Source organism: Trichomycterus rosablanca, chromosome 3 (genome assembly GCF_030014385.1).
Source record: "Trichomycterus rosablanca isolate fTriRos1 chromosome 3, fTriRos1.hap1, whole genome shotgun sequence".
Classification (NCBI taxonomy): domain Eukaryota; kingdom Metazoa; phylum Chordata; class Actinopteri; order Siluriformes; family Trichomycteridae; genus Trichomycterus; species Trichomycterus rosablanca.
The window spans coordinates 35073091-35190323 of NC_085990.1; the positions used below are offsets into that span (position 1 = coordinate 35073091).

The following is a 117233-nucleotide window of genomic DNA, read 5'->3' on the forward strand; positions in this document are numbered from 1 at the left end:
ACTGGCCGCAGATTGAGAACTCCAGAATTTTTGCATATATTTATGTTTAATGTACCAGAAACGTTTAGGGCAGCAGTCTGGCATAGTCTGGACAGCACCTGGGTTGAGAACCAGGGCTTACACCTTGCCTTTGATCGCTGTTTAAAACAATTTATGTTGTCCATGTGGGTTTCCTCCCACCTCTAAATAACATGCAGAAAGTAGACTGACTGTCAGAAGCTTTTATGTGTGAATGAATGATTAAATGGGTACATTTCTGTTGCCTGCTATGTATTGGTGTTTTGTTTAGGTGTATTTCTGCCCTGCACCTGGTGTTTGAGTGGCACTGGACACACTAACTGTAATCAAAATAAATAAAAACTAAAACTGCATTATTTTGACTTTCTGGACTGCTTTATCATTTTACCAACATATGTTTAAAACAGTTTAAATATTTGAACTATTTTCTGATTTAGATACTCAAATAAATTTACCAAACCAGTTATCCAAATAGCAAAAAAAAAAAAAAAAAAAAAAAAAGTCAATGCCCATCCCTATGTCTAACAGGAAATCTTTGGTGCTACAGGGCCACCATTTGTCTTGGGTCTGTCTCACAGTGTCCAGATGTTGGCATAGATATTAAACTGAACTGTAAAAAAAAAAAAAAAAAAAAAAGCTTGGCTATTGCCAGTGGAAAGCCTGAGGATTTTTGTGACTATACAAATTTGCATAAGTTAGCGTAAGACCCGTGTGTTTGTGTAGTACCCTCGCTGGCATATGCATGACCTTTTTTGAAAATGCTGTGCGTTGTGCTCTAATTGGTGGCACACTGAGAAAATGTCAAGTTTAACATTTAAATAAGCATCTGCACTGACAAATCCACACAAATGTTGACACATAAATGAACTAAACGAGCTGTTTGTGTGAACGCTTTGTGCATGGTTACATAAAAAAAAACTGTTCATTAGCAGACGAGTAGGCTGGAGTCTGGGTCACTTAAGAGGACCTGAACTAACTCTTGCACAGTCTACTGAAACACTGTTGAATAAAATCAGCCAGGATGAGTGAATCCTTGCTTAGGTTCAAGGTTGCAGATGAGTCAGGAGGCACAGAAGTCTGAGACATCAATAGAAAGATCTATAGAGAGGGTAAGGACCATCTCTGACCTGCCTACGATGCTTTACTGGATGAAACTCTCCTAGCTACCGAGCAATGAGAGTGTGCGCATCTGGAGAATCCCCCCTCACTCGCTCTCTTTCATGAAACCAGAGGTGCAGCGGTCTAGTTTGAGATCTTGGCTGGTATGGTTTGGAATACCTGCATGTCACTGTGAGGAATACCCGGATATGCATGTTCTGCATCTAACTAGGTCGCTGCTAGTTTTGGAACGAAAAAAAGGCTGCTGGTGATTTAAGACAGAAATGTGTCGGATGACGTGTCGGCACGTTGGCCCAGTAACGGCTGCTGTGGTGTGATGAGAGAATGAGTTTGCCCCAGAAAGTATGACTGAACTCACATTCTCTCAAAGGACCCTAACATTTGTTACATCTTAAACTTTCTTCTATTTTAGCTCGTTATACTTTCTGGAGGTCGTGTGCACTTGCCTTTACCTCGATGGGTTTCACTTCTTGTTTGCAGACCAGTTAGTTGTAGCACTGAGCCACCAGGCTAAAACATTACACATACATACAGATCTATACACAAATGTACATATTTATACACGCTCATGTTACATAAATAACTACCGGTACTCCTTTTATTACATTACACTTCTCAGCATGTAACAGGATTTTTTTGTTTTAAAAAAAAAAAAAGAGGGAAAAGGTTTAAGATTTCTGTATTGAAGCGAAGGAACGCTAAAGTCCTCTGGCTAAAAAAAGGTTAAATCTTTATGGCACGTGCGTCAGCGAATGAGCAAACATTAGCAATAAGTGACAATTTTATGGGGTTCATGTCCCCATCAAATATGAATAATTTAAAAGTCGACATTAGGCCTAAAATCCCTCCACATGGGAAAATTGCTTATTGTTTAAGTCATAAAGTTAATCAGTATTCATTTTGTATGTAAAATAGATCATTAAATGCATCTGGGAAATCATTCTGTTTTTTGTTTTTTTTAAAGACTTAGAAGATTATACTTTCAGTCAATGCTTTAAAACTAGGCAGCTGATTTAACAAAGTAAACCAAGCAAAGGTATGCAAAGCTACTTAGGCATTATTTTACATAATATAAACATTTGCTGTATGCATTTGGTTTGTGCAAATAAAAGAAGGTCAGATGTGTCAGGCTTTTCATAAGCAAACCCCATTGATAGAAGAAATGATCATTTTATTCTAAACTTTGATGCCTCTGATTCATTTTTGTTCATTATTATATAGATTATCTTGAACTACTTATGTTTTTCCTAAACATTCTTTGCCTATAAATGTCCACTAGTGTTATTTGCCTATAAATGTTCACTACAAAGAGTATGACAATGGTTTTGCAGAGCAGAGTTAGTAGTAAACATATATAGTAGACTGGGACATTGGAGATTTGGTCAAACCTGAAACTCCACTAAAGAGGAACCCTATGAAGTTGAGCTTGACATACCTTGGCCCTTACAGTACCCCTAATTGAGTTGGTTACAAACATGAGAACTTGTTTAGTGGACTACCATATTGGATTTAAATTCGAGGCTAGCAAAAGTTTTAAGATGCTTCTGAATCTGAATTCACCAATCATAGAAAATAAATGGTGCATAAAAGAATGGGGCTTGGTCTGAAAAGAAGCTGAAAAACATCAGTTCACAATGCAGAGTGCCGAGTACTCGTGCAAATCCTCTTCGCTTATGTACAGAGGCAGCAAATTTGCTTTAAGACATACAGAACATTAAACAACTGTGCACAAAAAAGAAGCAAGACAAATTAGCACCTTCTTGCCACACCAATAAACTTGCACAAGGTGGTATTGCTTGTTTTTTTTCCATTACCCTAGTGTTGAAACTTTTGATAGAGAACCACACTTTACCTTGCAGGACAGATGATAAACACACATACTTTAACTTGTTCAATGCTGTTGATTTGATTTCATTAGAAAGAGCAGCCAAATTAAAACAGATTTGAATTTGAGTAACAGGAGGAACCTAGTGTCATGCTTTAGAAAGCACTTAGGCCTTTAAGACGGAGGCTTCGAAGATTAAAAAAACTTTAAATTTTAAAATGGTCATGGAGGAATGGCCACATTTAATAACAAGCAATGCTTATATAATGCTGGAGCTTTTAAACAACTCTTAAAACTCATCCAGTGACATAATTCATCATCATGCAGAGGAAAACTCAGCTCCTAAAATTCCAGTGTGAAGCTGGTTGATGTATTTTTCTTGATTATCCATAAGACTATATAGACTTTATATAGATTGAAAGGTCCTGCTGCATCTGTTTTGTTGTTTGTATAAAAACAACATAAACCAGCAGTTAAATGTGTTTCTTCCTCACTGTGACATCCACTGTGGAAGTGGATGATGGAATTGGCTATCTGGTCAATAAGAGGCTAAGATTTATGCATCAGGGTAAGCTAACTTGTGCATTATTATAGGCCTTGTGTGTGTGTGTTGGGTTGGATTTCTATGAGTGCATCATGTGCAGCAGTGTTGCTGCGGTTTTTAAATGCTGTTTAAACCTACTGGCCTTTTTATTAAGAACATATACACTGTTGGCACTTACTGTAGATGTACAATTAGAAAATAGAGATATTGTCTTTCCGCCGACATGTGGGCAGCAGCCGTATGCATTTTGTCACCTACAGTTTGACGAGTGCAGTGCGGATCAGCTCTGTGTACGGAGAGACACACCCAGACAGCACTCTTTTCTCGTCTCTGTGCAGGTGCCATCAAACAGCCAGCAGAGGTTGTAATTGCATTAGTTATGAGAGAGTCCCTATCCAGCTTTTTTTTTTTTATTTCCCACCCCTAGCTGAACAACAAGCCAATCGTTGTTCATGTGGCTGCTTAGCCCAGTCGGCAGGCAGAGCCGAGACTCGATACGATGTATGCAAGATCCCTGCTCTGGTGTCAGCGTGTGTTTTTACCGCTGCACCACCTGAGCGGCTTATTTTATTGTTTATTATTTATTGGCTTCTTACGTTAATGCCAGGTTGGTGGTGTCGCATAGCTGAGAGTGGTCCATGACCCAAATAACATCTGATACGTAGGGTTCCAACATAGGCTCCCGTTCGATTGATAAATAATGGGTGACAAAATGTACAAAGCAACAGATGGTCTACAGTCAGTAATTGTATACCCACGAAGCTGATATGTAAAACATGTTAAATACCGAATGCAAGTTTATTTGTGGCAATCAGGTGGCACAACACCTATATAAATCAAACAAACAAAAAAAAAATACATTTGGTGCTACATTTAAACCTCCCCATCCATAGCATCAATCCAAATTTTTTCTTAAACATCACGTTACATTTCACAATACCCAAATGCTATTGGTCCCTTAAGGCTTGCTTCATGTAGATCTCAAGCAATCCAGAGTTTTCTTTCTTAAAACTGATATTCTATCTAACTGAAACTTGACATATATGTTGAAACATCAATAGCTTAAGAAATCTAAAAGCTTTGTAGCTACAGTGGGGAAAATAAGTATTTGATCCCCTGCTGATTTTGTAAGTTTACCCCCTTACAAAGACTTGAACAGTCTATAATTTTTATGGAAGGTTTATTTTAACAGAGAGAGACAGAATATCAACAAAAAATCCAGAAAAAAAACATTAAATAAAAGTTATAAATTAATTTGTATTTAATTAAGGGAAATAAGTATTTGATCCCCTACCAACCAGCAAGAATTCTGACCCCCACAGACCGGTTATGTGCCCATGAGGCACACAAATTAGTCCTGTCCCTGTATAAAAGACTCCTGTCACAGAATCAGTTTCTTCCATTCAAATCTCTCGACCACCATGGGCAAGACCAAAGAGCTATCAAAGGACGTCAGGGACAAGATTGTAGACTTGCACAAGGCTGGAATGGGCTACAAGACCATCAGTAAGAAGCTTGGTGAAAAAGAGACCACTGTTGGTGCGATAATTCGAAAATGGAAGAAATACAAGATCACAGTCAATCACCCTCACTCTGGAGCTCCATGCAAGATCTCACCTGGTGGGGTAAGAATGATTCTGAGAAAGGTGAGGTCAGTCCAGAATTACACGGGAGGAGCTTGTCAATGAACTCAACGCACCAGCAGTGGTCTCTTTCTCACCAAGCTTCTTGCTGACCAAGCTTCTTGCTGATGGTCTTGTAGTCCATTCCAGCCTTGTGCAGATCTACAATCTTGTCCCTGACGTCCTTTGATAGCTCTTTGGTCTTGCCCATGGTGGTCGAGAGATTTGAACAAAAGAAACTGATTCTGTGACAGGAGTCTTTTATACAGGGACAGGACTAATTTGTGTGCCTCATGGGCACATAACCGGTCTGTGGGGGTCAGAATTCTTGCTGGTTGGTAGGGGATCAAATACTTATTTCCCTTAATTAAATACAAATTAATTTATAACTTTTATTTAATGTTTTTTTTCTGGATTTTCTCTCTGTTAAAATAAACCTTCCATAAAAATTATAGACTGTTCAAGTCTTTGTAAGGGGGTACAATCAGCAGGGGATCAAATACTTATTTCCCCCACTGTAAATAAATATACGCATCATCTTGGCAACACGAAAAACAAAGAGTTGTGCTATATGAAAAAGGCTAATTCACTCTGTAATGCTGATGTGTTTGATCAGTTTGTGACACTGTTTGTAGTTTAGCTTTTTTCATCCAGCCTTCTGCATGACATGGTCGTCTCCGAGGCTGTAAGAGTAGCTTGGTTTATTTAAATAGTAGCAAGAGTCCATAACAGCCTGACCAACTGTGTGGTACAGATCACTGTGCATTTTAGGCAAAGATGCCAACCTGGCTACGTTAGGTCCAAAGCTTCCTTTCTTATAGCAAATTTGATAGGTCAGTCATCCACAGTTCCCAGTGGGCATTTAGATGAGCCCACTATGCTTCGCTTCAAATGTAATGATTATGAAGATGATGAAAAATGGAGTATGGCACCAGCAAGTTGTATGTGGCGGCCCCTCGCCAACATTCGTTCCGTGTGCATAATAGAGACAGACTTGATGTCGGACTGGTCCACGAGCTCACGACACTTACTGTTAGACGGACAGGGAAGCTAAGGGGCCGAGCCACATCATGAGGGAACGTTGGTTTAAAGCAGTGGCACTTTCCGGTAACACCTGGCTTGGAGGGCACGGATGCCATTGTAGCTGTTGAAGCTGTAGCTATCGTAGAACAGAAGATATAAACGTAGAAAAGATAGGATTTCTCTATATTGCATATCTTGCAGCATGTTTGCCAAGACTGAGTGAGGTCATGTCCAGTTTGTTGCAAAAATCATGACAAATAAATTGCAAAAAAAAGGTTGAGAGAAAACTCAAGGTGCAAATTCTCCAGAGATAGGTCTCCAGCAAATCACATCTCTCCAAGGCTAACTGGAAAAAACCAAAACAAATTGTACCTGACCATTAAAATGACCAGTCACTGATAATCACTCTGTCGGAACCAAAGCCAAAGAAATCCAAACAAGGCTTCATTCATAGTGCTCATGTCCTCTCTTTTCCCTCTCACTTGGAGGAGGTGAAATCATAATGCAATCGTGAACAATAGAATGAGGATGATTTTATAAAAGGTATTGAAGGATAAAAATGATCATATGCTCAGGTGAGTGACTCTCCTGAAGAGCAGGCCTACATTTTAATGCCCTCCTGCTGGCTGAGCTGGGAAAGCGTCTTCTTGATGCGCAGGGCAGTGAGGCGGGCAGCACCGTTAGCGTACCAGCATTCTCTCATGATCTTTGCCATCACCCGCAGAGCCTGAACACACAGCAACAAGCAAAGATGAGAAATTAACATCAGCGTGACACAAGTAAAATTTAACATTTATAATCGTCTTACAGGCCGCTCCTGTGCTTTTTTAAGGTGTCGACATAGCGAGTCATTCTGGCCCACATAACTAATCGATTTTTTTACACTGGATGCCACTGAGCACACTGACAAGTGGCATATGTGACCTAGCCAATCGTGTCTGTGTAGATACCCGACCGGCCGATAACACCAATGAGATTCTAACCCTGGATTTCATAGGTAGTGGGCTAGCATATTTTACCTGAATTTTGATTTGACATTTGATCTGATGTGACTGTGACACTAATTGGGCTGATTGGGCAGATTTTGTACACTGGGTGCCCTTCATGACACAACTATTCTCTTTTTTTTTCTTTCCCAATTTTCTCCCCTAATCTAGTCGTGTCCAATTACCCTGAATGCGTCCTCTATACTGATTCGACTCTTCACCGCTGACTGCCTCTCAACTGACACACACCCCCTCCGGCACGTACAGTCAGTACAGACTGCATTTTTCACCTGCACGAGTCGAGTTCATACACCGACGGGAGGGCCACACCCCCATCAGCATTATTCCTCAGCCCTGTGCAGGCGGCATCAGTCAGCCAGCAGGGGCCGCAGCTGCAGCAGTTATGAGGACCTATGATCCGACTTTTTACCCCTAACCCTGAACAACAGCCAATCGTTGTTCTTGCAGCCGCCCAACCCAGTCGGAAAGGCAGAGCTGAGATTCGATACGATGTATTCGAAACCCCAACTCTGGTGCGCTAGCGTACTTTACCGCTGCGCCACCTGAGCGGCGACACAACTATTCTTATTTTTACACAGGCTTTGGACCAACAATGAACACATTGACAAGTGGCATACAGTGTATCACAAAAGTGAGTACACCCCTCACATTTCTGCAAATATTTTATTATATCTTTTCATGGGACAACACTATAGAAATAAAACTTGGATATAACTTAGAGTAGTCAGTGTACAACTTGTATAGCAGTGTAGATTTACTGTCTTCTGAAAATAACTCAACACACAGCCATTAATGTCTAAATAGCTGGCAACATAACTGAGTACACCCCACAGTGAACATGTCCAAATTGTGCCCAAAGTGTCAATATTTTGTGTGACCACCATTATTATCCAGCACTGCCTTAACCCTCCTGGGCATGGAATTCACCAGAGCTGCACAGGTTGCTACTGGAATCCTCTTCCACTCCTCCATGATGACATCACGGAGCTGGTGGATGTTAGACACCTTGAACTCCTCCACCTTCTACTTGAGGATGCGCCACAGATGCTCAATTGGGTTTAGTCCATCACCTTTACCTTCAGCTTCCTCAGCAAGGCAGTTGTCATCTTGGAGGTTGTGTTTGGGGTCGTTATCCTGTTGGAAAACTGCCATGAGGCCCAGTTTTTGAAGGGAGGGGATCATGCTCTGTTTCAGAATGTCACAGTACATGTTGGAATTCATGTTTCCCTCAATGAACTGCAGCTCCCCAGTGCCAGCAACACTCATGCAGCCCAAGACCATGATGTTACCACCACCATGCTTGACTGTAGGCAAGATACAGTTGTCTTGGTACTTCTCACCAGGGCACCGCCACACATGCTGGACACCATCTGAGCCAAACAAGTTTATCTTGGTCTCATCAGACCACAGGGCATTCCAGTAATCCATGTTCTTGGACTGCTTGTCTTCAGCAAACTGTTTGCGGGCTTTCTTGTGTGTCAGCTTCCTTCTGGGATGACGACCATGCAGACCGAGTTGATGCAGTGTGCGGCGTATGGTCTGAGCACTGACAGGCTGACCTCCCACGTCTTTAACCTCTGCAGCAATGCTGGCAGCACTCATGTGTCTATTTTTTAAAGCCAACCTCTGGACATGACGCCGAACACGTGGACTCAACTTCTTTGGTCGACCCTGGCGAAGCCTGTTCCGAGTGGAACCTGTCCTGGAAAACCGCTGTATGACCTTGGCCACCATGCTGTAGCTCAGTTTCAGGGTGTTAGCAATCTTCTTATAGCCCAGGCCATCTTTGTGGAGAGCAACAATTCTATTTCTCACATCCTCAGAGAGTTTTTTGCCATGAGGTGCCATGTTGAATATCCAGTGGCCGGTATGAGAGAATTGTACCCAAAACACCAAATTTAACAGCCCTGCTCCCCATTTACACCTGGGACCTTGACACATGACACCAGGGAGGGACAACGACACATTTGGGCACAATTTGGACATGTTCACTGTGGGGTGTACTCACTTATGTTGCCAGCTATTTAGACATTAATGGCTGTGTGTTGAGTTATTTTCAGAAGACAGTAAATCTACACTGCTATACAAGCTGTACACTGACTACTCTAAGTTATATCCAAGTTTCATGTCTATAGTGTTGTCCCATGAAAAGATATAATGAAATATTTGCAGAAATGTGAGGGGTGTACTCACTTTTGTGATACACTGTAGGTGACCCAGCCAAATCATGTCTGTGTGGATACCCTATCGGCCCATAGCACCACTGCGATTCGAACCCTGGATTTCAGAGGTAGTGGGCTTGCATATTGTGCCACCTAAGCACCTCACATTGACAGCAGAATTTTGATTTGACATTTGATCTGATGTGACTGTGACACTGACATAACAGATAATAAACACAGCATACTAATTGATGAAGGTTAGCTACTCGGCTATTCATGTGGCAGCAATGCAGAGCATAAAATCATCCAGACAGGGGTCTACAGACTTTGACCAAGACCTGGTTGTTGATGCCAGAGAGGCTGTCAGAATGTCAGAAGAGGCCAGAACTTCTTATGAAGTAAATTTTCTCCCAATTTAGTGTAGTCAATCTGCTGCTGGGGACCCCTAGTGGTGCCCAAGGAGGAGGTGACATGACTGCGCAGTCTACTGATCCCTTCTTATACACCCACACATCGGTGGATTTGTGAGTGAGGCCGGCTTCGCACACGGAGAGCCACGCCCCGACCTCTGCGCTCCTCCACGGCTGTGCCAGAACCCTGGGTAACCAGGTTCCTTTCACAGCCCCACCCCTCTGTTAAATCCGGTCATTTCCCACCCTAGCAAACTGGAGGCCAATTTGTCTGCTGCAAGCATTAGTCAATTATGCCTGCTAGAGGGCACCCAGCTGATTGGTAGCAGAGCCAGGACTCGAACCTGGGAGTTCAGAATCTCAGCACTGGTGTGCTAGCCCCTTGGGCGCCGCAGTCTTAAAATTTTTTAACAGAAAAAACATCCACTTAACTGCAGCTCTGCAGGAAGAAAACAATTGCTGAGTGACAGTGACCAATGGCCAGACTGGTTTAAGCTGACAGTACAGCACAGTAACTAAATTAACCACCTTCTTAGACTGAAATGTACTGTTTAGTCAGATCAACGACAATGCACAACATTTGGCTATGTCACAAACCTTAAATAACAAGCTTAAATAAAAGATCAATAGATTCCAGACTTTACTGCTTAAAAAAGTTCAATGAAAAATGCAGAAGGTGCTGCCAGATCTGCAGCTATAATCTGTCACCGAGGTCCTCAGCCCTGCATGTGTATAAGGGTGGCTGAGTTTACCGTTTAGGCCATAAATACTTTCCGAATATGAGGCACCATCTGCTTACATTACTTCAGCAAACCCGACAGCCTTCCTTCCCCTGAATCACCCCAGTCTATCAATCAGACTCCTGATGAACTCTACGCTCTCACTTTATTTGTGAGCAAGTGGAGAGGAGCAAATATGGCACGTTAGTCAATTTGACACTAAAAGCACACTTCTGGAGAAACAAATAGCAATGTGGGTCGAGCAAGCATAGATTAGATTACAGAATCACATTAGGGTGCATTAGGGATATTATTGGGTTGCTTTGTGTAAAATAAAAAGCACATTAATAAAGGTGGAGAGTAAAACGTGTCCGCTGCGTGCTAGACGGGTGAGAATCAATTGAAGCAGGAAACCTGAGAAAGTTAAAAACACAACACTTGCTCTCAAGCAGCTCTCCCGGGGACGGTGGCTTAGCGTAATCACAACAGCAGCATCTCCAATAACAGCAGAACACACAAGTGTAGCAATAACATTCGGTTTGAAAACGGATATAGAAGATTAAACAAGGCAGAGATCAGGTGGATGTCACCAGAGGCCGTGATGCTGACGTTACCGAGCCTCCCTATTTACACTGACCGCATTGTTCCATTGTTTTTCTCTATCCAGAGGCAAATCAAGAACAGCTGTACAAATGTGATGACCACAATTGCTGTACAAAAAAATTAAATATTACTATGTTGTAGCATTGATTTGCAAAGGTAGCTACAGTGCAACGCTGACACCAAGCTCAGAGGAGCGGATCAAACCCTGGTCCTGTGCAGAGCCCAGACTACCCGCTTCGCCACCATACACTAATCAGCCATAACATTAAAACCACCTTCTGGTTTCTACACTCATTGTCCATTTTATCAGCTCCACTTACCATATAGAAGCACTTTGTAGTTCTACAATTACTGACTGTAGTCCATCTATTTCTCTACATACTTTTTTAGCCTGCTTTCACCCTGTTCTTCAATGGTCAGGACCCCACAGGACCACAACAGAGCAGGTATTATTTAGGTGGTGGATCATTCTTAGCACCGCAGTGACACTGACATGGTGGTGGTGTGTTAGTGTGTGTTGTGCTGGTATGAGTGGATCAGACACAGCAATGCTGCTGGAGTTTTAAAATATCGTGTCCACTCACTGTCCACTCTATTAGACACTCCTACCTGGTTGGTCCACCTTGTAGATGTAAAGTCAGAGATGATCACTCATCTATTGCTGCTGTTTAAGTTGGTCATTTTTGAGATCTTCATCAGTGGTCACAGGACGCTGCCCACGGGGCACTGTTGGCTGGATATTTTTGGTTGGTGGGCTATTTTCAGTCCAGCAGTGACAGTGAGATGTTTAAAATCTCCATCAGCGCTGCTGTGTCTGATCCACTCATGCCAGCACAACACACACTAACACACCACCACCATGTCAGTGTCCCTGCAGTGCTGAGAATGATCCACCACCTAAAAAATACCTGCTCTGTAGTGGTCCTGGAAGAGTCCTGACCATTGAAGAACAGCATGAAAAAGGGCTAACAAAGCATGCAGAGAAACAGATGGACTACAGTCAGTAATTGTAGAACTACAAAGTGCTTCTATATGGTAAGTGGAGCTGATAAAATGCACAGTGAGTGTAGAAACAAGGAGGTGGTTTTAATGTTATGGTTGATTGGTGTATATTAGGATTTTAATGTCATGTTTTACACACTTTGGTTACATTTATGACAGAACAGGTAGTTACTCATTACACAAGGTTCATCAGCTGAAGTTATTAATGACAGTCATGGACAATTTTGTATCTCCAATTCACCTCACATGTATGTCTTTGGACTGTAGGAGGAAACCAAAGCTCCCGGAGAAAACCCATGCAGATGCATGTTTGCATGTTCTGATGAAAACATGCAAACTCCACACAGAAAGGACCCACTTGTTATGTTATGAGTTTGTTGGTGGTCTGTGTGTTCCATTCAGTTTGCCATTTTTCCTTTAATGTAGAAAATTATTAGTGGTTTTATATCTGTTGAAGGGATTTTGATGTTTGTCGTATTTTGTCTTGTTTTTCTCTATTTAGTTAAGCTGCTTTTTTTATTCCTAGCCATTCCGCTGTGTGAATGTTGAAATAAGTCAACATTTCATGATTACACTTTTATAAATGTTATCAATAGTAAAAATGAGGATTTTAATTATCATATCTGTGCACTGAAGGACAGACTTGGTTTTTTCATTAGTACATTAGTGTTCTCATGTCTAGGAATGTGAAAAAAGGAAATGCTAAACATAAATGACTGAGTGGGTTCCAAGGTAGACATCAAAAAGAAAAAAACATTTAACAAGAAGCTTAAAGAAAATAAAAACATTTGAAAATATGGTTAGTTGTGTTTTTAACATTTCATAATCAACAATTTCATTATTTATTATTTTAATAAAAGAAACCTATTAGGGACCACGTAGCATTCAAACGAGTCTTTTAACTGGAGGAATATTCTCAAACAATTCTTTTATGTTCTCAACTATATATATATATATATATACACACAGTGTATCACAAAAGTGAGTACACCCCTCACATTTCTGCAAATATTTCATTATATCTTTTCATGGGACAACACTATAGACATGAAACTTGGATATAACTTAGAGTAGTCAGTGTACAGCTTGTATAGCAGTGTAGATTTACTGTCTTCTGAAAATAACTCAACACACAGCCATTAATGTCTAAATAGCTGGCAACATAAGTGAGTACACCCCACAGTGAACATGTCCAAATTGTGCCCAAATGTGTCGTTGTCCCTCCCTGGTGTCATGTGTCAAGGTCCCAGGTGTAAATGGGGAGCAGGGCTGTTAAATTTGGTGTTTTGGGTACAATTCTTTCATACTGGCCACTGGATATTCAACATGGCACCTCATGGCAAAGAACTCTCTGAGGATGTGAGAAATAGAATTGTTGCTCTCCACAAAGATGGCCTGGGCTATAAGAAGATTGCTAACACCCTGAAACTGAGCTACAGCATGGTGGCCAAGGTCATACAGCGGTTTTCCAGGACAGGTTCCACTCGGAACAGGCTTCGCCAGGGTCGACCAAAGAAGTTGAGTCCACGTGTTCGCCGTCATATCCAGAGGTTGGCTTTAAAAAATAGACACATGAGTGCTGCCAGCATTGCTGCAGAGGTTGAAGACGTGGGAGGTCAGCCTGTCAGTGCTCAGACCATACGCCGCACACTGCATCAACTCGGTCTGCATGGTCGTCATTCCAGAAGGAAGCTGACGCACAAGAAAGCCCGCAAACAGTTTGCTGAAGACAAGCAGTCCAAGAACATGGATTACTGGAATGCCCTGTGGTCTGACGAGACCAAGATAAACTTGTTTGGCTCAGATGGTGTCCAGCATGTGTGGCGGCGCCCTGGTGAGAAGTACCAAGACAACTGTATCTTGCCTACAGTCAAGCATGGTGGTGGTAGCATCATGGTCTTGGGCTGCATGAGTGTTGCTGGCACTGGGGAGCTGCGGTTCATTGAGGGAAACATGAATTCCAACATGTGCTGTGACATTCTGAAACAGAGCATGATCCCCTCCCTTCGAAAACTGGGCCTCATGGCAGTTTTCCAACAGGATAACGACCCCAAACACAACCTCCAAGATGACAACTGCCTTGCTGAGGAAGCTGAAGGTAAAGGTGATGGACTAAACCCAATTGAGCACCTGTGGCGCATCCTCAAGTGGAAGGTGGAGGAGTTCAAGGTGTCTAACATCCACCAGCTCCGTGATGTCATCATGGAGGAGTGGAAGAGGATTCCAGTAGCAACCTGTGCAGCTCTGGTGAATTCCATGCCCAGGAGGGTTAAGGCAGTGCTGGATAATAATGGTGGTCACACAAAATATTGACACTTTGGGCACAATTTGGACATGTTCACTGTGGGGTGTACTCACTTATGTTGCCAGCCATTTAGACATTAATGGCTGTGTGTTGAGTTATTTTCAGAAGACAGTAAATCTACACTGCTATACAAGTTGTACACTGACTACTCTAAGTTATATCCAAGTTTTATTTCTATAGTGTTGTCCCATGAAAAGATATAATAAAATATTTGCAGAAATGTGAGGGGTGTACTCACTTTTGTGATACACTGTACAGTATATATATATATAAATAAATGGTCTCTGATGGCTAAAATTGTAAGACATTCTAATAAAATATGTTTGATTGTTAGGGGTGTAGCACAGAATTGACAGGTTGGTGCCTGCTCGCCAACCAGGAGGTGTTGGTGGGTAAGGGAAGATGACCACTTTGGCACCTGGTTATAATTGTCTAGTCTTGCCTATTTAAGAAGTCTTGGTTGTGTTTAATATTGATGTTTGCACTTATTTCATGCACTTTGTTTTGGGTATTGGTGGACCAGTCTTCTTGCCATTTTATTCTACAGTAAACTTTGATTTCTGGGTAGGCATCAGTTTTTGGGATGTATCTCCAAGCACTTGCTTCCTTTGCCAAGCTGTCTGCTTTTTTTATTTCCTTATATGCCACTATGACTGGGGATCCAGCAGTAGACAATGGAAACTCCTCAGCTGTAAAGTTCTTTGTCCAATTTAAGCAGTTCTTGGGTGATCTGTTCTCATGGACTCAAGAGCTTGCATGAAGGATTTAGAGTCAGAGCAAATCACATAGTGTTAATAGGGACTAATAGATATATGTCTGATGGATATTGAAAATTGATGAGGGAGATGGATACTATTCTGTGACACCTTAATGGACATTTACAGTCATGTGAAAAGGTTAGGACACCCCATGAACAACTTTGTCTTTTTGAACATATTTAAACATATGAACATTTGAGCTTCATTTGAACAATACTGAGAGATGGAGCTTATATAACTAAACAAATAAAACTGAAAAAAAAAATTACTTTTGAACAGTTGAAAAGTTGTAAAAATGGAAATTTATAGTGAGGAAAAAGTTCACATTTATTACTACTTAATAAACACCCTCACATTTATTACTACTTAATAAACACCCTCACATTTATTACTACTTAAAATGTCTAAAATTAGAATCAGGTGCACCACATCAGCTGCAATGATTAGATCATCGTTAGAGGACATTGGAGTTTTATTTAAACCTCAGACATTAGCTTGATTTGCTCTTGATTGTTAAAGTGAGTGTTATCACCATGGTCTTCAGAAAGAAGGTTGTAGATGCATATGAGTCTGGGAAGGAATTTAAAAAGATCTCAAAACAATTAGAAATCAGCTGTTCCACTGTCCAGAAAATAATTTACAAGTGGTGAACATTTAAAACAACTGGCAACATGGCCAGGTCAGGCCATCCTAGCAAGTTCAGACCAAGAACAGACCGCAAGATGCGTAAAGAAGTCTCCAATAATCCTACAATGTCATCACGGACCTACAAGTAGCTCTTGCCACAGGTGATAGCAAGGTACATCAAGGTACATCTACCATCAGAAAGAGACTGTACAAGTTTGATTTTCATGGAAGGTGTGCAGGGAGGAAATCCTTGCTGTCAAAAAAAAAAAAACCATCAGGGCAAGACTAAAGTTTACCAGAGAACACCTAGACAAAGACCAGGCTGTGCATGCAAGAAACCCCTCAAACCTTACACAGCTGAAGAAATTCTGCATGGAGGAGTGGGAAAAACTTTCTCCCAGCCGATGTCAGAGACTGGTAGACGGTTATAGGAAACGTCTAATTAAGGTTATTTCAACCAAAGGGGGAAATACCAGCTATTAGGGCATAGGGTGTCCTAACTTTTTCCTCACAATCAACTTCCATTTTTGTTCATCATATTTTACAACTTGAGTTTAAAAGTAATTTTTTACATTTTTGTTGTTTAGTTATATAAACTCCATCTCTCAGTACTGTTCAAATGAAGCTCAAATATCCATGTTTAAATATGTTCAAAAAGACAAAGGTTCTCCTGGGGTGTCCTAACTTTTTCACATGACTGTATATAAAACATCTAGTGTAAAATAATTGTCTTTAGAATTCAGCATAACATACTGAATCCCACAGCTTTTCTATACATTTTATTCAGTTTTATTTAGATAAAGTAAACCCGGTTTAAACATTTTACAGCTGCTAGACTGTCAGTGTGATTTTGGCAAATTAAAAGACTGAGGAATGAATGAAATTGACTGTAATAGCTCGGTGTTTGAAAACGTTACCTCACAGCTCTGCCATCTGTTAGGAATGTTGGGCCGTAATTTCTGCTCACACACCACCTTCCTCATTTCCTCCACTGATGGATCTGACTGCACCAGATCGTAATAGGGCAGCTGGTAGTCTTCATGAATGCCTGATGAAAAAAGATCAATGTCATTCCGGCACTCTTTGAGCTTCGACATGAAAGTAGAAATGTATAATCTTGCTTTCCCACTGCGCTATAAAAGATGACTAGCACAAAATCCAAAAGAACGTATTGATCTTGCTCTAGAACGGGCTGTTCAATATAAATAAGGAAAAATAACATCAAGCACACACAAAGGGAATATAATCCATTTAATGCACCATCACAGTCCTGCAGTGATTTGATAAAAAAAATGATGATTTTAGCTCAAGTACCTCCAATAGAACATCTGCTAGCAATTTCCCAGAAGACCAAACCCATGGCATAAATGTCCGCTCGCTTGAATGACTCAAAATGTTTCATATTTATTGAGTCGTCAAGTACCTCTGGGGCCATATACCTGTTGGAAGACAGTTTAAAGGATAAAATTAGAACACAAAGCACATGCTGCAGTACAGACTACATTACCACCTAGTAATAACTAACAGCAGACTCTGCAAAAGGTTCCAATGAAAAAAAGAAATTGCTCCTAAAGCTTATTTCATCACACATTTTGAGAACTAATTTGGCCCTGTAGTCATTTGGAGCGCTGTAAAATAAAAATAAAATATATAAACATATATATAAACAATCGATCCTGGTAAAACATTTTGCGAGGAATAATGTGTGAGGTTGTATTTTCTTTGCACATACAGATTTTTAAGTTAATTAAAGTAGAACAGTCCCAGTTGCTTATTTTCTAAAAGAATAAAATGCTGTATAATGCCAGGGATTCCTCTAGAAACCATTTATGAAAGAAAAAGCAGGGAAACAATAATGTCATCGAGTTTGTACACAGCAGGCGTAATGGTCGGGTCATTTGGTAAAAACTGTAATCATCTTTTATTGGCACAAAGCAATGAAAAAACAAAATCCTGGTGATGTTTTTGGACAAAATGGATATTTCAGAAAATAAAAGCTTAAATGCTTGAAATCATATCAGGACAAACCAGAATACCAAAGTACAACACACTTGCAGATACTACAACTAAAAGGACAAGACCTTTACCTTCAGTGAGACTGAGCTTTCCCTGCACGTCATGTATCAAACACAACACAACAAAATAAATCATACACTTTCTCGACAAATACATATCAACTTAAGATTTCCAGTTTCAGAATGACACCAGTTTCCTAAAGCATTGCTTTCAGTGGGGGTGAAGGGGTACAAGACAGGGACTAGAATGCTTGACTGAAGTTTCCCTGCAGTCTGATAGGAAGGAAGTGTGTAGATTAGCTCACTTCTTATTATTCAGTGGCAGATAAATTCACAGCCTTGAGCCTACAAATCCAGATGGACCCCAAGGTTTGCACTATGCCTAATCCAGTCAGAAACAGACATACCCCTGCCAAAACTGTCCATGACCTCTAAGGGTCCAAACACAAAGATAGCAAATTCACACAATCAGTGTGTTTACCTCAAGGATCCTCACAGGAAGTCAGATTGTACTTCCTAGGGTGTTGTTCTAGAAAAACTGTAAGCAAGAATTATTCTGGATGTGTCTGCACATGTACACAAGATAGATCTTAGTTTGTGTTAGTTGTGTACATAAAACTATTATAAGTTAATTCAACGGCTTTATCGTTTATCGTGTAGGATCCAGCTCCACCAGTAAACATTGGGCACAAGGTGGGAATACCCAGCCAATTCATCCCAGGGCTTGGCCAATCACATCTGTGTAGATGGCCGGCCAGCCAAAAATGAGATTCAAACCCGGATCTAAATGGTAATGAGCTGACTTAAAAGGCCGCTTAACCACCCGAGCGCTCTAAACTAATTTAATGTTTGTTAAAAAACGTATAACAGAAAATAAATTGTGCTGTATCTATTTTGAACCATTTTTTTATTTTCTCAGTTGTTCAGCTTTGATCAGTCAATTTTAATAACCATCTACAAGCTTACTGCACAACTCTGGAACTTTACTGTACTCGGCAGAAATGAAAGCAAAGGTTTAATCAAGCCTCTTGTTTTGATTTTTTAGCACAAACTTCAACTTACTATTTAAATTATTTAATTTAATTACATTTAAATTAGTGTAATTGATTAATTGACCTATTGCCATTCCAGATTTAATGTCACCCAAGTGCTTTTAGATTTAAAGAATCTGAAGTTAATAGTCAATATTCTATTTATCAGTGCACAAGTTCAGCATCAGAGCATTAAACTGCTACTCCAAGCTGGACATTAGGTACACTGGTGTTGGGTTCAAATGCTCAAATCACTCAAACCACACTGACCACATATTTTTGCATAAGTCAAGCAGTGACAAAACAACAAGCATGCAACTAATTTAGGGGCCATTAAAATTTTTACTAATGATATACAGGGGTTGGACAAAATAACTGAAACACCTGGTTTTAGACCACAATAATTTATTAGTATGGTGTAGGGCCTCCTTTTGCGGCCAATACAGCGTCAATTAGTCTTGGAAATGACATATACAAGTCCTGCACAGTGGTCAGAGGGATTTTAAGCCATTCTTCTTGCAGGATAGTGGCCAGGTCACTACGTGATGCTGGTGGAGGAAAACGTTTCCTGACTCGCTTCTCCAAAACACCCCAAAGTGGCTCAATAATATTTAAATCTGGTGACTGTGCAGGCCATGGGAGATGTTTAACTTCACTTTCATGTTCATCAAACCAATCTTTCACCAGTCTTGCTGTGTGTATTGGTGCATTGTCAGCCTGATACACGGCACCGCCATTGGATGCACATGGTCCTCCAGAATGGTTCGGTAGTCATTGGCAGTGACGCGCCCATCTAGCACAAGTATTGGGCCAAGGGAATGCCATGATATGGCAGCCCAAACCATCACTGATCCACCCCCATGCTTCACTCTGGGCATGCAACAGTCTGGGTGGTATGCTTCTTTGGGGCTTCTCCACACCGTAACTCTCCCGGATGTGGGGAAAACAGTAAAGGTGGACTCATCAGAGAACAATACATGTTTCACATTGTCCACAGCCCAAGATTTGCGCTCCTTGCACCATTGAAACCGACGTTTGGCATTGGCACGAGTGACCAAAGGTTTGGCTATAGCAGCCCGGCCGTGTATATTGACCCTGTGGAGCTCCCGACGGACAGTTCTGGTGGAAACAGGAGATATATATATATATATATATATGTGTGTGTATATTGTATATATACAGGGGGTTGGACAATGAAACTGAAACACCTGTCATTTTAGTGTGGGAGGTTTCATGGCTAAATTGGACCAGTCTGGTGGCCAATCTTCATTAATTGCACATTGCACCAGTAAGAGCAGAGTGTGAAGGTTCAATTAGCAGGGTAAGAGCACAGTTTTGCTCAAAATATTGCAATGCACACAACATTATGGGTGACATACCAGAGTTCAAAAGAGGACAAATTGTTGGTGCACGTCTTGCTGGCGCATCTGTGACCAAGACAGCAAGTCTTTGTGATGTATCAAGAGCCACGGTATCCAGGGTAATGTCAGCATACCACCAAGAAGGACAAACCACATCCAACAGGATTAACTGTGGACGCAAGAGGAAGCTGTCTGAAAGGGATGTTCGGGTGCTAACCCGGATTGTATCCAAAAAACATAAAACCACGGCTGCCCAAATCACGGCAGAATTAAATGTGCACCTCAACTCTCCTGTTTCCACCAGAACTGTCCGTCGGGAGCTCCACAGGGTCAATATACACGGCCGGGCTGCTATAGCCAAACCTTTGGTCACTCGTGCCAATGCCAAACATCGGTTTCAATGGTGCAAGGAGCGCAAATCTTGGGCTGTGGACAATGTGAAACATGTATTGTTCTCTGATGAGTCCACCTTTACTGTTTTCCCCACATCCGGGAGAGTTACGGTGTGGGCGTACCACCCAGACTGTTGCATGCCCAGAGTGAAGCATGGGGGTGGATCAGTGATGGTTTGGGCTGCCATATCATGGCATTCCCTTGGCCCAATACTTGTGCTAGATGGGCGCGTCACTGCCAAGGACTACCGAACCATTCTGGAGGACCATGTGCATCCAATGGTTCAAACATTGTATCCTGAAGGCGGTGCCGTGTATCAGGATGACAATGCACCAATACACACAGCAAGACTGGTGAAAGATTGGTTTGATGAACATGAAAGTGAAGTTGAACATCTCCCATGGCCTGCACAGTCACCAGATCTAAATATTATTGAGCCACTTTGGGGTGTTTTGGAGAAGCGAGTCAGGAAACGTTTTCCTCCACCAGCATCACGTAGTGACCTGGCCACTATCCTGCAAGAAGAATGGCTTAAAATCCCTCTGACCACTGTGCAGGACTTGTATATGTCATTTCCAAGACTAATTGACGCTGTATTGGCCGCAAAAGGAGGCCCTACACCATACTAATAAATTATTGTGGTCTAAAACCAGGTGTTTCAGTTTCATTGTCCAACCCCTGTATATATACTGTATATACAGTGTATCACAAAAGTGAGTACACCCCTCACATTTCTGCAAATATTTCATTATATCTTTTCATGGGACAACACTATAGACATGAAACTTGGATATAACTTAGAGTAGTCAGTGTACAGCTTGTATAGCAGTGTAGATTTACTGCCTTCTGAAAATAACTCAACACACAGCCATTAATGTCTAAATAGCTGGCAACATAAGTGAGTTCACCCCACAGTGAACATGTCCAAATTGTGCCCAAATGTGTCGTTGTCCCTCCCTGGTGTCATGTGTCAAGGTCCCAGGTGTAAATGGGGAGCAGGGCTGTTAAATTTGGTGTTTTGGGTACAATTCTCTCATACTGGCCACTGGATATTCAACATGGCACCTCATGGCAAAGAACTCTCTGAGGATGTGAGAAATAGAATTGTTGCTCTCCACAAAGATGGCCTGGGCTATAAGAAGATTGCTAACACCCTGAAACTGAGCCACAGCATGGTGGCCAAGGTCATACAGCGGTTTTCCAGGACAGGTTCCACTCGGAACAGGCTTCGCCAGGGTCGACCAAAGAAGTTGAGTCCACGTGTTCGGCGTCATATCCAGAGGTTGGCTTTAAAAAATAGACACATGAGTGCTGCCAGCATTGCTGCAGAGGTTGAAGACGTGGGAGGCCAGCCTGTCAGTGCTCAGACCATACGCCGCACACTGCATCAACTCGGTCTGCATGGTCGTCATCCCAGAAGGAAGCTGACGCACAAGAAAGCCCGCAAACAGTTTGCTGAAGACAAGCAGTCCAAGAACATGGATTACTGGAATGCCCTGTGGTCTGACGAGACCAAGATAAACTTGTTTGGCTCAGATGGTGTCCAGCATGTGTGGCGGCGCCCTGGTGAGAAGTACCAAGACAACTGTATCTTGCCTACAGTCAAGCATGGTGGTGGTAGCATCATGGTCTTGGGCTGCATGAGTGTTGCTGGCACTGGGGAGCTGCAGTTCATTGAGGGAAACATGAATTCCAACATGTACTGTGACATTCTGAAACAGAGCATGATCCCCTCCCTTCGAAAACTGGGCCTCATGGCAGTTTTCCAACAGGATAACGACCCCAAACACAACCTCCAAGATGACAACTGCCTTGCTGAGGAAGCTGAAGCTAAAGGTGATGGACTAAACCCAATTGAGCACCTGTGGCGCATCCTCAAGTGGAAGGTGGAGGAGTTCAAGGTGTCTAACATCCACCAGCTCCATGATGTCATCATGGAGGAGTGGAAGAGGATTCCAGTAGCAACCTGTGCAGCTCTGGTGAATTCCATGCCCAGGAGGGTTAAGGCAGTGCTGGATAATAATGGTGGTCACACAAAATATTGACACTTTGGGCACAATTTGGACATGTTCACTGTGGGGTGTACTCACTTATGTTGCCAGCCATTTAGACATTAATGGCTGTGTGTTGAGTTATTTTCAGAAGACAGTAAATCTACACTGCTATACAAGTTGTACACTGACTACTCTAAGTTATATCCAAGTTTTATTTCTATAGTGTTGTCCCATGAAAAGATATAATAAAATATTTGCAGAAATGTGAGGGGTGTACTCACTTTTGTGATACACTGTATATAAGTGTGTGTGTGTGTGTGTGTGTGTGCAAGTGAAAGGGTGACATCCTTTCAACATCTGACAACTGTGAGTAATAGGTGTATATTAGACTGCGTATTTGTACGTACAGTGTGATGTGCATGTGTTCTGCAGTACAGAGTCAGTGTGTGTGTGTGTGTGTGTGTGTACAGTGTGATGTGCCTGTGTTCTGCAGTAAAGTCGATGTATTTGTGTGTGTGTTCTGCAGTACAGTCAATGTATTTGTGTGTGTGTGTGTTCTGCAGTACAGAGTCGATGTATTTGTGTGTGTGTTCTGCAGTGCATAGTCGGTGTATTTGTGTGTGTACAGTGTGATGTGCCTGTGTTCTGCAGTAGAGTCGATGTATTTGTGTGTGTGTTCTGCAGTACAGAGTTGATGTATTTGTGTGTGTGTTCTGCAGTACAGAGTTGATGTATTTGTGTGTGTGTTCTGCAGTACAGAGTTGATGTATTTGTGTGTGTGTTCTGCAGTACAGAGTCGATGTATTTGTGTGTGTTCTGCAGTACAGAGTCGATGTATTTGTGTGTGTGTGTTCTGCAGTACAGAGTCGGTGTATTTGTGTGTGTACAGTGTGATGTGTGTGTTCTGCAGTACAGAGTCAGTGTATTTGTATGTATCAGGAATCAAGATCTTGTACCTTTTGGTTCCGACTCTGTGGTTGGGGGCGATATCGATGGTGTCTGTGGCCGAGTCATGACGGACCGCCAAGCCGAGATCTGCGATACAGCATGTTCCGTTCTTCTTCACCAGGATGTTCTTAGATTTCAGATCTCTGTGCGCGATCGCCGGCTTACCTGTGAGGACGAAAGCTCGTTATAGCTGGAAAGGCAAATCAGAACCCTTTTACTGGCTAAAAAAGCTGAACAACTCGATATAACATAGTGAATAAAAAAGACGCACTTCTTCTGAACTCTTGAAAGGTAAAATAAAAAAGAAAGGCCTTGAAGAACTGAGGTTGTCCAGAAAGAGTGTGACTAACTTTCAGGGCTATTCAGAGCTTTTTTTTGCCTGACATAACTGGTTTTAAGGCTTTTTAATCAGAAAATTAATTTCATAAGAGAAAATTAACAGATTAATGTTACAGAACTTAAAAAACTGAATCTTAAAATAAAAAGAAGTCACTGATCAACTGTATCAATTGTATTTTGTAAATATAAACACATTTGGAATTTGATTGCTGTAACACACTCCAAAAAGTTGGAACAGAGGCTTGTTTAGCACTGTGTTCCATCACCTCTTTTTAACAGTCTAATTTAATGGTTTGGTAACTAAACACTAACTGTTGCAATTTTTTTGCAAGTGAAATTCTTGCTTAATATGAAACTTTAGCTGTCTGTGGTCGCTGTCATCTAATTCTCCTCTTTATGATGCACCATAAATTTTCAATAAGAGACAGATCTGGACTGCAGGCAGGCCAGTCAAACGCACACGCTCTGTGTCTATGAAGCCACACTGTTGTAGCGCATGCCGAATGACCTGGCATCGTCTTGCTGAAATAACCATAGACTTTCTTGATGGCAGACTGTGTAAAACCCCAATACATGCATCTGCATCAAGTAAATTCACACATATGCAAGTCACCCATGCTGTGGGCACTGACGCATCTCCATACAGTGATAGATGTTGGCTTTTGCACCTTTCGCTGATAACAGTCTAGATGGTCATTATTATTTTTAGCACAGAGAACTCTGTGTCTGCTTTTATCTGACCACAGAACATACTTCCACTGTCTTAATTTATTTGAAATAAGCTTGGGCCCCAACAACTTGGTTCTGTAAAGAATTGATGTTTGGCTTTGTCTTTACATAACAGAGTTTCAGTTTGCATTTCTTAATGCAGTAGTGGACTGTGTTAAGTGACAGAAGTTTTACGAAGTACTTCCAAGCCCATGTGGCTATATCTGTCACAGTATCATGACCGTTTCTCATGCCATGTCAACTAAGGGCTTAAAGGTAACACACATTCATCAGCGTAGTCATTTCTTGCTATTTTTTTTCTTGTTTTTGGTTATGATGGAACACAGCTGGTGATTATATAAATGGGACTATTTTGAACAGTAATAACAGTAAAAAAAAAAAAAAAACTCATCATTTAAAGGCTTTTATAAGCAACCTTGGGTCCAAAGATAGTCCTTTTTTATTATTGTTGTTATATAGCACAGTGAAAAAGAGTAGTTTAGTGGCCTGCGAAAATGTCACTACATACTGTTAGCTTTGTCTGACATAATTAAGTGCTTTTTAGATGTCATTAACATTGTTAAGACATTTTTTACTACAAACATGTTCTAGGAAGACTATATATTTATCTTTTACACTGTCTGAAATATGTGCCCCCTTCAAAAAAAGATGTTGATGTAGAATGGACCAATTATAGGCAATAATTACGTTGCTCTGGGTTATAGAAAAAATGTCCTGTCTGGCTCGGCAGAGAAGCGCAGCTTAATTAACATCTGTTACCGTTCATACAAACAAAGTCCACAGAGGACGAACAGTTTATAAAAGAGCAAGAACCCATTAGCCTTCACTCTCCTCTATTAAGAGTGAAAAAATCTGCTTTACATCCTTAATGGGTAATGGGGAAATGTTTGACAAAAACCAAAACAAACAAAAACCCTAGCCTTCCCATTACCACAATCATAAATCACGACTAGCCACATTGATTTTTCTCAAACTTGGTTTATAACAACAGTTTAAATGCACACTTTTAGATATGTAGTTAAGTTTTACCCTTGTTCAACCTGTGTACTTTTCGATACAGTGGTACTTCTTATTTATTTATTAGGATTTTAACATCATGTTTTAAAAACTTTGGTTACATTCATGACCGGAACGGTAGTTACTGGTTACACAAGATTCATCAGTTTCTTTAATGTCAAACACAGTCATGAACAATTTAGTATCTCCAATTCACCTCACTTGCACGTCTTTGGACTGTGAGAGGAAACTGGAGCCCCCAGAGTAAACCCACGCAGACACAGGAAAAACATGAAAACTCCACACAGAAAGGTCCCAGTCTGCTTCACCTGCGAATCGAACCCAGGACCTTCTTGCTGTGAGGCTACAGTGCTACCCAGCAAGCCACTGTGCCACCCTGTGGTACTTCTAAATGCTAATAGTCTGCACACTGATACAACAGTAGAGCATTGTATCTGCCTCCAAAGCACTTGTGACTGATCTCTTTTCATTAAAGCAAAGTTTAAGCTCCCCCACCCAGAACCATTTACACATTTTTACTAACCAATCACTGTGGAGATGGGGAAGGATTTCGGACACCTATCTGACCATTTAAAAGATTGCTTGTAACGGCAGCATAGTAGGCTGGCAAAGGCTGACAAAACAACTCTTAGCATGTCTAATGGTAATGTTGATACATCATGCAAGTCTTCCATAGTTGGTCTGAGGTGACTGTGAAGGCCATAGCACACGATAACCACATTTATGGAATATAGCAGATGTATTTCTCCAAAGAACGTACAATTGTGACCATATACAATTCAAGAAAGGGTTAAAAGTAGGGCTGTCACACGATTAAATTTTTTTAATCGAGATTAATCGTGATTAAAGAACAAAATTAATCGCGATTAAATTTTTTAATCGTGTGACAGCCCTACTATATATGTATTCATCTCAATTAATCGCAAACTAATAATTAAGCAAAATTTGAACAGTTATGCACATTGTTATTGCAAGAACGTGTTTACCAATAAAACATTCATAAAATATGATAAAATTATTAAATCTAAATTCATTGTAGAAAGCACATTATCTGACAAAAGTGAGGATCTTTTCCTGTTCATGACCCTGACACTGAAAACAGGTGCACCAACCATAATGTTTTGATCTAATATAAGGCATCAATAAAGCATCAAAACACAGATATGATTATTTCATAGATCTATTAAGAAAACCCTTTAATACTGTGTTTGTGCAGAAAGAATACTGGGAAATACTGTTCTAAATTACCATTTAAACATCTATAAATACCTGAAACAGTCAAGTTAGCAGACATTATCTATAAGTAATTGACTGTAGCTATATAAAAAAAGTGTTAATTAAAACAGTCCATGTAAACGCTTAGTCCATATAAATATCAGATACAAATGTGTTTTTAGAAAACTACAAACATCCCAAATATAAATCATGTTTATAACCATGTGATAGAATAAGCTGAATAAACTGTAGAGATGAAACATCACACAGAGTTTCACTTTTTACCGGAGGGGGAGGAGGCGGAGCTACGCGGTTTTGATGGACAGCTCTAGCAGCCAATGGAGATACTCGTTACAAAGCTTGCGCGGTTTCATTCATCTTTTCATCAACACGTAAAAAAAGTGAAAACCGCTAAAAGTAGTTTATCATCGGACAGTTCATGCGCTTTACATCCTAATTCATCTGAAATACAGTTAATTACCACAGAGACACACATGTATGTGGCACAAACAGCCAAATAAAAATAGTTAGATTAAAAATTTTAATCTTGATTAATTTTTTTAATCGCGATTAAACGCGATTAACGACAGCCCTAGTTAAAAGCCTTGCTCAAGAGACCAACAGTGACAGCTTGGCAGCTGTGGAACATGAACAGACAACATTTAGATTAGTGGACCAGTACCTTAGCCACTGAGCTACCACTGATATAATTCAGTGACCTCTATAGTTTTGTCAGGGAGGGCACTGTAACCACTTATTTCTGTAGACCAGTGCTAGTTTTTGTCTGGTTTAAACAGATGTGAAACAAGGGGTTAATGCACTACAGTTTAACTACAGCATAATAATTCTTTCTATGCTGTTAGTCTTGCTGACAGTCTACTCATGTCATGCATTAACAATTACAGTCGCCTGAATAAAAGAAGCCCACTTTTTTCCATTCTTACTTTTTATTTCTTAACAATTTGTCATCTGTCTGGTAGCAGACAGTATAGAATAAAACATTTTCACAGGGTTTTAAATTGGTCTTTTACTTCTGCTTAAGCATTAGAAAAGGCTAAGGTGAACTGCACTGCCTGGAAATGTCTATCTTGATGATCTTGGGTTGTGTTAAATGTAGACTAAAGGGCAGGTCAGTTTGGTACAGTGGTACAGTATGTGACATCCAGGCTGGGCAATCTGACAGTTTGATATTGATACTGTTATAAATTCTGTCATCATACTCTTTTTTGAGTAGTTCACAACAGGCTGACCCTCAGTTATTTGCAGTAACACTAATGATGAAAGATGAGTCCAATTTAGCCTTAATGTGTTGGACAGGGTTAATGTCAGGGCTCTCTGTGAGCTTGGTGTAGAAGAACTTGGGCTGGGCTGGCATGCAAAGTCTTCCTTCACGGAACTTATCTAAAGCATTGACCCAAATTATGCTATTTTTTAATTTAATTTAATTATACAGTAAAGCCTTTTCCAAATTGCGAGCTCATCATTACAAGCACATAAATTGACAAATTTCTTCCATTTATTTTCATTTCATTTTCATCATTTAGCAGACGCTTTTATCCAAAGCAACTTACACAATGAGCAATTGAGGGTTAAGGGCCTTGCTCAGGGACCCAACAGTGGCAACTTGGTGGTGGCGGGGCTTGAACCGGCATCCTTTTGTTTACTAGTCCAGTACCTTAACCACTGAGCTATCACTGGCCCTACATTTACATGAACTTTCTAAATAGATTTTTTTATTACAGATTTTAACACTAACATGAAATTTAGGGCTTAAGTAAAATATATAGAGCATGCACAAAAGTTGCCACACACACATACAGAAGGAACACGGACGTAAACATACTCACACATGCAGACACCCAGACACCCTAAGGAATGCTTCTCAGTTTCAGTGTGAGCTAAATAAATGGTTTCATTAGTGCTGGCAGACTTTCCTGTTCCAGCACATATCTTATGTGAATACACAACCCACAGTCCCAGCAGGAAACCTTGAACTGATACTGTCACCTTCACAAAAACACTCTTTCCAGCTTCTTAGTCATATAAAGTCATAACAAATAAGCTAAAAAGTGGCCGTCTGGACATCCTTTATCATTACTCAATGTGAAATACGGATACAATACACTACCAATAAATAAAGCACAGTGCCGCTGTTCGTGTGGGTGCCATATCACAACATGGGTCCAAGAAAACCTGTGCACGACTCTAGCCCCCAGTTGCTGTCTGTGAAGGTCTCCTCTGGGTACTCTGGATTCTCTCAACCTCTTAAAAACCTCTAAATGTAAATTGGCTGCACTAAAATGCCCACAATGTCCAGGATGTCTTTCATTTAGTGTTTAAGACAGCAACTCCACTAAGATGAAATATAATTGTTTAAAATGACCAAATAGGAAATGCTACATTTGCTCATATTTAAAATACTTTGCAGAGCGTCCGGTGTAGAGACGTAGATAAAAATATGACACAACTGGAACCCTGTTGCGGCAATAAACATGCCACGACTGGACCAGGTACAATAAATTTAAACCTCAGAATGGGTAATAAACACTAATGCACTAATTTGAAAGTACAGTGGTACCTTGTAGCTTGACGTCTCCTAAACTCAAAATCTTTGAAACTCCACACCCTTCATCGAGAAATTTATACCCTTAAACTTGACGTTTACCTGAAACTCAACGTGTTTGCGACTGCCTTGTTGTTCAGCGCTTGGCTTGAGCGGTGCGGTAAAACTTCATCAAAGTGCAAATATAAGACGAATCTGCATTTGTGTGGAATAACCGTCAAATTAATTCTAAACGCTTCACATGTATCTGTGTTTAGCTGGATTTTCCTCCTGTTTCACTTTTAAACTTGTTATAGCTCGGGGTGCTGAAAAATGGTGAGAATCAGCTTTTCTGAAAGACTAACATGCTTATCATTAAAAAAAAAAAAAAAAAGCTTAACCTGACTTAATGTATTAAAAGAATGACATAGAAACACTAAACCTCTCAATTATCACTGCTCATAATTTCTCTCCACTAATGAAATTCCTCACTCGTTGTTTTAGTACAATAAATCACAGTAAGCTTTGTTCACTGCCTCACTCCATAGTAAATAACAGCACAGCCAGCACAAAAGCTACTTCGCTGCTTTACTGAATGGAATCTGGTATTCCAAGATCAAGCATCTCCATGATCAAGAAGCATAAGGAAACAATAAAGAAGTAAAGGTAAAGAGCTGGTTTTATTGATTTTTAACTGTTTTTCAATTGTATTTCAGTGTTATTTTCAGTGTACAAGTGTCAAAAACAACCCCATTATTTTAGATTAGCCTAAAATATATGCAGTTCAACGGGACCATGGAACGCATTAACAGGTTTCCCATACATCCTTATGGGGAAAAATATCTTGAAACTCAACGCCACTTCCAGAACCAATTGACATTGAGTTTCAAGGTACCACTGTATCTGATTGGTGACATACGGTCAAAAAGTCTGTCTATATAATAATATATAATAGTGCTATGCTGGCCAGTGGCCAGGGAACACAGACAGCTCTCCACAGTGCCTTGTTCCTAAAAATGTTTGGCACACTGAAGAAGTGAAACTTTTCGCTGATTAGTGTTTGTTCTGAACCTTTTTGATATTTAAACCAAATTTTAAATACACAAAGTTTACAAATGCCTCGCAAGCAGTTTACCTGTGAAACAGTCATCAAAGAATTAACATGCATATTCATGAACGTTTCAAATGGTACATAAAAATAAAAATGTTCTGCCTGAGCTGCAGAGCTAAATCAGTGAGCAGGTGGTGAGCGTTACCTTGTGTTCCTACAATCTCCATGTGCAGATGAGCCAGGCCGCTAGCAGTGGACAGAGACAGCTTAATCATGCCCTCCACAGTCACCGTGTACCTGTTCAGGTAGTCGAACAGAGAGCCGTGCTCATGGTAATCCGATACCAGCCACAGCTGAGTCCATGTTCCATTATCTGATACAGAGAATACATTGAAAAAGATTATTACATTTAGATTGCATACATAACCTCATTAAACATATAACGGAGTGACTCATTTTTATATAATAGAGTGAGTCATGTCTGTAGTTTATATAATTTATTTTTGATCTTTCTGTGCATGACATCATATTTATTTAATTAGATTCTATTTCATTTAGATAGTGCTATTGGGGAAAAAAACAATTATTGGTACAAATCAGCTTCACAGAGATATGGGTATAGACACCAAATGAGCAATCCAAAAGTGACAGTGACGAATAAACTAGAGGCGATGCCAGGAAATGCCGAGGCTTATGTTAAAGTTCAGTACAACACCATGCAGAGAAAAAAACCCCAAACTGTATTTATTAATCATGCAAAAAATATACAAACTGTTAGGTTTACTTTATGCATTTTCTCCCATTTTCTCCCAATTTAGTGTAGTCAATTTGTCTTCCGCTGCTGTGGGTATATTGCTGCTCACGCCTCCTCTGACCTGAGTGCAGCCCTAAGCGGAACCCTTTGTCACCTATGCACTCTGCACAGGCACCTCTCTATCTGCCAATCAGGGTCCTTACACAGTGTTTGAAGACTGCACCCACATTGTCCGGTCTTTCCGCCCTAGCAGAACCGTGTCTGCTGCAGGCACTGCCAATTATGCCCGCTAGATGGAACCCAGCCGACCTGTAGCAACGCCGGGTTTCAAACCGAGGAGTTCAGAATCTCGGCACTGGTGTGTCCCAGTGTGCCACCTGGGTGCCTTTACTTTAGGTTTTTGAGAAAGTCAATTACAGTACAGTCGCAATCAAAAATGTTTAACCTCCCAAAGAGAACCATAATTTATTACTCAACTTTTTTGCACAGCTACATTTTGCTTTACATAAAGACTTTATCAGTTGAATTATATTACATAATTCAGTCACAATTATTCGTACATAATACATAAGACTGCTGATCTTAAAACATACTGCTACACTGAATGACCTAAAGTTGGGTTACAACATGATTAAACCACTGGAACTCAATAACAACCCTTCATTTGCTTCAGCTGTGATCCTTTATATAAACACCACCCAGAGATTCGAGTGTTCAAGGAGTGTTGCAACCAAGGTTCTGTCACAAAAACTGAGGGATGTGTGGATTATGTGGTAATAATTAGACTTTCCAACAAGACAATGATCTTAAGCAAAGCTTAGGTAAGGAATCAGATCTGGAATATCCTGGAGTGGTCTTCTCAATCTCTAACTTTAAATCTAATTAAGAATCTTTGGTGGGACTTAAAGAAAGTTGCAGAACAAAAGACTTCAGACTTTAATGAACTGGAAGCTTTTGAACAAGAAGATTCCACCAGAGGTGTGAGGAAGCTTGTTAGCACTGCCAAAGTTACTTGTTAGAGATATGAAGACAAATAGATGTTTCACCAAGTACTGAGACTGGGGGTTAAATAATAGTGCACATGGACATTTGTCAAGAGATCCTAATTATAAATATTTTTCATCTGTGTAATAAGAATTCTATATTGTATATTTTCATTAAATTCTTTACACATCACCTCAATGCCCTTAAGTTGAGGGGGGGCTTAAATATTTCTGATTGCAGCTGTACATTGGTGTTGTACATTATTGTTTTCTCTTCAAGAAGAACAGCTGCTGTTTTGTTTGTTTGTTTGTTTATTAGGATTTAAATGTCATGTTTTACACTTCGGTTTCATTCATGACAGAAATGGTCACACAAGATTCATCAGTTGAGAAGTTTCAACGTCAAATACGGTCATGGACCATTTTGAATCTCCAATTCAACCCCACTTGCATGTTTTTGGACTGTGGGAGGAACCCGGAGCTCCTGGAGCAAACCCATGCAGACACGGGGAGAACATGCAAACTCCACACAGAAAGGACCCGGACCGCCTCACCTGGGGATCGAACCCATTATCTTGTTGCTGTGAGGTGACAGTGCTACCCACTGCAGCTGCTGTTTACCACACAATCTATGTTTGTTATTTCTGAAGCAATGCTCACAATGTTTTACATAGCCGATTGCCGGTCATGGCACCAGATATAATAAAGACAAGATGATGGCTATCTGACATGGAAAAAACACAGTTTGGTTTGGTTAATTTAGAGGTTCTACATCGTATTTACACAATAATTATATTCATGGCAGAAAAGTTTGGGTAATTTTTATATCAGTCAATAGCCCTTGTCAAACGTTGTTTTATTATGTTGTTTTATGTGTGTTCTTTTAGACCAATTTTTCCAAGAATTAGAGGATTGTTTCTACTTTGTCTTGGTTATTGGTATTGCTATACATCGTCATTCTCTGAAGTATTTGGGCCATTCGGTCAGTACATGTTTGACTGAAATAGGTATTTGGCAAATATCGCAAAGTGGGATAGCTTCCCCCCTTACAAGATACAAGTGTGTTAAATATGTGTCCGATGCGGCATCTGGTGTACACTGGTTGTATTCTTACTTTGGTGAAAATGACAGGACATATTTCTTTTCATTAAGCTTTTTTTGGTATTGTGTTCCATTCCGTTTGCCACATATTTTTAATTTAGACAGATATAAGTGGTTTGGCATCTGATGGGGGAAGTTTACAGTCTGTTGTTTCATCTCCCGCTGTGCTCCTTGCTAATTGGTCTGCCTGTTAATTACCAGCAATATCGCAGTGTACCGGAATCCAGCCGAATCTTATGTCAGTTCATATTTGGCGAGTTCTTGTATTTTTTCCAAAACTGTTTATGATCGGGTGGTAGGGTGACAGAGTTTCCATTGCTTGTAAGCAGGACTTGGAGTCAGTACATATCAGCGGGAAAAAAAAGAAGCTGTTATTAAAATAATTAAACTATTCTAAAGTTAAACTTATAACCTTGTTTTTAATGAAAGTAAACATAAAAGGCCAGTAATAAGCTAGTGAAGGACTCACACAGAACACATAAAATACATCTTCTCTTAGAGAGTTGTGCCAATCATGTAATTAAGACTCCCAGGCATAAACGACCATGGCATTTTCAGGATTCAGAGGCACTGCTGGGCACTAATATAATGTGCTTTACTGTTTAACTCACTTCAAAATAGTAAAAATAGTGTGGTACCTCAGAGGACTCCTACCACTGCCCTGGCTCTCTATCAACATGCTTATTTACTTATTCACACACTCACTCATTCAATCACTCACACACTCACTCATTCATTCAATCACACACACCCTCATTCAATCACTCGCACACTCACTCACTTAATCATTCACACTCATTCATTCAATCATTCACACTCATTCATTAAATCACTCACACACTCACTCAATCACATACACTCATTCAATCACTCAATCACACACTCATTCAATCGCTCAATCACACACACACTTATTTAATCACACACACTCATTCATTCAATCACACACTCATTCATTCAATCACTCACACTCATTCAATCACACACTCATTCAATCACTCACACATTCATTCAATCACACACTCATTCAATCACACACTCATTCAATCGCTCAATCACACACACACTTATTTAATCACACACACTCATTCATTCAATCACACACTCATTCATTCAATCACTCACACTCATTCAATCACACACTCATTCAATCACTCACACATTCATTCAATCACACACTCATTCAATCACTCACACATTCATTCAATCACACACTCATTCATTCAATCACTCAATCACACATTCATTCAATCACTCACACACTCATTCATTCAATCACTCACATTCATTCATTCAATCACTCAATCACACACACTCATTCAATCACTCAATCACACACTCATTCAATCACTCACACTCATTCATTCACTCAATCACACACATTCAATCACTCAATCACAAACTCATTCAATCACTCACACTCATTCATTCAATCACACACACACTCATTAAATCACTCACACACTCATTCATTCAATTTACATTTACATTTTCAGCATTTAGCAGACGCTTTTATCCAAAGCGACTTACACAATGAGCTGAACACGATGAGCAATTGAGGGTTAAGGGCCTTGCTCAGGGACCCAACAGTGGCAACTTGGTGGTGGTGGGGCTTGAACCGGCAACCTTCTGTTTACTAGTCCAGTACCTTAACCACTGAGCAATCACACACTCATTCAATCACACACATTCATTCAATCACTCACACACTCATTCATTCAATCACACACTCATTCATTCAATCACTCGATCACACACACTCATTCAATCACTCACATTCATTCATTCAATCACTCAATCACACACTCATTCATTTACTCACACACTCATTCAATCACACTCATTCAATCACACAATCACACACTCATTCAATCACACACACTCATTCATTCAATCACACACTCATTCAATCACTCAATCACACACTCATTCAATCACACACACTCATTCATTCAATCACACACTCATTCATTCAATCACTCACATTCATTCATTCAATCACTCAATCACACACATTCATTCAATCACTCAATCACACACTCATTCATTTACTCACACACTCATTCAATCACACTCATTCAATCACACAATCACACACACATTCAATCACACACTCATTCAATCACTCACACACTCATTCATTCAATCACACACTCATTCAATCAATCACTCACATTCATTCATTCAATCACTCACACACACACTCATTCAATCACTCAATCACACACTCATTCAATCACTCACATTCATTCATTCAATCACTCACATTCATTCATTCACTCAATCACACACACTCATTCAATCACTCAATCACACACACATTGATTTACTCACACTCATTCATTCAATCACACACTCATTTAATCAATCACTCACATTCATTCATTCAATCACTCAATCACACACACTCATTCAATCACTCAATCACACACTCATTCAATCACTCACACACTCATTCATTCAATCACTCACACACTCATTCATTCAATCACTCACATTCATTCATTCATTCACTCACATTCATTCATTCATTCACTCAATCACACTCATTCAATCACTCAATCACACACTCACACAATCACTCACACACTCATTCATTCAATCACACACTCATTCATTCAATCACACTCATTCATTCAATCACTCACATTCATTCATTCAATCACTCAATCACACACTCATTCAATCACTCAATCACACTCATTCATTCAATCACACACTCATTCAATCACTCAATCACACAATCACACACTCATTCAATCACACACTCATTCAATCACTCACACACTCATTCATTCAATCACACATTCATTCAATCACTCACATTAATTCATTCAATCACTCAATCACACACTCATTCAATCACTCACACACTCATTCATTCAATCACACATTCATTCAATCACTCACATTAATTCATTCAATCACTCAATCACACACTCATTCATTCAATCACACACGCATTCATTCAATCACTCACATTCATTCATTCAATCACTCAATCACACACACTCATTCAATCACTCAATCACACTCATTCATTTACTCACACACTCATTCAATCACACACTCATTCAATCACTCAATCACACAATCACACACTCATTCAATCACACACTCATTCAATCACTCACACACTCATTCATTCAATCACACATTCATTCAATCACTCACATTAATTCATTCAATCACTCAATCACACACTCATTCATTCAATCACACACTCATTCATTCAATCACTCACATTCATTCATTCAATCACTCAATCACACACACTCATTCAATCACTCAATCACACTCATTCATTTACTCACACACTCATTCAATCACACACTCATTCAATCACTCAATCACACAATCACACACTCATTCAATCACACACTCATTCAATCACTCACACACTCATTCATTCAATCACTCACATTCATTCATTCATTCACTCAATCACACACACTCATTCAATCACTCAATCACACACTCATTGATTTACTCACACACTCATTCATTCAATCACACACTCAATCACTCAATCACACACACTCATTCAATCACTCAATCACACACTCACACAATCACACACACTCATTCAATCACTCACACACTCATTCATTCAATCACTCAATCACACACACTCATCCATTCAATCACCCACACACTCACTCATTCAGTCACTCACACTCACTAATTATATCACCCACAGTCACTCATTCAATCACTCACACACACACTCATTCAATCACACTCATTCATTCAATCACTCACACTCTCATTTATTCACTCACACACTCACTCATTCAATCACACACGCTCACACACATTCATTCATTCAATCACTCGCTCACACACACTCACTTATTCAATCACACACTCATTTAATCACATGCTCGCTCACTCACTCATTTAGTCACACGCACGCACACACACTCACTTATTCATTCAATCACACACACTCCTTTAATCACACACACACTCACTCATTCAGTCACTCACACTCACTTATTAATTATATCACCCACAGTCACTCATTCAATCACTCACACACACACTCATTCAATCACACTCATTCATTCAATCACTCACACTCTCATTTATTCACTCACACACTCACTCATTCAATCACACACGCTCACACACATTCATTCATTCAATCACTCGCTCACACACTCACTTATTCAATCACATATTCATTCAATCACATGCTCGCTCACTCACTCTCTCTCTCACTCACACACACACTCATTGCATGACTCACTAAAACTTTTAAACACATGACACATTCAATAAGCAGCTCATTTTTGGTAAACATGGCTTTTCAAAATTGGCATGATCCTCCCAGCAGAAATCCTTCAACCCTGTTTTAGAGAACACCAGACTAAACTGTCCTAAACTAACAGTGGAACTTCCATTAGCTGGACAATATTTTAAAGCTTTTGGATCAGATTTTTTGTATCTCTGCCAGCAGTGAAGCCACAGCTATGTCCAATGTTCTGTAGCTCAGAAAGAAATGTGCAAAATGTGAAATGCTGGTATTAGGAATTACACAACAATGAAGCCAATCGAAAACCACCCAGTATTTCAGCAGCTTTGGTGTCAAAAGAAAATTCAAATGATTTTTTCCTATATTAACATTAACAGGATGTTTTTATGTTGTATCTTTGGAGAAGGGTGGGGTTGGGTCTGGTAATTTTTAAACCAATAAATTAATCTACGATAACAACTAGTTAAGTTTACCACTGAATATTCCTGGATTTTTACTGTTTTTTTAGGCATAAAATAATGAACAAACACTTGTAAAAGGACATGTTGCAGCAGCCTTAGAATTTCTGCTTGTGTGACCTAATAACTCTTTTCTTCTAATTAAAATCTGCTCAGGAAAATATACATACAGCACACCTTATGTTAGCGGCAATGAACAGGTACATGCATCCTGTGATTGAAAGTATAAATGCCAGTCTCATTATAATTAAGTGTACAGAAATACATGTTGTTTTGAGAAGCAAAATTAAACAGAAGTAAAATTGAGCTTCTATACACCGATCAGCCATAACATTAAAACCACCTCCTTGTTTCTACACTCACTGTCCATTTTATCAGCTTTACTTACCATATAGAAGCACTTTAAAGTTCTACAATTACTGACTGTAGTCCATCTGTTTCTCTCCATACCTTTTTAGACTGCTTTCACCCTGTTTTTTAATGGTCAGGACCCCCACAGGACCACTACAGAGCAGGTATTATTTAGGTGGTGGATCATTCTCAGCACTGTAGTGACAATGACATGGTGTGCTGGTATGAGTGGATCAGACACAGCAGTGCTGCTGGAGTTTTTAAATACCATGTCCACTCACTGTCCACTCTATTAGACACTCCTACTTAGTTGGGCCACCCTATAGATGTAAAGTCAGAGACGATCACTCATCTATTGCTGTTGTTTGAGTTGGTCATCTTCTACACCATCAGTGGTCAGTGGTAATGCTAAGGTCATGGTTCAAATCTCAGCAGTGCTATTGGCTTGCCAGGTGTCTACACAGACACTACAGACTGGGAGGGATGGTCTGTTGGATTTGGTCCAACCACAACCCTGACTATAGATTGTGGTAAATTTGTATTGTAAGGTTTTAAATATAATCAAATTAGCAGATTTCCAATCAAATGAGTACTGCTCGAGCCTCTGTTCTGTTCTATAGATTCTACCAGATTCAGTTCAGAAAGTGGCTGTACATTTACATCGTTCTGCCCACACTGCAGCATTTAAACACATTTCACATAAATGCTTTACAGACGTTTATTCTGAAGGTGCACAAAGCAACATCGGCAATCCTCCATAAGTTCAGCTTTGATTTAGCCAGGGCAGAGAAGTTATTAAAACCCCTCTGGTCCAGCCTCGAGCTAAAAGCATAGAGCCTCAGCCAGGGGTAAGACTGTACATCACTGACCTTTGTTATCAGCAGCGATGAAGCCCAGGATGTTCTCATGGCGCAGCATGACCGTCTGGTAAATCTCCGCCTCACGAAACCAGGAGCGCTCCTCCCGGGAGGAGAAGATTTTTACCGCCACCTCTTCTCCTCTCCACTTCCCTCTCCACACCTCTCCAAAACGGCCCTTTCCGATGCTTTCCTGCAGGATTATGGTTCTAGCAATGGTCCTTTGCACCAGTAATGGCAGACCTGAAAAATAGACAAAGATAAAGAGTCAATTCAAATTCAGTGTCTTTACTGTCTTAATCATAAGGATGTAACAATACACTACCCACTATTGCGATGCGATTCATGATACTGGGTTCACAATACAATTTTTTCCAGATTTTTTAAACTGAAATTGAAGACAAAGTTTCCTTTTATTATTTCTTTATTTATCTAAATAATGAATGCCATTTTATTTCTGAGGTAGGTACAAACTATGCAAAACATTTTTTAATTAAGCCCAATTTGGCAAAAAAAAACCCCAGAAACTGGCAACCAGGCGTATAGTGCCAGTGACGTCAACCAGACGAGGTGTATAGCGCCAGTTCCCTCTGCTGTTTAACGTGAATATCGATTCATTTTACATGTCAAATCGATTTGAATCATGGAATTTTTGAATCGGTTATTAACTGTCTTGTGGTGCAGCGTTACATCCCTACTTAATCGTGATCATTGTTATTAGTACCAAATTTTGATAGTGTAAAAACAGTACTTCCTAGGCAGCCTTAAAGCTCAAGTATTCTCAAGTGTTGTTGTATCGGTTTATTACATTCAGTGAGTAAGTAATCAAGTACAAGGTTTAAAATGAATTTAGAACATTGCAGGACAGACAGAGAAGCATGACAGGATTTTTGGAAAGACTGAAATGCTGAACCAAAGGTAAACAATCTTAAATTAAATCCAGCACAAAGACATACAGTGGGATTTAGGTGTCCAGTCATGCTGGAACAAAAAGGTTACACTCCCCAAACAAAGTTGGAGGTATGGGTTTTACACAAACCCTGGGTCGTGACCCACCCAGTCAAAAAAAATAATAATTTTTTTAAAGAGTCACAGAGAAAAATATTAATAATATAAACACGAAATGTTTGTTTGTTTGTTTATTAGGATTTTAACGTCCTGTTTTACACTTGCTGGTGAAGATTTGGTTAATGTGGTGTGAATTAGATGCAACAAAAATTCTGTATCAGAACTATTTAGCACGTACAAGGAAGGCAGTTGGCTGACATTCCTACAGGATGATAAAAAGATGAAACGCGAGAGTTCGTGGGAATAGACGCTCACAATAAATCTAGCCAAGCAAACCAATGCAGGAGGAAATCTATTTATCCCAATCACATCAGTCTAACTGGGAGCTGAAAGAATCTGTTCAGGGCTGATCTGAAGCTCTCAGGCCACATTAAGAATAAATGAGCAGTGATTTAAGAGGAACGCTACATGGGTTCGCATTAAAAAATAACAGTCACAAATATAGTCGCAAGCAGCTATCAGATGCTCTGCAGATGCTAATTCAAACCTAATTTATCAGCTTTTCTCTGACTGAACACAGTGACAAATGTTAAAACTTGCTCACAAACAGAATATCAATTCTAGACTGTGCTTTAGCCAATACAGCCAGAATACCAGTGCTATAAATCAGGGTTTTTTAAACTTGTTTTTAAGCGACCCACATTTTGTCCATGTTTTTTAATGCGACCCAGGCAACACAAACAATGCATCTTAGTGTACAATCTGGTCCCACTGTAGTTTACAAGATAAAACATAAAGCCTCCACAAGGGGGTGTATAATTATTATTAATCTTCTTTGTATGACCCAGAAAAGCCAAAATGTGTTCCCACCCAACACACTTTTAGAAAACACAAAAAAAAACATGTTTTTTACCACTACTTTATCCTTGTCAGGATCACAGTGTCACAGTGTCACAGAATCACTCAGCGCAATGCAGCAACATACCCCAGTCAGGACGGCAATCCATCATGGGGTCTAGGCCACCCTAACCTTCACTTCAGACATAGCCAAATGTGTCTCTATAGCACAGCTGGGGAGTCGAATCCTGGATCTTAGCAGTAGTGGGCTAGAGTAATTTACGGCTGCGCCGTCCTCACACGCCAACCCCCCTTTTTTTAAACATTAATTCTTACAAAATACAATCTGCATAGTTTAGTAGTTAGTTAAACCACCTTTATCTATTATAACAACTAGACCTGTTGGATACGTTTATTTTGCACAAAGTGAGGCAATTTTGACACAATATGTCAGGTTAGATTGTTAATGTCTCACCACAGATGTTTAATTATGCTAGGATCAGGCCTCTGCAAAAGCCATTCAAGAACAGCTTGTGTAAGCTGCGAGTGAGCGTCAACATGCTTCAACAGTCTTTTTTTTTTTTAACTGTGCACCATTAATTTTCCACTTAAACCTGATCAGAATGAGAGACGCTTCTGATAAACAGCATAACCTACTGCACAAGGCTACGACCTGTTTACTATGTGGTAGCTCTTCTGAACAACTCCTCTTCTATTTCGCTGATATGGTCAGGGGTGGCATTACCTTGGCAGGGTGGATATAATTGCTAGGTTCAGTGCTTTAAAGATGGTCTTGTCTCCTTTATCAGATTTGTGCTAAGTCATTAAACAACACTCATAACTTGAATGATAGAATAAATGGAAGCTACAACACACAGCCCAGCCTACCTTAATAGATGAATGTAAACTAGAACACCCAGCGATGAGAGAAAAAAAACTTGTCTGTGTTATGACACCCCCCAAGTCCACAGAATTGGTTGGGAGCTTTCCAAATTCAGTTACCTGAGTAGTGCTTTTAGCTGCTTTAGACTTCGACATCTTGGACATTTTGACTAAGCGATTGCTAAATGAATTGCTGTAGGATTGCTTGTGTAACAGACAGACTTTTCTGTGGTGTAGTGTGCTGACAATGTTTGATGTATGTGTTTACATATTGAGTGCATTTTTCCCTTTGGGGATACCATAATTAATGGGAAAGTGTGCTTCTCTACACACGTGATCATCTCTCTGTGGTCTGTGCTGCACCTCAAAAAAACAAGCCAGTAAAGTATTATGCTCCTGCTAGTTTGTCTATGTAGAGTTTATTTCTTACTTTATAAACTCAGAAAACCCTAAAGACGCTCAGATACACTAGGACCGCCTCATAGTGCAAATTAACCAGTAAATGTGAGGCACTTGAAAGCTATGCAAATGAAAAATTGCTAAACACAAACATTAAATTTTGCATTTCACAGCAAATTGCATATTACACGGGGAACAGCAATTTTCACGGTCATGAATTAGGTAGGGCCTTACACATAAAGCACACTTATATATAATTTTATAGAGCACATGTAACTCATGGCCAAATTCTGTGTAAAATAAACTTCTCTATTAAGATAAAAAATAAACAAAAACAGACTTATGTCCGCCCGGCTTCGAAGCCAGTTCTTAAATGCATTGTAATCTGTAAAAAAGAAAGAGCATTAGGTTTGGTTTATCTTCTATGGCCAGACGTAATGAGTCCAATTAGAAGGTTTGAATGCAAAATTACAAAGGCAGACCATTAGGAACCAAATGGAGCATGTTGCCTTCATATACCAAGCACAAGAGCATAGAGAGAGCAGAGGGCCGGCACAATCCACTTAATGCTCAGCCATCACTGGCTAACAGGGACTAGTCATAGTTTTGATTTTTACTAGGAGTACCCCAGGTGAGGCAAAGTGTATGTTCTTAACCTCACCTTCCCACACTATGCTAGTTACACTATTACCTGTGATGTATTGTCTCATTACAAAAAGGAAACAAGCCTCACTGGGAAAAGCTGTGTTTTAAGAGGACACACCTGGACATCGTTTACATATAAGAACACTGCGTTCAGTACTTTGCTTCGTCTGGGCTAACTGCTTTGTATGTATCCTAGGTCGGTATGAGAGGGATTTTAGTCAGTCAGTAAGTCTCATTTTATACATTTGTGATTCAAATTCAATACAAAGTATAAAAAAAAAAACACATTTGGCAGCCAGGTGGTGCAGCGGGATATTCCTCTAGCACACCAGCGCTCAAGCTCTGCTACTGGTCAGCTGGGTGCCCCCTAGCAGACACAATATGCAATGCCTTTAGCAGACAAAATTGGCCACTAGCCTGCTGGATGGGAAAAAGACTGAACTAAAAATAGGGTGGGGTCTTTGACACTGTAAGAAGTACCCTGCTTAACAGTCTGAGGCACGTGACTCTCCGTGTGCGAGGCTGGCCTCAGACGTAAAGCCACCAAACTATGGGCAAATAAGAAGGGCGAGATCAGGGTCCCCAGCAGCAGAAGACTAACTGGCAATGCTAAATTGGGAGAAAAAGGGGGAAAATGCTTAATTAAAATAGTAAAAAACACACACAGACACACAATTCTGCTTCTCAGAACATTACACCTTTGTCTCCAGTGCACCACCTGCTAATGTCTAATACTTATCGCATACTTAGAGTCATCCTAATCCTGTTGCTAAAATGTATCTAACACTTGCTTCCAAAAACATCTGGAGCAGCTTGTTTGAATTTACAGGTGAGGTTTCAAAAAGTTAAAACAGGATATGTTTACAATGTTTACCACTCTGCAGGAAAAAATTTGGAATAATCATGTAATTGCAAGAGGCGCTCAGGTGGAGCAGTGGAAAATTAACACTAGCACATTACCATTGGGACCGAGTGTTTACCATCAGCCAGCTGGGCGTCTACATGCAGCCATGACTGGCTATGTCTGAGGGGAAGGGGGATGGTCGAGGCCCTGCAATGGATTGGCATCCTGTCCAGGGTGTGTTGCCCCATTGTGACCAGTGATTGCAGGGAAACCAAACTGCTTTCTGTCTAACAGCATTTAACATAAATTCTCAACTTATCAGTAATTATGGCTATGGTTTGTGCACTAAATGAGACTTCTACCTTGAGTTCATATTTTTCTTTCTTGTTAAATTAAAGCTGAATGTATGCTCCAGTTAAAATGTACCCAGTGGAACAGTACTATTAATTTTTTTTCTCTGCTGACAGCCTTCCTACAAGTACCTAAAGCACGAACATGTGGGTGCAAAAAATGTAATTACCTAGCAGACAAAAGTAAAAGGTGATGAAAAGGATGAAAAGAAAAGTGAAAAAAACATTACACAAGTTAGTTGATGTGAAACATACTGACGTCTCAAGGCCCTGCAGCACAGCATAGATAGCGCATCAGTACTAAGAGAAAAATTTCGCTCTCAGAAAAGGATGAAGGTTTAATAATATATATACTTGCCAGTCAGAGACAATATGTAAACTCCTCAAAGATAGAGACAGAAGGCAAGGTTTGAACCCGGTGCAGCTACCACACTATCTGTTACACCAGTTTACCAGGGGTCCGCAACCAGCGGACCAGTCATTTATTACCGGGCCACGCAGAAAGATTAAATAATTTATTTAATTTTGTCTGTTTTATTGGCAATCACATTTTAAAAGAGGTTTTATTCTGAAAAACAGGATTCTCTTTTAATAACACCCGTCTGTCCCTCTTGACGCGTTTGACACATACCTATTTGTAAACATGCCAGCTACATTGAGCATGTCCGTGCTGGAAAAGGATCAACTGCTGGAGATTGAGAAATGACTTTCAAGGCCACAGTCATTTGCAGTCACCTTCAAACCTGCCAGCGTTCTGGATTAAAATCAGGGCAGAACATCCAGAGATCGCTAAAAAAGCAATGAAAACACTGCAGAAAATCCTGTTTCACAAAGATAAGATGTTGGAAATAGAAGCAGTGATGGCAACCAAAACAAAGTTATGGAGTAGACTGGACGTAAGGAACATACGTCGGGTGTTATTGTCTCCCATCACCCCTAGGTGGGAGCGTCTCGTTTCGTTGCAGGTAAAAAAAAGCTCAGCATTCCCACTGACTTTTCATCATTAATGAGTAGTATTGTTATGCACTTTGTGTTTTTTATAATGCTCATCGTATAGTTTTATTTTAAATCCTCCCGCCCCGACAGTCCGTGAAATTATATCTTATATGAAACCGGTCCATAGTGCAAAAGAGTTTGGGGACCGCTGTGTTACACCACAATGCCACCCAACGGCAGGAAACGAGTAGAATTTAGTAAGATCCCAGTGTGGTAATGCGACACATGCTGTTATGAGAAGCCAGAATTATAGTGTGTTAAAAAGATTATTTGTAGATGAAGCTGGTTCTCACGTCTCGGACATAGCCTTGAGAGGAAAGGTTAACAGGGTGTTGTATGTACACTCACTCAGGAAATGCATCCAATGCTAATGTGCCAATAAAAGTACTGCATGAGAAAATCTCTGTACAGCCTGTCAGGTCATGTAGTATGCAGGCTTAAGCTTACTAGTTCTGTAGGACCATGCATGATGGTTGAGGTCTTAAATACTCTAATTATCTTACTATCACAATCCCTGAAATAACAACATGACTGCTGAATTAAAACTATTTAAGACAAATACCAGGAGCATGTCAGGACTGAAACGCAAATCAACTGAAGCAATCAGCAAATTTAAGCTCTTACACACGATTAAGCAGGTATTTATTTAGACCAGGGGTCAACAACCTTTTTAAAACTCAGAGCTACTTCAAGGGTACTGAGTAATACGACAGGCTACTTGTTTGATACAAACTTCCTGAATAACAAAGTTGCACAGTTCACTTTTAAAGTTAATAATAATAAAAAAAAATATTTATATATGTGGAGACTCTACAAAACCATGTTTGTACAAATGATCAGTTACGTAAGATAAAAAAAAAAAAACCTGCGATATACTACTGCTGTCCACACTTGTCGCACTGGATGCAATAGGGTTAGAGTATACTCTTTTAAACATCGTACTTATCGGAGCGAGTGGAGATGACATCGTTTGCTATTATCACCATTGCTCCTTTCAGGACCCCCCCAACCAATAAGGCTTTCTTATTCTATATATTCTATATATATATATATATATATATATATATATATATATATATATATACAGTATATAAACCGCACATTTTTAAATCTACATCAACGCAAGTATTAATTTTTAGACGGAGCTCTATGGTCACTAGTGCTATTTTTATAACATGCCCTGTGGGCAACTCACATGCTCCCTGCAGGCACTGTGTTGGTGACCCCTGATTTAGACATTATTTACAATGCACTTAGAAGATGCTCGAATGCCGCAGTGGTAAAACCTGATAGCTCAGTTCAGCAGAGATCCAGGTTTAAAAACTCTGTGGTGCTATTGACTGGTCGGGCGCCAGACATGATTGGCTATGTATGAGAGGGGGTGGCCGAACAGCCTAGCAATTGAGAGATGCGCTTGTCAGTCCACTCTTAGTGCTGGTCCCAAGCCCGAATAATAATAAGAAGGGTAGTGCCAGGTAGGGCTGGGTGATTTTCACTATTAATTCGGTTAATTCGAATGAATGTTTTCACCCGATGTTAGAAATGTGACGATCGCGATTGTTTACATACTTTATATTTTAATTGAAATACTAACATGTCACGAGGCAGAAACTGACCAGACGCTCGCGGAATATAAATAAAGGAAAGTTTAATATCAAAAAGGGTAAAATCAGTATACAAAATCCAAAACCAAAACCAGAGGATAAACAGACAAGCAGCTAAAACCAAAACAGCAAAAACAGTAAATGGAAGACAACAAGGATCATACACGGTAATGGTTAGATTCAGAAATAAGGCACGCAAACACGATCGGCAAAACTTCACAACAAGACACACAAACCAAAAGAAATTTGAGTCTTTTTTCAATTGCATTATATTATACAAGAACAAGCAAAAAAAAATCGCAATCGTAATCAAGAATACATTTGAAAATAAACGAGATTTTTTATTTTTTTTTGCAATATATTACACTGTGGCAATCTTTCATACGGGAACCGAAAGCATAAGAAAACAAAATGTAAACAGGAAAACCACAATATTACAGAGAAAGAGACTGAAGTGAACAACAAAGCACATTTTAGCCAAATACTTGTTTTTATTATGTTTCAGCCACACGGTATGTCTCATTTTGCTGATAAAACAATTTAATCACTTAATTAAATTTCACTAATGCAGTCATTGTTCAATGTCAGTTAATTAAAAGGAAAAAAATGACAAAAACTGGCTTCAACTCAGGAAACCGTCAGTGCTACACACCCTGTATACACTCTTATATTTATTTTCATTGGCAGTTTTTCAAATAATCTTTTATTACTAAATTACAAATCATGTATTTTTGAAATGAAAATTACCATCTTGTTTTACATCTAATCCCAACCTGAGGTCATATATTAGATCCATTAGTTGCCCAACAACAGCCCGATTTGTTGGTGAAGTAAATTCTTATAACGTCGTGCCAGTAAAACTGAACATGTGCCCTTTCAAATAGAAAACAACACGTACACAAAACAAAGAGTTTAAAGAAGCACACAGACAGACAGAGACAAAACAGGAAGACTAGACTTGCACACAAAGGCTTATAGACAGCCAGGTAGTTTAGGATGTCAGCAGGTAATTACAGCAGGAAATAATCACATAGACACACATATAACTGTAAAAGACGAGATGTCAGACTCTAAGGTAAAAGGACACACTGTGTACAGGAGTGACTAAGCCAGAAGTAATTAACTTGTTTTGATAAAGTGAAACATTTTCACGACCCTAACGCTAGCTAACTCCTTTTCAAGGCTATAGTCTTATTAACTTTTATTTTATTTGGATTTAATGCTATGTTTAGCACATATTTGTGCCATTCAGTCTGGTTATAGTTTATTTTCTTTACATTTTGAGTTCACTTAATATTTTCATGTTTTTTTTTTTTTTTTTTTTTTTTTTTTTTTTTTTAAAGATATGTTAGTACTGTTCTTGTATTTCCTTGGGTAAGGATTTCTTTTATGGTTCCAGGTATGAATAGCTGTTGCTTTTCCATTATGTATTTAGAGCATTCTATTAGGATGTGCTTTATCGTGACAAGTGTTTGGCAATTCTTGCAAGTTGAGAGATTTTTTCCTTTGATCAGTGTATCCATAACTTAACTGTCAGGACTATGAAATAATTTATTAACAGAACACATAGCCTTCATTATAATGAGATGATTTAATTGCCTCTTTATTCTGGTCAAGGTGATGGTGGGTCCTGTTACCCTGGACTCACTTGGCGCTTTTCCACCAAAAGAACTCTTGAACAGGTTCTGTTCGGGTTTCTTAATGTTTTTTAGAGAACCAACAAATGCTTCCACCAGTTTTTGAGAACCAAGCATGTGTCACCAACGGTGGGCGTTACACAACGAAAGTAAAGAGTAACATGATAGCGGAGAGTGTAGATTACCTGAGAGCATTTGTGCTGTTGTTACAGATGTTTTATGCAAAAAGCATCGCTCAACTATTGTCGATAAGAAGACGTAGACGTGTTTGTTGCTTTCTTTAGTGCATTCACCTGAGAAGCTTTTTGCGCTCCGCTCTCACCGCAACCATTAGCGCCAATAGCCGATTTGCTCCACGACACGAACATTTGTGTGTAATAACCATCAAACCCACTCTAAAAGCTCCACATATATCTGTGTTTAGCTGTATTTACTTCACGTGTGGTGGTTATGCAGCTCAGAGATCTGAATCCGCTTCTCGGGAGAGTAGAAAATGCTTAACGTAAAAAAAGCGTAACCTGGCTGAATGTACTAAAAGTACAACATGGGAAAACGTAACTTCTCTTTGATATTACTGGTTATAAGTTCTCTGTACTGCCAAAATGTATCGTCGTTGTTTTAGTACAACAAGCCACGTTACGCTTTTTTTCTTCACGTTAAGTGTTTTTCGCAGAAATGCACCCTGGACAAGACGGCATTCTATTGCAGGGCTTCGTCTAACTCCCCTTTCTCCTCAGACAGAGCCAATCATGTCTGTATGTTTGTTTGCTTATTAGGATTTTAACGTCACATTCTCTACAACAAACTTGTGTCCAGATGAACTGATTCAACTTTGTGGATTTGTGTACCTGGATTATTGAGCATGCATCAACAGATCTATGTCTGTATGTAGACACCTGACCAGTCAATAGCAATAGTCAATAGCCGTGGATCGTGGATCCCAGTGGTAGTGGGTAAGCTGAATTTATTTCTGTGCCTCCCAATTACTTTTTTAAACACAAATTCTTAAAAAAATACAGTTTGCATTATTTCTATATTTTTTTATTAGGATTATAACGTCATGTTTTACACTTTGGTTACATTCATGACAGAAATGGTAGTTACTCATTACACAAGATTCATCAGTTCACAAAGTTAATGCCAACACAGTCATGGACAATTTAGTGTCTCCAATTCACCTCACTCGCATGTCTTTGGACTGTGGGAGGAAACCAGAGCTCCTGAGGAAACCCACACAGAGAACGGGGAGAACATGCAGACTTCACACAGAAAGGACCCAGACCGCTCCACCTGGGGATTGAACCCAGGACCTTCTTGCTGTGAGCAGTTTGCATTAACATGACTTAAAAACGACATACAAAAAAACTAGAACGTTAATTATTAAGCATTTATTCGTCTAGTTTACTAAAGCTAGTAGACCTGCTGGATGAGTTCATTTTGCACAAAGTGAGAAAATTTTGATGTTCTGCCAGGTTAGATTGTTAATGTCTCAGCACAGATGTTTAATTAGGCTAGGAGTCATTCAAGGACATCTTGCATAAGCTTTGAATGAGTGTGCTTTTGTCTTCTGTCATTATTATTATTATTTTTTTTACTGTGCACCATTAATCACACCTGATCAGAATGAGAGTTGCTTTTGCTAAACAGCACAACCTACTCCATAAAGCTGTCACATGTTTATTGTGTTTAAGCATAGATATGTAATTGGTAACAGTAGCTCTTCTGACTAATTCCTCCTCTAGTTCATTGATGGTCGGGGCATCCTGACCTTGGAATGGTTTCTGTAATTTCTGCTATGGTCGTGCCTTCTTCTTTATTCTTCTTACAATGTGTGATTTGATCCCTGACATTTTTCAAATAGGTTATTTGAATACTTTGAATGTTCTCCTAAGTGAGTTGGAAATTTAATGCGCTCCATTAAATTGAATTATTTTAGCAAATTGTTGGAAGGTCCTGGCTTTTTGTATTTCATATAAAGCACACTGTTTTAGATAATGTTACTCTCGGCCAATTTGTATCTAGAATAAACTTTTATTAAGATAAAAAATGAACAAAAAACAGTAGGGTTTATAGCCAGTCCTTGAATCCATAATAATCTCTGAAAAAGAAAGAGCATTAGGTTTGGTTTGTCCTCTATGGCCAGATTGAATGAGTCCGTTGAGAGAGTTCGAGTGCAAAATTAGAAAGGCAGACCATTAGGAGCCAAATGGAGCATGTTGCCTTCATATACCAAGCACAAAAGCATAGAGAGAGCGGAGGGCCGGCACAATCCACTTAATGCTCAGCCATCACTGGCTAACAGGGACTATTTTTTTATTTTCATGGTTTTGATTTTTTAAAGATTAATAGGAGTACCTCAGGCAAGGTAGGGGTAACCGAGTGTGGAAGGGAGTGTGAAAACGGTGGGTTGAGAACACACCTGTGATATAGTGTGCCATTACAAAAAGGCAACAGGCCATGCATGAGCCATTTAAGCATGAGCCATGTAACACAGTCAGTATTCAACTTTCTGTCTTTTACTTTACATTCAAGACTGATCAGACTGATGACCCTTCTTCTATGCTGGGTCCAGTTTTAACAGAATTACTACGTGCAATGCAGCAACCCACCCTGAATAGTGCACTAATCCATCACGAGGCCTCGGCCACCTCCTCCCCCTCAGACACAGCCAATCATCTCTGACATCCCTGAATCCCAGCAGTAATGGGCTAACGTGATTTACCACTCATGCACAAAATAATATATTTATATTGGTTAGGGATTTTTTTTAATGCATTTTCTCCCCGTTTTCCTCCCAATTTAGCACAGTCAATTTGTCTTCCGCTGCTGAGGGATATCCGGTTGTATCCGAGGAGAGAATGTCATGGCCCACGCCTCCTCCGACATGTGCACAGCCCTCCTCCTCTTGCCCCTGCATTCTGCACAGGTGTCTCTTCCACCAATCAGGGTCCTTACCCACCCACACATAGTCCGGGCGTCCCGCCCTAGCAGATACGGTGGCCAATTAGTATCTGCTGCAGGCAATGCCAATTATGCCTACCAGATGGTGCCCAGCCGATGGTGCCAATTCACATCACTTGCATGTCTTTGGACTGTGGGAGAAAACCAGAGCTCCTGGAGGAAACCAACGCAGACACTGTGAGAACATGCAAACTCCACCCAGAAAGGACCCGAAACACTCCACCTGGATATTGAACCCGGTGCATTTCCACTATTTCCACCCTTAACATAACAGCTATATCTTTCACCATCTAATACCAGGCGTAAATCAGTAGCAGCCGTGTTCGGAACGGCTGGCAGGTCTGTAATTTTTCGACCTGATTAAATTGCTTCATAACCACAGGAGCACATTGATTTTCTTTTGGCTTTCAGATTTTGGTTTGGGCAATTTACATACGTTTGACTAGGTATTCAAACATAAACTGGCAACCGTGTGAGGTGATCCTCTTTATTCTATATTTCCTTTTAGCACACTTTCAGTGTAACCTGTATTAATCCATAAACACTCACAACTAAAGGCCAGTCAGCATACATTCCTAAGGGACATGTAGGTCATGGCAGTTTTTGGATCCTATTGATTTTTTGATAGGAGAAAGCAATTTGTGGAATGTGCTCAATTTATGGCAACCTTCCAAGCATTATTATTGTTATTATTCTAAAAAAAGGACCCACATCAGTGTCTCAATGCCCTGCATGCTGTATACTTGCCCTACATGCTCTAACCTGCCAGCGTCTTCATTTGTATTCAAAACCTCATTAATTAATTCATTTCTGTCTGTTTTGAAACCTGCATTTCCTTTGTAATTAAGAGCACGTTTCTCTCATAATGATTAGCATTTTACAGCATCATTTCACTTCAAGTGAAATAAATAGGAGTACGCAACGTGCGACGAGCAACAGCTTTGGTAAGTTTAACACTACTGTCAGACACTGAAAGTTAAGACTGAGGTGAGATCTTATCAGCTTTATACATCCAGCCCTTAAAGCACAAACACAAAGAGAATATAATTAAAAAAGAGTGTACCTGAGCCTGATCCAGACGTGGTCATGTCATAGATGAGGTCTTTGAGCGTTGTGCCTACATTTAGGAATGGGTGGTCCATGGAGGGGTCCTCCTCATTAGGCACACGGTGGTGGATGACTGAGCGACTGTGACATACATAGAACACAGTGACGAGCACGAAGCACAACACACACACAGGCCCAGCAATCACAGCCGCTAGAGCCACAGGGCCCAGTGTGGGAGGTTTCACGGTTATATCTGAGACACATAGAGAAAGAAAAAGCAACAATTAATATATGTATGATTATAACTGAAAGTGTTAGAACATTAGTTAAAGGTTAGACTCTTAAATTTGTATTAAATAAACGCATTTGTAACCAACAGTTTGTGATGAGTAAGCAATTGCAACAGAAGGATTTTAACGTCATGTTTTACACACTTTGGTTACATTCATGACAGGACAGGTAGTTACTGGCCACACAAGGTTCATCAGTTCACAAGCCCAATGCCAAACACAGTCATGGACAACTTGCACATCTTTTTACTGAGGGAGGAAACCGGAGCTCCTGGAGGACACGGGAAGAACATGCAAACTTAACACAGAAAGAACCCGGACCACCCCACCTGGGGATTGAACCCAAGACCTTCTTGCTGTAGGGTGACAGTGCTACCCACTGAGCCACCGTGCCACCAGCAATAGATAGTTCTAGAAAAGTTTAACTGTACAGACTTTTTTCCCCCTCTTTCAACTGCTTCTCTATTTAGAGGTCACCACAGTGGATCATTCTGGTCCGTGTACCCTATTTGGCACAGTTTTACACCAAATGCCCGTCCTGACACAACCCTCTTTTATTTATCTGGGCTTGGAAACTGCACTGAGAACACATGGACATGTGCACCTTCCAGTAGCTCTCATACATCAGGTCAGCCAATGGCAATTTAGTTGGCACAGCAGAAAATCATGCTAGCCCACTACCACTGAGATCCAGGGTTCAAATCTAGCGTGAGTTTCCACTAACAACCTTTAATTGTACACACACACAAAAGAAAAACAGCCTAATTCACTTCATTGTAATCAAAATGTTTAAGGTCCCTCCTGCTGACAGAAAAAAACAATGAAGTTATTTTTATATACCCGATAAAAAAGCTCGGGTGGTGCAGCGGTTTATTATGCTAGCCCAACAACTCTGAAATCTTAGTTCAAAATATCAGCAGTGAGCCCAATCATGCGCTACACAGACATGATTTGCTATGTCTGACGGGAAGGACGGCCAAAACCCTGCAATGGACTGGAGCCCGTCCAGGGTATTCCCGCATGGTGCCCAGTGTTTCCAGGTGAAACAAGGCCCACCGTGACCATAAAATAAAAAGAATACTCAATAAAACTAACAGGCATGCACCTTCCTGAAAACATTTAAACATCAGGTAGCAATGTTTTGAACATATAATAAAGTATGTCAGTGGTTTGCCCTACTTATGCCAAACTACTTTCTTTAATAGAAAAAAACAAGACTATTTTCAAACTTTAGTTCAGGTTATTTATATTAACTGGATGAAATGGGCTTTTTTAAGCTGATCTCCAAAGCAACACATTCATCACAAGCACTCTGCCTCATACCAAATATATAAATCACTACTGACATCTTTTACATATTTAGAAGGGTCAAGAACACCTCATCTGAGGTGGCAAGCCATGCTGACAACAGCTAGTGAAAAGTTAGTGAACCTTTAAATTGTGTTATTTAAAGTATGTAATAGACATATAGCTGCCTCAGCACAGAATGTTCCAGAAGGGTTAGATCAGATAATGATATCAATACAGAGTTTAAATTGAGTGAGAAGTGAGAAGACTGCGGCCGAGACCTATTTTGATTTCATTCTTTGATGTGTGTTCTTGTACCAGGTAGATCTCTGTAGTTGCTTAACTTCAAATGACATATTAAATTTGCTTTTAAAATGGTGTTAAACATTTAATTCAATATGCAGCATTATTTAATTCTGACAACATCTCAATTTTACCCCCAGGGTAGCAAAAAGTAACTATTTTATCACTTTCCCATATATCATTTTTATATCCACACAGTACTGTGCAAAAGTTTTAGACTGCCATTAAATGTGTTTAGCAATGGTAGAGAAACTAAGAAATAATTATCTATGGTCATTATATTAGAATACAACCAGAAAAAAAACTGATTCTATAGGCTAAAGTGGTATAGTGTGACCTTCCTTTTACACTTGTGCAATGGCAGGAACCTGGTACTCCTCCATTCATCAATGGAATGGAACCCTAATTAATGTCATTGCTTACACCTGTATTTGTGCAGTAATAAATCCAAGTTTGAATTTTTTGGGTCCAACTTTCGAAAATATGTGAGAAGAAGAGTTGGAGAGATAAAAGAATAAGTGCTTGCAACCCTTAGTATTTGTTTATTTTGGTTTTAACAACATATTTAACACGTGTCATTTAATGGCAAAAAATAGGTATTATGTTTGTCTTTTTTTTTTCTCTTATCTATATATTAGTCCATTTTATATATTTTTTTTCATTTTGATGGCTACGAGTTAGATTAAAACTGTTCTTGTGTTGTTTTGTGTAAGAGTTTCTTTTATGTATTCAGGCATGTGTACTTGTTCTCTTATCTTGGTGTATTTAGGGCATTCTATTAAAATGCATTTTATTGTAACAGGTGTTTAGCAGATTTTACAGATTGGTGGGTTTTCTCCTTTTATCAGGTGTTGGTGGGTTACTCTGGTGTGGCGGATTCTGCAATTTGTGTATATGACTTGGCCTATGTGCCCAGCCCTTATTAAAACATGGGGGGTAGTCCTGGTTTGTGGCTGCATTTCTGCCCGTGTTGTTGGCAATATTGTCCAAACTAATGAGATCACGAATGTAGAAAAGTCCAGACAGGTTTTAAATCATCAAGCCATTCCTTCTGGAAAGCACCTGAATGGGAATGGTTTTATTTTTCAGCATGATAACAATCCCAGGCACACTGCTAATGCAGTGAAATCATATTTGGAGAGAAAAACAGCTGAATAAAAAAAATAAAAAACAGCCTTAATCTAAAGCAGTCTGGGAAGTGCTAAAGCCTGATGTAATGTACCAGAAAATTACCTAAGAAAGGTGTGCTAAATAAATATATATAAATAATAAATGTGGAGGGTCATTGAAACTTTGCTAAAACAACAAATCTAGTGGTGGCTTTTGCACTGTATGTGGACAGAAATCTAAGGATGAAATCTAGGTGTTTCAGCCAAACTCATTGCTAACCTGCTCCAGCATGACATGGCATCTGTGCACAAAACAAAAGTCCAGAATGACATACAGTGGTACCTCGTAACTCAATGTCCTCTAAACTCAAAATCTTTAAAACTCAGTTCCCTTCGTGGAGAAATTTGTACCCTTAAACTCAATGTTCCCCTTAAACAGTTTTTTAAAAAATGTATTCATTTAATTTAAAATGAACAATGAACAGTCTCTTTGTTCAGCGCTTGACTTGGGCGGTGAGGTAATACGTCATCAAAGTGCACATATGAGACGAATCTGCATTTGTGTGGAATAACTATAAAATCCACTCTGAAAGTGTCCACATGTATGTGTCACTTTTAAACTTGTGTTACAGCTCGAGGTTCTGAGAAATTGTAAGAATCAGCTTTTAATTTCAGTGTTTTTATATTATAATTGTGTAGTTTTCAGTGTATAAGTGTCAAAAACAACCTCATTATTTTAAATAAGCCTAAAATATATGCAGTTCCACGGGAACATGGGACACATTAACAGGTTTCCCAAACATCCTTATGGGAAAAAATACCTTGAACTCAACGTCTTCTAAACTCAGTTTCAAGGTGCCACTGTAGTTTGACAGGGTTGGTGTGGTGGAACTGTGTTCAGTCACCTGTGGAGTGAGGTTGAGTCCTGCCCTCATTTCCAATACACATCTTTGAAATAAACTATCTATTCCAAACCAGGCCTTTTCAAGCAGCATTAGTCCATGACCTTACAACTTCTCTTTCAACTACATGGGCACAAATTCTCACAGCCAGGCAAAAATCTTGTGGAAAGCCTTTCAAGAAAAGTGGATGCTGTTACAGCTGTAAATGTTCATTTCAATATTTGTTTTAAACAGAGATGTTCAACAAGCTTATGGTCAGTTGTGTACGGTCTTTTTCCCCATATAGTCTATTTGGGTCCAAGTTTGTTAAAAGGCACAACCTTCAACTCCTAGAAGTCAGTAAGCTTATAATAGTGCACCACAAAATGAATGGCAGAAAAGACTGTAGATCTTAGATATTAGCATTAGAAGCACAGTTGGAATGCGGCCTGTGGTGCTAATTAATTCAAATTAAATAAAAAAATACCTGCTGCTTATCCCTTTGATATTATTTCCATTACATTCATGCTGGTAGTTAACCAAATGAACATTACACATTTACAGGCACTGGCCATGCCATTAACTCACTTTTAACAAAGGCTGCCTCCCAAATAGTGACCTATGCACTAAAATTGTGCACTTTTGTAATGAAGAATGTAGCCTTGGCTCTGTGGTTTAATATTTGGATTAGGGCACTAATCCCAGGCTTTCAACCTGAGAGATACAAAAGCACAGCAGTAATAGCAGCATTCATTTAAAGAATAACAAATCTCAACCATTACCAAATTCTGAACCGCTCCAAATCAATTTACAAAATATGTCTATAATCCACAATCCTGCCCCCACCCACTTAAATTTTACCCACTATTTTGATCTTTATTTAACAATTGGCACACATGAGTCATGTCAGTCCATCTTCTCTTGTGACCGTTTCCTTATATACTGTACAATCAGCACTGGAACATATTATGAAACACAGATATCCAGAGGACATATGTCTAGACAGCCTTTAAGAAACAATGAAACGATACTTTTGTGATACAAACTTTCAAGGTTTTGAGCAAAGCTATTCCAGCACAGCACTGCTGACTCTGATGCTTTAAACCACCTCCTCATGGTCAGATTATATAGTTGTGCCTGGGCATGTAGCAAAAACAATTTCTGGTATTAATACTGCCCTTCCTAAATTAGTGCTGGGCGGTACGTCGCAAATATCAATATTACTTTTTACACGATGTTGAAAATGACCATATTTGATATATCGAGTATGCGTAGAATAAACAGGTTACCATTTGAGAACATTTAAAACAGAGCACAGAAGCGCTGCGCAGAACGCTTTCCTTCGCGTTTCAGCACGTGCACACACACATGAAAACTGAATCACGAGTCAGAAACGACTCTTTTCAAACGAATTATTCGTTGGAATCGAATCAGAGAGCTGTGCTCTTATCTATGGTAAAGATTCATTCGTTGTGCTCACTCTGTTTCATTATGATGTCGTGCATAAATAACTCCATTCATTTGGTAAAGAGATTCAGATTTATAAACCAATCAGAGCTTTCGAATTCAGATTTTGGGTGGAATTTCAATCTCTCTCTTCATTGGTTGTTTTCTAAGTAGGTGGACATGCACAGTTGGAAATGGATTTATATATTCTGGAAATATTCTGGAAACACACGAAGAAAAAACAAGTGGATTATATGCCTAATAAAACAACACGCTGATATAGATTTGGTCTCGGTTTGAAGAAGAGAAGTTCAGGTAAACAGCAGTTATGATTTTATGCAGCTGTGTGGTTGATCTGGGTCGCGGTGCTGCTGAATTATCTTTTTAAAGTAAATATTACAATCAGCAAAATTACATCGTATGTATGATGCACAAAGTTAATGATGTTATTTTAGGTCATGAAGAGCTTTCACGATGGTTTCTGTACGATGGTTGATGAATGGTGATGTGATGGTTGGCGCTTCGTAGCTCAAAGTCTGGATCAATCCACTGAGCTGTTAACTTAACATGGTCTTTATATATCACGCGATCGGATCGGCTACTTTTAGGAAATATCGGCCGATCGCCGATAGCATATTTTGATTAAAAATCGCCCGATACCGATTCATAGCTGATCGATCGTCCCATCTCTACTAGATATAATATCAATATTGTAAATATTAATACAAATATTTTGTTTTATAGATAGCATAAACAACATAACCAACTGTCTGCGAGTCGCCATCGGACGTCACCCGAAATCCTTAGGTCACAAACCATTGAGACTGTGTCTGTTTACCGTGGCAGGTGTAAGCCAAAACAAAATCAAAAAGTATGTCATAATAACTTAATTAAAATTAATCTAAATGAGCATCATGAAAACCATAGTAAAGCTAAACTAAAGTTAGGACTTCTAAACATCAGGTCACTTGCATGCAAAACAGTAATTGTAAATGAAATAATTACAGATAATAGTCTTAGTGCACTTTGTTTAACTGAGACCTGGGCTAGACCTGATGAGTATCTAGGTTTAAATGAAGCATCTCCTCCGGGTTACAGTTATGAACATAAGCCACGTCTTAGTGGTCGTGGTGGAGGAATAGCCGCAATTTATGACAAGGACATACTGTAGGTCTCACTGTAAAATCAACTCCCATAACAAACTCGTTTGAAGTTCTTATCTCTGACATAACCAATAAATGTTCATCTGATAAAACTAGTATGTTTAAGCTGGTTACTGTTTATCGACCCCCTGGTCCTTACTCAGAATTTCTTAACGAATTTGCCGATTTTCTTTCTAAATTAGTTTTATCAACTAAGAAAGCTTTAATTGTTGGTGACTTTAATATCCATTATGAGGATAAATGTAATCCACTCAAAACTGCGTTTGACTCTATTTTAGAATCTTTAGGCATCACCCAAAATGTAACAGGACCCACTCACCGCTGTAAACATACCTTAGATTTAATACTTACTTATGGTATAAACATAGACAACCTGGAAATTGTACCACAGAATGACTTAATCTCTGATCACTGTCTACTAATTCATGAAGTGTCCCTGTCCAATAAGGTACAGCAACCAAATCGTTTTAAATATAAGCGCACTATTACATCTGCAACTGCAGCAGCGTTCATAAACTGCCTACCAGAATTACCAAATATACCAGCATCAGAACCTAAAGAACTAGATCAGGCAACTCAAAACCTAGAGACCGTACTGCGCACAACCTTAGATAACGTAGCCCCACTTAAAACTAAACTGATTAGGGAGAAAAAACTTGCTCCTTGGTACAATGACCACACATGCGCACTTAAACAAGCAGCACGGAAATTAGAACGCAAGTGGCGTCACACTACACTGGAAGTGTATAAGATTGCTTGGAAAGATGCTCTAACTGAGTATAAACATGCACTTATAAAAGCTAAATCTTTATATTATTCGTCCCTAATAGAGAAAAATAAAAACAATCCCAGATTCCTTTTTGAGACAGTGTCCAAATTAACTAAAAACGTCAATGAAACTGAATCTAATATACCGCCTGACTGTACCAGCGATGATTTTTTAAAATTCTTTAATGACAAGATAGAAAAAATACGACTTCAGAGTCAGAGTGTGTCACCTGCCAATGTTAAGTATGGACTTAAGTATGGATCTGAGCAGCATTGGTGAGAACAGTGATGATAACAGTAACGAGTTAATCCAACTAAATTCCTTTAATCCAATCTCCCAAAATGAACTAACTGTGTTGATTAAATCATCGATGTCATCATCGTGTATACTCGATCCTGTTCCAACTCGTCTACTTAAAGATTTACTCCCAGCTATTGTAGAGCCCCTGCTTACATTAATCAATGCATCCCTTAGCCTTGGATATGTACCTAAATTGTTTAAAAGTGCTGTTATTAAACCCCTGATTAAAAAACCTAATCTTGATCCACATGTACTAGCTAATTATAGGCCAATTTCAAACCTTCCTTTTGTCTCAAAGATATTAGAAAAAGTAGTTTCCAAACAGCTATGTTCTTATTTGAATGAAAATTGTATTCATGAAAAATTTCAATCAGGATTTAGACCCAACCATAGTACCGAAACCGCATTAGTTAGAGTAGTTAACGAGTTGTTAATGTCTTCTGATAATGGATGTGTCTCTTTTCTTGTTCTATTAGATCTTAGCGCAGCGTTTGATACGGTCGATCATAACATTTTACTGGAGAGGCTAGAAAATACAGTAGGTGTTAAAGGACTCGCACTCTCTTGGTTTAAATCATATCTGACTGACCGCTCTCAATTCGTTTATGTAAATAATAAATGCTCGGAAACTACAAAAGTAAAGTGTGGTGTTCCACAGGGGTCGGTACTGGGACCGCTATTATTTACACTCTATATGCTTCCACTAGGTGAAATTATTCATAAACATGGCATAAACTTTCACTGCTATGCAGATGACACACAGCTGTATATATCAGCCAAACCAAATGATACTGACACAATCAGTAAGATAGAAGATTGTGTAAACGACATAAAAAACTGGATGTCGTGTAATTTTCTTTTACTTAATTCAGATAAAACTGAGGTTTTACTTGTTGGCTCTAAAGCTGCAAGAGACAAGTTGTCTAACCTGGTGCTAAACTTAAACACGTTCTCTGTTACTCCCAGCCCAGATGTAAAAAACTTAGGTGTCACAATAGATTCAGATCTCTCATTTGATACACACGTTAATAATATTACTAGAGTTGCTTTCTATCATTTGCGTAACATTTCTAAAATAAGAAATATACTATCTGTTAATGACGCCGAAAAACTGATCCATGCGTTTATAACTTCTCGGTTAGATTATTGTAATGCTCTTCTAACAGGATGCTCTGGTAGATCCTTAAACAAACTCCAATTAGTTCAAAATGCAGCAGCTCGAGTGCTAACTAGAACTAAAAAATTTGACCATATTACTCCTGTTCTATCATCTCTACACTGGCTGCCAGTTAAATTTCGCATTGATTACAAAATACTTTTACTAACTTATAAAGCGCTACATGGTCTGGCTCCACAGTATCTGAGTGAACTTATTAATCACTACAGCCCAGTGCGTCCACTTCGTTCACAAGATGCAGGGTTACTTATAGTTCCTAGAATTAAAAAGATCACGGCTGGTGGAAGAGCGTTTTCTTACAAAGCTCCACAACTCTGGAATAATCTTCCTGCCTCTATTCGGGATTCGGACACAGTCTCAATGTTTAAGTCTAGACTGAAAACATATTTATTTTCTCAGGCTTTTGATTAGTATAGACAAAGGCGCAGAGCTTGGGGGTTCTTGGTCATAGAAACTTGTGGTGATCAGGGATGTTGGGTTGCTGTCGTTCTGCCTCTCTTGTCCGATCACTCAGGTTTGATGACGGTGGGGAGATGGGCGCTGATGTCCTATGAAAGCCTTCATGACCTTGTTACCTGCTTGCTCTCCCTTTTAGTTATGCTGTAATAATTAGGGCTGCCGGAGTCTAAAACTCTCTGTAAAACTGTTTGTCAACTAGCATTGTACATTATTAACTACATTCTCTGTTGTTTTACTCCGAGGGCATTCTGATGGAAACCTGTTTACCCGCCGAGGTTAAGGATTAAAGTCGAGACTGCCGGGACAACGATGCTGCTCCTGTCAGATGTGACGGGTCTGGAGTAATTGCAACGACAAGAAATCACTACAGACTTTATTGAAGACTAGAGTGGATAACAACTCTATTATTATTTAATTGTTTATTTATCTATTTATTACCAGTTATGACTTTTAGATCATTTAATTCTGTGTTTGTATGATTTGTGTAAATCGTGTATTTATTTAAAGTATCCTCCAGGCCACCCAAGAAGGATGGGCCCTGCTGAGTCTGGTTCCTCTCAAGGTTTCTTCCTGTAATTTTCAGGGAGTTTTTCCTTGCCACAGTCGCCCTCGGCTTGCTTAACAGGGGTTTTTGTATCTGTTGGTCCTGGATTTTGTAAAGTTGCTTTGAGACAATGTATATTGTAAAAAGCGCTATATAAATAAAGTTGACTTGACTTGACTTAAGCTAAAATATGGGCAGTGGCCTGCCATTGTACTTTAAGTTTATATTATAATCTGTTATGGTTCAATCAACATTAGATCAACTTGGATTAGTCACTCCACAAACTGTTTTTAATACTACATGCACATTTCCTGTATTTTCTGGTTGTATCTAATAACAAGACAAGAAATAATTATATATGGTCATTATAGCATTGCTGAAAAAACAAATCGAATGGTGGCCTAAGACATTTGCACACCACTGTATATATCCAAACTATAACATTCAATCCTATATGAATACTCACTTGGAAACTTTATGGAGTCAGCGTTCTTGTTGCACCAGTCGGTGCTGCAGCACATAGGGTAGATGCCCGTGTCATCCTTGGTGGAGGGTGCACAGACGAAGGGCCGGTCATGCGGTATCAGCTTGTTCTTACTGATGCACCAGCTCTGCTGTGTCGTTTTACTGCCTGACTTTGTGATGGCAATGTAACACAGACCGTCCGTGGTGCATGTGGAGTTCGGGCAGCGATGACAGTAACATTGTAAGGCTGCAGGAGAGGGAAAAAAAAAAAAAGAACACACACATTTGGATTAGAAATGGATTTTAATAACAATAAAAGAAACCAAATAAAGGAATAAAATAGATCTTAATAAAAGAAAGCACTGCAGGCAATAGCTTAAAATAAAGGCTAATTGCTCACTAATTAAAAACTCCCTCAAGTAAAAGAGACATTGTGCATATTCACTAATCCTGCAGCGTAGATTAATGGAGTGAGCAAGTGAGCTTGTGTGACGTATTGGTAAAAACCAGATACAGAATGTGCATGACATAGCTATTGGTACCTAGACCATTAGTACCGGACCCAAGCCCAGATACATAGGAAGTTGCATCAGGAAGGACATCCGTTGTAAAAACTGCCAAATTAAATATGCAGACAAATGATTTGCTACTTCAGAGCTACCTGACTGTGGCCAGTTCACCGAAAAGAACAAATAAACCACAACCAAAAATACTACTTGGTACTACTTGATGTACTGGGCAGTGCTTTTTACACTCCCCTGCCATGACTTTAGACCTCCAGAGCACCGCCTCTGGCTTTGTACGCGGACAATTTATATTTCTCAAAAACACTAGAGTTGACAGTAAGAGGACTAGACAAGTGCAGATTCCTTTAAAACAGCCACTGGGAAACTGTCTGGTTAAATTATCCAATGTTGACGTGTGCTTCAGTAAAGACTAGACTGGTTGAAGATGCAGGTGAAGAGTGTCAACGAATCAGATCTGCTTTGGTAAAATGATTGATATAAGCTAAAAGAAAGAAGAGAAAATAGAGTATAGATTCCACCTGCACCTCAAACAAGTGGTGAAGTTAGTGTGCGAATTTAGGCAGTCAAGCAAAGAAACGTATTTGTCAGTGCTTGCAATATGTGCTGAATGTGGCTTTATTATTTCCCGATGTTGGGTTGGTTCTAGGGCTGTCACGCTAACCGCAATTTTGAAATATCGCGGTATAGACCAGCCAACCGCAGGGCATGCCAAGCAACCGCATCACCGTGATATTCACGTTTTTTCTTTCTTTCTTCTCTTTTTTTTTTTTTTTTGCAGGATCCATCTTGTTTTATACGCTTACAATCGGGCGTAAAAAATTTTAAATAAATTCGTAATGAAAATGAGCTAGGAGCGACATTTTCCCGCAACCTGTTCGCATGCGTTGCTGCTGAGTGTCAGGCTTTGTGTTTTAATTACAACAGGAATTATAGGCAAGTTTATTAATGATCAAATTGAGTTCACACTCAATAAAATACTTGTAATTTAGACTATATATATGCTGGAATGATTTAAATGTATTTTTTCGTTGAATAAAAATGTATTGAAACGAATAATAACTTAAAATGTCGTATATATTGTTATGTTAATTATATCTACTAAATAGATAGTTAATAGTGGCGCAATAACCAGGCTAGATTTGCTTTGATCTGTAAAGTCGCATGCAGGATCAGTACACGTGTGTATTAGTGTAACATCAGTAACGCCGGGAACATCGCTACCCCACTCAGATCCTCTCTAAACCACATCAGGTGAACATGTTGGTTCTTCTAGCGCCAAAACACTTTTTTTTCGTTTCACAGTGTATATCTAGCCTAGGCTAGAAGCTAAATTTAAACCTTTTTTTAATAGAGAAAAGACGCGCATCCCTGCTCTGTTCTGTATTTAACATTAAACACGCATTTCATTGGTCTTAAAGCTGTCTCATCTTTGTCATTATAAAGCAATAATATATCGAATCATAGCCTAACAATAAAGCTTGTTTATATAGCTCTAAAATCCAGATTAATGAAGTAATTTATAAAAAAAAATAAAAAAATAAAAAAAATAAAAATAAAAAAATAAAAGGCGATATCACCGCATACCGCGATATTGAGACAGGTTGATTATCGCAAGGGGAAATTATTTCACCGCGACAGCCCTAGTTGGTTCTACCAGAAAACAGTGGGCACAAGCTAGGAACAGCCTGGACAGGGAACTAATCCATTGAAGGCTTGGCTACCAACCCTGGAGCTGGACAATTTTCAATAAGGTCCTTTCCTGTTCCAACATGACTGTGCCCTGTGTTCAAAGCAAGTACATTAATACAGTATAAATACATGAAGACAAGATTTGTCTGCACCATGCCCTGACCTCAGTACCACAGCTGTGGAATAAACTGGAACATCAGTTGAGGTTTTCTTGACCAACCTCAGTGCCCATACATACACATATACAAATTCCAACAGACATATTTGACAAAGTCTTGTGAGAATCCTTTTCAGAAGTGTAGCAGTTGTTATAGCTGAAAGGTTCAAACAGATGTCACTCCAGTTTAATGGCATTTGCTGTTTTTTTTTTTTTTTTTTTTTTTTAAATGGGATGTCCAACAAGCTCATAGTCAGGTGTCCACACTGTGTGAGAATGCACTCCTTTTGTGTTTTTATATGCATTTGCATTATATGCAAAATCATGTATGGTGGTTTTTTTTTCAATAAAATAAGGGTTGGTTGAAAACGATAGATTGTCAATTTTTTTTTCCAGAAAATTATGTGAAACATCCATGGGTTGATTGTGCAGTTGACGTGTGCAAGAATGAGTGCATTTTCCTTTAGCTGGAAGAGAAAAAGCAATTTGGCTTCAGCACTGGCTGAGCTTGGCCTGCCCCACATCAGCTGATTACTGAGTCCAAGAACAGGTGGGGTTCAAGACAAAAAAAAAAATTATACACTGAGTTTTGGAGCAGGAGGAAGACATAGCCTGGGTTCTGGGTTCAGATAAGAAGTCTTGACAACTAGCACCTACTGGGTATATATAGATGTGTTCGAAGTCAGTGAATAAAGCTGTAAGTCCACTACAGGAGATCAATGACACATTGTCAGCTGAAGGGTATGCATTCTGCAGTCAGACTACTGCGAGACCGAGCTCCCAAAAGCACCACAGTTCAGTAACAACAGTAAATACAGAGACCCTGCCACAGATGAACTCCTATCTATTGCCTCTCTCATAGATCCCTGGTTTTGGTTATCTTACATAGAACAGAGAACGTAGAGAGAATAAAAGAATCACACAGATCAGCCTGACACAACTATTCTGCTGCAACCAGCAAGTCAATATAATGAACATATAAGAAAAAAATCATAAGCAAGCTTTTTGAAGAAGATCATGCCACCTTCATCTACTCCTGAGTAACTATAGGACAATCAAAGCTGAGCTTACTTGACGTCCCCAGACACAGACTCTGATACGAACCACTTCATTGGTGGAAACAGCATGAATCAAACATCTATCTAAGCAACTTTGTGTAGTACCACCTCTGTATAACTACAACTAGTGCCCCTTGTGAGTGCTGTGCCACAGGGCATCACTTAAGCCTGAAACAGTATACAGGCTTGTGCTCCTTTTAAGAAACCAGTAAATAACTGCTTTATGTGGCGTGGTTTTTCTGAACTGAAAATGTATGCACAATATTCAAAGTAAGAGCTGCTTGTGAGCTTTGAAAGAGCTGCTTACTGTTCTCGAAAGGATATAGTTCAGCATGAGTTCAGCCCCTTGAAGGCATATTTAAATGTATTTATAATTGGCACAATTTGATCATTATACATTGTGTGCTGTTACTGTTTTTGTGCCTTTTATAATTCAAAAAACTTTGAAATAAATTGGCTTTTAAGTACATTGTTTAAGAACTAAAGAAATTAAAATCATAATCAAAAACTGTTAATAAATTTGGAATAACAAACTGAGAATTTATTTATCCATTTTTTGTCTTTGCAATATCACCACACTAGTTGAAACAGCCTACATGATCAGCTAGTCACAGTGCCTACAGGCTTTTAAAAGCAAAACAACCCAGTACCAAAGTCACTTAGAACTCTTGACTAACCAAATTTCAGTTCCAGTTCTAATTCTAGACAAACATGAGTGCACGATAGTTCTTTCCCACATCATTATTTAGTACATCTTTTGTACGAATGAAAGTTCCCTTAGTATAATGCCTAGTCAGGGGTAATAAACTCACGCCACTACTAAAATATTCATCCCAGACGAACAGGCAAGCAGTTCCATTGAAAAGCTCTCCATAAAAAAAAGATTATCGCTGAAGGTTTGAGGTTTTCCAATAGCGCTCTGTGCTGTAAAGTCATTTACATAACAGTGCCGTGAAAATTATTCTACACATTGAAAATGCATGCATAGAATAAGCATGAACATTCTATTTAAATATTTTATTCCATAGCAAATAGGCAAGGTTTTATTCAATAAACATGCTTTGGCACTGGCTTAAAGGAACGTACCAGTAATATACTGGCATTTTGGCGAGTTCGGGACAAAAAAAAGTCAAACTGACTAAAGAATTCTAAAATGTTAATGGCTGCTGTAAATGAAAAGTAGAGGTGGCATGGTGTAATGACACACCAGATGTCCAGGTCACAGTTGTGTCATATCTTCCACTCGTTGATAATGTTCTTCACCTTTTCATATTCATGCATGCTTCATCCTTTTTCTGACTCCTTTCAATAATAAGATCCTTCTGATTCTTTGTAAGCTGTTTGGGAACCTTGGCCTTTACACTTGAGACCACAAAATTTTCAGAATCAGTTTCTCTCCGCCATGTCTGCACTTTGGATCTGTGCACGTAATACTGTAGAGTCTCAAACTTCCAAAAATATAAAGCTTAGTATATAAGCATTAATGGCTTTTAGAAACATAACTGCTTAGTTAATTACTGTGTAATGGTTTGTTCTAAAGCACAACCCCTTCTAGATTTACCCCTGACTAACATTCTAATAAAACAAAATCTAACAAACACAAATAAATCAAAGCTTTTTTTAACACTGGACTCAAACAGACTTCCCTTAAATTTGTGGAAAACATATAGTTATGCCTAAATAATCAAACTCCAGGATTTTCTTCCTATTTCCCCTTTGTTAGCAGTCTGGTTGAAAAGTGTATGTGGAGAATTAACTGCACTGTTGGATGTGAGGCAAACACTAAGAACGTGTGTAAATATTGACTCAGAGTTTGGCTGGATGAGTGTGTAGCGTAGGCATGGCATGGTGCAGAGCGCTGTCTGACTTTTGTGCCAAGAACCCTGCCATAAAGCCTGAACTGTTTTGAGATAGCTGTCCTCTGGGCACTGTCGTGAAACAGAAGTGGGTGGACTCTTTTAACGTCTGCTGCTCCTCCAGAGACAAAACAATACACAAAAATGATTAAGTTCCACTCAGAAGGATCTCCAAATATTTAAGCATTTCAAGATTTTCGGTTAGTAATGTCCCATGTTTACATGCATAATCTTTGCTGCATTGTCAATAATCTATGGGAAATAGATTAAAAGTAGGGCTGTCACACGAAAAAAATTTTTAATCGAAATTAATCGTGATTAAAGAACCAAATTAATTGCGATTATCTACCTATCTTTCAGCCAATTATTTAAAATGACAAGTCTGTTCACGTTATCTGGCAAAAGTGAGGATCTTTTCCTGTTTGTAACCCTCCCACTGAAAACAGGCACTCAGGGTCCTACAATCAACCATTTCTAGATGCAACACGTATAACGTCATGTCGACCCACATTGTTAACTATGTTAAAGCGTCTACAGTCCATTGTGATCCATTTAACATCAGTGTTTGTAATGTTTCCACGACGTGTACAGTTCATGGGCTTTCCATATTATTATACGTATTTGTTTTGATTATTTGTCTTATGTAAAGCGTCTTTGAGTATCTTGAAAAGCGCTATATAAATAAAATGTATTATTATTATTATTATTATCCAAATTTCTCTGAAATAAAGTTAGACTGAGTCTGAGCTCATTTCGCCTGTAATGCGTATCCATGTGTGCAGACGCCTGACGAGCCAAAGGCGTGCTCTGACCAAAGATGATATTGAAGCATTAAATAATAACTGTAATTTTGTCTAGTGATGATTTAGTATACAGCTATACAGTATAAACACAATGTTGCTATGTTAAAGCAGCGCAAATTACCACACTGACATATGTTTAAAGTGGCACAAACATAGCCCAATAAAAATCGCTTGATTAAAATTTTTATTCTCGATTACTTTTTTTATCGCGATTAAAATTGTAACACGTTAATCGCATTAATTAACGCAATTAAAGACAGCCCTAATTAGAAGGAAATACCATTATTTCTCATATATACATATCTCATCTTGTTTGGATGCTGGGGTCAGAGCACAGTGTCAGCCAGGGTATGACTACCTGGAACCTTTCTATCCACTAGGTAACCACTTATAACTGGTTAGGGTTCCAGCAGTCTAGTGGCACAAAAATTTATACATTTATTTCAGGGCATCACACACTTACTTTTTTACTTACTAACATATAGAAAAATCTTGAGCACCAGGGAAAAGTAAAGAGACAAGTTTTTTAGCCCCCATGTTACTGGCGACCAGCTGTACCCCCATGCCTAAATTACCATTATACACTGATCAGCCATAACATTAAAACCACTTCCTTGTTTCTACATTCACTGTCTATTTTATCAGCTCCACTTGGTCATCTTCTAGTTTTTTTATCAGTGGTCACATGACGCAGCCCACAGGGCGCTGTTGGCTGGATATATTTGGTTGGTGGACTATTCTCAGTCCAGCAGTGACAGTGAGGTGTTTAAAAACTCCAGCAGCGCTGCTGTGTCTGATCCACTCATACCAGCACAACACACACTAACACACCACCACCATGTCAGTGTCACTGCAGTGCTAAGAATGATCCACCATCTAAATAATACCTACTCTGTGGTGGTCCTGTCCATTGAAGAACAGCATATAAGGGGGGCTAACAAAGCATGTAGAGAAACAGATGGACTACAGTCAGTAATTGTAGAACTACAAAGTGCTTCTATATGGTAAGTGGGGTTGATAAAATGGATAAAAAATGTAGAAACAAGGAGTTTTAATATATATAATAACCTCAGTCCTTACAAGCCTGATCCAACTTGAGTATTTTATTTTAACTTTTTACCCAGCTGGATTCATGCATCCTCACAAAACACACCTCAGATCATTATGTTTAAAACGTAACATTTGGTGCCTCTCCGTTCTTCTAATACATTAAACATTAGCAGGATGGTTAATGCTAGCAAAACTGATAGTGGACAAGCTAAGGCTTTGTCTAGCTTAGGGCTTGGGCTGCTGGACTTTGAGGACATTACTACAGTACAGTGAAATTCTGCCATAATGTGATTTTGACTAGATTTTTGTACCAGTGTGTATAAGTAAAAATGTAATCAGTGAGGCAGATTGTTTTGACAATGCATGCATTGGCATCTAGTTCAACAAAGCTACAGTATAATTACAGCAGACTAATAACAGCATGATGAGAAGCTCTATTTTGCAGACAAAGCCGTTTCACAATTTCCCCTACTATCAGCCAGGTGCTGATGCTAGCAGTTACAGAGTCTGAATTACTAAACGAACCATTTCACAATGCTTGGCAGGATATGTCTGAAGCTAATACCACTAATGTAAGAACACCAATAACTCATAAAGCTGTGCAAATTGCAGGATCTGACATAGATCGAGATATAAAAAATAAAGAGCTGATAAAATCAGCAAAAATGGAAACAACCGTGCTGTGGAGATACATGGGATTCTACTGCACCAGTTACTGAAGCAAAAAACACAATACATAAACACAATACACTGATCAGCCATAACATTCAAACCACCTCCTTGTTTCTACACTCACTGTCCATTTTATCAGCTCCACTTACCATATAGAAGCACTTTGTAGTTCTACAATTACTGACTGTAGTCCATCTGTTTCTCTGCATGCTTTGTTAGCCCCCTTTCAAGCTGTTCTTCAATGGTCAGGACCCCCACAGGACCACTATAGAGTAGGTATTATTTAGGTTGTGGATCATTCTCAGCACTGCAGTGACACTGACATGGTGGTGATGTGTTAGTGTGTGTTGTGCTGATATGAGTAGATTAGACACAGCAGACACCAACCAAAAATATCCAGCCAACAGCTTGAACGTTATTTTTTGGTCAGCTATTACAAATGAGTGAAAGGATCAACCGGTTACTTGAATTTGGCTGACACTGTACCGACACCAACAAAGACATGACTAAGGCATTCGTTCATTTATTTATCACTGTTTTAGCCTTGCCAAGGTCGTGTTGGGTCCGATTTACTGAGCAAAAGGCAGGAAACACCCTGGACAAGTCGCCAGTCCATCACAGTGCAAACACATTCACAAATTCAAACATACACACAGACACACACACACCTAGGGCAATTTTAGTAGCTCCAATTGGCCTGACTGCTTGTTTTGTGGGTGGAAACTGAAGTTCACAAAGAAACCCCTGCGGACACTGAGAGAACATGCAAAATCCACGGAGAAAAGACCCTGACTATTCGTCTGGGAAATCAATCCAAGGACTTCTTGCTGTAAGGTGACAGCACTACCTTCTGCGTCACCATGCTGCCCTTGAAAAAGGCATGCAAAGCATAACAACTTGCAGTGTTTTTTTGTTTTTTTTCAAAAGAAAAAACCCCCACTATTTCTACACATTTTGTAAACTTTTTTTATTCTATGCGTACATAATAGCAAGAATCTTCTATATGTTCGGTATCATGGTTTACACTTATTAAGCAAATTTGATTGGCTGTGTCCCCAACTGCTTAGTAGTACAAACTACATCACTCTGGATAAGAGCGTCTGCTAAATGCTGAAAATGTAAATGTACATCAAATCTATTCTAATCTACAGAGCAATTTGTATGTTCGTAAATAAGCCTAACAGGCTCTTGAGCTTTCTAAAACATTAAAGTTGAGGTATCTGAGATGCTTTCACAGCCCAAAACAAACAGCAAAAACATGAAATTCTCATTGTTCATCATCTGCATGCAGGTATGTAAATATACTAATGCTAATACTATTGAAAACACTGTAGCAGTCTGAGCAGAGGTTTGTTATCTTGAGATTGTAACACTGTGTGGTTGGTTGTGAAAATAAAAAGTAATATAATAAAAGGTTTGATTATTATTTAAAAACATTTAACTTGCTTAGGCTAATTATTCATATTGGATTGACCGTACAGCCTAGCCAGATAGAATATAATAGAATAAGGAGGGTTGTATGAGGACTGGCATCCAGCATAAAACTGTGCCAGCAGCTAAGAAAAAAATCTAACAATTCTATTCAATTCAAAATGAACGAATTTTGAATTGAATATAATATTATAATGTTTAGCCGCTCAGGTGGCGCAGTGCACCAGAGTTGGGGTTCTGAATGCATCGCATCGAATCTCGACTCTACCTTTCCGACTGGGTTGGGCGGCAGCATGAACAACGATTGACTGTTGTTCAGGGTTAGAGGGTAGAGAGTCGGATCATAGGTCCTCATAACTGGTACAACTGCGGCCCCTGCTGGCGCCTGCACAGGGCTGAGGAATAATGCTGATGGGGGTGTGACCCTCCGTACACAGCGTCCATTAGTGTATGAACTCGACTCGTGCAGGTGAAAAATGCAGTCTGTACCGATTGCGTACCGGAGGGGGCGCAAGTCAGTTGAGAGGCGTCCTCAGTCAGCGCTGAAGGGTCGAACCAGTATAGAGTACGCAATCAGGGTAATTGGACACGACTAGAATAGGGGAGAAAAATTGGGGGGGAAAATAGAAAATAAAAAAATATATATATTATAATGTTTCAATTTATTAAATAATTCTTAGAAAACTCTTGATTCAGTAGCTGATTTACATGTTTACATGAGTAACAAAGGGAACTATATTAGGGACAGTGGTAGCCCAGTGGGTAGAGCTTTAGACTAGCAACTGAACAGTTGAGAGTTCGAATCCCAGCTCTGCCATGCAGCCACGGTTGGGCCCATGAGCAAGGCTCTTAACACTCTCTGCTCTCGGACCCCGGCTCCCAAACAAGCTGGGATAGGTGAAGAAAGCATTTCATTGTACTGTACATGTGCATATATAATATGACAAATAAAAAAGCATTCTAAAGTATGTAAGTGTATTCAATTAAATAAATTAAAATGTGCTATTAACTGTGCCACCAGCTTTTCACACTACAGCTTCTTCTTTTGGCAGCTATCGTTAGGGCTCACCATAGCGGATCATTCATCTCCATATTGCCCTGTCCTGAACATCCACCTCTGTCACACGAACCACCTGCATGTCCTCCCTCACCAGATCCATGAACATCATCCTTGGCCTTCCTCTCCTCCAGCCTGGTGGCTCCATCCTCAGCACCCCTCTCTCCATATAACCATCTCAAAATATCCTACCTGTGCTGTCCATCCAATAAACTTCCTAACCTTGCTGTAAATCTTGTTGCAAATGGCGAGGATCAATATCATATCTGCCACACTCAGTTCCCACTCCTGTCTTTCTGTCAGAGCTTTCAGAACCATCACTGCAAATGAAGCACCTTTCAAGTAATGCCTTTACTAAGACTTTGCTTTTAATAGAGTAATTATCTAGAATAAAAAAGCAAATAGAAAAAATTTTATTTACTCTGCACAGAAATGGAGAGAAGAAAATGCAACAGCTGGCTGCTTCTAAAGCTTTCCAATACTCAGAAAAAAGTTCAGTCTACTGAAGCAACATTAGTTTTAGATGACTGAGTGTTTTTCACTGCTGCGCTGCAGACAACGTTTTAGCCAAAAGGTCACAATTACTTTCCAATAATGTGCTGTGAACACATTTTACTTAAATACGTTTTCTAAACAAAATGGGTCATAATGGTACAATGTAATAACCACCTCATTTAGGTATTCATAACTTAATAAAAATAGGATTGTAATATGAGGGCTTTTAATGCACTGAAGTTGTGTTATATAAAAAGTCGGGGTTGAATTTAGGCCAGCATGAATAATTTATGTAAATGTTTGTGAACAACACATTTGAGTTGATTTAACCATTTTATTACTTTAGAAATGTAAAGGGAATTATAAAGCCTCCAAGCATTATTAGTATTATCCTTTTTTAAATTTCCTTAGCTTTCCTTTCTTTTATTTCCTGTTTTACCACTGCTTTATCCAGGTTAGGATTGCAGTGGGTCCAGTTTTTCCCCAGAATCACCAGAAACACCCCCCAGACAAGACACAAATCTATCACAGGGTTCTATATATGTATTTTATTTTTATTTTTCCCCTTTTTCTCCCCCTTTAGCATATGCAATTGTTCAATTTGCATCGTGCTTCCTCTCTGTCTATGCCGAACCCTGCCCTGACCGAGGAGATCGAAGCTAACCCATGTCCCCTCCGAAACATGGGCAGCAGCCAGATGCATTTTTGCCACCCACAAATTGATGTGTGGCGCCACCTAGCGTTGCATACGGAGAGACACACCCTAAGGGCACTCTTCCTCATCTCTGTGCAGGCGCCTCTAATCAGCCGGCAGAGGTCGTAATCGCATTCTGACAGAGAGAGACCCACATCCGGTTCTTTGTCCCGCCCCCCAACTGAGCAACCGGCCAATCGTTGCTCATACAGCCACTCAGCCTCGAACCGGTAAGGCTGCAGCGTGTCTTCACCGCTGCGCCACCTGAGCGGCCCACAGGGTTCTATATTAACACGACTATATCCGAGAGGGAGACTGGCTAAAGCCTGCGATGGATTGGCACACTGTCCAGGATATCCTTGTCTTGAGCACAATGTTTACAGATGAAAGCCGTACCCTCCGCAACCTTGTCCAGGTGGTTGATTTTTTTTTTAAGAATTTTAATATCATGTTTTACACACTTTGCTTACATTCATGACAGAACAGGTGGTTACTAATTACTAGTTACCACTAGTTCACCTGTTTAGGTCTTTAATGTCAAACAGTCACAGACAATTTTGTATCTCCAATTCACCTCAATTGCATGTCTTTGTACTGTGGGAGGAAACCGGAGCACCCAGAGGAAAACCATGAATAGCCCATGAATAACCAATATTGATTCCTCTAATGATTTTTAGAATTCCTGCAAAGTGTTTTATTAAGCTTAAAAAGTAAGCAGTGTTTAAATACCCACTCTTACACCTTGGCATACTAAGGCACTACCACTTATTCAAATAAATGAATAGGACAGATCATTACTCATTGAACAAGATTCAGTCTTTAAATGTCAAACACAGTCATAGACAATTTTGTATCTCTAATTCAACAGTGTTAGGACTGTGAGGAAACCGGAGCTTCCAGAGGAAACTCACACAGACATGGGGAGAACATGCAAACTCCACACAGAAAGGACCCAGACCGCTCAGCCTGGGAATCTAACACAGGACCTTTATGCTGTGAGGCAACAGTGCTACCCACCAAACCACCGTGCCATCCCAAATAAATGTAAGCTTCTAACTTTGTCAACATTTTAGGGAAGGTCCTTTTCTGTTTAAGCATGACTGGGTCCCTGAGCACAAAGCAAAGTCCATAAAGGCATGGTTTGACAATCTAGGTGTAAATAGTAGCAAGACCAAAGTTTGTCTAATCCACTTGGATATAGTTTATAGAAACCTGAACTGCCTCATATAAAGGTTATTTACCTAATATTTATTGTCTGTCAGTGTCAGTCAGTTAAGGTGGGTAAAAAACAGGTAGAGGGAGTCTGAGTCAGCATTATAAATAAAGGTTTTTTTTGCTCACGCTACTGTTCACGGCAGTCAGAGTAGAAAGTCGACCTAACCACCATGCATCCACCAAGCCTGCCATTTTTCCATCACCACTTTTCCTTTTTTCCAAGTCTGAAAAACACACTATTAAAAGAACAGTCTGGAGGCATCAGACTTCAGACACATGAGCTCTATGTGAAGTGGGAGTAAAGGCATTAGAGCTACAGGGCCGAACTCCGTCCCTGTGAACAGATAACTGATCCTCTGCTATTTATGGACAGCTCGCTAATAAGTGAGGCCGCGCCTTGGAGTATTGTTGAACACAAACTTGTGCCTCGTGGGAGATGTCTTGATTCAAACAGTCACTTGGTTGCTAACTCCTTTAACATTTGACCTGTACAGTTCAATAATATCCCCAGAGGCTATTAGCTCAAGGCTGTTTAGCCCTGATAGCCACAACGTGCCAAGGGATTACCAAGTAGATTCTGAAGATATCAAAATGATGTGCATTTTTTTCACAATACAGGCATTTTGTAAAAGAATGAACACACCAGAATCTGATCCATGCATGTATCATTGAGATTCATTTGTTCATTCACAGTTTATCGTAGTTCTATTTTATTACCAGTGCCGACGCTAGGGTGGCCCAGCAGTCCATTATGCTAGGTCACCTCTCTAGATCTGGGTTCAAATTCAAACAGTGCTACTGGCTAGACATGGTTGGCCATGTCATTGATCCCAAATCATTTGCTTCTACCCAATACTCTGATACTACCAAACACATTGAACTCATTAAGCATATGCCTCAACCCTTCTGTCAATATACCATTGTTTATTTAACAAATATGTTTATGGTGTGGAGAAAAAAACACTCAAGTGTGCATTAAACAACAGCAATTCACTCACTCACTGTTTTAACCACTTATCCAATTAGTCATGGGGTGGGTGCTGCAGCCTATCCCAGCTTTTCAATGGGCGCAAGGCACACAGTAACACCCAGGACGGGGTGCCAGTCAATCGCAGGACAGACACACACACATCCATTCACCTATAGGGCAATTCAGTGTCTCCAATTAACTTGACTGCATGTTTTTGAACTGTGGGAGGAAACCGGAGCTCACGGAAAAAACCCACAGACACGGGGAGAACATGCAAACTCCGCACAGAAAGGACCCGGACCGCCCCGTCTGGGGATCGAACCCAGGACCTTCTTGCTGTGAGGCGACAGTGCTACCCACTGGTTCTTCTTTATAAGGTGTTTATTATGTTGGATATATACTGTAGAATTGAAATACCCTTTTCACCAGCAATAACACATTTGCTGGCCAAGGAGAGGAGGAGATTAAGACACCTCATCCTGCAGTTCCTCCTCTTGTAAAAATCCCCTATAAATTTGGATGAATACACAAAAATATTACTGTAACGATTACGATAACTCACCATGTCATTGCACAATATAAGCAAGAAATATGGGGCAGTTGGGTTGCACAGCAGTATGCTATGCAGAGACTAATTCCTCTCAGTTCCGGGTGCTATAGGGTGGTTGGGCATCTACAAGGGGATGATTGGCTTGGGTCAGGGGGAAAGGAGGCAGGTTAAAAGGTTAAAGCAGTGGGGTTGTGTATGTGAGGGGACCAGGCATAAAAACTGTATGCATACCAGATCCACTGTGGGGACTCCTAAATATGAAATAGAGTAGCCAAAAAGTATATGCAAACAGTATGGGCTGTAGTTCTAATAACCCCCATTATAGTGTTGTAATATGTCTGACTGCTGATCTCAATTGCTTCAGTTTCATAAAACTGCTTCTTTGATTTTGCGTGTTGTGCTACATATTTTTCATAGCTGGTTTAACCATCAGTTCTTGCTTAATGCACACTTTCACGGATTTGTGCAACAGCAGTGAAAGCACTTCTTTTCACTCCTCCAAAATCTTATGAGCCTCTGCTTGCCTGACTTCATGTTGCTTTAATCTTTATTGAAAACATTTAATCTTGGGAGACTAAAATCCTTTAATGCCTTCACCTGACTGTATCCTATGGCTTTTTAATTTTACACAGAAATGAAACATGAAAAAGTGCTGACAGCGGAGCTGGCTATAGAATGAGGTTCCACAGGGATCTTCAAATGAAAAGGATGGAAGAGCTTTAATGTAATAACCAGCAGCACAGCAGGGGAAAATGAGCACAAATTGGCAATTCAATTTCACATATATTGAGCTCCAGCCACTGATGCCCTAATCAAATGATCGGCGTTCGAAGAGGAGCACTGGTCAATGATCATGGAAAAAGTGAGAGCAAGCTGGAGAGTGAATAAGTAAGGTATGAGAGCTAAAGTAAGTACAGGCTTCGATAACGTTTTTACATTTTATATTTATGCAATTATGTGGCTTAGTGGGAAATGTGCGTTTTATTCATTTGCTGTAATGAAGGAACAAAAATTTTTCACTGATGTTAATTGAATACAATTGGAATCTTGCAGAATGTAAAATAATATATGCCTTATATGCTATTCTATTTCACATTGTTCAGTGCTACAGTGTTATAGTAGTCTTAGATAATGTCACGTATCTGTATAATGTCAGTTTGTTCATTTGTTGTTTAACGCCATGTTTACACATTGGTCATTCTCATTGCAAGATAGGTACCTAGATTTTGTACAGGTTATTTATTCATGTTCTTTGTCTAGTGTCCTTTCTGTGTTTAGTTCTAGATGTGTATTATCCGTCCTATATTTTTCAAAAAAATGATCAGAGTTTCTGCTTTGTTCTAATGTCAGTAATGGGCAAGAGTATGCTGGCATCCGTCTGTTCGACTGTTGCTTCTCCCCAAGTCTCTGTGATTGTGTTTTCGTTTATTTGGCTGGTTGATTCAATTGTAAATTTTCAAATCCTTACAAGAGCTACTTTCACTGCTGTTACACTGTTTTCCACTTCGGCTGTGTGTGGCTGCAATCACCTGTGTTTCCTAATACTTGGTTGCACAACCTTTCGAAATAATGCCAGCCTCAGTCCCAGAGGCAGCAAAGCAGCCTCACAACATTATCAATCCTCCATCCAGTTTCACTGTAGGTAAAGTGCACATTTCTTTATATGTTTTATTTGTCGTCTATGAACATAATGCTGGTTCACAGAACATTTTCCGAGAAGAACTGTGGTTTGTTTATGTAGGTTTTGGCAAGGTTCAGTAAAAAAATTTTATGCCTTTCCTTAAGCAGTGGGTTCCTCCTTGACTTGCACACAATGGTTACACTTGCATTTGGCAGGGTGGTCACTATACATTGAAGGGAGTAAGTGTGTTGCCCAGGGACAGCAGTAGCCTAGTGGGTTAAACTTTAGGCTATTGAACAGAAGGTTGTGTTTTTAAATTGCGTCCTCTATTGTGGAGCCGCTGTTAGGCCTTGAGCAGGACACTCTCAAATCAAGGGGTGCCATACAATGACTGACCCTGCACTCTGATCCCAGCTTCCAAACAAGCTGTGATGTGTGTGCATACAGTACACATACAGGCTTAGATTATTATAACTTACGTTAGGGGGAACACTGAACTGTGGGGTAGATAAAGCACTGCAATTGTGTTACATAAGCACTTAATCTCATTTAATGTTATATTCCAAATTTTTTTATTTTAAATAAGAAATATTAGCAGGTGTATAAAGAATACAAGAGGCAATCTTGGTTTGATCAGAAGACCACCCTTTGGTCATTTGAGTGATGTTGCTGGGCAGAATTGACATCTTGCTGTGAAATTGCTTATATGCTGTACGGCTTGGAGGTGGTGGCACTGACTAAAAACGAGGGAGGCGGAGGTGGCAAAGATGAAGATGCTGCAATTCTCCTTGGCAGTGACAAGGATGGACGAGATTAGGAACACGGTTATTAGAGAAAAAGCATATATATATTTTAGGGACAGTTAACAGGTATGGAAGTTAATGTAAATATTATTAGCAGTCTTATTGTTCTAAAAGTCATTTATATGTATTTAATAGTTAATAATTAATTGCTGCATTGATTGGAACACTAAGGACAAGTGGGTTCAAAATGTTCTAGAGCAAATGTAAGTCCTAACTGTAAAAATCGCCCTACTTCAGCTCTACTTTCCTCTCTAACAAAAAAAACTGTTCCATGAAAGTGATAGCAGCTATGGAATTGAGATTTATAAGCTATACAGTAATGTAAGAACACCATTCAGGTATGTACATCAGGACACTTACACAGCACTGACCTGTGTATTGAGTCTTTATGTTAGGTTAGACTTAAAACAGAACACTATAAGCAGATTTTAAGCACATTAGCTCAAACTGTGTAACAAAATGCTGAACAGGCTCTGGTAATGGCATCTACCGTATATTGGTTTAAACTTAAACCAATTGTGGTCATTGTAATATATTACCTCCACAATAGGCTGTGTAAAGCCTTCGAAGTTAAGGATTTAATTGTGGATATCATTCCCAGCAATTTATTTAATTCTAAGAATGATTTGCCTTGTGTGGTGGGGCGGCACAGCAGTATAATACACTAGCCTATTACCGCTGAGGACAAAGGTACGGAACTCATCAGCCAGTTGGGCATCTCAGGGAGGGGGTGTTTGCTGAACAGCCTAGCTATTGGGAGGTGCACTCATTAGTGCCGGTCCAAGAATGATCCTTTGTGGTGACCCCTAAATGCGATAGCTCAGCTCAAGGTATTGGACTAGTAACTAAAAAGCCAGTTCAAGCCCTACCGCTGCCAAGCTGCCAAAATCTGCATACTTATTTAAGCTATAGGAGTCAAGTATTGCCTTAATGTTAATATAAATACAAACAATCTATTTCACTCCTATTTACACAAGCATCTGTGTGCAGGGTCTCAAACATGAAAATGGCTTCTGCGTCTATTTGCTTAACTATTGGCTACATTTCTGTGTTATGAAAAAAAGCTTTTCTTGAGCTTTGCTTTGTATTAATAAGAAGGAGAGTGTGTATCACCATCACATGGTTCCCACTCAGTACAAGGCACAAGTCACTGCTTTTATTAACTTCTGTCTGCAGCTAAATTACATGTTCAGTGTCTTCTACCAGGAATCACTGCTGCATCCTTGATTGACTTCTTGTTTTGTAGAGTAAGAATAAAAGAAGTAAGGCACCGTACACTTAAAAGTAAAATGTCCTTTTTATTAGTCATTCTATTACTTATGAACTGCACAGACTCCAACCATGCATTGGTTCCTTGATGGGTTCCCTTCCCCCTTTACAAAAATGATCTTAACCCCCTATTCTTTTAAAAAGGGTGCCCAGATTCATTTCCAAAAGGCCAGTGCCCTTGTACCTTCCCCCATCTCAGCCATTATTGAAGGTCTATTGTCTGTAACAGATGTGTCCCAACTTCCCCCACGTGGAATTTCTTTGTTTGTACCACTCCAATGGACCATGGTCATTCAAAATATTCTTAAACAAGAACATTTTAAATCTGCAGATATTAGACATACGAGACAATGGACAATGGGTCAAATATAAAAGTGTTCTTATTGTCAGTCAGAGATACCAAGGTCAGAATTTTCTATTGCCATAAAGCATCAAGGTAAAAATCTAGCATTTTTTTTTTACTTTCATTACTAGAGTGAAAATTACATTTTTTTTCTTTTTTGCTGCTTGAGTGTTTAGAGGTCACACCTTCTTTAATGCCCGACAAGCAGCACCTTTGAGATTCTAACCCAGGATCTCAGTAGTAACTGGAATAGCCGATTTACCAAATAGTGCACAAATAAATAAATAATTCCTTTAAACTGCTCCCGTTAGGGGTTGCCACGGTGGATCATTCCTCCGCATATTTGATTTGGCACACTTTTTAATGCCAAATGCCCTTCCTGACACAACCCTCCCATTTATCCAGGCTTGGAACCAGCACTAAGAGTTGTTTCTGTATTTATTCGAACACCTTGGAACTCAGGCGTGGTGCTACCATTACACCACAGAAGCTCACTCAAGCTCGTAATATAAAACAAATAAAATGGGGTACGTTTTTCAAGATTTAGGTATATCCAAAGCTTTAGCAGTGTTTGGGGCACTCAATAGTTGCAACTGGCCACATCTGAGGAAGAAGAAGCCAGATTGGGAATCACTGCCTACTTCAACAACTCCTACTACTGTCTGGCTGAAGTATCGGTCCAGTAGTGGCAGACTACAGAGTGCAAAGCATTAATAATTGTGAAAAGAATTCAAATTCCACTGGAACTCTGTTTATTAGTAACTCTGAATATTAGCCATCAAAAAAAAGTCCCCACATGCAAATTAACAATGAGAAGTCAACCAGAGAGCATAAAAGAGACCTCTGGGTAGTATCATGTTTACCATTTTACTAAGCAGAGTCCCACCAGAGTTACAGCAGTACAGAAACCACCCTGCCAGAGTAAGTAAAAATTAAACTGCTTGGTGACAGGGGCTATAATAAAGTCCTGTAGGAAACTGTACAGGAGGAAGCAGATTATACTGAGATGGCTGAAGGTTAAATAGATAAAACAGATACAGTAGAAGATGACATGATTGCGGTTACGGGTGAAGAAGGATAAAAAACTAAAAGTAAAAATGTAAATGTGGTATTTTTTTTAAAGAGTATCATGGGATGCTTGAGTGACAGAGCCATCAAATGCAAAACAAAGTCTGTTTGAAATCACCCCCATGCCGTTTCAACAGCAATTCCTGCTTTCTACATGAGGTTCTGACAGGAATATAAAGAGAATAGCACTATTCTTAATATGCATTAGGACTCTTTTTAAGGATTCACCACTGGCTGGTGTGATGGATTGTCATCCAGAAAGGAGCCACGTGCTAGGAGGCACTTCCCCTACAGCCTGGGTGTCATGCAAGCCTGATTTTATCTGACATATCTGCTATGCTGTCTGCATTCTCCGTATCAAGAATTTCCTTGGGGCATATATTCAGTTCTATGACTATCAGATCATACATTTTTCATACCATTCTTTGTGTTATCAAATGAGAATCTATGAGAATAAGATAACCTTCTCACATTTGGACTACAACTGTTATATTGCAGCAAAATATGACTAACATTTTTACATTTTTTTAAAATAAAAATTAGTGCAATAAGTCATCTACAAGGCAGGTATGAAGTCTCCAGCATATCATTGTAGTCAGAACCAAGGTCAGAATTTGTCACATACTTCATTCCAAGCATATTTTGACATCAGAAAAGCTTTTTTCAAAGACATCGTGGTTGAACATGAATGTCAGAGAAATGCCGATCAGCTTAATCGTGTACACAACTTGGTTTATATAAGGCTGACAGGCTAATTAGTCCTGATAAAAATGGTTCAATAAGAGTAAAGCAACATCGGACTGGATGCTCACGTTATGACTTTCCTCAACACATCTGTGACTCCTAGCCCTAAATGACCCCCATCCAAATTTTTTGGAATGTGTTGCAGGCCTGAAATGCACACTAACACACCACCACCATGTCAGTGTCACTGCAGTGCTGAGAATGACCCACCACCCAAATAATACCTGCTCTGTAGTGGTCCTGTGGGGGTTCTGACCATTGAAGGGCTTGGTGCTGGAGCCTATCCCAGCTTTTCAATGGGCGCAAGGAATACAGTAACACCCTGGACGGGGCGCCAGTCCATCACAGGGCAGACACACACACACACATTCACCTATAGGGCAATTCAGTGTCTCCAATTAACCTCACTTGCATGTCTTTGGACTGTGGGAGGAATAGCACGCAGACACGGGGAGAACATGCAAACTCCACACAGAAAGGACCCGGACCGCCCCACCTGGGGATCGAACGCAGGACCTTCTTGCTGTAAGGCAACAGTGCTACCCACCGAGCCACCCCTGCATTTTTCAGTGTTATCTATTTCCTATTTAAAAAAGTACAGTCATACAGATTTAGGCAGGTCTTTCTCAACACATTTGTGACTTTAGACACTGTAGGTAAATGCTACAGTAGATAACGTTTATTTCATCTCGGTACACAAGAGTCCGCAGCACAGAGTGTATCGTAAAGCCCTCATTAATTTGTGCTGAACGATGTGGCATATTTTCTGCTTGATCAAGCCTTTCGTAGGTTGGAGGAAGAGGGAGTAATTTATGTACAGTGGCTATTAAACCACATTACCTAACAGAACACAGAGCAATTCCTGCAGTGTGTTACCAGTCACATTCCTCTGTTTTTATTGCTAAAAAGAGGATTATTAAGTAATTACTACTTTGGATTTGACCTGATCATCAAAAGCTTGTTTACTTCAACAAATTATCAGCCACCTATATTATTACAAATTAATATCACTGCACCTCAGGCATTTACTCAAAACACTTAGCAAAATTGTATCATCTGTATCCAAATCACAATCAGGCGGACCAAAAATGACCACACCCATAAGGAGTACTAATACATGGCTTTGTTTACTGAGAGACAAAACAACAACCTCCTCTCAGATACAGAATGCACTGAATAAAGCGCAAGTGACTCCAATTAATAAAACTATGATCAAAAAAAGACTACATAGTAGTGGTCTTAAAAGATGGGAGCAGTCTAAATCACTTCTCGTTAAGGTTACCAAGGCAAAACATTAGCTTTTTCTTTCTTTTCTTTTTTAACAATACAGTAGACCCTTGACTTATGAATTTCATTGGTTCCGAAGGGCTGTTCTTAAGTCCAAATGTTCGTTAGTTAAACCTATTTTTCCCATAAGAAATAATGTAAATAGAATTAATCCAAGCAAGACCTCCCAAACCACCCTCTTACCTAACCTCTCTAATGTCTTAAATGGTCTTCTTTGTTATAAATACAATTATATTTTCCCTTAATCTTAAATTATAGAAGACATTAATGTAATAAACAATAATGAATAACAACAGTAGTACTGTACAATACTGTACATACACACATCACATTTTACCATAATAAATTTCCTTCTTTTTTTTATAAAATGTATCTACCAGAAACAACAATAACTCTCATATTTCTGAAATAACTCTCATATTTCTCTATTATTTCCTTCTTTACTTCAATAGTGTTGTATTTTGTAGGTGAAATTGCATGAAAGAATAACTTCCTTCTCTCTCACCTAATGTCTGATACACAGTGACAGCTACTGGCAGAGAGAGAGAGAAAGAGAGAGAGAGAGGCACTAAGAGTCAACTTGTTTGTGACGTTACGTGTTTCGCGAATTTTGGTTCGCAATCCGAAATTTGTTCGTACTTCAAGTTTAAAAAGATCGTTCGTAACCCGAAATGTTCGTATGGTAAACCGTTCATAACTCAAGGGTCTACTGTATATGACTAGACAACAGTCTTATTTATTAACGCAGGTTTGAGATTTAGAGCAGTACAGAAGGGTTTATGTAAAGAGAAAAACAGTAAAGATGATGGTACGGTTTGAGGATGGTATGAAGCATAATGATGGGAATATTTAGGTCTGGGGTGTTTTGCTTACTCTGAAGTTGGGCACCTGCACAGAATCAACTATGTCCTGACAAACAGAATTACCACTCCACTATACACCTTAATGCTTTCTGACCTAAATCCAGTCAAGCATTTATGAATAAAGCAATAAGCCACGAGGGGCCGTGCATTACTGTGATTTTAGCACGGGGATGACGTTTTTGGCACGACGCGAAGCGGAGTGCCTAAAACTTCTTTCCCCGTGCTAAAATCATAGCAGTAACGCACGGTCGCGAGTGGCTTATTGCTTTTATAAAACGGCGGTCAACATAAAATATAATAAATACAACAATGTTTAATTCATACATTTATTTATTGTGTATAAACTTACAATAAAGCATTCTTCCGCGACGCAAAATAGTTCGATTAACAGTGTTGCTAGGCAACATGAGGGCGAAAATAACATAAATTTTTTCTATTCAGTGGTGTATTAATATGGAATGATGTGAGGTGGTCATAGGCGTGCGTTTATCGGGGATTTTACAACGGCTTCGAACGCGGCTCAGCCAATCAGATTTTAGGACCGGAACTATCCGTTTTATAAGGAACATTTATTTTATTTTGTTTATTAGAATTAATGACAGAACAGGTAATGACTGGTTACACAAGACTCATCAGGTCACAAGTTTAACACAAACACAGTCATGGAAAATTCCAATTCTCCAATTCACCTCACTTGCATGTCTTTGGACTGTGGGAGGAAACTGGACCTCCCGTGCAGACACAGGGGAACCTGCAAACTTAACACAGAAAGGACCCGGACCGCCCCATCTGGGGATTGAACCCAGGACTTTCTTGCTGTGAGGCAACAGTGCTACCCACCGAGCCACCGTGCAACCATGCCAGCCTTATTGGGTGAACATAATCGTTTCAGTATGAATTTATTTGTATTTTTTTTGTAATGGAAAGCACTGTATTAGATCTGAGAAAAAGGAAAATCTGACCTCTCACCCTAAAATGCTTGTGTGTGTAAGATCTACAGCACCAATCTTAAATCAAACCAAGCATGAGATGTTGGAAATATATTTAAATGACCGCATTCATTTACTACTTACTTATGCTTTTGGTTATCGGTTACCTGGTTGATCAATAGCATAGACAAAGAACAACCTGGCATGACCAGAGAATTAAGAGTATACTGTTAAAACTAGCTCTTGATATGAAATGATCATCAGCCCACAATCTAAATAAATAAATAATTAACATATTTACACTGCTATTGTTATGCACAAAAAAGTTACACAGGCATTCAACCAGAAAACTTAGTTCTAGATATAAATTCTTAACCACACCATGATGTACCATATTAAAAAAAAAAGCACTAATACCTCCACATGATTTCACTAAACACTAATAGACCAATCCCTATGGGTCTGTAATAAATGCACTGAGTTGAGCACAATGCACTCTTTGTCAGACAGTCTTTCCTTAATTCTTTTTATTCCCCATCAGCCGCAGACTGACACACTAAACTGTTAGCTTAACACTGATGCGCTGTTTAAATGCCACTGTGTTGACTGTGACAGCTGCAATTTAGGGTTGGCACTTATTCAAAAACATAATCTATAAATCACAACAGTGTCTGGTATTCCAAACTGCCGACACAACAGTCTGGGTGTAGCTGGTGAATTATAAGATGTGAAGTGAGATACGATCCCTCAAACAGGTAAAACTAGTTCAGCCACCATGCTGGCTAACACAGAGGTGCAAATCTGACAGCCGCGGTCTATGAGACATCCCTGAGCGGCCTCGGTTTCATCCTGACAATGTGTCTTGCTAGAACAGTGACGTCAACAAAATGTGTGGATAGAATATGGAAATAAAAAACAAGGACCTTTTGTCTGATTATTTAAAAGATGGGGTCAAGAGTGGAATGATTTTGTACAGAGACAACAGACACTTAACCAGCTCACTTTAAGTGCAAGAAGTGCTTATGTTTATGACCTTTGACTCATAAAGCATTTTATCATGGTGAGGTAGCATTAAGCATCGAAAATGCCAGCTATAATGAGAAGCTAATGGTATTCGATTTGTAAATGGCATATGCCATTGTACAACCACAAAAAGGTTAGGCCTGCCTGGAGACATACTGAAGGGTCTGAATACATATGTGAATACAATATTTCAGGTTTAAATTTTTAATATACCTTTGTAAAACAAACTCAAATCCACAATGGGTGCAAAAAGCCAACAGGTCTGAAAGGTAATTGAATCCTCTCAGATACAATTTTTCTATGGTATGCCAAAAAAAGTGTACTGATTTTAATTATTTGACTAATACACAATGACTTTCTGTACTATTTATTGCAATTACATTTTCTTTTACACACACCTACAGGTGGCTTGGTGGGTAGCACTGTGGCCTCCCAGCAAGAAAGTCCTGAGTTTGATTTCCAGGTGGAGCAGTCTGGGTCCTTTCTGTGTGGAGTTTGCATGTTCTCCCTGTGTCTGCGTGGATTTCCGCTGGGAGCTCTGGTTTTCTCCCACAGTCCAAAATAGGGGTGGGCGATATGGCCCTAAAATAATATCACGATATTTCAGGGTATTTTTTTGCGATATAACAAAACACAGAAAAATATTTTATTCATTTCAAGAAAACACTAAATAAAACTTGAACATTATTTTTTTTGCTGTAGAGTTAATATGTTTCAAACACTTCGTAGAAATATGTAAGAAGTATGTAAAAATTACGCACACTTTTCTGTATTGTCTTTTCAATAAAAATAATGTAACATAAATAATGTATCAAAAAATCTTTCAAAAAACAAGTGCCGAAAATTTTGTGCATGTTTTTAAATTTTAACTGTAACAATTATACAAAAATACTCAAAAGCTTCACATTAAACAGAAAAACAAACACAAACTAGACTGCCTAGTATTACCTATTATTATTAATTATCTCCAGTCTAGCTTTTTAATAAGCTGGATAAAGCCTTGCTTCTCAACAGTTTGAATTGGCATCATATATTTAACTAAACAAAATGCGATAGCTTCGGTAATTTCTTTCCAGCATTTGCTCTTTCTGTCATACTGAGGTGATGCTGTGCTGAGTCAGTGAAGACTGTCTGCTTGGGTTAGCGTTACTCACATTGGCCGCTGCGCTCTCTTTGAGGCTTTTTTGACTTTCCTCGTACTGAACTGGGTGCTTCTGCCGGAGGTGGTGAAACGGATTACTTTTGTTTCCCCCTTTTGTCGTTACAAGCTTCTTACATACTTTACATATTACTGTGGTTTGTTGTGCATCTGATATTTTGTAACCAAACCACCTCCACGCTACTGAACTCGCTCCCCATTTTGGAACCACAAAGCTGCTTTCCACCATACTTGTTGCTGTGCCCAAATGACCCATGTAATGAACGTACGCCATATGCGTAGCTGCGTAATGTCATTACGTAAACAACTCAAAAAACCACTATTATCACGATATGGAATTTTTTTTATCGTTTTAAAAATTATACCGGTATTATCGTGAACGATACGATATAGCAGACCCCTAGTACAAAAACATGCAAATGAGGTGAATTGGAGACACAAAATTGTCCATGACTGTGTTTAACATTAAAACTTGAACTGATGAATCTTGTGTAACCAGTAACGACCTGTCCCGTCATGAATGTAACCAAAGAATGTAAAACATGATGTTAAAATCCTAATAAATAACAATTTAAAAAACATAGACCTACAACATTTTAAAATACATTTCAGTTCAGATTTGTGGCAGTTAAAGTCAGCGTACAGAGACGAAAATAAACAATTAAGCAATTTTACTAAAACATAATTAGGTCTGTTTTTGGAACCACATATGAGTCATTAGTAAGTACAGAACTAATTTACATGCTTATTTGCAAGTCATGTAAAAGACAATCACTTACAAGTGCCAAGGTCAAGTGCAGTGTGGATGTCAAGTGCCCAGCTAAAGGTCATTTTTAACATCCCGTCACCTTACTAAGCACCACAATAAGTGTCAATAAGTGATATGCCAGTGATTCAACTAAAACGATACATGTAGTTACTACTTAAAAGAATAATATTTAAAAAATATTAAGTGCTACAGTGTTGACAATATGTACCAAGTGAAGTGTTCTATTGCAACCCTGATTCTTGCTCTGGCCCAACTGGAGATACTCATCTGTAGCACATTTACATTTACGAGTGGTACTAAAAAATTAAAATAAAATCACCAAATCATCAAAATCACCAAATCATCAAATAAAAAGGGCATATTTTCTCTTTCATACTCTGCGGAACTGTCAGAATCACAGCACTTGCACTGAGAGAACTGGCATCACTGCTTTGTATTTCAACCTAAAACTACACAGATACATTTTGCTCTTATAAGCCAGACAACAAGTAGTCCAGGGTCACCAAAATGCATCAGATTTGTCTGTCAAAAAAGCCTTATTGATTGTATTTGCTGTGTAATGGAAGGCAATGCTATTTTTCTAACAGCCTCAATCTGACAGCTGGTTGCCATCAGTTAATGTGCTTAGCTATCTAGCCATTAACACACATTTCAAAAAGACATTCTCTAACACAATGAGCTAAAAGCTTAAAGCTTAAAACAGTTTTACACAGGCTGTTTTACTTTCATAGCAAGTAAAGAACTTGGAATTACACATCAGTACAATTACTGACTAAACTGCATTTTCAATCAGCAAGTTGGCAGTGGTAGCTCAGTGGTTAAGGTACTAGACTAGTAATAAGAAGGTTTCCAGTTCAAGCACCACCACAGACAAACTACCAAATGTTGGGCACCTGAGCAAGGTCCGTAACCCTAAATTGCTGAAATTGCCTCTCTCACTGCTACTGACTTTTCAACATTCTTTCAGGAAAAGATCGACAAAATCAATCAATCCTTCTCTCTGACTGACCCACTTTCAACTGACCCTCAACCCACCAACACACTCACCAGCTTCACCCCACTCACCATGGATGAGGTTACACAGCTCCTCTCATCCAGCAATCCCACTACATGCACACTTGACCCTATACCATCCACCATCCTCAAAGACATCTCACAGGACCTGATCCCCTCCATCACACCCATCATCAACAACTCCCTGACATCAGGTGTTGTCCCTACTGCTTTTAAGAAGGCTCAGGTCATCCCCCTTCTTAAGAAACCTACACTAGACACTACAGACATTAACAACTACAGACCTGTCTCACTCCTCTCTTTTATATCCAAAATTCTTGAACGTGCTGTCTATAACCAACTATCTGCCTTTCTCACTCAGAATGACCTCCACGATCCGTACCAGTCTGGCTTCAAGGCAGCACATTCTACAGAAACAGCTCTTGTAGCTGTTACTGAGAAGCTTCATGCAGCCAAAGCAGCCAAACTGTCATCTGTCCTTATTCTTCTTGACCTCTCTGCAGCCTTCGACACAGTGAATCACAGCATTCTCCTAACCACTCTCTCCAACCTTGGAGTAACAGGTTCAGCATGGCAATGGATGGCCTCCTACCTGGAAGGGCGCTCCTACCAAGTGTCATGGAGGGGATCCATATCTCCCCTATGCACTCTCTCAACCGGTGTTCCTCAGGGCTCTATACTTGGCCCACTTCTTTTCTCTATCTACACCAGCTCTCTGGGCAAGGTCATAGCCTCCCATGGCTTCTCCTACCACTCCTATGCAGATGACACTCAGCTCGTTCTGTCATTTCCTCCTTCAGACACGCAAGTCTCAGCTCGCATCTCAGCATGTCTGCAAGATATCTCACAATGGATGTCGGCTCATCATCTAAAACTTAATCCCAGCAAGACAGAGATGTTGCTCATTCCTGGAGATCAGTCTCCAACCCAGGACCTAGTCATTTCTCTGGATGACTCCCAGATCAGATCATCTGATAAGGTAGGAAGTCTTGGTGTTGTCCTTGATAACCAGCTGACATTCTCTCCTTATATAGCCAACATGACAAGAGCGTGTCGGTTCCTCCTCTACAACATCAGGAAGATTCGTCCATTTCTCTCCAGGGAAGCTACCCAGATTCTGGTGCAATCACTTGTAATCTCACGGTTGGACTACTGCAACTCCCTCCTGGCTGGAGCTCCCATGTCCACGATTAAACCCTTACAGCTAATTCAAAATGCAGCTGCACGTCTGGTTTTTAACCAACCCAAACACTGCCACATCACCCCACTGCTACGTTCTCTTCACTGGCTTCCTGTAGCTGCACGTATTCAGTTTAAAACACTGACGCTTGCCTACAAAGCCAAAAATGGACCAGCCCCAAGCTACCTTCATGGCCTAATCAAACCCCGCTCTGTACCACGCAACCTCCAAGCCTCTAGTCTCGCTCGACTTGATCCTCCACCCAGGACTCGAGGAAGACAAGCATCAAGGCTGTTCTCTGTTCTAGCGCCGAAGTGGTGGAATGAACTTCCTCTGTCTGTCCGAACATCTGAGTCTCTTGCTGTCTTTAAAAAACGATTAAAAACCCACCTTTTTACTAAACACTTAGGCTGACTTGTACTTATTTACTAACATTTTGTTCCATTATTTTCCATTTCCAAAAAAAAAAAAAAAAAAGGCACTTTGGTTCTAACAGGTTTTTAGCAGATTTGTGTTCTTCGACTGTTGTTTACCTAAACTTGAGAAATAAAATGTTCACTATAGAAGCACTTCTGTAAGTCGCTCTGGATAAGAGCGTCTGCTAAATGCTGAAAATGTAAATGTAAATGTAAATATGCTTCAAGTCTGTGAGCGCTACAAAGTCCCAAGAAAAGGCCATTAAGCATTAGACTTTTTTTTAAATAACTTGAGTACAGCCAGACATGCTATGTCATGGCAAAGCTATAAACATTGTTGCACTCTTTCCTTTATCCAGAAGTCCATAATTTCATAGTAAGAAAAAACACAATTAAGAATTCTCCATTCATGGTAATCTGGCCAACCAAAGAGCATACAATCTGTTGCATCCCAAAGCTTAAATCTGAAATAGAGGGGACAGGGTTTTCTGTGGTTTAATCAGACTTGGAATATACAGATAAGCCTGTTTGTATCATACAGCCCTGAGGATGGTCATTTTTTCTGATGTGATGAAATACTTGTTTATTATCTTTCCATGTTCAGTTCAGGATTTGTTTTGTATCTGCCATCACATTTGCAGCATTAAAATGGATCGCACAAAAAAACAAAACAAAATCTAATTTAATTCACATCTCATTAGTTTTTATTCTTTTAGGATGGTGTAATAGATCAGGAAAAAGACCAAATGAGATGAAAAAAAAAAAAAAATTTGTCACAATGTTGCACTGACAGAAAGCTAATAAACATTTGTACTGTACTGTATAAAAGTAAATCTTAAGTCAGCATGTGCAGCAGCATGTAATATTTTTAGATCAGATCAATCTCTTTAACTAACCAACAACTTACTTTATTGTGGACAGATGTATAACAGCTAAAGTCTATTGTTTAAATTTCCATTTCATGTCCATCAACCACTTTTCCAGTGACTGGGAAAATGCTGGGCACAAGGCAGAAATACCCTGCTAATTAAGTCTGTGTAGATGCCAGGCCGACTGATAGCACTGCTGAGATTTAAATCCGGTGGACTAGCATAATAGACTGCTGCACTGAGCATCCCATTTATAATTTAGGGATTCCTAATATTAAAGGAAGCCTATAATATATTAGAGGATAAATATTTAACTACCAACAAAGCTTAATCCTCATATACTAGAAATGTAAAGTCATTTGTTATGTAATTCCTCTAAACCAATGATTTAGTTTGTTAATTTCTTTTGTACTGTTCTGGAAGGGCAACAGAGGTGCCACGGTATGTAGTGCTGGTGCAGCACAGCTTCCAACCCTTTATAGGGTTTAAACCTAGCCTCCCATCACTGTTCGAGAGAGGTTTGGTGTGTTATCCCCAAGTCTGTTCTTGTTTCCTCCAGATACTCTGTGTGTTGTGCCGACTTTTTAAAAAATACTAAAAAGGCAAAGTACTTAGGGTTACAAATGGTTTACCAAATAATAATTAAAGAAGCTTCCATGAAAACATTTTATAGAGAGGATTCTAATAAGCCATCGACTTATAAGTCAGATTATTCGAACGCACTACTTAGACAGAGATTACGGTGACTACATCAGTTTTCCCTTACTAAGCTAACACAGCTAGCCTCATGCCATTCAAACCAATGGCATGAGGGTGGCACAACACGATAGCATGTCAACTAACATCTCCTTCAGTGTACCAAAAACGGTTAAATTGTCACTGAGAAGACTGAATTAAAAAATAAATTACACTTTACACATTTATACATATTTAAAATCTATGAGAATTTATTCACATTTAAAAATAACTCAGTTGGTTGCTCCCCATTGTTCTTGCCTTCACCGTTAAGGCAGCATCAGATGCTCCCTCATTATTCAGGCAAAATACCGTTCAAATTTAAGGTATCTTACTAGACATCATTTTAAGACATCTAAGAATTTGAACAGCCATCTTCTCTGGAGCGTGCGTTGGATGACATAAAATGCTGTCTATGTAGAGAGCTCAGTAGGTTTCTCTTAACAAATGTTGATTACTGAACAATAGAAAATTCTTTCTTTCTATTTTATTAGTTAAATAATGATTTATGAGAATTACCAAATTTCTTCTTATTATTTCGTTTTACAAAATGTCTCAACTTCTCTGAAAATGGGGTTTGTAGATTTTAAACAAAGTTGGTTGCAAACAGATTATTACAAGAGCTAACTAAACATACTAAACAAAATAAAAAGATGGTCATTATAGTAAAGCTTTGCTAACAACATTGGTGTAGTTATTTTACTTTGAGATATAATTTAAACAAAATATCACATCTGCAGAGTTTAACATGCAGTTAGATCTCATACTCATGCAAAACAGGTTTCCTGTTTGTGATTTAAATGAATAATAGCTTCATTGTTCCCTTGTAAATAATATAAATACATGACAAGGTTTCCATCAGAAACTCCAAATGCAGCTGTACATAGAGCACTAGCGGGTTGGGGTGAGTTTCAAATCAGCGTTTTTACTCTGTACAGACTGTAGCTGTGCTGGTAATTGTAATTACATCTCAGCTGTTGGAAATGAATTAAAATGACATTTACCAGACAGTATTAATAAAACGATTACTTCGGTTTTGGTTAATAACTGACATCTTAATTCCAAACTCTATGCAGCAACAACACAGTAAATCAAAGCGTTCCCCTGTCTACCCTATTCAATCTCAATCCAAGTAACTTGTTAAGCATGGCATTGGATGGCTTTCTATCGGGAAGGGTGTTTTTAACCAGGTGCCATGGAAAGGATCTACATTACTTCCATGCATTTTTCAACTGGAGGCATGGTGGCTTCGTGGATAGCACTGTCGCCTCACAGCAAGAAGGTCCTGTGTTCTATTCCCAGGTGGAAATGAATCTTGATGAATGAGTAACTACCGTTTCTGTATGAACGTAACCGAAGAGTGTAAAACATGACAATTCTAATAAATAATAATAATTTTAACTGGAGTCTCACAAGGTTCTGTACATGATCCTCTCAGTTTTTCTATATACACCTAGTTTCTTGGTAAAGTCATATCCTTTCTTACCTATTCCCATATCCTCACTTTTTCCTACAATCCCTACACTGATGATAGCTCATTCTGTCATTTGCCTCCTTCTGACAAGTCTTGCATCCCAGCAAGTCTGGGAGATGTCTCATTATGAATGTCCACTCAATCATTTGAAACTTGACCTAAGTAAGACTAAGCTGATATATATTCTTGGGTTTGTGTATCCATGCAAAGATCTCTTAATGACTCTCAGATCAAAGAATCTAAAAATGTTCCAACCCTTGGTGTTGTCCTGAATTGCCAGCTGTCCTTCTCGGCTTATGTTGCACCAACCTTTTTACTAAAGTACATAAAGGAAAAATAAAGTTGCACTTAATTTAAAAAAATATCAAATGAATGAATAAATAAACAAGCTGCCAGTTCTACCTATTTATTTTTTACATTTAATAGAAAAGAATTCAGCTCTTAGACTGATGTTGACTCATACTATAAGTACAAAGCACTTCTGTAAATGGCACTGATTAACAGACTACAAAATTGAGCTTATTCATTTTTTAAAATTAAGAACCAAAATTGTAACTACTTTACAGGGTGCAAAATGTTATTTAGTATGAAATATTCTTGTATATTACCAATTTCAGGCTTCATCAAGCAGAAAAACATTGCTTGAGCCAATAAGCTGATAGAAGTGTCACAACAAGCCTTCTTTGTAATTAACTGTTGTTTAAAATAAAAGCATTACCCTAAATAAAAAGTAATTAAGTAAAACATTTAGTACATATTTTGGACACAGCATCTCTCCTTTTTCATGTGCAGCCCAATGTAGCAAACTAGGAAAATATTTATTGCTAAAAAAATTACACCCTTATTATTTGGCTGTTTCTAATCACTAAGCTTCCGACTTAGGACACAATGTTCCATACAGTGATGAGAGTGTCACAGCATTCCATGCGGTTCAGCAATTATCAAAATCATTTAAGCAATAGAACACGAGAGGGAGTGCGTTATCGCGAATAACATCACGGCTGTGATTTGGTCGCAGGCACGAGCCGAAGGCGAGTTCCATAATGAATATAAAGTTTAACACTACAGACATCCCTAGCAGACTAGCAGACATCCCAAGTTGCAAAAACTCATTTCAGGGAGGTAAAAACAAGAAGAAGAAAAAGGCAAGAACCTCCGAAGGGGAAAAAAAAGAAATAAAAAAACCTCTCGCACACACCAAAGGATATGGGTGAGAACAGAGCTTTTATGAGCTGCTAACTGGGCTATTAAGCTAACTGTTCGCGTTACAAACACATTAATGTTCCCTACATAGTGCACTAGATTGTGTATCAGATCACGGATTTATGTTCCCTACATAGTGCACTAGATAGTGAATTAGACAATTGATTTATGTTCCCTACACAGTGCACTAGATTGTATATCAGATAACGGATTTAAAACACGATCGGGAAAAAGTCTGTATCGCCTGTGTGCGCGTTTGTGTGCATGAAGCTTGTCGTTAATGTCAACGCATCAGCGGAGTAATACAGTTATGGTGTGAAAAGGCCGTGCTGTTATCACGAATATCAGCACGGTTAGAACGCTTCTCAACCAATCAGATTGTAAGGTCGGAACTAACTGTTGTATAAAATAATAATAATAATAGTATACAGATCAATGAACTACTAAAAACCACATCCCTTTTTGTGCAGAACTAACATGAACGCTCTAAAACATTTGCTAGAGTAATGTGAATAAAGTGTCTGTGTAGTAAGCATAAAAACTGAAATGTTTATTTACAAATGTTTAATCTTCATGTAAATGAAGATGATTCTTCCAACATCACCAGTCAGTCATGAAATACCGAAACGTTATCTTTCCAAAAAACAGACTTGAGTAATGCAGTACTCCAATGGTTAAGACAAATGTTCCAGTGGCTGCACTGCCACACTAACAAGTGGCTGGAAAAGTGTGCATAACCATTTGAAAAGGGGGGAGCACAGGGCTCACACCCAGTCGGGTGGCACACAGCAACATGGTTCCTGATGGCAAGAGTATGATCCTCACCCCTTATCACTGTCTGTAAGAGAGCTTCCTCAATCTCAGTTCTCTCAATATGTTTATATCCTCCAGGTTTCCACCCTAAATAAAACATGCAGCAGGTGGTTCGGCTTATCTTCATTGCCCTTGGGTGTGAATATGTTGCATTGAGATGGGTTCATGCCCCAATGTGTAGAATCAAATTAAATTTATAGTAATGTTATTATGGCAGTGAAAATCACAGGACACATAAATAACCTCATATTTTACATATAAAATTATAACTTTATAACAAAGACAGATGTGTTTTTGATAACTGACAGCACATGTATCACAGCACAATAGATATTACATTAATAGTGGAGATACTACAAGTAGGACAGCAGAATCGTCTCGATTCACTTAGTAAGTTATCAACACTTGGAAGTGAATTAAAGAGTCTGAACATCAGCATTTGTGGGTTGTCTGAGACTAAGTGAACAGGCACTAGACACTTCAAGACGTTGGATGGACACAGTGCTGGATGGAAACATTGCTACATGCCTAACATCCTACAACTCAGTAAAACAGTGAGTGGCAGAGTCATATCAGCCACAAAGCCAAGAGATATGACTTAACTATTTTCACTAATTTCCCTTGGGAAAAATAAAGTATCTACCTATCTATCTATCTATCAACCAGTGTTATTCACCAACTAATGACAAACAAGATGAAGAGACTGAACATTGAAAGTGTACTTGCAGTGACTCTCAAGCAAAACCTACTTGTGATCACTGGTGTGAATGTGAAGTCCTTGAGGAACAACCGGGATTAGACACTGATGGATTTCTGTCCTGACCATAAATTTGTTATCACCAAGACATTGTGCCACCTATACAGCAGGCACAGATACATTTGGAACAGTAATCAAGAGACCAGATACCAGACTACATCCTGATCAGTCAGCAGTTGAAACAGTCAGTTAACAAATGCACGTATGTCTCAGTGCAGATTGTGACTCTGATCACAGTCTTGTGATGTTGACAATTAAGCTTGAATTTAAGAGGAAGTAAATCAGGAAGCCACTGATGTTGAACCTTGAAAACTTCAGAAAACTTGTTGATGCTCAGAGGAGATAAACCAAATGAGCTGGCAACAGCAAACGTGATCCAGATAAGAAAAACTCACCAAACCATTCCAGCAAACTACAGCCATCAAGGGCAAAATGGGATGGAATAAAAAAAGCGTACCAAAAATGGAAAGACTTCTGTAACAAATTGTACAGTGGTGATGAGGAGAACATACAGATTGATGTTCAGAAAAGAAAGAGATCAAGAGTGTCAAGCTAGAACTGGCTAAGAACAAAGCACTTGGTCCAGATGATATAACAGTTGAACTGCTCGGGTCTGGTGAAGAGATCACTCTGAAAAAGCTGCATAAGGTCTACAGGAAATTGTGGAAGACTGGGATAGCAAGATCCTGTTGCAAGTAGGGCTGAAACGATTCCTCGAGAAACTCCAGTAAATCGATTACTAAAAATCATTGATTCAAATTTTTTGCATCGAGGCATCGTTTAATCCATACAACTATATACAGCTCAAGGTGTTTCACACGGACGACTTTCACTTTTGCACAACGCGTTTACGCTGTGGGCAGGTGACGTGAAGAAGCCGAGGGCTGCGTCCGAAATCTCATACTTAAACAGTACTTAACAGGACTTAAACCGGGTACTTTTTGCGTACAGTTAAATGAATACTACGTATTTGGACACACTCGCCACTCCTGCGTACTGTTCAGTGTGAACGTAGTGATTTAGGACGCAGAAACCACAGAAAGTTTGAGATCATTTTAAGCTGAAAAAACAAAAACTCAGTACAACATCCACACCATCAGAGCGTCGTGTTGATACATTTACGTTTCTTTATCGCAACCACCACATGCTTTTTTGAAGACTTAGGCAAACACACATGGAGATACAATCCTGACAGAACTTTTTACCTCCTACAAACGGCACAAAGCCTCCCAACAAAATATTAAAGCTTTATGGTATGTGTGAGCTATAGCTGAAACTTTTAGTTCTGAAAGTTGCACAAATTCGAGGCAATGTTCATGTATTATTGTTTATTATTATTTATGCCTAAGTTTTAGGTTGTCTGTATACATTTTAAGGTAATTTGATTTATTTTTGATGTATTTGTTTTTGCATTTCAAAAGTGTTCTCTTTAAACTGTACTGTATGCAAGGAATAAAAATGTGCAGTTTGTTTTAAGAGACGTGTCTTATTTAATCTTATATGTATTTATGTTTGCTCTTTATTAAAGCAAAAGTCTTATCCGATTAATCGCTGGAATAATCGATAGGATACTCGATTACAAAAATAATCAATTGTTGCAGCCCTAGTTGCAAGTAATCTCTAAACGAATGCAAACCAAAAAGAAGAGATTGCCCAAGCTGGATATAGACCAAGAAAAGAAAGATGACCTCTGAACAAGTATAGAAGATGACCAAAACTACTGAACCACATGTATTCCCACAAGTTACATTACTTTGGGCATCTAATGAGGGACCCAAATCAACACTTAAGGCAGTGTTATGACAAGACTTGTGGTCCCAGGACTTAGAAGACAAGTTATAACAAGAATAAACTGGATTGAGATCATGACTTGGATTGCATAGGGGCTAATCTAAGCAAAGCGATGATGGCGTTGTGGCATAGTATTGTGCTACAACAGTGGTGATCCTGTTGAGGAGAAAGCACAGAGCTGCTTAAAAAGCACCAGTCAAAAGATCTGCATGAACTCTGTATAACAAAACTTCTGTGGTGATGTGGTAAATTATCGCCTTTCAGAAAACAGCTGACGGGATGTATGTATATGAACATCGCTTCATTAACGGTACTTCATCTGAGAAACTAGCTTAGCAGTCTAGGTCCGTTATCCCGACCAAACTTCTGTCTATATTTTCATAAATATAATCACTTTGGAACAGACGGACAGCTGAAAAACGATAATATATAAAACGTTAGCTAAACAGAAAGCTAACGAATAGAAAAGCACTAAGCCGCTAGTCAGCTAGCTTTGTTAGCTGTAGTAATATCGTAGCTGAACAGGACAGGCTGTTATGGGTCGAGCTGACAGGTTTGTAATTAATCTCAATTTAGTAAAAGAGTTTGACCCGTTTATTCTGAATATACACAGACACACGTATTAACTCAATAGAACAGCTAACTGCAACAAAAAAAAACGTATTTAGAGTTTATTTCCACCATAAGAATCACAACGTTCATTACTATGCATCAGTAACGATACTACAGGACAGTGAGGATACTGTTTACAAAGCATGAATGACAAAACATTGGTAAATCGTCGAAAATGCGGTTAAATAAAATATAATGTGCTAACTAGTAATATATGCCACAAAAAAATCTACTTATATCGACGTATATCAACATCGATTTAGTATTGGGAGTACTACAGGACAGTTAGGGTACCGTTAATCTACTACACATACTACGCCTACTATAAACGCAAAACTGATTATGAACATGAAACTTGCTGCCCAACAGTGCCAACGTTTAATTTATATAAATCATTGTTAATACATTAAAATTAAAGTGTGTTTGATTACTGTTTATTATACGCACCACAGTTTCATTACCAGATGCATCGAAAAGCCAGCGATTACACATTAACGTGAAACAGTAAAAAACGATGTTGTTTAATTTACTAAAAAAGAGCAAAATAACAGACCAGATCTCTAACACACTTGTCATATAGACTACCAATATTCATCCGATATGAACCATTATACGAAATCAATTAACCCCACTCATTAGGGTACTACAGGGTAACTTACATTGTGTTAAAACAGCAACGGGTTATATATAATATTAGACGTTATGCATTATTATATAATATTTTATGCACATTTTAATGTTATTTACAATTGTTTACTCAAAATCGGTGTCTGAAAAATCAGCAGCTTAATACATGAATATAAGACAATGTCATCTTTTTATTAGTCTTCTCCTTTTGCAGAACACAATGTTTATTAACATGAGACGTTTGGCAAATCTGAGTGTTTTGTTTTGTCATGTTAAGCCATGCTAAGCTTTTCACGTTGAGCCTACAATACACACCTTAACGCGACAGACTTTCAGATCTTTCCTGCTATAACCCTATTTCTTCCAGGATCAACCCCCTCCCCAAAACAATAAACATTCCTGTGGAAAGCAGGGCTCGCGCTGACCTGCGCCATCTTTGAAAAGAGTCAGCTTCGCTTCTTGTTAAACAAAGAGCAACACACACATAGAAGCGCTTCTGACTCGCAACTTTACTTTTAAATGAAACCTAACAGAGCAACATAAACCAAAATAAAGCAGCTTTTACCGTCCGATCGGTGAATCCCAACTCCGAAAAACAGCACGAGAAAAATGCCACAACAGGGTATTACATCCATCCTGTTATTAGAGTTTACTCTATCTACACTAGCTGCTGGTTCACTCATACACACTCATACACGCAGTGAACTTCTCCAGCTCAGTGTTATAGAGAAGTAAAACACGTGTGATTGGCTGAAGGCGCCACTCCCCGCCCAGCCAGACAGAGGAAAAACCCTCTCGTACACCGCTATAAACATTGCTTTCCGCCCATGCCTGTTCGCTGGATTAATTAAAGCTACAATACTATCTTAACCGAACCCATATAATCAGATTTGTGAAGTTTATCAAGTCTTTGTCTGTTCTATAGCTGTGTAAAGAAAAGTTGCAGACGTGTTCTTTAGAGCTTTACCTTAAAACAGGCTTAATTTTCTATTTTAATCACTACCTGCTAGTATGATGGAACCAACACAACACCCTTTAGCTGGTGTTAATTCGTAAAATAGATTGTATTACATATTCAGTGTATTTGTTGATATACTAACCCTTTTTACTAACTGCTTCATTCTGGTCAGTCATGGTTTGCCAGGCACCAGCTGAAACTGGCAACTCTGTACATACGTTTACATTTTCGGCATTTAGCAGACGCTTTTATCCAAAGAGACTTACAGTACTGTGGCAGTACATTGTTTAAGCAATTGAGAGTTAAGGGTCTTGCTCAAGGGCCCAACAGTGGCAACCTGGCAGTGGTGGGGCTTGAACCAGTGACCTTTCGATTACTAGTGCTGTACCTTAACCACTGGGCTACAACTGCCCCATACAGTAACTGGAGGAGAGAATTAAACCCAACCCTTTTCTCTGCCAATTTTTGTCTATGGAAATTCAGTCCTCATGATTAAGTTTATGCATTTGTAAGCAGTGGGTGTAGTAGCTGAGCTCCTGAATGAGATGAAATGCTCACAAACATTAAGCCATATGGTGTAATTTAGAACGAGAAAAGTGCATTTCTCAAAGAAAATGAGGACTGATTGTCCAGCTTGGCCCATGTGGTCGTTAGAGTGATTGAAAGAAGCTACTTTGTCCCAGTGTGCAACAGTACAGGTTTGTCATGGTCTCGTTTTTTTTGTGTGTTTTAAAATTCTCCACACATTGTCTATTGGGGACAGGTCAGGACTGCACGCAGGCCAGTCCAGTACCCATAGCCTCTTCTTCTGCAGCCATGTCTTTGTAATATGTCTAGCATGTGGTTTTGCTGCAATCACAGAAGTGTAAATTGTTTTTGCCAAGAGCACTGATGGTCTGGATGGTCCTTTTGGTCTTTGGTCCGAAATGCACAGTGTCCATTGCTTCCAATAAAAGCTCTAAAATACTGATTTGACTGACCACAATACACGTTTCCACTATGTTATGGTCCATCCGAGATGTTCCAAGTCAAGAGAAACTGACATCACTTCTGGACATGGTTAACATAAGGCTTCTTTTTTTGCATAGTGAAGTTTTAAGTGGCATTATCATTGTCCATATGGGTGCCCAGCCTGTCTGTAGCAGACCTAAAATTCGAACTCACAAGTTCAAAATGTCAGCTCTGGTGGGCTAGTGTGTGTTTGCTATTGTGAATGATGCCTTTCAGCTGCTTCCATTAGGGGTCACCACAGCAGCACATTCTACCATATTTTATTTGGCATATTTTATTATTAAAATTAATTATAAATTTTTTTTCTTATGTCGGATGCCCTTCCTGATGCAACCCTCCTACTTTTCCAAACCTGGAATGGATATAAGAGTTATGTATCCCCCAATGGCTAGGTTCAAATACCACCAGGTGCCTTCTGTATTTGTAAGCCCAGCCTGGGGATTTGAACCCCTGGCATTGCAGTGTGGCTTTACCATTATGCCACAGAAGCTCACTTAAGCACACTCAAGCTCACAGTGTCCCATAACATAAGATATATATATATACATACATACATACATACAGTGTATCACAAAAGTGAGTACACCCCTCACATTTCTGCAAATATTTTATTATATCTTTTCATGGGACAACACTATAGACATGAAACTTGGATATAACTTAGAGTAGTCAGTGTACAGCTTGTATAGCAGTGTAGATTTACTGTCTTCTGAAAATAACTCAACACACAGCCATTAATGTCTAAATAGCTGGCAACATAAGTGAGTACACCCCACAGTGAACATGTCCAAATTGTGCCCAAATGTGTCGTTGTCCCTCCCTGGTGTCATGTGTCAAGGTCCCAGATGTAAATGGGGAGCAGGGCTGTTAAATTTGGTGTTTTGGGTACAATTCTCTCATACTGGCCACTGGATATTCAACATGGCACCTCATGGCAAAGAACTCTCTGAGGATGTGAGAAATAGAATTGTTGCTCTCCACAAAGATGGCCTGGGCTATAAGAAGATTGCTAACACCCTGAAACTGAGCTACAGCATGGTGGCCAAGGTCATACAGCGGTTTTCCAGGACAGGTTCCACTCGGAACAGGCTTCGCCAGGGTCGACCAAAGAAGTTGAGTCCACGTGTTCGGCGTCATATCCAGAGGTTGGCTTTAAAAAATAGACACATGAGTGCTGCCAGCATTGCTGCAGAGGTTGAAGACGTGGGAGGTCAGCATGTCAGTGCTCAGACCATACGCCGCACACTGCATCAACTCGGTCTGCATGGTCGTCATCCCAGAAGGAAGCTGACGCACAAGAAAGCCCGCAAACAGTTTGCTGAAGACAAGCAGTCCAAGAACATGGATTACTGGAATGCCCTGTGGTCTGACGAGACCAAGATAAACTTGTTTGGCTCAGATGGTGTCCAGCATGTGTGGCGGCGCCCTGGTGAGAAGTACAAAGACAACTGTATCTTGCCTACAGTCAAGCATGGTGGTGGTAGCATCATGGTCTTGGGCTGCATGAGTGTTGCTGGCACTGGGGAGCTGCAGTTCATTGAGGGAAACATGAATTCCAACATGTACTGTGACATTCTGAAACAGAGCATGATCCCCTCCCTTCGAAAACTGGGCCTCATGGCAGTTTTCCAACAGGATAACGACCCCAAACACAACCTCCAAGATGACAACTGCCTTGCTGAGGAAGCTGAAGGTAAAGGTGATGGACTAAACCCAATTGAGCACCTGTGGCGCATCCTCAAGTGGAAGGTGGAGGAGTTCAAGGTGTCTAACATCCACCAGCTCCGTGATGTCATCATGGAGGAGTGGAAGAGGATTCCAGTAGCAACCTGTGCAGCTCTGGTGAATTCCATGCCCAGGAGGGTTAAGGCAGTGCTGGATAATAATGGTGGTCACACAAAATATTGACACTTTGGGCACAATTTGGACATGTTCACTGTGGGGTGTACTCACTTATGTTGCCAACCATTTAGACATTAATGGCTGTGTGTTGAGTTATTTTCAGAAGACAGTAAATCTACACTGCTATACAAGTTGTACACTGACTACTCTAAGTTATATCCAAGTTTCATGTCTATAGTGTTGTCCCATGAAAAGATATAATAAAATATTTGCAGAAATGTGAGGGGTGTACTCACTTTTGTGATACACTGTATATATGTGCTCACATGTTATGTATGTGCTCGAGTTATTACATGTTCCAGCTGATTGACTTGTTAAGGGGTGTTGCTAAATGTTGTTATCTATTCTATGTGGTTGTTTTGGTGTTGTTAGATTACTGACATAGAATATATGCTTGTGATGTTGGTGTTGTTAGCTGGTTACTACAGCATTCCAGGATGTTACTATGTTGTTGCCAAATGGTGTTATGGTATCAGGGGTGTTTTTTTAGATTATTGATATGTGGTTGTTAAAAGTTACTATAGTATCCCATGTGTTGCTGAAGTGTACTTGTATCATAAAGACAAAAAGGGGTGCACTAACTTTTGTATCCCAATTATTGCTGTGGAAAAATCCAATCTGTGTCTAGTCAAAAATATATGCAGCTTACAGTAAGTATATCAATCATGAAACAGTAGAGTCAGTAAACAAAGGGTTTTATTATGTAAAAAGCTTTTTGTGGTTGCAAATGAGTTACATAGTTTAAAAATCATACCAGAATATTTTATTAAAAACAAACAAAAAAAAAGTTTAAAGTAAATTATCTGTTATGTGTACTAAATACAAATCAATTTCTATGCTAAAGTAGCTTTAGAGCTAAGACCCATGCTCATGGAGGAAGGCAGCGCCAGTATAAATGGTAGCTGTAAAATAAAGAATAGGCTTTTGTGGCAACAGAACAAGGCCTATTAATATTTATTATAGTTTACTATAGTTTTAGTACTTTATAGGACCAATTGTTTGCCAAACTCTGAACTATGACACTACCATGGTTTTTGTGATATTTCATGGTAATTATAGGTTAGGCAATAATATTATCATCATCTTTTGACCTAAAAAAATGTTGTTCTAGTTACCCAATGTTTCCTTACAATGGTAAAAAAAACATGGCTAATGTTAATAAAACCTGGAATAAAATCTCCAAAACCAAAATAATGTCTGTTTCACACATATACTAATAGACACAATGGTGTTCGCTCAGGCTTAGTTTGGTGCAGTCCTTTATGTGTCTTCCAAATAGCAGTCACGTCCCTTTTGCATATATTTATCAGAAAGGACAAAGATCGTGACCTAGCAAGAAAGTCTAAGCTCCCCAACACCCATCTGTGGTGACAGAGATTGATGATGGCCTATTGTTTGGGCTTAGGCTGGATACAGGTTTTGCACACAGAGCAGTCACCCATCCACTACTGGCCTAAGCCTTGTTCCTAAAAACATAGCCTATTGATTGAAGGGGGCAGGAGCTATCAGAACTCCAGGAAGAAGCAGTGTCCTTCACATATTGTGATAACTTTTATTTGTTTTTCTGTGGACTGTGCACTCTTAGGACAGCAACACAAACAGTAGAGCAGGGCCAATGTAGCCTGGCCAATAGAGGTCATGGATGGGTGACTGCTTCTGTTATCTGTTGTTCTGATTTTTGGTGGGCATAACAGAGTCCAAAAACCCTAGATATACATAGATGATGGTATTGTGTAATCTACAGTGGGACACAACAGTGTCTGTTGAAGAGGCGTGGCATGGTCAGGCCTGATAAGAAATATTGTATCAGCCAGTATTAATTAACCAGTTGTGGACTTGAACTGTGAGAGGGCTCCACTGTGCAGATTGTTTACATAATGTGCATTCTAAACACAGGATACTGTGTTATTTTTGGTACCACTACATGATTACTAAGTACTTTCTCAGTAAATCGCTTTGGATAGTACAAAACCAGAGCACAACCGATGAATGGGGAAAGAAATATTTAACCACTTTTTTGTTTTTTGTTATTTAATATTCTTCTTGTACAGTGTATCACAAAAGTGAGTACACCCCTCACATTTCTGCAAATATTTCATTATATCTTTTCATGGGACAACACTATAGACATGAAACTTGGATATAACTTAGAGTAGTCAGTGTACAGCTTGTATAGCAGTGTAGATTTACTGTCTTCTGAAAATAACTCAACACACAGCCATTAATGTCTAAATAGCTGGCAACATAAGTGAGTACACCCCACAGTGAACATGTCCAAATTGTGCCCAAATGTGTCGTTGTCCCTCCCTGGTGTCATGTGTCAAGGTCCCAGGTGTAAATGGGGAGCAGGGCTGTTAAATTTGGTGTTTTGGGTACAATTCTCTCATACTGGCCACTGGATATTCAACATGGCACCTCATGGCAAAGAACTCTCTGAGGATGTGAGAAATAGAATTGTTGCTCTCCACAAAGATGGCCTGGGCTATAAGAAGATTGCTAACACCCTGAAACTGAGCTACAGCATGGTGGCCAAGGTCATACAGCGGTTTTCCAGGACAGGTTCCACTCGGAACAGGCTTTGCCAGGGTCGACCAAAGAAGTTGAGTCCACGTGTTCGGCGTCATATCCAGAGGTTGGCTTTAAAAAATAGACACATGAGTGCTGCCAGCATTGCTGCAGAGGTTGAAGACGTGGGACGTCAGCCTGTCAGTGCTCAGACCATACACCGACACTGCATCAACTCGGTCTGCATGGTCGTCATCCCAGAAGGAAGCTGACGCACAAGAAAGCCCGCAAACAGTTTGCTGAAGACAAGCAGTCCAAGAACATGGATTACTGGAATGCCCTGTGGTCTGACGAGACCAAGATAAACTTGTTTGGCTCAGATGGTGTCCAGCATGTGTGGCGGCGCCCTGGTGAGAAGTACCAAGACAACTGTATCTTGCCTACAGTCAAGCATGGTGGTGGTAGCATCATGGTCTTGGGCTGCATGAGTGTTGCTGGCACTGGGGAGCTGCAGTTCATTGAGGGAAACATGAATTCCAACATGTGCTGTGACATTCTGAAACAGAGCATGATCCCCTCCCTTCGAAAACTGGGCCTCATGGCAGTTTTCCAACAGGATAACGACCCCAAACACAACCTCCAAGATGACAACTGCCTTGCTGAGGAAGCTGAAGGTAAAGGTGATGGACTAAACCCAATTGAGCACCTGTGGCACATCCTCAAGTGGAAGGTGGAGGAGTTCAAGGTGTCTAACATTCACTAGCTCCGTGATGTCATCATGGAGGAGTGGAAGAGGATTCCAGTAGCAACCTGTGCAGCTCTGGTGAATTCCATGCCCAGGAGGGTTAAGGCAGTGCTGGATAATAATGGTGGTCACACAAAATATTGACACTTTGGGCACAATTTGGACATGTTCACTGTGGGGTGTACTCACTTATGTTGCCAGCCATTTAGACATTAATGGCTGTGTGTTGAGTTATTTTCAGAAGACAGTAAATCTACACTGCTATACAAGTTGTACACTGACTACTCTAACTTATATCCAAGTTTTATTTCTGTAGTGTTGTCCCATGAAAAGATATAATAAAATATTTGCAGAAATGTGAGGGGTGTACTCACTTTTGTGATACACTGTACATATGTCCACTTAGAATTTACACACACCAATCCATTTAACCATGGATACGTTTAAACTAAAATGTTGTATTTATAAGCATAAACAAAGAATTTAAAAGCTGATAGCAGAAAATTTAGTCATGAAAACTTAAAAATATCTACTTAAAAATATTTACACCTAAGGTCTTATATTAGTCCTTCATAATTGTTCTTGTGCAAATTGCACCTAATTACATTCTAATCTACATTCTACAGGTGGCTGGTCATAAAGAGTCTATGCAACAAGTAGCAACAAACCCACAAAGAAGCATCTAAGTGTTGCTTTATGATAGAAGTCTGCTTAGAATGCCACTGGGCATTAACTGTCATTGAAAGTAAGCATAAATTAAGCAACGCACTGGGAGATGCACTAGCCAAGAACCTGAATCTGGGCATTTCAACAAGACAGCAACAAATGTTAAGCCAAACTACAACCCAAAATCAGAAAAAGTTGGGACAGTATGGAAAATGCAAATAAAAAAAATGCAGTGTTCCTTACATTTACTTTGACTTTTATTTGATTGCAGACAGTTTGAACACAAAATATTTCATGTTTTATCTGATCAACTTAATTTCATTTATTAATAAACCTCCATTCCTATAGACAGTCAACTGAAAGGTTTTGGTAGGATTGAGAAGACTTACCTGAAATACAGAGCAGAATGCAACCCTGATTCCTGGTTCTCTGCCCTGTTACAATTACCTGCTGCACCACTGTGATGCCTTTGAGGCAAATATATGTAATAACATCAATGTATGCCTAATTTATGTACATGACATATGTACAACTTATAAAGTCTAGCAATAGAGCACACACATGAAGTATGGAAGTACAAACGTTGTTTTTTAAAACTCCCCTGCAATGCCTCCTGTCTAATGCTAACTGCAAGGTCATTCTGCCTAATGGCAAATGCTGCAAACTATTACAGATATAAACTAGAAGAGAATAAAATACAACCTACAACAAACAAAGTGGCTGTAATAAATGTGCAAATATATATTTGTGCATGATTGTATTGTGACCTTCCTACATTAGTTCTAAACAGCTATTAATTCACACTGTAAAACACTGTCTCTGGGCAAAAAAGAAATAACTGCAGTTATTAAGGAGTTATTAAGTACAGCAAACAGTGTGTACGCTTTGGGGAATATTTTGTTCTCTTGCCAATTAAACAAATACATTATGTTACAGATGAATAACAAATCATAAGTAAATTAGGTATCTATTTGCATGCCTAAAGGTCTATCTGCGATGAAAAATGCTTTTAAATATAAAATTACTTTACAATTCATTAAATACAAAACTTAAGTCTGGAAAAGTTGGATTATGAACATCATGATAAATGAAAATTAAACTGAATACAAATGATTTAAAGTTATTTAAAGTTTAGACAAAGTTATTTACACTGAAAATAATGACATGATGAAACACAAAACACAGTTTATGTAGTTTATTTTGTTTTTTAATGTAAAAAAGGCTATGCAACACCTCTAGTATATCACCTATGTGAAAATGTAACTCTACCTCCCCCAAACTTGCAACCAATCGTTTTTGATAACTGAGAATCAGTTTTCACATGGCTGTGAGGAATTCTGGCTCACTTAGTAATAAATAACTTGAAATAAGCCACAGTGGAGTGCTTTTAAACATGAACTGCCTGTTTGATACTGTCCTATCACAGTATATTCATTAGAGACATTTGTGTTCCTCTTGGTTTTGCCCAGTCTGTTTCTTATTATGCAAACACTGTTCCTATCTATAGTGAGACCTGTGGTGTTTTAGATTTGCCTTGGTTCAAGCTACTGTGTCTGAACAAATTGTCTGGCCTTCAAGCTGAAGACACTAGATAAGTTTATCTAAACTTTTCTCAAGTGGTATGAGGTAAAGAAACTCAAGCTTTCAGCTACCAAACCCTCTTCAGTAGTAAACAAGAATTACGTCTGTAATTTTTAGGAAGTGGGTTTTATCAAGACAAGCAAATGAACACTGTAGACTGGCGAGACTTGGTAAATTAGACACAGACATTGACACACACACCCACACTCACGAGCTTCTAGTGTCTGCTCGCCCAAATGAGTCAGCTGTTACTCACAGGTTGTTGAAAGTCATACTTGAATTGTAAGTTTTACAAACCTGTGGCTATCTGGGTCCAAAATTAACAACTAGTTTTCATCTTTTTTTATTTTTTCATTTATTTCATATATTTAAATTAAGTGCTTTGTGTAAGTCAGTGTTGCTGTGGTTCCAAAGGCTATCCCGGGAACATTATTCACAGAGCAGATATACAGTATATCCAACAGTGTATTGCAGGACATCGCTGAAATTCAGCTATTCTAAAGTAGAAACAATTAGTCAGTCCAGATACAGTCAATTCATCTCCATGCACTTTACAGTAGTCAATCCACTTACCAGCATGATATGTAGAAAACTGGAGTACCTACCTAAATCCACACAGACAGTTATTGGAAAAAAAGACCCTGCTATTTCACCATGACCAACTTTTTTCATTTATCTTACTTACCTTTTTTATCCTGATCAGTGTGGGGAAAGATCTGGAGCCTATTCTGGTAGCACAGGTAAAGAGATTGCCATCAATTGGCATCTCAACCAGTGTTGTACAGACCAATACACTCAGTCATCTAGCCATTGACAGCTGAGGCAATTTAAACTAGTCAGTCACCTGCAGGCATAACTTTGTGGCAGCCCATAAGATCCAATTATTGCCTTGCTTGGTTGTGCATTCAACAAATGTATAATTTTACAGGAGCAGGTGCATCTTATGGTTCAAACTCTTTAATTATGTTTTTTTATTAATTGTTCTTGTGCAAATTGCACCAAATTACATTCTAATCTACATTCTACAGGTGGCTGGTCATAAAGAGTCTATGCAACAAGTAGCAACAAACCCACAAAGAAGCATCTAAGTGTTGCTTTATGATAGAAGTCTGCTTAGAATGCCACTGGGCATTAACTGTCATTAAAAGTAAGCATAAATTAAGCAACGCACTGGGAGATGCACTGGCCAAGAACCTGAATCTGGGCATTTCAACAAGACAGCAACAAACGTAAAGCCAAACTACAACCCCAAATCAGAAAAAGTTGGGACAGTATGGAAAATGCAAATAAAATACAAATGCAGTGTTCCTTACATTTACTTTGACTTTTATTTGATTGCAGACAGTATGAACCCAAAATATTTCATGTTTTATCTGATCAACTTAATTTCATTTATTAATATACCTCCATTCCTGCATTTCAGGTCTGCAACACATTCCAAAAAAAGTTGGGACAGGCGCAATTTAGGGCTAGTAATGAGGTGAAAAGGAATGGCAACATTACAAAGTGGAAAATGCTTTACTGTCCCAACTTTTTTTTAAATGTGTTGCAGGCCTGAAATGCAGCAATGGATGTTTATTAATAAATGAAATGAAGTTGAGCAGAGAAAACATGACATATCTCAGGTTCATCCTGTCTGCAATGAAATAAAAGACAAGAAATGTAAGAAACTGTGTTATTTATTATTTGCTTTTTCCATGCCGTCCCAACTTTTTCTGATTTGGGGTTGTACTTAAGATTTAATCTTTCAATTATAGTTTTCTGTGAACCACTGCTAGCTAGGCCTAGCCAGTTGACTCAAATTCTATTTAAATGTATGAAAAATTTATTTTTTTATTACATTTTCTTTCTGTTTATGTCAAAAGATGTGTAAAGTTCATGTGTAAATTTAAGGTGTCTATAGCACTGGAGGTATTTTCACAAACAAAAGAAAAATTAAATACTTGTTTACCTCCACTGTAGAAGATCTATAATCAAATAAATGTTTGACAGAGCTGACTGCCAATAAAGCAGAGTAAAGAAGTAAGAACACATTTTGAAACATTAGAAACAGATGTTTCTAAATGTTACCAATGTATAATTTTACAGGACCAGGTGCATCTTATGGTCCAAACTCTTTTTTTATTATGTTCCCATATTTCAGAATGATAATATATTCATAATTATTGCTAAAACCGAGCATGCATGGCCTCTACAAATACCAAATTTAAACATAACTAAAATGTGTGAAGTGTCCTGCGGAGCAGACCCAAAAGCAGATATTTGCTGTCTTGATTTAAAAGAATCAAATCAAATTCTTCTTAAACAATGCTTATACAATCCACAAAAACATTTATGATTTGCATAAAAAGTGAGGTTTGTAAAGACAACCTATGCAAAGAAATCAAAGTAAATACTAACAGTGACCTGTGTCCTGGAGCTGTATGTACTAACAATCTGTTACACCACAATGATAGCCTTTATTTCTTTTATCTTTAGTCATTTTTTTAATCCTGGTTAGGATCAGTGTCAATTTGGAGCCAATCCTAAGAACACTAGCCAAAAGGCAGGAATACATCATATACACAATGCCTGTATATAGCAAGACACTCATGTAATGACACATGGAACAGTCCACCTTCTAGCATGTATTTAGGGTGTGAATTGTGGTTGGTGAAGTATCCGAATGAAACTTACACACATACAGAAAAACATGCTAAACATCTACATGGTAAACTACAAAAACAATGCTATTGTGTTGCTGTTTTTTCATCAAATTTACAATTACTAATTGAACACAATGTGCCAGGTCTTAATATTGCACAGGTGACAGGCGGGGTGCAGTGTTAAAGGGGTGTCACCAGCTGTCTTCACAGGTAGATCTAGAGCCCTGCTCACTGCCATCTGTCTATCCACCATCATTACTGAATGAGGACGACTGAGGAAATTAGGGATGAAGATGAAATGGGGGAGGGGTTTGGAGGAATGGATGTTGCGTCAAAAATGTACAGAGGGATAAAAAAAACTAACGATTGGTCATATTAAGGACTCCTGTGACCCTGATCTGTAGAATATAGCACAGCTGTCACTGACGTCCCTACAGACCACCCCCACCACCTGGACGTTTTTCCCACACTGCACATGCAAATCCCACCCAGTGGGAGCCACCCTCTTTGTCGTGTCTCTCGTTTAACAAAAGAATCTGATTAAGTATCTGTGTGCAAAATCTTATTTTGAAGTACAAAGTCTAAGCAATTTCAAAGTGAATTTGTTAAGATTGTAATTATTTACAATTAAAGCATCAAAAAGGGACTGTCAAAATCAGTAGATTTGAGTAAAAATTTATTTATGTATATAGATTTTAAAAGAGCTTTTGTGCCTATGTTTTATATATTAGTTTAGATTCATTTTTAAATGTAATCCAGCGCACAATCATCTTGTGAAGAATCCACCAGTTCTTTATACCCATACAATATTGTGGTGACCCTTACCATGACATTATTTATCATTATTCTTTGTGTTTCTTTGTGATGGCAAATAACCAGATAGATGGTAACTGTTAGCATGTTTTAATAATTGAAATTTCTTGGGTAATAAATATGGATTTAAACTATTTTGTGATTTAAAATGGTTCTGGAGTAAAAAAAACCATAATTTGATCAGTTTAAATGCACTCACAATTATTTGTTATTCAATTATAGGGCATAGTAGTTATGGTTTTTAACATTCATTCATTCATTCATTCATTTATTCATTTATTCATTCATTCATTCATTCATGGTCTGTTTTACCTTTACTTTATCCTGGTCAGGGTTGTGGTGGGTATGATTCACTGGGCAAAAGGCAGTAAACACCCCAGTAAACCAGGCAGACACACACACACACACACTAAGGGAAATTTTAAGTAGCGTCACTTGGGCTGACTGCATGTCTTTGGACTTGTGGGAGGAACACGAGAAAACCCGGAAGAAAGCCATGCGGACACAAGGAGAACATATGCAAACTCCAGAAGTGACAGAAAGGACACTGGCTGCCCAGCCAGGGAATCTAAATCTAACCCAGGCCTTCCTGCTGCAAGGTGACAGCGTTACACACTGTGGCACCGTGCCGCAAGTCTTTTTTTTTTAATATGGTGCTTAAAATGTCACATTTTTGTTACATTTTAGTGTAACAAAATCTATTATGCTGTCCACACCAATACAAATTTCATTCAGTTTCACATTATTTATCACGCTCAGGGTCATAGTGGTCCAGTGTCACTCTGATACAATAAAATACACCCTGGACATTGCGCCTGTCTATCACAAGGCGACACAAACTTAAAAATATACACATAAACATATATGAGTAATATAAAGTAGCTATTTCCTTTATACAGTACATGTTTTGAAAGGTATAAGGAAACCAGAGTTTCTGGAGGAAGTCTAGAGGACGAACAAACACGTAACTCTCAGACAGTGACTGGAAGCAAGGCGCTAACCCAAGGACACATTCGTGGCACACACTCGGCTAGATATGCCAATTTGTCACCCCTGGATAATTTAGCTTCTAGTAATAAAAACAACACCTGTAATTTGTATACACATAAAAGCTCTATTTCTTATCAAAATGATCTGTGGCCTCCATCACCCCTCCCAACACCTCATAGACCGTGAACTTAAGTACATAAAACCATTCTCATCTAAACATAAAATAATCATTTTTAAAATTTAACTGGTATCTCCACAGAGCACAGTCACTTTGTATATTCATATTCAACCATAATTTATTTTATTTATCTAAAATCCATACTCTAAATTGTACTGGTTATCCTGTGTAAATATTCATATGTTTATGTAAATACTTTATCTTCTTCTTCTTTTTATATTTTGGAGAGTATCAAACTAAATTTCGTTGTACACAAGTATAATGACAATAAAGGTTCTTCTTCTTCTTAACACAAATATAAAAAATACCTTTTTAATGACTTTTTATACATTGGTTACCGAAAGGGATGACGATTCAGTTTCCCTAGGGTGCAAATTTTCTCTAAAGATCTAACTAAGGGTTGAGTTCCAAAGCCCACTCTAAGAAATGGGACATCTGTACAGTTACAGCACAAGCAGACTAATCACGCCTTTTCCCATGTTATATGCAATTTGCTGTGAAACTCAAACTTTAAGGTTTGAGTTCAGCGATTTAATGTTTTTCATTCACGTAGCATTCACGTGCCTTACTTTTACTGGTTAGTTTGCACTATGAGGCAGTCCTAGCAATCCTACAGCAATTCAGTTAGCAATCGGTTAGTCAAAATGTCCAAATACAGAGATCTACCTGATCAAGAATACAAACCAAATAAAGAAATCAAAACCCACCATTTAAACTCTGTATTGATGTCATTATCTGATCTAACCCTTTTGGAACATTCATCCCTGAGGCAGCTATATATCGATCACAGACTTTGAGTAACACAAGTTGAAGGTTCACTAACACGTACAGATCGAAAAAATCAACATTAATGTTTCTCATTACCACTCACTTCTATTCCCAATTAAAACAACTTAAAGCAACATCTTATGGAGAGTTACAGAACCCAATGTGATAGCCAGAGCAAACAATCACATAACATTTTATCTCTGCCTGATGTTATACACTGATCAGCCATAACATTAAAACCACCTCCTTTTTTCTACACACACTGTCCATGTTATCAGCTCCACTTACCATAGAAGCACTTCAGTTCTTCAATGGTCAGAACTCTCCCAGGACCACCACTGTGCAGGTATTATTTAGGTGGTGGATGATTCTCAGCACTGCAGTGACAATAACATGGTGGTGGTGTGTTAGTGTGTGTTGTGCTGGTATGAGTGGATCAGACACAGCAGCGCTGCTGGAGTTTTTAAATACCGTGTCCACTCACTGTCCAATCTACCTATTTGGTCCACCTTGTAGATGTAAAGTCAGAGACGATCGCTCATCTGTTGCTGCTGTTTGAGTTGGTCATCTTCTGGACCTTCATCAGTGGTCACAAGACGCTGCCCACGGGGCGATGTTGGCTGAACATTTTTGGTTAATGGACTATTCTCAGTCCAGGTGTTTAAAAACTCCATCAGCGCTGCTGTGTCTTATCCACTCATACCAGCACAACACACACTAACACACCACCACCATGTCAGTGTCACTGTAGTGCTGAGAATGACCCACCACCCAAATAATACCTGCTCTGTGGTGGTCCTGTGGGGGTCCTGACCATTGAAGAGCAGCATGAAAGGGGGCTAACAAAGCATGCAGAGAGACAGATGGACTACAGTCAGTAATTGTAGAACTACAAAGTGCTTGTATATGGTAAGTGAAGCTGATAAAATGGACAGTGAGTGTAGAAACAAGGAGTTGGTTTAAATGTTATGGCTGATCGGTGTATATATACACACATTTTACAATATTTATACTTTGATCCTCCAGTTTTACAGCTTACACATTTTAGATTAATTATTTATTATCCCCTGCTGCACACACACTTACCCATAAGTGAACAATCTAAGGAGCTATTACAGAGATATTACAAAAATTTAGGAAGTGAAACATGAAATGAGGCCCAGTTGGTGTATTTTTATTCAGAAAAGTGCACAACATGCTGTTGTCAGCAGATTATTTTTATATATTTTTTTTATATATTTAATTATTATAAAATTATTTTTTGTCTGGTCAACTGAGCTGTTCATGACCCTGCTTGGCTACTATTCAAGACAGTTAGAATTAGGTATTTAAAAAAACCAAAGGAATACTATTTGATTTATCAAGAAAATAAAAAAACTTGAAATAACAAATTAGAAAATATAGTTTTTAGTGTATATTTTAGTGTATATTACATTAAGTAATTCCATTCATTGTTTGTTTTACCACCACTGTTTCTGATTCAGAGTCATGGTGGATACAATTCACCGGACAAAAGGTAGAACATTTTTGGCATTTAGCAGATGCTTTTATCAAAAGCGAGTTACAGTATACAGTCAAAGCAATTGAGGGTTAAGGGCTTTGCTCAAGGGTCCAGCAGTGACAACCTGGCAGTGGTGGGGTTTGAACCAGCAACCTTCTGTTTACTAATCCAGTACCTTAACCACTAGGCTACAACTTCCAAACATAGTATCTTCAACTGGATTTGGCACATGTCTTTGGACTGGGGGAGGAAAACCAAGCTCTTGGAGGGAGCCCACTTGGAGAACATACAAACTCCACACAGAAAGGGCCTGCACCGTTCCACCTGGGAACTGAACCCAGGACCTTCTTGCTGTAAGGCGATAGTGCTACCCACTGAGCCACTGTGCCACCCTTAAGTCATTTCAGTTATTTATATTCAAATAATTAATACCATAAGTTGGCAATAGATCCATACTATATAGATATTCTCTACAATGATGCATAATAATTTGTAATACAACATTTATCACCTAGTGATGCCGTATCAGGCATTTAGATAAATAGTAGATATTATGGCTTCTGTGGTGAAATTTTTTTGTAGTTAATTTTTTCAGCAATGCCATTGTGTGCCAAAGGCAAGCAATTGATCAAATGGTTTGTTTACCTCATTTCAATGAGCACAAACCCATTGGAAACAGCACATTCATCCTACCCACAAAAAGACACACTGGAAAAGCAGCCATGACAATTTTTAACAGCTCATTAAACCAATATGATCTCACCAATGCAAATTGCAAATTGCAGCAGTTTGCATTACTTGATTAGTATAAAAAATAAAAGGCCATAAATGGT

The 117233-nt window shown here is 39.2% G+C and overlaps 1 protein-coding gene across 1 annotated transcript; it reads right to left on the reverse strand.

Moving 5' to 3' along the window:
- Window positions 1-6704: 6704 nt before the first annotated feature.
- tgfbr1b (transforming growth factor, beta receptor 1 b) lies at window positions 6705-100801 on the reverse strand. Its single transcript, XM_062991202.1, has 9 exons — window positions 100703-100801; window positions 62546-62791; window positions 52368-52604; window positions 39154-39384; window positions 30585-30752; window positions 23495-23651; window positions 17059-17183; window positions 16662-16792; window positions 6705-6878 (listed from the first exon to the last, which is right to left on the reverse strand). Exons 1-9 carry the CDS (start codon window positions 100770-100772, stop codon window positions 6753-6755), a joined length of 1491 nt encoding a protein of 496 aa, XP_062847272.1. The 5' UTR covers window positions 100773-100801; the 3' UTR covers window positions 6705-6752.
- Between the last annotated feature and the right edge of the window lie 16432 nt (window positions 100802-117233).

Excerpts from the sequence above, each read along its gene's own strand:
- tgfbr1b (XM_062991202.1), bottom strand. The coding sequence starts at position 100,772 with ATGGATGTAATACCCTGTTGTGGCATTTTTCTCGTGCTGTTTTTCGGA. Across the intron at positions 39,385-52,367 it reads CACGTCTGGATCAGGCTCAG|GTCTGCCATTACTGGTGCAA; the intron begins GTACACTCTTTT and ends TCTATTTTTCAG. Across the intron at positions 17,184-23,494 it reads CACAGAGTCGGAACCAAAAG|GTATATGGCCCCAGAGGTAC; the intron begins GTACAAGATCTT and ends GTCTTCCAACAG.